Source organism: Chenopodium album, chromosome 1, assembly GCF_948465745.1.
Source record: "Chenopodium album chromosome 1, dcCheAlbu1.1, whole genome shotgun sequence".
In the NCBI taxonomy this organism is placed as follows: Eukaryota; Viridiplantae; Streptophyta; class Magnoliopsida; order Caryophyllales; family Amaranthaceae; genus Chenopodium; species Chenopodium album.
In genome coordinates this window covers 78764805-78908983 of record NC_137834.1, presented here as the reverse complement: position 1 = coordinate 78908983, position 144179 = coordinate 78764805, and the positions used below count along the sequence as shown (strand labels likewise).

Genomic DNA, 144179 nt, shown 5'->3' with positions numbered 1-144179 from the left:
TTCAGTTCAGTTCAACTCCTAATTTCCTTCTCTTATAAAATATTCAGCTCAGTTCAATTCAGTTCAATTCTGTTCAGCTCAGTTCAGTTCAGTTCAGCTGAGTTCAGCCAATGAGAACAGACCCTAACTATGCATATGTTAATTTGAAAATTATAACAACTTAACTTAAAAATAATAAATAAATAAATTACAAATTACTTTGTCGTTCATTATGAAAATAGTCACGCTAGGATTTAGATATTTTTTTGGATTTGTATTATTAGTTACGAGTATTTGGGGTTTTTTTTTATATGTTAATTAATATTACATGCAATACTAAGGGTAATAGACAATTAAGCAACTCTTATATTTTTAAAAAATCTCAAAATTGTAACCCCCAAAGGAAAAGCCTTTCCATCCCTCAATAGTAGTTTACTCCATATTGAAGATTTCTTATTAAGTATTATATAGTGCTCTACAAAATATTTCTATGGTTTTTTTTTTTAAATATTTATTTTCAATATGAAATATTGTCTTTCGGAAACCTATGAACTTAAAAAAAATATGTAATATTTCATAAGCTCAACTTAAATCTTTAATATTTTTTATATCAGAAACCAAGTCACCAGCCTAAACCGAATTTAAACAAATTTGTGACAAAAATAGGCCACCAACCCAAAATCAAGATTTTAACCCGGTCTATTTCCAATCCAAATTCAGATCGCGTTTTGTATACGCTGCATAAAAGATTGGAACTCCCGTGCAAATTAGTTTCCACTTGCCAAGAGATAATAAGGCTATGAGAGGGCCATACAATTAAAAGACCAAGTCAATTAATGTGTATTTGTGTGAAGCCCTCGAGACTAATTCCAACATTGTACCAAGAACAAATACTAATAACGTTAAACATTATTTATGAATATGACATCGAATCCAACAAAACAATTCTGAAATTAATCCAACATTGTCAGAAAACTTTCTCACTATTCTTAGTGCAATTCTCGTTGTATACATTGCATGGTACAAAATGATCATTCATATCATAAAATTATGGCATTAATATTACTATATTTGTACATGAAAATCGTACTTTTGTACATACAACTTACATGTAAAGTGTACGCAAACGTCTAGATACATGCATGACGAAACATAGAGATATTTGGCTGTTACAAAATCTTATTGAATCTCTAACCTTATAATATAAATTATTATTACATGAATTTATTTAACAAACATATTTAATTAAAATACAAGGTACATTTCTAATTTTGTCTGTACTACAAGAAGCCATTAGACATTTTCTGATGGCTATATAAATTCTTGGCATAGGTGACCCATTTATAGAACTATACATTGTATTAAGCTAAATTATTTATATTATTATATAGGTTTATTTGTTGGTTGAATGATTATTCTAATCTAAAGTTTGAATCATGTGATTAAATCAGAAATGAGAAAGAGTTGTTGGCAGCCAGCTATGCGCCATTTGTAGATATCATCACTAATTTAGTAGTTTTACTACTAATTAATTGTCTAGTGGTCTAGATTGCAAAGCTTTTGTTAATTATATACTACGTATGTGATTAGCGGATCCTTGAAAGCATGATTAAACATGTTTAGGAAATCAAAGCGAAGGTGATATAATTAAGAATGTTATTCTTGAATTGTTTATACAAGTTATAGCTCAAAAAATGAGCTAATTAACTAAATTCAGCAAAAATAAGTTTATTAAAGAAAGAAGTTTGTAACGATAATCTAATAAATTCAGCTAAAATAAGTTAAATAAAGAAAGAAGTTTGTAACTGATGATCTAATAAATTTAGCAATAATAAATTAGGATCCTAGAGTTTACATTACCGAATAATCTAAAGCTAAAATTACTATTCACATTTTAGTGAAGGTATAGATATTTGGCTCTATATATCAAGTATGAAACATATTATCTATCCTCATCTTACAATTGATATTCTATAAAATAAGTTTAAAGCTTAGCTTAGTAAAGATAAGTTAACTTCGGCCAAAATTATTTTTAATCGATAAAAATCATCCAATAATTTTAAAAAATAACTATATTTGTGATTATGTAAAAATAATTTAAATTTAACAAAAATTAATTTAAATTTAACAAAAATAATTTAGATTTAATATTTATAATGTGAATGGAACTAAATGGTAGAATGTAGGTAAAATTATACTTGGTATAAGAATTCAGACATATATATTGTTCACCTTCGTGGGTTCATATTGTCCAATAAAATAGTCAATTAAAGTTAGCTAGGTCTCGTCTCACAAAGGCTGCTATTTTCTTCATAGATTTGGACTCCATTTTTAAAGACATTTTATTAATTAGTTCTTTCTTTGATTTTGTTTCATGGTTGATCTCATGTAAAAAGAGATGGAAGTGTCGTTTTTTTTTTTTTATCAATTTGTTAGGTTAGTGCCATTTGTTATTGAACAAGTTTAGGAGAATTATCATTCCTCGAGATTTTTCCTTGTTTTCAAATGGAAAACTTGTCCTAAATTAATAGTAATTATAATAGCACTAATATTTCCTTTCATAATACAATTCTGATAAAAGATGATCTCAATTGCTAACTTGATGAATTGGTTGATTAATTAGGTTACAATAATCACACAATACTCCGTCGAGTTTGAAAATAATTTTAAAACCCTTAAAAAAAGATGGGAGCTCATTAAATAAATAAACAATTACAGCATGCATTATGGAGTTATTGCTAATTTAAAATGCCTGTTTTCTTCTGCTCTTGGTTGTGTATAATACGAAGTATTAAAAGAAACAAACTCGATATCCTTCTAACCTAGTCTATGCAACGAAAAATAACAGTATATTATCAAATTTGTTTGTTTCATTAGATTCTTGACAAAAGAAAGGTTGAAAAGAGAAATAGAATAAAAGTTGAAAACAACTTGAGTTCATTGTATCCATGGTATTATTTTTATATGGGATAATGAACAATAATTAAAGCTAATTAAGAATGAAGCAATTGGAATTATTCTTTTTTGGGTTTTATGTTGTGTTTTGCTTGAGGCTATTTGATAAAACTATCTCAATTATTGCCATTGTGCGATAAGTGGCAATTTGGAATATATTTTGCTATGAGTATAATCATACAAACGTATGTTTATCTAATAAAATTTCACATGACAATGATTCTTTCTCTTATAACTCTTTGCCGAGAACTAATAATCATATATACTGTATTAATCAAGCTAAGGCTCTGTTCTCATCAGGTTATTTTCAGTTCAGCTCAGTTTATTTTAGCTCTAATAAGTTCAGTTCAGTCCAGTTCAACTCTTAATTTTCTTCTCTCATAAAATATTTAGTTCATTTAAGTTCAGTTTATCTGCTCTAATAAGTTTAGTTCAATTCAGTTCAGCTCACTTCAGTTAATAAGAACAAGCCCTAAGTGGTGTAATTTAGTTCACTAACAATAATGTAATAAGTTGATAACTTAATTTGAACGGAAGAAGTATAAATCACCTTACTATCAAACTCTAGTATATAAATAGGAGAATTTGTTTTTACCGTTCTTGTTTAATTTTTTGTTTTAAGAACAGTAAACGATAAATGATGTAGACAAAATAGATAATCGAGGATATATAATTAAAGTTGTAGACATAACAATAAGTACTAAGAAAACAAGTAGACGAAGATGAAGAGAAGGAAAACAAAAGGAATCTGGTTGGCAAGGAAAATGTCGTTATCTTTTGAAGACTAACTGTTAATAAGTTGGTTATCAGACAGATGTAAACATTTTAACAAGCATAATTACAAGATAAAGACTGCCTCTCAAATTATTACTTTAACATACTTTCAGCGTGCAGTGCGTTTCAGTTATCTTTATTTTCATCTAGCCGAATTTTATACAGGATTTTAGCTATATTCAATTAATAAACCAAACTTTCTTTTTCTTTCGTACGGACAATAATTATGGATATCGTCTGAATTCTTAGCTTATCTATTTAAAGAACTTTCAGTCATATTACTAAAAGAAGTTGAAAAAAAAAATAAATAATTGGAAAAAGCTAAATGAGCACCGAGTAAATTGCACTGGTTTAACAAAATTAGATAAACTGATAAAGTTAAAATAAGATAAAGTTTTCTTCAAAATAAATAAATAAATAAGATAAAGGTTAAAATAAAATTTAAGGGTCTATTCACATCTACTTAATTTCAGTTCAGTTTAGCTCCAATCAGTTCAGTTCAGCTCCTAATTTCCCTCTCTCTTAAAATATTCATTTCAACTCAACTCAGTTCAGTTCAGCTCCAATCAGTTCAGTTCAGCTTCAATCAGTTCAGTTCAGCTCATTTCAGTAAATGTGAACAGACCTTAAGTCTAGTTAAACACAACTTGTTTGTTTTAATTTCTGTAAAAACAATTAAGTTAAATTATAATAACCAGAATAAAGGACTTGTTCTCTTCAACTTAATTCCAGTTCAATTCAATTTAGTTCCAAATTTCCTTTCTTATAAACAATTCAGTTCATTCCACTTCAGTTCAACTCAGTCCAATAATTCAGAACATGCCCAAACTCTTAAACATCAACAAAGAGTACAATGTCTATAACTTAGACAATTGACTATCACATATAAAATTATGGGAAATTCTATTTGATAGACCTCTAATAATAAACATTCTCAGTGGTCAAATGCAAAAAAAGTTATTATCCTTGGTGAACCATGTTTTAAAAAGTTTTATCAATGGTAACATTAAGCAAGATAATTAGGCATTTCTTAACCATGGTTAACCATTCTAAGTAAAAAAAAAGTTGTGATGTCTAAAATACCCCCATTTTAAAATTAATTAAATAAAAAAAAAACCACCACCCTGCCACCACCTTCCCCACCATTCGCCACCATTCCCTCTCCCCCTCCTACACCAAAACCGACGCCGGCATCGGCGCCCAGCTCTACCTTCGCTGGTGCCCCGACCTCCCCTAGTGACGCCCCGCCTCCCCCGCCCCCACCTCCTCTTTCTCTCCCCCCTTTTCGACCCTTCCTGTTTTCCCCACCCAATGCCCACCGCCGATCACTCTAACCACCACAAAACCGGCGTCCTTCCCCGACGACCCCCCTCCCTTGTTCGCCGGCCAAAAACCCTAAAAAACCCCAAATCACCAGAAAATACCCAAACCCGTTTAGGGTTTCGAAACCAAACCCAGGAAATGGGTTTCGGTTTTCTGGTGGTTTTGGGTAGATTTCAAGGGTTTGTGGTGGTTTTGTCAGGGAGGGAGTTCGTCGGGGAGGGGTGTTGGTTTTCGTGGTGGTTTTGGGTGCGATAAGGGCCCGACGAACAGTGGTGGGGGAACTGGGAAAGAGAGGAGGTGGGGCGGGTGGTGGGAAGGCAAGCCGACTGGGGGTTAGCCGCCGGCAGTGGTGCTGGTGGCTAGGTGAGGGGTTTGGGTTTTTTTTTTTTTCCTTTAAAAAAAATCTAAGAATGGGTTAACCATAGGGTCAAATTAGTCATTACATCATTAGTTAACCATAGTTACGCTTAAAATGCCTAATTACCTTGCTTAATGTTACCATTGATAAAACTTTTTAAAACATGGTTCACCAAGAATAATAACTTGTTTTGCATTTGACCACTGAGAATGTTTATTATTAGAGGTATACCAAAGAGAATTTCCCTAAAATTATTAATAATATATTAAACTAGTTTTAGGTACAAAGTATTATTCACTCGAAACTCAATTGATTAATTTGAATTTTAATACTCCGTAATCTGTACAACCACGTATATAATACACTCTCTTGTCGCCTTAGTCTAAACTTTACCTTATAAAAATGTTTTAGTCAAGTATAATTATTGAATTGCTGAAACTTGTGTTCTACAGAGTGAATTACACCTTTATACTAGCAATGGCCTCAACAAAATAGTCGTTTGTCCATAAACAATATAAAACCTATTTGTAGTTGTGAGCTAGCTAGATTTAGGAAGTTTTCCTTGTTTTGCAAAACTTACAAACAAATTCTATAGTCCTAATTCCGATCCAAATCTTTATAAAGTCAATTCGAGATTTTAGATAGATATTCTTCCCCAAAATTTGAGTTGTATTGCTTGTATCTTAAGCGATTATCTCAAAAGTGGTTTAAGTTTAAAATATAAGCTATATCATTTGTAAACTTAATAGCTTTGGTTACAAATTATACTCGTACCTGTTTTTTATATTCATCTTTATAAATGAAAATTATCCCCTCTTAAGTTTTGCTTGATCGATTTTTATTTTTATATTGATGCAATAATTGAATATAAGCTAATTAAATAAAAAAAAAACAAGGCTCATAAATGTGTCAAGTCAATACAATCAAATGTATTTCTAGAATTCTAATCATTACTCTCTGCATTTATTTATTTATTGCAAATTTGCAACACCCTATAAGTGACCTTTTTTTTAACGCTTTCTTAAATGGAAATTCGGAAATACTTTTTTTTTTTTACAAGAAGATAAAGGATTTCATTAATGAAAGATTGTCAAACGGCACTTACAAACAATTCATAGGAAATCTAAAATTCCAATACAAGTACAAATCAACCTTAAAACTAGTTACATCGCAAATTCGGTCGACGGTCGCCTTAATAAAAAACTTCATCTGAAGCAATACAATATGTGAGTTAGCTCTAATTCGGCTTGAGATCCACATGTGAGTAGTTGTTTGGGTGCAGAAACTCATATGGTCTTCTAGATACTTTCGGAGACGATGAAACCCCAAATCTTCAATCTTCAAAAAAGCAGGAAAAAATCTAGCAATGGAGGCTAGAAAAACCCTCCCAAGGAAAAACCCTAGAGGGAACCAAAAAACCCTCCTAACACTACAAGAAAATAACCTTTTTCGTAGCGATTATTTTAACCTTTAGTATCGATTGTAATTGCAACAAAAAGCTTTCCCAACGAATGGTCATTCGATACAATATCCCCCGTTGCCTTAGCCTTTAGTAGTGGTTTTCAATATCGCTGGGGTTGGCCTCAATAATCGATACGAAAAACTATATCCAATCGTGGTGATTATTGTAGCGATTACAATCGCTATAAATGTTTAACTCATTTTCTTCAAAAAAAAAAAAACTTGCGTATGATCTTTACAAGATTCGAACATGCAAACTCAAACTCTTATATTAAATGTTTCACCAATAAGCTATGACATATTTTATGTACTCTTTGTCAAACAATATTTATATATCTAGTGTTGAAAAGGCTTTTCGTATCGATTTTTAGGATTTAGTGGCGATTGTAAATGATACGATTTCTCAAAATAATATAAATGTGTAAAAATAGTGTGGATATGTATTATTATGTTTTCCGTATCGATTTTATATGGAAAAACCATGGCGATTGTAAAAATGATACGACATCCTTAGTTATTTCACAAACATACTTGCATATTGCAGCGAATGTACAATCGCTACGAAATAATCGCTACGAAAAGTAATTTTTCTTGTAGTGTAAGGAGAAAACCTAGAGGGAAAAAAATACGAAGTATATACTTATGTTTAATTCGGAAATACCTTTATTGATATCTATGATATATTTTTGGGAAGATTATATTTTATCAAAGATTACCTATTGTATTTTAGTTAACTTCCTAGGATTCTAGTATATCTTTTATTTCTATCGTTGGGAGGTGTAACGATTATATATGGACATTCAACGCGTTTTCGGTGCGGTTGGCCGTACGGTACGACAAGGTACCATATCAGTAACCCCTCTAGTAACCCCTCAAGTAACCCCACTTAAGTAACCCCTCTAGTAACCCCCCAGACAAAGTAACCCCTGACTGACTTAGTAACCCCTGACCGACCTAGTAACCCCAAGTAACTCCTAATCGACCTAGTAAACCCCTACCTAGTAACCTCTGACCGACCTAGTAACCCCGACTTAGTAACCCCGACTTAGTAACCCCTGACCAACCTAGTAGCCCCCGACCTAGTAACCATTAACCCACACCCAAACCCACCGTAACCACCACCAACACCAACCTTTCTCAACCGCCGTCCTCAAAACCTTAAACTCCACCACACCACCACCAACTCCCGTACCACTAACAACCACGCCTAGATCCAACCAAACTCATAACCAAACCTTAAAAAAAAAACAGCAAGCCCAGATCCAACCAAACCGAACCCAAGCCACAACCATAAAATAAATTAAAATTGTTAAAAAAAAAAATTAAATTGAACAAATACCTCAAAATTAATATTGGCTTCGAACTTCACTTGAAATATGGCTAAAAAGGCCAAATTTAGCCATAAAAAACTCTAGATCTAGAGTTTTCATGGCTGAATTTGGCCTTAAAACCTCTAGCTTATTTTTTCGGCGACGGAGTACGAGGAGCTTCCTTACCCCCTACCAGGCTACCACCGCTGCTCCATTTTACTTGTTTAATTTGAGTGGGCTAACTAGAGAAGATGAAAATAGGAGAGAGGAGAGATAGAAAAGAGTTCGGGGAAAGGGGTATGTTTAGGTGGGAAGAAGAAAACATGAAAGAGAATAGGAGACAGAGAAAGAGAAAAAAAAATAAATTATATTGCGGTTGGCCGTACGGTACGACCAGCTGCATATGAAACTTTGTGATGGACATTACGTTTAATGAAAAATTCAAGCCATTCAGTTCTATTTTCCCTCAAATTTAACAATCTTACACTATTTTATTACTTTTGTAAATCTATTTCCTAACATGGTCCCCAATCCTACTCCAACTCGACTCGTATTTTTTTTTAATATTATTATGCATACCGTACTATACACAATTATTTGACAAATTCAACTCATTCAATCGACGGAGCAACTCTCAATCGAATATTTACAGCATAAATTTTGTGCCAGTCAAAATATCACATAAAAATAAGGAGGATATAAAGTTTACTCCTAGAATTTTATGAGTATAAATAAAATTAACTTACAAGTTACAAACTTACAACTATATATTGAACTATAACATTGTGCATATTCTCTTTATAAAAAAAAGAAAAAATATTTTAAATTTATTATGCATACACAAAATGGATGCATGAGAGTATCACTCATGTATTTTTTTCATAAAAAATAAATAAATAAATAATAATAATAATAATAATAATAATAATAATAAAAGAAGTATCACTCATGTACGGAGTACGTAATAAAGGCTTCTTGAGGGAAATTGTAGCGAGGCATGCATGAGCCATATGATGCATGTTTTATTTGTTTTTTTTTTTTTTTTTTTTTTTTTTAACAAATGCATGTTTTGTTTGTTGAAATCAGATTGTATATATTATCATTGTTTTTTTAAAAAAAATGTATTATCAACAGTACAATTAACTTTAATGTGGCATTTTTACCTATAAAAATAAATAAATGAATAAAACTTTTATGCGGCATTTATTCGCTCTCATCACTTTATTCAAGTAAAACGGTAAAACCTTTATATATAATTTATTAAATCCTACTATCTTATCTAGGGATGACACTCTAGTTTGAATCTGACCTTGATCCGATCCGATTTGAACAAAAAAAAAAAAAAATCCAAGCCAAATATAAGAAAAGATTTATCCAAATCTATCTTTATTTTACAAAATACAACTTCGAGTCAAAGGAGGATCGAGGTCAAATTTTCACTATCCAATCCGACTTTGACTTTTATATGTACTTATACAATTTTAATCATTCAACTTATGGTTTTATAGGTTAGTTGATCTTTTACATTGATTATATACGAAGTATTTGGTTGCTATTGATTATTAGGTCAAAAATAAAATTGAAAATCATGATGCAAGTCATATGCTAGGATTATTAGTCGGATCAAAGTCTGATTATTAGAGTTTGAGTCGAGGGTGAATAATAAATTCGACAGCTTGGAGGGTCGAGGTCTACTTTTACATAATAATCCGGCACATTGTCATCCTAGTCTTATCCAATTACTTTCTTAAGGGTCTATTCTTTTCAGATTAAGTTCAGCTCTAATCAGTTCAGTTTAGTTCAGTTCCTAATTTCTTTCTCTTATATACAATTCAATTTATCTCTATTAGTTCAGTTCAATTTAGCTCAGAATAGGCCCCAAATACCCTGTATACGTGTAAAAGACAAAGCAAATGCTTGGAGACTTGGAGACGAAAAGGAGTCCGAGTAACAATTTTTAAATTGGAGTATAGAAGCCTAGGAAACTTGAGCCATCAGAATATCAAATTGTTTGGAAAAAAAAAAAATACAAATGGCCGCAAATTAAGAAGACGAAAAAAAAAAGACGACTTAGATGATGTCAACGATTACAGTCAAAATATGTCGGCATTGTGTACTGTGAACTGTCACATGAATAATATCATGATAGTATTAGATGCTACAGTCGATTAGACAACCACCACGTACAACTATTCAACTGTCTTTTTATTTTTTTATTTATTTTTTATTTTTTATTTTTTTATTTTTTATGTATTATTATAATAATAATAATTATTATTTTTTATTACGTTTTTTTCAAGCTTGAGGTTACTTTAAAGTATAAACCCTCACTTTATTTTTTCCTAAATGTGGAATCATTTTATCCCCTAATATTATCTGAAAACAATTAATTAGGATTATAAGATAAATTAAAGCAGCTGAAACGATAATTTATGTATTATTGGATGGAATATAATTATTGTGAGGTTTGGAAATTATACACTAACCAACTTCCTTGAAATTTCTTGTGATATGTATTTACGTTGATAATCACTTTCTATAAATAAAGGTGTTGTAGTCCGTGAAGACTTAAGTTTGACTTGATAAAATCAAGTCTTTAATTTGGCTTAGGAATTGTATTGATCAATTTGAATCAAGCTAGCTAATCATATTCATATCTATTGAATTTTAATTTCTCATATATATATAGCTTTGACAATCAATCGACATAAGCTGTATTAATCTTTTGATTAGTACGGTTCAAGTTCAAGTGAAAACAAATGCGCTTCTAACCGAAAAAAAGTGAAATAATGTGTTATCTACCCGTCATTCTGATTTGAATTTCAAGTAATGAAATATTAATATATGAGTTAATTGATAGTTTTTGACAAATCTAATCAAAGAATAAGTAGCTTTTGTCAAAATTATTGGTGCATATGCATTACATGCATAGTACACCTCCACATACATTAAATAGCTCATATAATAGTACAAGCACATATTTGATTTTTGTATCTCTCACACAATCAATTAAAATAAAGGACAAAGTAGTTGTTTTTCAAACTTATTTTGTCCAAATTACATTAAGAACTTAAATTTACAACAACATAATACATTATTTTAGCTAAAATAATGAAGTCAAAAACTCAAAATAAATTGAATACAACAAATTCATAACATATAAATTAACTATCAAAGGATAATAATGTAATTTCAGCAACAAATGAGTATAATTATATTAACACACTAGTTGGAAATGATATTTATTTGTGTACAACAATGATCATGATCGCAAGGTGCCAGCAAAGGGCCTCGTCAGAGTCGACATCACAGCAACTTGGTACGATATCCAATTATAGTAAGATAAATAGATATTAATCTTAATCTTAATTAATTTAAGGTAGACCACAACATATAATATAATCTCTCGCATTTAATTAAATAAAATAAATAATATGTGGCCAGTTGGATTTTGTTTTGTAGCACATCTGAATGTGGTTAATAATAATATAATGACATAGTTGTGTTTATATTAACACTAATTCAGAAAATCATAACTACGACCCACATGTTATATGTACGTATTAGGAAAAAGACACATAAAACATTTCATCTTATATTATTTTTTAATTATATGATTGGTCGTACTTGTTGCAGATATTCAAGGGTCCAACCAATATAATGTTTGACTAATGACTAGTAGGCCTTAATTATGCTTGATTTATGGGTTATATTTCGAGTGATTTAAGTGGTTAATTATGCTTAAATTAACGCATACTACGTGCTTAGGTATTGGCCAATAATTAAGGGTCTTATCTCTTAAGATTTATGGCTAAGTAATGTACACGAAGTCTTGAACCTCCTTAAGTCCTTGGTCAACGATGCATGTACGAGCTGGTCTACGTTATCATTCGGTAATTCGGTAGGTAAGTTGTGATGAAGTACGTACTAGTATAGTACAAATAGTTGTGGGTTTTTCCACTCGTTAAAGTAGTTTGTCGAGTCCATTTTGGGTTGAGTAAGGACTTGTTCTCATTATCTAAAATAAGTAGATCTGATATGATTTTATTAAGGCTTGATGTGGTCTGATTTGAATTTTATTATCGGATCTGGTCTAATCTGATTTAATAATTTGACAAAACTTTGATCTTGTTCTCATTATCTAAAATAAGTAGATCTTGTTAGATTCTGTCTCATTATAAACTTTTCAAATATGTAATTTTCATAATATTTTAATACATAATTAACAATATTTAACAGTAAGCAAATGATAATTAAAAGTTATGATCTAATCTGAATGTTTCTAGTCTAGTCTCATCTGATTTGAATTTATTGAGCAATAAGTAATAAGTATCAGAAACAAGTTGAAGTGAAAAAGTCCTAAGTTTTGAACAATTTTTTTTTTTTTTAATTTTTTTTTTTATCAATCAATCTTGAGTCAGAAAAATACTTTATCATGGCCTAAAATGTTTTAACTATGGGTTGATTGAAATGTTTTACTCTTTCAAATTTGGTGCTCATTTTAGTATGTTTATTTATTTTTATTTTTATACTAGGTTAAACCCCGTGCAAATGCACGGTTGTTGAATAATTATGATAATAATATAATTATATAAAAATTAATGAATCGATTCATCAGGTATTAAAGTGCATGAAATATATTAAAACAATTAAAACATGTGAGAGAAAATATTTATAGTTATAATGTGCAAGTTGATATTTTAGGAAGTTTATTTTAGATTTTATATATAAAAAAAAAAGGTCATAATCTAAATGCAATCTTTATTTTTATATAATAACGATTTTATTTAGAAAGTAATTTTGGCGGGAATTTTTTTAATAATATGTTGCCAAGTGTTCCTACGGATTCGCTTTTAGTAGTATGTAATTGATTGATTGATACATTGGGTTGCCTCATTCAAGTCCAAGAGCAAACCAAATTGGACCGGCTAAGATAGGAATGGATCTAAAACCCGATTCAAACCCGAACATACATGGCCGGTTTTAAAACATTGTTTAGATGTTATAATAATAACATGGAAAAATTGAAAAAAAAAGAAAAGAAAATAATTGCATAAGGGTAGAACTAAAATTACTTCGATTTTCATAAACAAGTTTAATTTGTAATTATATAAGAAAATTTCCTACGAAATATTTTATTTTGGTGCTGTTTTCCCCTCACCCACAATATAAGGTATTGATATGAACAAGTTTGCACAGATAGAGTAAAAAAGACTTAGAGTCAGTTGTACATGTAATAATTGATGTAAGGTTGTTAGTATGGCTATTATTTTATTCAGTTCATTATATGTGTTCCATGATGCTTTCCTAATAGCTTATGATAGTATTGTAAATTAAATGGTCTTTTTAACTTTATGTTTCACTAGTTTTTGTTATTACTTATAAGTCATGTAGTTGGGAGAAAATAAAACATAGAAATATAGATTTAATGGGATTTTTTAAAAATTGAACGGTCAGTTCATTTGGTATCCAATCAGACCTTGCATTTAACCTAATGTTTTCGTCTATTTCATATTTCATTCAATTTTTTTTTTTTTGAAACAATAATTCATTCAATTTTACATATCTTGTTTGAAATATTATAATTTTCAAGGAAATTATAATCTTACTATACAATAATCATAGATCACAATTTTGCATTAACAAAATTCTTGAGATGTTCCCGTTATCATTTATGTAGTACTCCGTACTCCCGTATGTTCCTAATAACCAAACATAACTGTCTAATGACGCTGCAGTGGCGTCAGTTCCTTTGTTGGTTGAAGAGTGCCCTCTGACCTCCCCTTAAATTCATATTATTCGTAAATATAAGTCCATTATCTCGTGTCAAGGTTGGAAGTGACTAATAGTCACTGCTATAGATAAGCAAATCAAGCTGCTGACTAGTTAACTAACTATAATGCCAACGTTGAGTAGAGAATGATCATTTTTAAGGCGAATCTGAGGAATCTTCCCGCCATTTTATTGGAGCCTTGGAGGATTTAAATGGAGTGGCTAGGGCGCATCTTGTTGTTTCGAATACGACTTATTGTTCTTTTTGTTGTTTCGATGCTTTTATTTTTGCTAAATTTTCTTTCGTTTAGTTGTTTGTCTTTGTCTGGGCCTTACCCCTCTCGTTCACTATAAAAAAAGGCCCAACCCAAATACCAAGCCCAAAATCTAAAGCCCAAATTGTCTAAACTAGATATTTGTTTGAAAACTGTGGCAAAACCTCATTATCTCAGTTTGTTTATCCTCTCAAAAACACACACTAAAAAAATGGCGATTTCTGCAAATTCTGCGCTTCATCTATCTTCCTCCTTTTGCAGAGATGTTCCAACCTCTTTGTCTTCCATTTCCCCTCTATTTGGTAATTTTTTACTTCCATTTATTTTGGTGAAATTTAGAATTGTAAATAAGTAATAACAATTTCAATTATATTACATAATTATGGTGTTGATTGTTAGGTAATTCGATTTCCAGAAAAGGGTCGGTTGTTTTTGCAAGGAGGTTATTTGGGTTGGAGGAAGCCATGCGAATTCAGAGGTACAACTTATTCATTTTTCTGCTGCTATTTCTTCTAATTTGATATTTATTACTATTGTTTATATCTTTAATATGTAAAAAGTTTAAAATGTAAAGTAATTTCTTACTCTTATATCTATAGTACTATATGAAGAGAAAGCACTTCTTCGTCGATAAATTTTGTTTTTTCCTAAAATACCTTAATATTTTTTTAAAATTACATCATTTACCCACAATTAAAAATTATTTTTTTATTAAAAAAAAATTTATCCTATCATAACTACTCATAAACATAACCATTATTTAAATAAATAAATAAATAAAACTACCTATCATAACTACCCTATAATAACTGCTCCACTTCTTTCACATAAAGGTATATCTTCAACTGTAAAACCGCTCTTAAGTTTTTTTTTTTTTTTTTTTTTTTTTTTCCTTCTAATTTTTTATATGGTACACGCATAGCGTGTACCTTTTAGCTTGTTTAATTAATTATTAAAGCCAACATTACAAAAACTTGACACATTTGGATTTAAGGAAAAGAAATTAGTATTGGAGGTAAATATATTAAGACTAGAATAGACCCGGTCTACAATAACTTATTGTAGACCCAACCTTCTAGTGTACCATACGAATGTGATTATATCATACGAAATGTGATTATATTATTATGAAAGTGATTATGTCATCTTGAAACTATTATGTAAATGTATCACTCAAAAAGTAAATTTATCATTATAAAAAGTACTCCCTCCGTTTCAATTTGTTAGTCCCATATACTATTTTTGGCGTTTAAAAAAGATCTACCCATATTGAATGTATTCTACTTTTAACTTAATTTTTATTTCCTATTTTATACCTATTAAATTATGATTGGTTAAATTAATGATTGTGCATTGATGACATAAGTCTATGGAAAGAAATTATTCCCTTAAATTATGCAATTATACTTTGACGATTTCCTTAAAAAAAACAAAAAAGTTTAAATAAGGCAAAACTATTTATGAATTGTTTTTTACTTTAATGTTAGATTCCAAATATTCTTCTTTTCTTATTTTATGTGATAGATTCCATATGGGACTATCATATTGAAATGGAGGGAGTATCAAATAGTAAATTACATCATTCAAAAGATGATTTTTAAATTTTATCATCCTAAAGATAATTATATAATCTCATTAAATGGTTTAATATGAGATCAAAATATGACTCACAAAAAGATAATTATATCATCTAAAAAAGTGATTATATCATCCAGAATGTGATTATATTATTTGAAAGTGTCAAATTTTGGGTCTACAATAATAAACCGGGTCCATACAAGACCAATTGAGGTAAATAACAGGGTGTGTTTTAATTTAGGAAATTTTACAAAAAAACACCTTTTATAAGCATGTTTTTGCAAGAAACCACCTTATAAATTTCTTTTTGCAAAGACACACCTTAATCAATTTTTTTTTTGCAAAACCATACCTTTATGCCGGAAAATAGAGTCAAACCCTATGCCGGAAAAGAAGTTTGAGGTTGTGGTTAAAAGCTGGAAGAACCATCCCCTAAAATTATTATATTAGATACCTAAATAACTTCCCATAACTTTCTATAACTTCTAATAGTGTTTTCCTTTCCAAGTATCTATGCTTGGTTACATTTTAGTATACATACTTGTATAATTGCTTTACACTCCTTTTTTTTTTTAAAAAGGTATATATTTCTCTTAAACATGTGTTTAATTTAAGTGGCACTTCTCCTTTTTGGAAACATTGTACCATTTTAAATCATATTTCACTCTAATTTGGTCCTCCTACATTCTAAATTACTTCTCTCTCCTTCTAGTCCTTGTACATTCTAAATTACTTCTCCCTCTCCTACATTCTTAATTTTTTTCCATCTCACATCCTTATATTTAATTTCTCAACAAACCACTCGTATACACTTATATATCTCCTAAAACTCGACGTGAAAACTAGAGTGTCACTTAAAAAATGGAGAGAGTATTAATAAAAAATCTAATGTTATATATATAAGAATTTTTTTATTTTATTTTTTATTTTTTAGGTAAAAAGCTAGTATGATTAAACAAAAAATCTAAGTGATGTAGAGATCACAATAATTAAACACCGGGCTTACATCTAGTGGGGTATATGAACATCCGAAAGACAAAAGAAAAAAATATTTACAAGTTTTCCATTGATTATACAATTATGTATATATCAATCAAATTTTAAGTTCCCTTAATATAATTGTGTCATAGTGAAAATATTTTTCAATAGCTGTTGTCTTGCGCTAGTTCTTCATTGAGTTGAAACGAATGAATATTGTTTTATAAGGATAGTGTAACTTTTAGCTTGATGGTATGGAAGATGATGCCCACGAACATAGTCTATGTGAGTTCTACATAGACTTTCTTTATCTTAGTGATATGTAGTATTGTAGTGGAAAATATAAGGGGTAGATATTGGGGGAATATTTGTGTATTATTATGCCAATGTTGGACAATGCATGGAGAGAGTAGCTAGTATAATGATCACAAAATTCATATTTTTGTGTAATTTTCTTTAATGTTGCTATATTTGGGTACCAAAAGTTTTTTACCCTTCACTCACAATTTCCAACATTGGCAAATACTCAAAAGAATTTCCTCCAATCTTTTCCCCCTTTTATCTTCACTATTATTGTGATGTCACAATAGTATTGGAAGTCTATGTGGGGTCCACATAAACTATGACTATGTGTATCATCTTTCTATATACTTTACAATTTACACTAATGGTTGTGAAGGGGCTGAGATTAGAGTGAAGTGGGACAATGGGAATGATCACATTGCTGTTTCTGGCTAGCAGGAATTGTTTCGTTCTACAAACTATTGTACTCCTAACTGATTAGTAAATGTGCAGGGAAAAAGAACTCCAAGATAAAAAAAAGCCAGCTAGACGTTCCCCGTTAAAGCGAGGAAAAGTGTCACCCCGTCTTCCTGTGCCTGATCACATACAGAAACCCCCTTATGTTGGCTCAAATAAATTGCCTGAACTTTCAAGTGAATATCAGATTCATGATTCTGAAGGTATCTCTCATATGAGAGCAGCAGGTGAACTTGCTGCTCGTGTTCTGGATTATGCAGGAACTTTGGTTAGGGTGAGACTCATGAGAGATCAATATTGGCATTGTTGATTCCTTGTTGCATTTTTTTTCATGCATTGTGTCAGCATGCGGTAAACCTACACATGTTGTCTAGCTGTTATCATGTTTACTGCTTTTAGTCACTTATTGTTCTCAATCTTCTCATTTATGCCAACTTTTCAATTCTGGTTGCCTGATTGTGAAGTCATGTTTGCCTTTGGGTTTTGCGTGCAAGTGGAATTTATCAAATTATTCTTGTAAAACTTCTAAGTAGGAAAATATATTTGCTTGCCCTACACTTGGTAGGTTTTAATTTCCTCTTGAATGAAGCCTTTTGTCCTCTCAACCTGCTTCATCATTTAGAATTCTGGGGTACTAAAATGAGCAAAAGTAGAGGCACACACCTTTTTTTTTGGTTTATGTTCCTGCTATTTGGAGTTTGATGCTTTTTTTTTATTTTTTTTTTATTTTTTTATTTTTTTTTTTTTTTTATAATGTGGCAAGGGGTCCTAATCTAGAGTATTATTCATGGGGTATATCTATCCTTTTCTTATTGTTCAAGCTCCAAATTATTGTGTCGTTATACTTTACTGAAACCTAAGATAAACACGTGTACTGATTAGTGATTTTCTTATGAGATTTTGTCAAGTAGATTTTTTTTTTCCCTAAGCTTCTAGTTTAATTTTATTTATGTAGTTTTCTCCTATGAATTTAGACTTCTGTTGTGAATTGGTGGAGAGAAAGCTCCAATGTTGCAGCACACTTAAATTAAGACACCCACTGATCTTAATTACCCGAATGAAGCCTAACCTATTAACCTTCAAATAATCCACACAAGAAAGTTAATGTCGAAGGGTTTAGACCAATTCAACGGAAACTTTGTGATGAAGAGAAAGAAAAAGGGAATATGTATATCAGTGTATACATCAGAGAACCAATTCAGTCCATGGTGGGACGATCTACCATATAAGTCATACATCTAAGGAGGTAGATAGTGGACTATTTTTGGGTGAGGAAGAAGTATGCACATGATTTTCATTAACCTATAAAAGGCCCATTAGCCTATGAGGAGGTCTCTAAATAATTTTACTTGGCTAGAAGTATGTGTATTGAGGTATTAAAAACAATTGAACTAATGTAAGGACTTGTGTAGTAGTAACGTAGGATTTCCCTATTGATTGGACTACGCTACATTTAGCCCTCTCTTTGCAATAGTTTTAAAGGAATTATATTTTGGTGGATAAGACTAGCAATAGAGTTTATTACAAATTACAGTGTTGGAGGCAAAAGTTAGATTTTTGATGGTCTCAAGTAAGTTCGAGGCCTGTTAAATTAGCGAGTCAAATGAGTATGTAGCAACATTAGATGTATAGATTGCCCATTAGTGGGTGTTTTATGTACCTTCAATTGGTTTAAAAGAGGAGTGTAAATCTTGAATAAGGATGGAGGCACAAATTAGAACCTTAATGATTTTGATTAAGTTTAGAAAATGAGTACATGGAGTACCGATTTGAGTATTTGACATTTAATTAGAGAGTCGAATGAGGATGTGGTAATATTAGATAGTAATGTTTCTCATGAGTTGGTGTTTTGAGTATCAAGTATGCATAGTGAGCAAATAAGTTCATATAAGATAAGTTCATATAAGTGAAAATCAAGCAAATAGAACACACCCTAAGATATTGTGCGATCATAGCATACCTTTAAGGTTAAGGGGAAAATTCTATAAAATGGCTATCAACCCAATGTTGTTAAAGTTGTTATAGGGTTTGGAATGTTTGGCATTTAGAAAAGGTCATTATTACAAAGATGGTGCAACTTAGAAGTGTGAAAATACCTGGAAGGATGGGATTTTAAATGAGGGGATTTGGGTTTCTGATGAGACCCCTATTTGTCATGTGTGGGCATGGTGTGTGCCTTTGAGCTTTTGCAAAGGTACACTAGCATATAATTTTGACTTCAGGAAAGGTTGGTACTTGTAAAAATTGAAGTAGCTATACAGTGTGGCTGCTGTTATGTGATTATCAGATTATTGTATCGTATATGGGAAAAAGTTTAGTATCTTTGGGCATTGGATTGTGGGGATCATTACTTTTGTTGACGGAAGAGGGGAGTTATTTTATTTATTTATTTATTTATTATTTTCATAGAACTCAGGAAAAAAAAGTGGGACCTATGAAATACGGACCTATAAACGGGACCATTCTATTGGCTGAAAAAAATGGACTTGTGTCCACTGCATAGGGACAACTCTACAAGTAAAGCATGTCAACACGGAGGGAGTATGTGCCTAATATGAATAAATCACACTTTTTATTTGGCATTTGCATTTTAGTGGCCTCATACTATTACAATTGAAAACATGTTACATGGATTGCTTGCTATTGATAATCCTAAACATGATCGTGTAATATTCACTATTGGAAAGCAAACTAGACTTATACCTAAACTGTAGAAAGGGCTTTCATGGGGAGCAAAATCACCATTAGAATTAGTAGTTTCTGTAGAGGTGATCCTAAAGCCAATATCTCTATAAATATACATACTCTCCATTAAGATAATGTCAAAAGGGAAAAAGGCCAAAGGAGAAGATTTGCTTAATTTTTTATTTTTAATAAAAGTTTGAGCCAAAAATTGCCTCTTCAAATAATATCTTTGACTGTATATCGTATAAAGATATGATTTTATACTTTCACCTCCACAAACCATGCCTTTGTGAGATTTGTAGTTTCTTTCTAGGTTCAAATATTTAGAGTGACTTGTTATTGACTTTAAAGCGCTACACCGCTACATAAATTCTTGATCATGTAACTCACTGTTACCTATGAATTTTATCAGCCATCGGTGACTACAGATGAAATTGATAAAGCTGTACACCAGATGATCATTGATGCTGGAGCTTATCCTTCACCTCTAGGCTATGGTGGGTTTCCAAAGAGCGTATGTACTTCAGTCAATGAGTGCATGTGTCATGGCATACCTGATTCTCGGCAGCTACAGGTTCATTGATTGTGGTAATTACCTTTTTCTAGATTCACTAACCATTCTGACTTTCGACTTATCCTGATTTTTTTTTCATTCGAATGCAGGATGGAGACATAATAAACATTGACGTGACAGTTTACTTAAATGTACCTTCTTGTCTTCTCATGTTCATAGATTTGATTTCTGTGCTGTCTTAAAGTCTATGACTGTGTACATACTTTTTAGTCTCTTCAGTAGTTAATTTAGTATTGCAATGTCTATGTTGCTATGCCCTCTATCAGGTGTTTACCTACAAGGGGTACAACTGTTTGTCATACGTTTGTCTGTAAATAATAGACTACACTGAATTTTATCTCAAACCTTTTTTTTGGGTTAGTTTATAGACTTGTAAGCTATATTATGGTATATTGTAGAATTGATTGGTTAAAGTTGACATCTTTTTCATCAGTCACCGAAGGCTTGCTGTTTGTGAAGAGTAATATTCGTGTTTCTCAGGTCAATGAGACAATGAGTGTTTAATCCTTTGTTTATTATTTTTTACTAGGGTTATCATGGAGACACATCAAAGACATATTTATGTGGTAATGTCAATGATGCAATGAAACGGCTTGTGAAGGTATAGTCTTGTCGTGGATGAATTCTTAGAGGTTTACATGTTTTCATATGCTTGAGATCATTATTCCTCCTGGAATACACTTAAAAAAAATGTTGATGTGAGTGCTTGTTTTTGCTGATTATTGTAGTGTCTGTGGAAAATTTCTTGTTTCTTCTGCTTCTAAGTTGGCCTTATAATAGTTGTTACATGATCTACTCTTAGGTAACACAAGAATGTTTAGAGAAAGGAATAGCTGTATGCAAAGATGGTGCTAGCTTCAGGAAAATTGGAAAGACTATCAGGTACCTGCTTGGAAAATTTTAGTGCTTAGTCAACTACTGTATGAAAATTGTGGATCTTGGAACATATATGTTATATGGATTAATAGAAGTGTATTGTACTTTAGGAACAACTTTCAGTAACAGCAATGTGATATTCTCTTAAATCAGTTATTGAAAGCATCTTTGGCTAAAAAAAACCCTCTTTTTTTTAGTTTTTAACCTGTTTTATTTTGTGCGGGTTCTATCTTAAATCTTTTGGAAACAAATGCCTAAGGTATGACAAGGAAATGATTACCAATGAGTTGATCACTACAATGTTTTACCTTACAACAAAGGGCGAGGCAATGATGTGTCTTAACTTTTTGTTTATCTAGCTTTTATTAATTTAGTGGACAAAATAGTTTTATGCGTCATATGATCATCATATTTTAGTTCATTAGATTATTTATCACTCCCTGGTCTTCAGCTGAATTTTTAATAGTGTAGTGTGGCCCATGGTTAGAATTGTGATATCTTGGTAGAATTATGTGATTACCCAACTGAGATATGATGTTAGTCATGTTACATTAATATCAATTGGGTTTTAATTTGGACCAACATGGGAGTTTAAAGGCATAACAGTCATGCACAAATAAATACATATCAGTGGCAATTTTGTAAATAATTGCATATTGAAAGTACTACTGAGAAGTAAAAAAGTACTACTAAACATTTTCAGTAGTACTTTTCGTGCTCCCAGGTTAATTTTTTTTCTTATCTATAAAACGATATATGTAGGTTTATAACTTTTTTTTTTTTTTTTCTTATATGAACTTAATTTTTCTTATCTGATCTGATTTGAACTTATTTTTTCTGATATGATCTGAAATAAATATTAAGGTCCTAAAATTAGTTGAACTAAACATAGCCTTAATTTTTCCATATTTTAGTAGATTGGCTTGTTTGCCTCTACTAATTAATGGCCACTTGCATCACATGCTTAAGCCGCCTGATGGGAATGGTGTAATCTGTGCAATCTTGTCTCATTTTCCTGTGATTTATGCTAGAAATCTAGTCCAAAATGTTTCTGATTGTTTCTGTCTAATGCTGTTTTCAAATATGCTTAACAGTGAGCATGCTGAGAAGCATAATTATGGTGTGGTGGATCGTTTTGTTGGCCATGGTGTTGGAACTGTTTTTCATTCCGAGCCAATTATTTACCATCATAGTGAGTACTTTGTATACTCTCTTTATCATCAACTAACAAAACCATGGAGATGATGCTTTTCACTTACTTTTATCAGAGCTTATAGATGATATATACACCATCTGTGATTGATAGAGTTAAATTATTGAGAAATGAATATCTTATGTTTTACTGTCTCGGATGTATTACTTGGCAGCCCCTCCCTTTATTGGTTTTTTTTAGAATGCAGCAGGTTTTATGTTTCTTATTTTAGTGTGCGTAGGTTTAATGACTGTGGCTAACTTTGAGGTTAAAGTGTTGCTTATGGAACTCAGAGAGACTTAAAAGATAGAGATATCAAAGAAAGTCATTGAACTATTGAAGTATCGTGCTTTTAAGAGCTTTATTGGGCTTCTAGAAGACAGGGATTGAGGCTACTTTCTCAAAATATAGTGCTTTTGTTATATATATATATATATATATATATATATATATATATATATATATGCTTTGGAAATTAAAGATTAGCAACAGCAGTTCTCTATATATTAAGGAGACCATCGGTTACCATGGTTTTTTATTTTTTAATTATGTTGTTAGTTAATTTTTCTTATATAAATTGGCAACAACTTAAGGTGAATTAAGGAGAAAAGTTCTAATGGAATTCTAGATTTTGGAACTTATATTCACTAACACTATCACTATGGCTATATTAGACATGAAGCTCCAATGTGGGTATGAGCATCTGGATTTACATATTAGGCCTTTAGCTTACTATGAGTACATTTTTGGTAAATGGGCAAATGTAGCACGTGTCAGTTATCACATACTCTGTTGTATTTTTGTTGTTCAGTGCATGTATCAGTGGTATGTAGTAACCTTTTATTGATATACTACTAGTAAATGTATCTATTTTTGAATCATATAGCTAAAGGTATGCAAGAAACTGTATGCAGTATGGTTACTCTTCATACCTAAATGTTTCATTCACCCAATCAGTTTGATCACTAAAAATTATTATCTTTCTTTGATGCTTCATTGCCTCTCTAAATTTATTCTGTATGTTAAATTGACAGGAAATAATCATCGAGGTGAAATGGTTGAAGGTCAAACGTTTACAATTGGTAAGGGTATCTGATCTATTTCAATATGGATATCTAAAACCTGTTGTCTGAATTTAACTAGTGATACAGCCAAGCACGCACAATGTTTCCCCATCACCCACAAGAATGTTAATTTTACAAGTTTCCAATTGGTTTAAAGTTTTGAATTTATTTTTATCTATCAGAAAGAAATTAAGAATGCTTCTGTTCTTTTGCATTGATTAGGTGCTATGGTTTGCATTACTTTGCTGATTGAGCTTACATTTATCTGTCTACACTATGAGCCTAGCTCCAAAATCATTTTTATTTATGCCAGAGAACACCTCAATATGCTTCTCAGTGAATCTTAATTTCACCCTTTTTATATGCAGAACCGATTCTGACGATGGGAAGCATCGATTGTATTACATGGGGTGATAACTGGACGGCAGTTACAGATGATGGCAGTCCTGCTGCACAGTTTGAGCATAGTATCTTGATTACAAAGACTGGTGCTGAAATTTTAACCAAGTGTTGAACTAAATGCCACAGAATGTGTGCTGTTGCATGTATACATTAAATGTATTTATGCTGTATATAATTTTTCGCTATGCTCCAAATCCGTGTTTATGAACCTAGCAAAGCTTAGTTTGGTGATAAGCGGTGACTTAGAGATTGTGGGATCAAACCCCTTTAGTTCTCTTGGCGATGGTTTTCTGTACCTCCCCCTCCCTTGAAAGTTCCAGTGTCAAGTTTCAGTTAGTTGGGAGCTCTCTGGGTATCTGATAAGAGTGGTGAATACTGGTGATAGGCAAATAAAATATCATGTTATTTTGTTATCATTACTCAGATTGCAGATTCTGTATCTTGTTGTGATCCTGCCGTATGCAAATAATCATTTTGAAGGAATAATGTTTGGAGTGATTTCCATGGAAATTGCTAAAAGAAATTAAAATTCCACCATCACGCTTCTTTTTGTCAAAATTTCCTATATATCGTCCACATCATCTATCTGTCTATTACATATTACTAAAGACGAAACCATAAAGACACTTGGCAGCATTGTGTTAAAAATTTTCCCTCCAATAACACTTGCTAAAAAAAAACCTCCAATAATCGTTGCTTTAAGAAAATTATTACTTTAAGAAAAGATTTTAACTCAATTATTACATTTGCTTTACATAAAATATAAACCAACTTTCTAAAATTCATTTTATATGTGGCTATAAAAAAAAAATGTTCAATACTTCGTATAATATTACATGTGACCTTAGTTAAAAATTCGTTTTAAATGACAATTGAACAACCGTGCATCTATTGCACGGGGTTTTATCCTAGTTCATTATAAAGATAACTTTTTTTTTTTTTTTTGGATTTAGAATTAAACTGCTAAGATAATAGTCTAATAGTAGGATTATTAATAGGCTAGGGACTGGTAGAAGAAATTATCCTAAAGAGGTGGGATTATTAGATAATAACCTATGGGCAAATTCTTTTATGTAGTTGACCAAACTACGTGGTCGGGGTTATTCGAGTTACTCAAGGGGTTATTCGGTCAGGGGTTACTCGCTTAGAGTGAAATTACTAAAGTTACTCGGTTAGGGGTTTCTTGAGGGGTTATTCGGTCAAAAGTAACTCGAGTAACTCCAATAACCCCGGCCATACGGTGTGGCCAACCACGTAGAAAAATCCCCCTAAACTAAAAGTTTGATTTTTAACGGCGAATTGGCTAAAAATGGGATTTTTTAGAATCAAAATTTTCCCTAATAAATAACAAAACCCTTACAATACCATTAAAATAAACCACATGATTAGTACCTCATTAATCTCATTACAAAGTTTTTATTTGAAAAAAACACAGCACATTCACTTTGTCTTTTATTGACCATCTAACACTAATCACTCTAATTAAGCCCTTAATTAGTGTAATTAGGGACAACAGCATGTGCCTCACAAGCTTTAGCAGCAGGAGAAGGCTCAACAGCAGGAGAAGGAGTCACAGCTTTTGTCACCAACTCTTTAGGTAAATCCTTAATCCCTTTTAAACTAAATGTGTAAAACAATTTAAATGGGAAAATTAACTGCTGTAATTTAACTGTCCCATAAACTCCTTCAAAAACTCCTGTACCTCCAGTAACAGTCAAACACGTGTCCTCGTATGTTAAGTAGGGCCCTTGAACTGACAGGTGTCCGTAGTCCCCAAAGTAGAAGCTGTAAATTGCTTCATATCTGTCACCTTTTTTTTCCGGTACATGTTGGATTAAAATGCATAAACCTGCTGTCATTCCTAACCGTTTCTGCAGGTCACCGGTGTAGATCTTGTTGCTGAATGGTACGAGGTCTCCAAGTGAGTTAACTTGTTTCTGACTCAGTCTTAGGTATGCTGGACTTCCTCTGTCTCTCTCGTTTATCTCGTACACACACAACTTTTGTTCCTTAGCTGGATACATACACATTGTTCAATTAGACATGTTAAGAGTATGTATGTACATTATGTGTTGATGTAGGGATGTACCATGCATACAATATATTCGGTACACAACGGTGGATCTTGGACTAAAAATTAGGGGTCAGATTCGAACTTCAATAGCTAGTTAGAAGTACACTCTATAAATACTTAACTAATACAGTATGTAAGAATTTTTTATACTTTAATCGTTACTTTTTGTAAAATTTGCGAGAAAGGATCTTTTATAGTGAGTTGTTTGTAAGAAATGACCTTTTAAAAAAAAAAAAAAAAAAGGTGGCAGATTGAGACCTTAAAAAAAAAAAAAAAAATCTAAGATGAGACACTCGGAAACCACCTCCACCTTGCGTAAAAAACCACCTCCACCTCACTCATATCCCACACCGAACCCCCCCCCCCCCACCCCCCAAAAAAAAAAAAAAATCATCTCCACTATGCCGAAATCTCACCCGACCCTCGAAAACCACCTTCACCCGCCGAAATTCTACATAAACCTCCGAATACCACCTCCACCTCGCTAAAATTCCACACCAACAACCCCCAAAAACACCTTCGCCACGCCACAAAATCCATCAAAAGGTCCCATCTCGCAATGTTTTTTTTTTTTTTTTTAAATAAGGTGTCATCTCACAACTTTTTTTTTTGAAAGAAGGTCCTAATCTGCCACTTTTTTATATAAGGTCCTTTCTCACAAACAAGTCATTTAAAAAGTTTTTTTTTTTTTGCAAATTTCTCTTACTTTTAGCTTAAATATTTTGACTTTATACATTATTCATTGAGCTTCAAAAAAAAAAAAGGATCATTCGTATGAGTTAGTTTTTTTTTTTTTTTTTTTTTTTTTTTTTTTTGTGTGATTTATAACTATACTAATTAAGAAGAAAAATATATAATACACTCATCTAAGTTCTTGTTAAATTCGCCTCTGTATATATTTTCCAAACATACAATGACAAATCTAATTCTGAAATTATTCACTAACAAATGAGCCTTTGGTCCTTAGAAAGCTCAGGGAAGATCCTCCACTATGTAAGATGTACCTTGATGGTGATCTATAATGAAAGTTGGCGCAAATCACTATCGAAATTAAAGACAAGGTACAGTGTGGACCTTAAAGGTTGAACTACATTAATCCTAGTCTCATTCAAATTTTGATTTATGTTCTCTCTATTTTAATCTTCTTTTCTTCAAACAAAAAAAAAAAAAAAAAAAAAACCTTCTTTTCCGTTTATGCAAGATCAATTACATCATTACTGATCAAATTGGCAAATAAACTCTCTAAAGAACTTACTTCCTCATTTCAAAAGTAATTGACACACTTATACTCGATAAATTATACTTTGTATGATCATATCAACATTTCTCTAGAGAACAAACAAGTAAACAACATGTCATTTTCTTAATTATATCAACAAATATAGACCCTTATTTAATAAAAAAAAATATTGATTTATTTACAATTTTATACTTCTTTCGTTCTTTATTACTTGACTCGCTTTGACTTTTACACTATTCACCAACCCTCATTTGACCGTCTTTTGTGAATAATATGTAAGGAAAAATATATTCATGTATAATGTTTTTGGATTCATCTCAATAAATACTATCATAATATATAACTTTTATAATTTTTACTACATGGAGAATTTAAGTTATTGATCGTTAAAGTTTTGCATTGGCAAGCGTGATAAAAGAAACAGGTCAAGTGAAAAAGAACAGAGGAAGTACTAGATAAACATTATTAAAAATGATAAACTTGTATTTTAAAGTTAAACTATTGTATATAACAAAATGTGTCAAATTTGACCGTGTCAATCTAATATATACAATATATACTATATAAGGGGAGTTTTTAGATAGCCACGTATGATTTAATTTTCTTAACGCGCCACGTAGGATTATAAATTTTAATTGTAGCCAATGAGATTATTAATTTCATATTGCCCGGATCTAGATCAACCATACTCAAAATATCTAGTCATCATAAGCACTTCAACAATAAACAAATGAGAGTGAGAGATAGCTCAAGTGGTTAGAGCTTCTCTCCCAATTCCAGGTTATCATGAGATCGATTCTCACCCCCGCTCTTGTGGCTCACTAAATACCAAAAAAAAAAAAAAAAAAAAAAAAAACAATAAACAAATAAATCTAACAAAAAAACATAAACTCATTATTATATCATTAACTAAGCAACAAAAATATTTAAAAAAAATGAGACAATTTTGAAGTAAATGCTGTACTAATCTAAAAAAGGGAGAAAGAAGATGGATGACATTACTTGGTCGTGAATCAACAACAGCAGGCTCAGGTTGAAAGTGAGACTTGTTTTTCTCATAGTAATTAGCGACTTCCGGACGCTTCTTCGGGTGTTTATATTGATCATGTTTTGCAGATAGATTGTTGTTATTATTAGTGAATTTTAGAGATTGAGATGAAAATGAGTGGCAAATCTTAAGATTTTGAGGAAGTAAAGATGATATTTTTGTTTTTGAGGGGTAATATTTGAGAGATGATGATAGAGCTTTCATGGATGCCATTGATGATGAGGTAGCCATTTTTTTTTAATACAACTCAAAATGGAAGAAATTAAAGAAAATGGAAATTTTTTTGAATAGTTAAGTGTTGGAGGTATAAGAACTATAGCTAATTGTTGATCTTATATAGAGCATGAAAGTCAATTTGCATTGTTATGTTGAATGTTTGGATGCTCTTTCCATCTAGTTTCTTCCCATGTGTGGGTTTCTTTCCTCTACACGTGTATAAATAATACTCCCTTCGTTTCTTTTGGTTTTCCAGCTTTGATTTTTAAAAGATATGAAGTATAAATAGTCAAACGTTACCATGCGAGGTCAAAACAAGAACAAGAAAATAAATATGTTCTATACTCTCTAGTCTCTAGGTTCTCTAAAGATGTATTTGTATTATTTTTATTTCCTTCTAATCAACTGAACACCACTATATTGTTGTTTATACTTAGTAATTATATTCTCATTTAATTTAGTCCACGAATGTCACAATCTTATTTACTATCTCTGTTTTTGCAACAAAGTATTATTTGTGAGATATAAAATATTCCTTTGTTGCACATAATAAGAAACAGAGGGTCAAAGGTAGTATAATATACATAACATTTACATTTAATCAATTAAAACCTCACAATTTTTTATTTTTTATTTTATTTTATTTTATTTTATTTTTTTTGGTAAACACAAATTCTTTAATTATTCATCTTTTATCAATAAAACTTAGCTTCATTATAATTATAATTTACCTTAAGATATGTGCAGGAACGTTTATGTAGAAAACAAATAACAGCGAATAAAGTCGATAAATAATTAGCTCAATACGACCAAAGAAATAGAATAATAAACGAGTAATACTTTAATTCTCGTAAAATTTTGTTGTGTAGTGTGACAATGTGTGTAGTAAACGTCATTGGTGTCCACAACTCACCAACCATCGATATTACTTGATGAGAAGTGATAAATTATTAAATTAAGCATATGTTTAGAGTATAGTTGTTTTTAGTCGTTGATTAAACATGTTATGTGATTAATTATTGCTAACTAAAATCCAACGATGTTAACTGTTGCGAACATGACGACTGACGAAATTACAAAAAGTAAACTATTAATAGTCATTATATATAGATGAACATATAGCAAGAGGCATTTTGCTGGTATTAAATGGGTAATTTGGTAAGTTTGAAGTGAATGAGTGAGACTTCGACACTCTATAGTCTGAACTCTGAACAACGAAGCACAATACAAAGTACATTTTCGTTAATGTATGTCAAATTATTATTGCAAATCAAGGCATGTTAGTATCCCATCTCGCAAAGAGGTGTGGCTCTTGCCGATTGCCTACGAATAATGTGAACCATAAACAGTAGAGTACATAACAAATAATGGAAGATGTCTATGGTAATTACTCTTGTTATGTTATGTCGTTACATTTATATCTCATATTGGTATAGTAATTTTACTAACATAGAGTATAAATATACCAACAATTTTGTTAGTAGATCTCTATTGGTATCCACTATCAACAAAAATATGTTGATATAATGGCATTGTTGTAATATTTGGGAACTTTTTGCTGAATTCCACATGCTCAATGTTGGGATGATGATGTGGACCCCGTATATCGAATTTTTTAATTAAATCTTGTAACGGGACATTGTTGACGGAGAGATTAACGCCATCACCTCCACTTTTTGTTGAGATCCCAGATGGATGAGGAGAGAGATTAACGCCATCACCTCCACTCGTGCTCACTCTTGCTCTGTATCATCGTCACAGCTCTTACAGAAAGTCCTTAATAAACATCAAACATGTCAAGTATTTGCTGAGTTAGAGTTGGGCAATAACAATTTCCTGTAGTGTATTGATTAATATATTAGAAAACCATTGTAGAATTGTTTACTCATGTAATCAATATTATACCCTCTAATTGATACGAATGGCCAAATCATCATTTTACCAACACCATAGGAATTACAGTTGATTTTACCCACACCACCAACATAGGAGTATTTACCTGGAACCAAAATGTCTACTTCATCCAATTCGCGCAAATCTTCCGCAATTCGTACCGTAATTAAGCCTTTTTCCAATGTCCAGGATGAGTAACTAATCTGACCAAATGCAAATTAACAGATGAGCTAATTAAATACCATCCATTAAACAGTTTTAGAACCCAATTAACACAAAAAATCATTTTTAGTCCGAAATTGGGTCGCCTTCAATACTTCGATTAATACGTGAACTATATGATTAAAAAAAAGACATTACCTTGATTTTGCAATCGAATTCCATACCCACCAATTGAAATTGTTGCAATTCATATTAAAGCAATCTTGCAATCGAATTCCACAACCACCAACTGATCCAAAATCGGCCCTTGGTTTCGATTTTGTTAATTAGTGAACTGGAGAGCAACTTCAAAGTTATCGCCACTAAAATCGAATTTGAAAATTAGTGAACTGGAGAGCAAGAGAGTAAAACGCAGTGTTTGTCAAAAGGTCAACCACGACATTGACCGCAACAGCTAAACAGACGTTAGGAAAGTTAACGTCTGCAATTGGTTTGCAACGGATGGCTTGCAACAGGGTGTTACTCACTTTCCAGTTTTGTCCTCACTTTAATGAGTGATAAGTCAGAAATGCCCTTTTATCAACGCTGTTGGTTGATATAGGATATCAATATGTATTTACTCGGCAATAAGGTGTTGCGCTTGTCAAGGTAATTTTTTTTTTTTTTTTGAACTTTCAGATTTAACTTGCACAGTTTGAAGAGCACAATATAGATTGAACAATAATGAAATTAGCAAAAACACTTTCATACTATATGAGAGCTACCTGCTACAATTGTCCTATCAAAATCTACATTAGGTTACTCTAATCTAAAGACATCAATAACTACTATCAAACGAGAATCTGTAAAATCCATTCTCCGGCTGATTTTGCATTGATCGCTACTCTTGCCATAACAAAGTGGAGCATGTCATTAACCCCAATGACCAGGTCACCAAGACATCAAGTGTCGATGGAATGACAAATGCAGTTGTCGAAGCTTTTCCCCGACACCTAATTTCTTCCGTCTTCTCCAGAAGAAGGAGAACCCATGAGCAGCAGATAAAGAAACAGCGAAAATAAATAAAATAATGAAAAGATAGAACTTCTAATAGTTATAAAAAGAGATGCTAAATCAGATCTGTTTAAACAATTTAACTCAAGTGCAGCGAAAAGCCAAAAAAGCAAGTTCCCATGCAAGCAAGCCACACATCCACCACCCCAGAAACACAGAATTTATCTGCACACAGCACAACTGCAGTAAATCACATAACTCCAGTGTCAGTGATTAATGCAACTTTCTACGAGATCTGCATCCCTTCAGCATGATAGGTCTCCAGCTCCTTGTCAAGATCCTCGGCAGATTTGTCTAGCTGCTTCTTTCCACGACCCCGTCCTCTTCCCCGAGATTGGCCACGGCCTGCACCTCGGGTTTGCGTTTGTGCACGTGCTGGGCCATTTCTAAATCCACCTCTTGTTCTTTGTTGCCTTCATGTGTCAGCAAAATCACAATCAATAACAAAAACAAAATCAGAACTGCACATTTCAAACTCTCAAAATACAAACAAGTTATACTCGAGTAATATCAACGTGTTGATGAAATATCTAGCAACTACAGTTTATATACACGTAATTTGTAAAACATATATATTTGTGCAGGCAAATACAAGAAGCATCCAACATGGCTTATTCAAAAGTTCCTAATTAATTAAACCAATCGATCAAGTGACATTTGAAGAAATTCATAAATGGCAAACAAAAATAGTACAAGGAACTAAATTATCAATAAAGCAAAAGTTTGTAAGGAATATAAAACTACTTTCTGTTTCTGATATAAACATAGTTTTTAAAAAAAAAAAAAAAAAAAAACCCAACACCACAGCTACATAAGAAGCAACAAGTGAACACTGCACGGGGCAGGGTGGAGGGATTTATTTAAACAAAAGAAATTGACATAGAAGCGATGTCAATTGGATTGATCTACTTATTGTTCAAGAGACTGCTGGCATATGACATGGAACTATCTAGGAAATAATGTGGAATGGTGACATTGAGAAAGGGGTCAATGTTATTGATAGTACCCTCATACTACAACTTAGAGACAAAATGCCCTTGTGCTTTGAAAATTACCCTTGGTACACATGATTTAAAAATTTTTTGGTACCCGCTTGAATTTAATGGGGGGAGGGGCAATGTTAATGTTTTGAGAAATTCATGAAAAAGTACTCTTGTACCTATAGACTTCTACCATTGGAAGATTGGACCACATAATGTAACAGTCATACAAGAATGAGCTCATAAATTAATAAGTAGAAAGTTTTATATTTGTACATGCATTATTCTTCTATTACTTACTACATTGTACAGTGAGAGCACTAAAATAAAAGTCACAAGTACAATGGTACCACGTGTTATGAAATACTCTATCTATTTTAATTAACCGTCAAAATGTCCATCCCATCTAATCGCCACACTTTCTATCAAGGCATGACTTATTTTATTATTTCTCTTCCAACTACCAAAGTTAGGATCTCTTCATCTCACATCCTCTATCATTCTATCAAAAAAAAAATAAAAAAAAAATAAAAAATTATCCACTATCCATCACATTTTTTTATATTAAATATATAGATAAGGCAGAAAATCATCACATAAAACTCTCCACAAAGGTCCTGACAATTTATTTGAGACAGACTAAAAGTTTGTATAGCAAACACGAGAAGTCAAAAGCACAAGGGTATCACATGCAATATAAAAGAAATGTGGCGACAATAAAAGTCAGAAGTACAAGAAAACTATCAAGTAGAGCCAATGCATTCAAAACCATATCCGATTTGAAAAAAAATTATAACATCCAAAATTTCAAATCTAATAACCAAATATCATATCCAAAGATCCAATTAGCCTATATTCTTAATACTGAAGTTACTCATCTTATTTTCCAAAGTTCACACATTAATTCGTTTTTTTTTCCTTAGCTAATCTATTTTCTAAAGTTTGGATAAAAATACTTGGAAAAGAAAAGGGAGGGAAGAGAAAGTAAGGAACATCAACTAATTTGGATGACAAGGGAAGGAAATTTGCAGATCCATTTTCATTCTCCTCTTGATAAATCAAATCACTCCATTGTTGAAAATGATTTGGTAGGAAAATGATAGCCCACAATATTCCCCTCCCCTCACAACCTTTCTATACATCTTTTTCCACCCCTTCCTTCTCTACACAATTGTTAACCAAAACAAAGTGTAAGTTAAGAATTGGCATAAAGGCAAGTTTATAATCTCTTAATCATACAGCAACCAAACTATTCGACATTGAACTTTAACAATATATTTATCTAATATAATGTATACTCCCACCGTCCCATTTTACTTGCCCCATTTGACCTAAAAAACACACATTTTAAGTCAAATAGGACAATTAAAATGGGACGGAGGTAGTATATCATTAAGACTTTAATATAATGAATTCAACACCACATTAATTTGATTTTTGAAGCAATGTTTAAAAATATTTGTTGAAGCTAATTCTCAAAAGAAAAATAAATGAGGGCGTCTTGAAAAATTGAATACAGGAGTCTATGACGAAAGACCAGCCTGTAGTACTATAAATAAATTCTGGGGTGAGCTTTTTGCAGAATAGATGACAAGTACCAATCCCCTTTCTCAGCCACCAAAAAGAGTATTTTATACAAAAGGGAAGTTGGAGAGCTAAAGTGTTAATAAATTTCCTAGTTAAACACTGAAGTGTATGAGCACTAGCACCCTCAGTTCTCAAACAATGGAGAGGTGGGAACAAAAACGGTTTTAGTATATAGGGCTATTAACTTTCCTCCCTTGCTTGATCCATAACCTTGCCTACAAGGTATTGGATAATAGATATGATAGTAAGTCCAGCCAAACAAGCACAAAATGTTGGCCAGAGATATCACTAGAACAAAAGGATTTGTTGAGCTAAAAAAAACTACAATTCAAAGCGTATCAAAGTGCCAGGAACAGAAAATGACTCACCCAACACCACGATTTGTCTGAGCCAATGAAGCTGTACGGCCACCTCTTTGCCTACATGAGATATAAGCAGATTATAAAAATCAGATGATGTAAAAAAATATATTAAACAGAGCACCCAAGGGTGGGAGGGGGCGGAAATTAACAGCTGCAAACTCAAACTCTTTACAGAGAAAATATTAGCAACTTCATTCACCTAAACAAGTATAAGAAACCGAAATGCCCACACATTGCCCAATAAATTGCACCAATATTCCACACAAAAAGGATATCACATCTATGTCATCATCATCATTGGTATCGGGAATATATCAGTATCATACAATGTTTCAAATGGTTAATATGAGAAAACCACGCCTCAAATCCTTCTTAAAACAAACTCATCATCTCCTCTTTACTCAGTCCTTCGCATCACAAAAAACCACTATCCACCCATAACATGGTGCCATAGTACATATAAAATATTGATCCTAAACTTTATGTCCCTTCTGAATATAATAAACAATGAACTTGATAGCCACGTAAATTGTCGTTTTTATGCAACCAAATGCTCTAGATGAAATGTTACATGTTTGTATATACGTCTTTAACTTGATGTTGAGCGGATTATTTTTGTTTTTTAGGCAGTTATGTAGGTTATTATAAGGGGAGATTTGACAAAGTGATTGTTAGCGATTCTGTGTGCTAGAACGTCCATCACTTTAACTTTATTTCATATTTCGCAACCCTCTTTTACTACTTACCCATTTCTGCCAATAATTACACATTTCCACCAACTCTCTGTTACTTTATCTACCTTTTTTCTTATGACCCATCTTTTAACACTCTATAATCTATCCTCTTTTTCCGTACTCCCACTCACAATATCAGCACTCTCTCTCTCCCTCACCAATTGGCTTAATTTTTGTAGAAACCACATATTTTGAGAGGTTTTTTTTTTTTTTTTTGGAACATAGTACTCTAAAAGAAAGAAAGAAAAAACATAAATAGTATATGGCAGCAAAGCACACATGCAAATTTAACCCATCCTATAAAGAAAAGACTCACAGTCTCACAATATCCTATCACGCAACTATTTCCTTTATAGGGCAAAGTCTTCCATAAGCTTCAAGTCCAAGCATCCAACAATTCCTACTATGACTCCAAGTCCAACTATTCTCAAATCCTTCCTCTTTTCCTGTGGCAACCATGCAAGGAGAATCTCAAAACATCTCCTTATTAGAGCATCAGTTTGCCTTATTCATATACACCTCAACTAATCTTGTTTCTCACAAATTACCTTATACAAAGTGGCATACGTTATAAAATTGTTTCATTCCACAACCTATGTTCTTATAAAAAAAACAAATCTAACAAAACAGCCATTTTTACGGCACATAGCTCTAATCTAACTTTCCCGTAACATACAAGTGTCATATAGTACGGTCACACCGTTGTATGTTGTTTAATGTTAATCCACATATGAGTAAGACACAACATAGCAATGACTGATATTACAAAATAATTATTCATATGTGATTAAGCACATCGCAGATGACTGTGCAAGCGATACTATGTCATCAAAAAAACAAACAAATCAGGCAGACAAGATAATTGCTGAGAGACAGAAGATATGAATATATGAGCTCTAGACATAGGAACATACGTCATGACAACTCTTCTTGATGCCTTTCCATTGGTGCCTCCTACGATGTTTACACGAGCAGACACAGGCCCACCTGTGTTAGGGCTTGCAACTTCAATCAGCATAGGTCTTCCGTCAAGCTGAACATTGTTGTATCTCTTGTGGGCGGCAAAAGCATCACTCCTTTTTGCATAGACGACTTCAGCTGATCCCTGCAATTTAGATTCATCAGCAAAAGCTAGATTAGTATTCTAGGGTAAAACCCACACAAGCAACCAAGACACAAAAGAACTGCATGATGGTGTAAAAGAAATAGCACACATTGATATCACGGTGAAGATAAAGGAGCAAAAAATATTTAGGATGAGAATAATACGCCTAGAAAATAAGATAAAAAGTGAACACCAAGCAAATATACAAATGCACATACTTCTGAATTAAAAACCAACAGGTTAAGATGCCATATAACATAATGACTGACCAAAAACCACTTGATTGCTTTCATATCATAAAATTATGTTGCAGATATGTATGTTCTAATTAGATGCAATCATCTCTGTCTCTGACAAGAGAAGAAAGTAAAAGGCACCACAATCACGGCGTCAAGAATCACCGAATTTCAACATCAGAGACAAGCAGAATAAAATGAAACTGTTATGGGGAACCACAGAAAATAATTAATATATACGTAAGCAGGTAAATTCAAAAGCCAAAAACAGACGTATAGATAATGGTACAAACACCTAACATGCAAATTTCAATGAACTTGGCATCAAAAGAGAGAAAAATAAGGCAAAGACATTGACTTACACTGGGTTGACCATTTTTGTCAAAGTGGATAGCATAACGTTTCAGCTCCCCGATCTCAGAAAAAAGCTCCTGATTCCAAGCTCAAATTTCAGGGCTAAAAGAAACCAGTCGCAATGTCTTTAATTGAAAATTAATGAAATCAGGCTGTACCCTTATATCATCATTGCTAACTGCACGGTCCAGATTTGTAATATGTAACTTTGTACCATTTTCCATAGCGGGTAGTCCTGCAGCTGCAAGGCTGTCTTCAAACAAATCTTGCTGCCATGGGAAATTCTTGGTTCTGCGAAAAGACTGGCGATACCATTGGGAAACAGAACCCAGATGGAGGAAAAGTCGATGTCAGCATACTAGAAAAACAGCGAGTCGCCATTCTTGAGGTGTCAATGTGATATTTTCATATCATAAAATGTAAATGAAACAACTAATGATCAATCCAAATATATTGAAAGCCCAGATAAGCCACTGAGGAGACCAGACAAGCCATCATCATGACCAGAAGTAAGTGAATTCAAGATTAACAAAAGGGTGAGATGGAATGTAGAAAGAAACTGTAGGAATGAAGCAATATGTAACATCAGTAATAAGCTATAGAGATCTTTTTTCTGAAGTGAACTTATTTTTGCTCAGCAAAGGATGTCGAAGTAGGACAGTAACTTGCATAGAAGAATCCCAGACACAGCAAAATAGTTCACCATCCCATTTGGTCTACATACAAATCGGCAAAAGAAACAAAAAGATGAAGCACTATCAAATATGAACTAATGATTGATCTGGTTCAAATGGCTGACTGGCAACAATCCTCACTGACCATGATGATAGCATGATTTAACAAGAGGCAGCAAAGGAATTCCGTTATAAAAATCATCAGATGTCCCTCAGAATGATGTAATAACACTTTCTGGAAGAAATTACATGAACCACGATATGGAAACATGGGATAGCACTAATGATGCGCTGAATACATCAGAAGCCTTCTCCATATGAAATTAGGTTATGAGTCATTGCTTGTTTCAATTTCTATACTTAAGATCACCATTCAGCACAGCTCCCTAAACCACATGCCAGACTTAAAAAAGAATGCATAAAACATCCGAAGTTTGGGCTTGCCTTGGCTATAGCGAAAGACGAAGGTCGAGTATTTACTCCAAGAGGGCCCTGACGGCCTGCCCCTCTACCTATCCCTCTCATTCTTCCACCACTAACAGCTCCTCTAGCTGCACGCCCCCGAGGGGCACCACCTCGTCCTTTACCTCTGCCAGCACTTTTCTTGCTCTTTATGATATCATCCAAAGACATATCCAAAGCCTTATCCATAAGGAAAAATATTTAAGAAAAACAGATGCTTTCTCGAGTGGGGTGATTAAATCTGAAAATCCACAAACACAGAAATTTAGTTCACTAATTGTACATATAAATAGTCATAAAGCCCATTCATAACTAAATAATATTAATTGTTATAAATCCCATTTATAAGTCTGAATCACATAAGAATAATAATATCCACAATCAATTACAACAGAACATTGAGCTACATAACAAACCATGTCCTGCTAAATTCTAATAAAGTCCCATAAACCTGGGAGACAACATTGATTTATTAACATCTAGCAGGGGAATAGAAATCACAGTTTTGCATTGATACATGAGCTTTATGTTACAACTCCAACTCCCACCTCCCAAAATTCTAAATTATCCCCTTTTCTTCCTTTAAAAAACCAACAACCAACTCAGGGATATTGTATCCTACCTCCAACTTTTCCTTTCTTTTTTTTTTTTTTGTACACGTAAAGTTCCGGAAGATCAATTCAAAACATTAAGTTACTGAGGCCCAAATCAATAAACAACAGAAATTGGTACAAATCCCATGTACAAAGTCACGACACCAAGCCCAGATCTTCCTCAACTCGTCGCTATAGCTCCCAATTTTCTGCTTGAACAAATACATTTATACATCTCCTTATTCAATAGGTAAGGTTATCGCCCTTTAGTATTAATTATCCCTAGTTTCCAGAATCAAATTCGAAAATAAAGGCTTTTATAAGTTCAAATTTGCAACTAAAATTTTAATTTCAAATCAAATACCATTAAAGGTATTACTTTCAAATTCATGTTTGTTTTCCAAATAGTCGAATCATAATAGATTAGAACAATTGAGGTAGCAGAATCTTCAGAAAAATTAAAAAATAAAACTGCACAGAATAAATCAGATCTCAATTACACGGGATTCAAAATAAACCCTAAACCAAATCTGCTTCAAATTCAACAGATTAGACCAAAATAAAGCACAAAAAACAACAAAATCAACCTAAAAAAAACACAAATCATCATCAAACACAGAAAATTAAACTCCAAAACAATAAATCGACCCTAAATAAACAACAAAATCATCAAAAAAAACAAAACAAAACAAAAATCAATCAAGATTCAACGAAATAACAAACAACAAAAGAAGCGAAACCCTACCACAGAATCAACGAAGCAAAACGAAAGTTGAACGTCGAGCGCAGCAGAAGATGGGCGACTTTCTCTCTCCTCCGGGCTTTGTGTTTATCTCTCTAAAATCTGGAGATTAATATGAGAAGGAGATCTCTTAACGCGGAAGTTTCGCTTTTATTGCTCCGACTTTGGGTAATGGGCCACCAATCTTAAGCTGTAAACCAACCCATTAACAAATTAAAGTTTTTCATACGGGTGGGCTGATCCCAATTGGTCTTGGCTGCACTCTAGTGCAGCTAAGATAGCTACAACAAGTGAAGCCCAAAATGCGCGGCCCAAAAAAAATAAACATTTAGTTGAAAAATATGAACATGAAAAAAAATGTACATATAAAAACAAAAAATGAACACGTAAAAAAAATGAACATTTAATACTAAAAAGTGAACATGTTACAAGGAAATGATAATTTATTAAAAATGAATCTAATTATCATATAATCATAAATTTGCTAGACCACGACCTTAAAAATGAACATTTAGTTAGAAAAATGAACACATAAAAATATATATATATATATATATATATATATATATATATATATATATATATATATATATATATATATATATATATTCAGTAATAAAAATGAACATTCAGTAATAAAAAGTGAACATGTCAAAAAAAAAAAAAGAAATGAACATTTAGTATATTAGAAATGAACCTTTATTATACAACCATAAAATTGGGACCATATACATTGGAAATTCTCCAACTTAAAGGCAAATTCATTGTACATATCATATACTTCTTCATCACTTCTTAGTTGTTTCTTCACTAATTCAGAGTCTTTGTCTTCTACAAATACAATTAATCTGTACTCACTAAAATATAACAAATAATCAGAATTTTCATAATCATCACAAAATATCTTCATAATAATTATTTAGAATGTTTGTAATATATATAATCATCAATACAATACTTAAAAATATAAATAATATTCACTCTATATGTCATATGAGTTCATAATCAATAACAGATATGTTCGTAAAGAATAACGAAACATATATATTCATAATAAATTGTTCAGATTTTCAACATAAATGTTCAGATAGTTTAACTTTCAACGTATTATATTTTACTTTCAACCTAATAAAAATGAACATTTAGTATCAAAAAATGAACACTTATAAAATGAATATGTAACAAAAAGTTATGAACATTTAGGATATTAAAATGAACATGATTTTCATAAAGGTTCAAATTCATTGTACATAATTATTAATGAAAAATAAAGATAAAATAAATTGTCGAAATATGTTCATTTTTTATGTATTTAATATTCATTTTCGGTGTACTAAATGCTCATTTTTTAAAAGATGTTCATTTTAAATTCCTACGTATTCAGTTTTTTTTACAGAAATTATATTCAAGATCGATTGTAATTATTGAAACTCTAAAAAATTGATTATAAACATTAAATCTAATCTTGATTCATCATAGAGAAAATAATTATTGATTTGTAACATGATTAAAAATCAAAAGAAAAAAATCAAAAGAGAGAGAAAAAGACAGGGGAGAGAGAAAATAACTACAAATTAAGCAATACAATTGATATTCATTAACAATTAAGCAATTTAATTGATATTCATCACAAACTCATAATAATTTCAAATAATCAAACAATAAATCATCATGCATGATCAACGAAATCATACAAAATACAATTACAAATTGATAAATCTAACCTCCATTGTTTTCTTTGACCTCAACTTTCTCTCTCCTCCATTTTTTCTTTCCTCTTTGATAAAGCCAAATGATTGAATCCGAAACTAATAGATTTAGAAAGAAAGGAGTATACCCATCAAAACACGAATTACTAACTCAAAATTTTATATAAAGAAGAAGAAAACTTTAAAGATTGAAGGGAAGTGAGGTAAAGAGGAAAGAGAAAATTTTAAATTGAGAAGAAAACTGAAGAGAGAGAAAAATAATAGAGCTAAGGAAGAAGAAGAAAGAGAATTAAGATATAGGGAAGAAAAAAAAACGTATGTTCATTTTAACGTACTATATGTTCATATTTATTGCTGTTGCAGCTAGCTTGGCTGCACTAGAATGCAGCCAAGAATTTGTAGGCTGATCCTACCCTATGTAAAATTGTAAACAATGAAAATTTTATCACATAGTACACCCGGTCAAAATACAAGACTTGTAAAAAATGCGGAAAGAACATTATATATTAATATAAAGAACATTGTATATTACAGAGTAATATAAGAACATTGTATATTAACATAAAGTGCATGAGAAAAAAAAGTTCAAAACCTTTCCTCCCTTAATCTAACGTATTGATTTATTACTTATATTCCAAATTTTGATTTATTATTTACATTCCATCTTATGAATTACTGTTGATTAAAAAACTTTCATTTCTTTGTATGGAGAGAGAAAGTGGTTTTATATAGAGAGAGAAACAATGGAAAATTATGAATTTCAAAGCGATAAGTAAATGGAAAATATACAAAGATGTAATTGACGAATTCGTCGTTTAGGAAAAATGTACTTTTCCATTTATCTATTACTTTTACTCTTTTTTTTTTCTTTCTTAATTTCGTGTATTTTCAGAGGTTGAAGAAGATGTTCTTTAACTTATGATGAATGTTCATTTACCATTTTTTGGATCCATATTCATTTTTTTAATTGGAATGTTCATTGATTTTAATTAATATGTTTTTTAGGTCTGAATTATATGTTCACTAGATGAAGCCCGTGCGATGCACGATTTATTAGTATTTTTTTAAAAAAAATATTTTTCATATTTATGCGATTAAAATTGTTATTATATTAGTTTTAAAATATTAGATAAAATTCCTATCTCAAAAAATATTTTTTGTATTTAATTAATTTAAACTTTAAAATCTCATTCGTCAATTTTGCTTACGTGGCATTTGAATTATTTAATTGTAAAAGAAATTAATAATCTCTTATTTAATTGGCTACAATTTAAATTTATAATCCTACATGGCGGGCTAAGAAAATTAAATCGTATGTGGCTCTCTAAAAATTCGGGGAAAAACTCCCCTTTATATATATTAGATTACAATTCAATTTATTTATATTCTTTATTTAAGGTATATAATTAAATTTAAAATGCCTTTTTGATTTTTAATAATACAAGATATTGTTATGAAATATTTGTGGATATCCATTATCCTCGCTTGTATCATTCCGAAACAATCTAGATCTATGGTTTATATTTATCTAAACATATTTGTGGATGTCCATCTTGTATCACTCTATAACTTTCTAGAGTTCAGGGTTTATTATTCTCCAAGCAAACTCTCTCTCTCTCTCTCTCTCTCTCTCTCTCTCTCTCTCTCTATATATATATATATATATATATATATATATATATATATATATATTACAGCATGTTATAAGCAACAAAGCTCAAATCAATATATAAATTTTATTGTTGATTTCTTAGGTTAATGATTAATGCGTTGTATACTGGATGTGCTAAATTATACTCATTATTATCTTGTTGTGTCGCATCTTGGGAAGAAATTAGAAGGAGATTAATCTTGATCATGGGTTTGAACTTTGAATAATGAAATCACACGTTTCAAGAATGTCATATCATTCCCAATCCTCGTTAATTAATTTGGGACTAGTACCAGGAGTCTCACGGTATTAATAATTTGGAATGTTAATGGTAGTGCCGCTTTATTTAATTACAAAGAACTATTATTTTTCAGTTGCATCGGTTTGTTTATCTTGAATCATCTTTCTCATCTATCCATAATATAATAGATTAGCCTTAATCAAGGGCTATATTTTATTTTCTTTTCATAGACGTTTTCATGAGTGACAGGCTAGCAGATGACGTCGACAACATGAAGTTGACGATAAGGCTGGTTCTTTTTATAGTGGGAAAGGTTTTGATATCAAGAAAGTTCATTCTTAACTATCTTGTTAATGTTAATTTTAAACCTTTACATAATATGTTTATATTGTTTCCCAAATTTTTGTATTTTTATTATTCTGGAGTTCGAGCAATTTGGGGATAGTTGGATTTGATGCAGAAAATAACTAGTTAGTAATTTTGTTTTGATTATGAGTTTTGTTTAGTTTGAATCTAAAAGGGTATTTAGTAGGGATGACAACGAATCGAAATCGGGTCGGACTGTGTAGGGTCCAAATCCGATCCGTTTAGTAAACGGACCTAAAGTTCGGATCCGACTACGCTTATATAAAACCCGAATCCGAATCCGATGGACTCGACCTCCTCCGACTCCGAATCCATGTCCGTTTTCCAAACATTATTTTCTTCCGTTTCTTAAATCAGAATTACAAATTTCTCCCGTTTCTTAGATCAGAATTAGAAAAAATACAAATAGAGGGGTTGCAAAAGTTTAGAATTTAATTTTTACACATAAAAATAATAATGATTATCACTTGAACAATTATAAAAAAATTAAATAAATTTCAGATCTACACAAAAATAAATACTCGTACTCCAAGAACTTTCAGTTCTACCCAAATTACTTAGGGAAACAGAGAACTTCCAAGGTTTTTCTTGGCTTCGGTCTTCAAATCTTCAAGTGAAACAAGTGGTGTGAAATCAAACAACCATACAAAAATAAAAAATTACTTCATAATAGATGATGAGAGACTGTTCACGAGTTCTTATTATTTTGGTTTAGATTTCCATTATTGATTGATAATTGGAGTAGTTGACAAAAAACTCTCAAACAAATGGAGTAGTTCTGAGAAAATTGAGGAGAGAAAAAGGGGGTTAGGAGAGAGGAAGGAGAGGGGTTAGGAGAGAGGAGAGGAAAAAATTGAGGCCTTGAGGTTGAATGGTTGAGGAAAAGTGGCGGAAGAGTACAAAAAGTAGGGTAAAATAAATTTATACTCCATGTAAAACTCGCGGGTCGGACTCGGGTCGGACTTGGTCGGATGCTATGTAAGGTCCGAGTCCGATCCAAATCCTATTCGGATTCGGAGTTTTTTTATCAGATTCGAACTCGGATTTCATTATTTTGAACTTGGATCGGACTTTTTTCCTCGGATCGAATCGGACTCGGATCGAACTCGAATTAAATTGTCATCCCTATAGAATTATTATTGGTGTTAATTTTATGAACGTATGTTTTTCATGAACTTGTAGTACATCTGTATATATATTTGCTAGATTTTTGGTATTACTTTTCCTATCCGTAAATGAGTTCGGTTATTTCTCTATGCTTGATAGCAAATATGAATTGTTTGATTTAGCAATTATTTACCCACATAATTTGTTTGTGAAATCTTATGTCTAATTCCTTGAATGTTTGTAAATTGTACGAACTAAGCCTAAGGCACATGTGAAACCATTTATAATTTATGTATTGAATTATGTTGTACATATGCATGATTTTATATTTCAAGTATGATATGGACCATGTGGTTTTCAACTAACGTGAACGTGTTAATGTTGATTGCTTATGTGCTTGTTTCTATTTTCTAATTAAGCTTTATCAGACAATATATTGATATAATTGATCCAACGGTATTGTAGGCGTCGCTCGAAGTGCGCCTACGTAAAAGCATTTTGTGAATATGCTTGACACTCATAGGAAGTGGGAATTGACATATACGATAAGAGACACGATTAGGGACAAGAAAAGTAGGGAGCCGCCAACAAGTTTTTAAGGAACTTGTATACCGTTCACAGATCATAAAAGGCAACCATGATAAAGGGACAATGATAGGCAACAACGATTGACCCGTGAAGGTTACACCCCATTCATAATCCATGAGATTACTAACTCCATATGGTTCAGAACCACGAAAGGAGGATCGGGGATGATGGTACGAAGTGAGTCATGGAGTCACATTCGCCCGTATTGGCCTCTACTTGATTTTTATAGTGAAAAGTGATCCCTGCGATCTCAAAAGCATACAAACAAAATATTCAATTTGCTCCAAACTATTATTATGCTAAATTGGTTTAATATTAATGCAACACATTATTCTAAAATATTAGTGACCACTTGATTAAACAATAAGATTAAAAAGGAATCTAAACCGGTCGTCCAAATTATCTTATTAGGCGTGATTTTCAATTACATATTCCCTTTAAACATGTAATATGGTGATCATAAAAATAATTGAATAAACATTAATATTGGAAGAAATTTAACAATAATAGCGTTAGTCAAATCAAATATAAAATAACCTAATCATGATGCTAGCAATAAGAAATAATAAGAGTAATTAAGTGAATTAATTACTCACTTTCTGCGTTTCCTTGAATTGCTACATCATGAATAAATTGTTAGTAACTTCAATAAAAATATAAATCAAATGAAAATTAAATTAAATTAAAAGTAAAGTTGATTTGGTCCAAACCCTCAGTTAACTCTACCTATCACGCCTTGGTTAAAGTATAGAACTTCAGGTATTGTATGGACTCCTTGGAGTGCTTAAATGAAGAAATAGTGAAAGAATGGGGAGGCTAGTGTTTAGGCTAAAGATGGAGAAGATAATTATTTTGTGATCAAGCTTGTTGATTAATGGAAAAGGGGAGATATGACCTTTATTTATAGAGAATAAAGAAGGTCGAAGAATCAAGAAAAGATAAGAATTCGAATCGGATAAAACTCTTGCGATAGACAACAGTTTTTGCGGTTTTTGTTTTTATCATATCTTTTGATCCAGAAATCGGAATAAGATAAATAAGATATCGTTGGAAAGCTATTGAAGTCTACTTTCTAACCCAATCAGAATCAGATTAAAATATTTTGTAGAAAAAAAGATATGGCCGAAATAGTGAGACGGTGTCAGTTTTGGATAGAGTTTGACATTTAATTCATATCTTTTTCGTTATAGCTCGAAATTGATATTATAATATATCATTGGAAAGATAATTTCAAGGGCTATCCAACCATATAAAATTTGGATAAAAACTATGAGGCACGAAAATAATATCTGTCTATCTTTGAATGTCTTTCAATTCGGATAGAAATAGGATTTTCAAAAAAGGAGTTTTATTCAATTTCAAACTCTTTAATCTTATCTTTTCAAAAAGGATAATTAAGATCTTTTAGAAACTTGTTGAAGATTCTAATTAATCCTAATTGTTTTAGGAATTGGATTAAATAATTTGGACCCTCCACATGATCATTGAGTCGTAGGTAAGGTGGGCTTAGGTTCGGTTTGGGCTCAGTTTAATATTTTGGCCATAACTTATTCGTTATAACTCGGATTTGGGCTTATAATATATCGTTGGAAAGCTCTTTTAAATCCCCATCCAATTATTCAATCATTGGACCCAGATTATGGACCAAAATAAACTGAAATAAACGTTTTTATAAAAAGGACACGAAATGAATGATTTTAAAGGACACGAAATGAATTATTTTGGGTTTAAAGGCACGAAAAGAGGAAAATAAGTTATGGTTTGGGTAAATGGGCTAGAAGTTGGGTTGGTTTATGAAATAGAAATATGGATTTAAGCACTCCAAGATTAAATACTCAACCCGACCAATAATGGCGGTGAAAGGTTGTTCATCATCGGGTTTGGTTTTGGGGAGACATTTTTAGGTGTCTACAGACCGCTTCAAATAGCACCATCTTTTTCTCATAATATTAATATATATATATATATATATATATATATATATATATATATATATATATATATATATATATATATATATATATATATATATATATATATATATATATATATATATATATATATATATATATTTACAAATATGAAAACTTCACCTCTTCAAATAAATAAACTTAATCTTTCGTACTTAACTTAATTCAAATTAATTAGTCAATTTATCTACACCTTTAGAATGAGAAGGTAAAAACAATATGTGAACCTACTACTTCACGCTTTAATAAAAACATACCCGAATCGATTGAATCAACTATACCTGTAGACACCTAAAAATGTCTCCCCAAAACCAAACCCGATGATGAACAACCTTTCACCGCCATTATTGGTCAGGTTGAGTATTTAATCTTGGAGTGATTAAGTCCATATTTCCATTTCATAAACCAACCCAACTTATAGCCCAGTTCCCCAAACCATAACTTATTTTCCTCTTTTCGTGCCTTTAAACCCAAAATAATTCATTTCGTGTCCTTTAAAATCATTCATTTCGTGTCCTTTTTATAAAAACGTTTATTTCAGTTTATTTTGGTCCATAATCTGGGTCAAATGATTGAATAATTGGATGGGGATTTAAAAGAGCTTTCCAACGATATATTATAAGCCCAAATCCGAGTTATAACGAATAAGTTATGACCAAAATATTAAACTGATCGAGCCCAAACCGAACCTAAGCCCACCTTACCTACGACTCAATGATCATGTGGAGGGTCCAAATTATTTAATCCAATTCCTAAAAAAATTAGGATTAATTAGAATCTTCAACAAGTTTCTAAAAGATCTTAATTATCCTTTTTGAAAAGATAAGATTAAAGAGTTTGAAATTGAATAAAACTCCTTTTTTGAAAATCCTATTTCTATCCGAATTGAAAGACATTCAAAGATAGACAGATATTATTTTCGTGCCTCATAGTTTTTATCCAAATTTTATATGGTTGGATAGCCCTTGAAATTATCTTTCCAATGATATATTATAATATCAATTTCGAGCTATAACGAAAAAGATATGAATTAAATGTCAAACTCTATCCAAAACTGACACCGTCTCACTATTTCGGCCATATCTTTTATTATATAAAATATTTTAATCTGATTCCAATTGGGTTAGAAAGTAGACTTCAAGAGATTTCCAACGATATCTTATTCATATTATTCCGATTTCTGGATCAAAAGATATGATAAAAACAAAAACCGTAAAAACTGCTGTCTATCGAGTTTTATTCCGATTTAATTCGGATCTTATCTTGTTTTTTCGACCCTTCTTTTTTCTCTATAAATAGAGGTCATATCTCCCCCTTTTCAATCATCAACAAGGTTGATCACAAAATAATTATTTTCTCTCTCTTTAGCCTAAACACTAGCCATCCTATTCTCTCATAATACTTCTCCTAAGCGCTCCAAGGAGTCCATACAATACCCGAAGTTCTATACTTAAACCAAGGCGTGAAAGTTATAATTAACTGAAGGTTTGGACCAAATCAACTCTACATTTATTTAATTTAATTATTTCAATTCGATTTATATTTTTATTGAAGTTACTAACCATTTATTCATGATGTAGCAATTTAAAGGAACGAGCGGAATGTGAGTAATTAGTTAATTTAATTACTCTTATTTTATTTTCTTATTGCTAGTATCATGATTAGGTTATTTTATATTTGATTTGACTAACGTTATTATTGTTAAATTGCTTCCAATATTAATGTTTGTTCTATTATATTTTTTTTATCACTATATTGCATGTTTAAAGGGAATATGTAATTGAAAATCACGCCTAGTAAGATAATTTGGACAACCGGTTTAGGTTCCTTTTTAATCTTGTTATTAATTCAAGTGATCACGATATTTTAGAATTATATGTTGCATTAATATTCAACCAATTTAGAATAATAATAGTTTGGAGCAAATTGAATATTTTGTTTGCATGCCTTTGAGATCGCAGGAATCACTTTTCACTATAAGAATCGAGTACGTAGAGGCCAATACGGGCGAATGTGACTCCATGACTCACTTCGTACCATCATCCCCGATCCTCCTTTCGTGGTTCCGAACCATATGGAGTTAGTAATCTCATGGATTATGAATGGGGTGTAACCTTCACGGGTCAATCGTTGTTGCCTTTCGTTGTCCCTTATCGTGGTTGCCTTTTTATGATTCGTGAACGGTTTACAAGTTCCTTAAAAACTAGCGGTTTGGCGCCAAAACCGCTTGCCATTTGTAATTTTTTTTTATTATTTTTTTATTTTTTATTTTTATATATATAAAAATTAATAATAATAATATTATTAGTGACCTGTTTTGATATGCACATTAATCTGTAATTTTAAAAATTATTATTATTATTAATATTATTATTAATTAATATTAATAATTAATTAAAAATATTACAAATTTTGGAATAATAATAATTCAATAACAATAAAATGCATAATAATAATAACATATATAAAACTCATAAATAATATGTAGTACTAATTACAAATAAGTAATATAATGTACATATGGATTTAATAAAAATAAATAAGATATAGTAACTAAATATTAATTGTTCATAAAAAAAAAAAACTCAATCTCGTTCATTATCTAACTAACACATATATATAATATATTCTACCTAGATGCCATCAAATGTCACAAAAAAAGCCCACATGTCGCGAATTTCATCAACTTCTTCCTTTGTCAAAGGGCCTTCCCTTTGAATCTTACAAACCTTTGGAAAGAAAAAAATACCAAACATTAACATCATTCATATATTACATATAATTAAAAAATAATAATGTATATATATATGTTAAATATTTCAAACATCATTCTAACTTGCCCGATTTAGCATTCTACTAAGTTTTAGGACGACTTTTACCCAAAATCGCCTATTTCACTACTACTTTGCCCGATTTCTACATTTCTTATCTAATGAGCTATTTCTTTATCATAACATGTCAATTATAACTAGTCTTAGGTGTCTAATGTTTGAAATCATAGCAAGTTAGCATTCTACTAAGTTTTAGGACGACTTTTACCAAAAATCGCCTATTTGACTTCTAACTTGCCCGATTTCTACATTTCTTATCTAATGAACTATTTCTTTATCATAACATGTCAATTATAACTAGTCTTAGGTGTCTAATGTGTGAAATCATAGGAAATTAGCATTCTACTAAGTTTTAGGACGACTTTTACCCGAAATCGCCTATTTCACTACTACTTTGCCCGATTTCTACATTTCTTATCTAATGAGCGATTTATCTATCATAACATGTCAATTAAAACTAGTCTTAGGTGTCTAATGTTTGAAATCATAGCAATTTAGCATTCTACTAAGTTTTAGGACGGCTTTTACCCAAAATCGCCTATTTCACTACTACTTTGCCCGATTTCTACATTTCTTATCTAATGAGCTATTTCTTTATCATAGCATGTCAATTATAACTAGTCTTAGGTGTCTAATGTTTGAAATCATAGCAAGTTAGCATTCTACTAAGTTTTAAGACGTCTTTTACCAAAAATCGTCTATTTGACTTCTAACTTGCCCGATTTCTACATTTCTTATCTAATGAACTATTTCTTTATCATAACATGTCAATTATAACTAGTCTTAGGTGTCTAATGTGTGAAATCATAGGAAATTAGCATTCTACTAAGTTTTAGGACGGCTTTTACCCAAAATCGCCTATTCCACTTGTACTTGCCCATTTTTTACATTTTTTTCCGTTTGGAATTTTTTTTCTCAAACCATGCCCATAATACCTAGTCTTAGGCATGTAATTTATGATATCACATCAAATGAGCACCCAACTAAGTTTTAGTACGATTTTTAACAAAAATCGGCGTAAGTGACTTATTTAGCTTATACACTAACAAGTACGCAAAAATTACACAAAATAGCATGAGATGCCATGAATAGGCCAATAAATTACTCCCCGGGCTGCTTCCCATGGCTTTTGGAGCGGCTCGGTTTCTTGAACGGCTGCTGCCTCGACCTTGGGTGCTGCCTGGGCTGCTGCAGAAGCTGCCTTGGCAGCTGCCTGGTGGCTGCTGCAGCGGCCTGTGTAGCTGCCTAGGCTGATGCTGCAATGGCTTGTGCAGCGGCCTGGTTGCTGCTGCAGCTGCCAGGTGGCTGCTGCGGCTGCCTGTGCAGCTGCCTAGGCTACTGTTGCAGTTGCCTGGTGGCTGCTTGCAGCTGCCTGACATAACCTGAGGTTGTTGCCTCGGGTGGTGTAGTTGCCTCGGGTGCTCACTTTCCCATTTTCTGCATTTTGTATCAAATGACCTTATTTTTCCTTAGAGCAGACCCATATTAACTAGTCTTGGGTGTCTAAGGTCTGTAATCGCATCAGAAGAAGGTTTTACTAAGTATTTGGACTGCTTATACCCAAAATCGCCTATTGGACTTCTACTTTGCCCGATTTCTACATTTATTATCTAATGAGCTATTTATCTATCATAACATGTCAATTACAACTAGTCTTAGGTGTCTAATGTTTGAAATCATAGCAAATTAGCATTCTACTAAGTTTTAGGACGGCTTTTACCCGAAATCGCCTATTTCACTACTACTTTGCCCGATTTCTACATTTCTTATCTAATGAGCTATTTCTTTATCATAACATGTCAATTATAACTAGTCTTAGGTGTCTAATGTTTGAAATCATAGAAAATTAGCATTCTACTAAGTTTTAGGACGGCTTTTACCCATAATCGCCTATTTCACTACTACTTTGCCCGATTTCTACATTTCTTATCTAATGAGCTATTTCTTTATCATAACATTTCAATTACAACTAGTCTTAGGTGTCTAATGTTTGGAATCATAGCAAATTAGCATTCTAATTAGTTTTAGGACGACTTTTACCCAAAATCGAACCGAAAAAAGTAAAAACAAGTACCTCTTCAATGTGTTGGGCTTCAGTGCACCTATTGACTATGTCATGCATAAACCTCATCACGTACAGGGCACAGTCAACGCCGTTGTCTTGTTGCGCACACTAACATGACACAAAGTTAAAATAGTCATGCATAGCCATAACTCAAGGCAATTTTATTAAATAAATCAATATATCAAGGCTTTACCTTTGAATATTTCCACGTGGGACCCACAACCGAACGACAATTCAACTTCTTCATAACACTTCAAAAAAAAAAATAAAAAACAAACAATTTTGGAACATAGCCACTCAATCACTTAGGTGATGATACAAAACAATATATAGGAAGCGGTATGTACCTATTCAATAGGTTATTCACTAGCAACTTCCTTGGTGGCCATATACGAGCCGAGTCAATGTAGTAGATTGTGTTATTGGAAACACAAATCACCATAAGGCTCCAATGTAGACTACATATATATTAAAGCAAATATCAATCCATCAATTGTTATGCATCAACATCTATACTTAACAAACAAATTAAAAGTGACATATTTAAACTTACTCCTCAAAGCAAGGGGCTAATATGAATTTGTTTCCTGCACGCATTGATTCTCTAATACCCCGCTCAAGGTAATCTATCACATCACGAGGGTTATGCAAGCATTTGGTTACGGAGGTCTATTCGGGGCATAACCACCCAAATGCTGCTTCACCATCGGGTTTACTAGCAAGGAGCTCCTGTAGTGACCTTCAAGAAAGTAATGTGTGCAAGTAATTACTAGTTGCATTTTTTTGGTACGAAAATATCAAAAATACAATATGTTTAGAAATAGTCTCGTTAATTTACCTCATGAAAGTTTGAATGATGGAAATGTTAAGCATGGAACCGGTTAGAAATTCCGTCACATCCTCTCTAGAAATGTATGCGATCGCATCCTCATCATAGTTGAACAATGCCTTAGGCAAGTTCACTTGAATATGTGTACCCGTAGGCAACTCACTAACACGGTTGTGAAGAAAAGTACATGCTTTCGAAAGCGACCTAAGGACATTGGCTTTTACCAGTGGAGTACATGAAGCCCTCGAACTCTTCTTCGACACTTGTCCTTGTTCCATCTTCGGAGGACCTTCTTCCTTGGATTTTGGCTTCTCCACCTTCTTCCTTTTAGCGGACTGAATTTCCATAGTAATCTAGTAGCATAAAAGAACATGGTCATTGCACAAAGCACATGTTAATCTAGTTACATACAAGTAGTTACATACAAGTAGTGTTTACTTACCCCTCCTACTAACCTCAACCGATCACGTGGCCATTGCACAAAGCTCCTGGTCGCGTCACGCAGCTTAAAAAAATCATATTCCTCTCTAGGCACCGGTAGTGGTAAGTCCTCAAACCCAACAACTATAGAATCGATCCCGACCGAGATGTAATGGGTGCTAGTATTAGACTTAAAATGGACCTTGTCAAAAGGTTGTGCACTACCATACCCCACCAACTGCAACTGTCCACCGGTGTTTTCCCCGGGGTGAAGAAGCTCACAAGGCGTCTCTTCCTACATATTTGATTAGGAGTTAGGACATAAGTTATGAAATAAAAAACGAAAGCCTAACATAAAAAAAGCTGATTACGTAGTGAAGTTCACCTTAACATCTGGGAAAGGTTCAGGCATCAGATTTGCTCTCTTTAGTGACTCTGCATCCATAGGACTAGGATCTTGCAAAAGTAAAATAATTAAACATGCAAACGACCTCATTAGACGAACTTCATATGACGTAATTCGTCCTTGTACTAAAATTACCTCTCTCTCAACTACTGGATCGTCCTCGGGGCCTCTGGGGTGACTACATGAGTCTACTGGGGTACTCGAGGGAAATGGCAAAGGCGGCAAGTTCATGTGCTTCAGAATGGCATTGAATTGACTTTGCATCTGTTCTTGCAGCTCCGCGCGTATCTCCGCCTTAATTGATTCCTTTTCCTTCTCATCAATCCGATGTGGCGAATTAACACTTGATCTGCTTTTTGCTGATTTGGTGTATTCTGAACCCATCACCTTCTCCCACCCTAGTTGTTTCTCGCCAAAACCAATTACTCGCCCAGGGTGGTATGGTTTTCCCAAAGCTAAGGTGAAAGGATCATGTTCGATGCTTGGAGTCAGCTTGCCTTCAATCACTTCCGAAGTATGCTCGAGCTTTAACAACACAAAAATTTATCAGATCTAAGTACAATGTACTTGACAAGGAAATATAATTAATAAGTAGAAAAATTTGCTTACAAGTGCATCTGCTACTACTTTCTTATCCGGTTGCATGACATACTTGCCGGTTTTCTTGTCCATCCCATGCATAGCACACCACCAGTCAATTGCACTATTAACCAAAGTTGTGACCGTGGAAGAAAGTGGTTTATCAGTTGATGACATTATGGATTTGGGGTATAGACCCGCTTTGACCCACTTTGGTCTTGACTCCGCAAAGGTCTTACAACCCATATGATGGCTACACAATTTCTTTCCGGCATTGATTCTAGTTTGTTCGCTTTTTTCCTACACATTCAGAAATATATGTTAGCATCAGTCATTGTAAGAAACTAAATATGAGTAGCCGACTTTATTGATAAATAAAAACATACAAGTGCAGTCCTAGTGGAAGATTTTTCCACAAACTTCTCCCAATCCTCCACCGTTATTTGTGGATATAAATCCCACAGTTTCTTATCAGGTTTCTCTTCTTCTCCATCTGCAGGCACATTTTTCTTTGGTCTTCTCTTTCTTCTCTTATGGATCCATCTCATCCTCAAGTAACTCTTGAAGTTTTTGAATCTCTCTTGTACAAAAGCTTCAAAGACTTTTCTCTTGGCCGGCTCATCAGGAATATGGAACATACTCTGTAATTGGCGCAAACATCCACGTTAGGCAAGAGAAAAAAAATTAAAAAAAAGGGAAAAAAAACTCGGGAATCGGGGCAGGCAGCAGCCGAGACAGCTGCATCAGCCCAGGCTGCTGCCCAGGCAGCTGCAGCAACCCAGGCAGCAGCTGAGGCAGCTGCAGCAACCCAGGCAGCTGCAGCACCCAGGCAGCTGCAGCAGCCCAGGCTACTGCCCAGGCAGCTGCACAGCAGCCTAGGCTACTGCCCAGGCAGCTGCAGCACCTAGGCAGCAGCCCAAGCAGCTGCAGCACCCAGGCAGCAGCCCTCGGGTTAGGCCCGGGGGTTGTTTTTGCAATTTTTTTTATATTTTTTTTGCCAACATATATATGAATTTAAAATAAAAGTGTGATTTGAAAGAAATACTTACCATAGTATCGTCCTAAAATGTTTGAAGCAACCCGTGAGGTATATCGACAAACTCAAGTGTGATGGGTATTTTACGAGTTAGAATGCCAACTTGACTAGAAAATTTGTCGCGCCATTGGCCAGTAGGTTGACCTAACTCATCAAACTCAAGCACCATAGGAACGCCGGGTTTCTTGAAAGCTTAAGTTGCACCCCTACTCCTTCTGTTCACCGGTGGCTTTACCCCTCTTCCACCACCAGTTGTTTTAACTTGGATTTGCATTTGAGTTTCACAATGTGAATCACCTACAACTTCGGTAACCACATTATCATCAATAGGTGGGGCAGTTTCAGCTATACGCTCAAATTCATCAAGCTTATGTTGGAACTCGTCATAAGCTTGGTCTTCCGGTTCCCCCATATCCGTCTCCTTATTAACATCATAAAACTCGTCACCATCATCATCATCCATATCCTCATCAGAATGAAGGTTCTCATCAGGATCCATGATATGTGCACACCTACAGTAAACAAGCAAAGCATGTTGTTAGTCATCAGTAATGACAATCAAATCTGAGGCACGAAGAAAGACAAACACTTACCCAACTTCTTTGGTTTCATAACAAATTCACATATAATCCTCTAAACAATTCATATATTTAGTTCATATTACATTCTTATACGTTGAAAATGCAAAAAAATAAAACACTTCCCGAAATAAACAAGGTTGTTGGAGCATAAGATATTTAGTAAATAAAACATGCATTAATAAAAGTACCTCATTCGTGTATTCCCTAATTGTGGTCAGATCGAATATAAGTAGCATCATCATCTACATCAGTTGCTACATCAAGTGTAGGAGCAGTGAAAGGGGGAGAATCATCAAATGCATCATATTCTTCCTCGTCCTCAACCTCTCCAACCCCTAAAATTCTCCTTTTGCCAGCCAGGACGATGGACCATCTTGGATCGGACGGGTCAGTTACATAGAACACTTGCTTAGCCTGAGATGCAAGGATGAATGGTTCAAGACTATCCCGCAAGTGGCCAAGATCTACAAGAGTGAAGTCATCATTTCTCACGTTGCGCCTATTATTATCGACCCATTTACACTTGAATAGACCAACCTTGAAGTCACGGTAATCTAGTTCCCATATTTCCTGAATTCGTCCATAGTATGATAATAGTGCGTCAACTGGTGATGTATCCTTCGCACTTGCAAACTCTCTTGATGAAGCCACAAGACTGACACCACTATTTTGAGTCGATGATGATTTCTGATCCCGACTTTCAGTCCAAAATGTGTACCCATTTATATCATATCCCTCAAATGAATGAACATCTTCCTTTGGACCATAAGCTAGCCACTTTATTGTATCAGACACAGTCTCATCCAATTGACGCATCACACGATCATGGAACCACTTCACAAACATCTTATTATGCAACTGAATTAGTGCTCTTTCCCCTTTTGATGGATATTCAACACGCAAACTATCCATGTGCTCTTCTAAATATGGGTGAAACTCCGCAATATGATGAAGCACAAATAGGTGAGCTTGCATGATTTGATCTCGAGCAGCCCATATCCTTTTTGACCCAATTGTGCCATGACCATCAAGTCTCCCTTCATGTCGGGAAGTGGGAAGCCCAATAGGTTCGGCAACGACAACATACTTTGCCACGAAATTCCCAATCTCCTCGGACACAATTCCTTGTATCATACTGCCTTCCGGATGGGCTGGATTTCTTACTTTATCTTGCAGTGTACCCATATGTCGTTCAAAAGGGTAGCACCACCTCATAAATACTGGACCGCACAACTTAATCTCATGAACCAAATGCAGAATCAAGTGCACCATTATGTCAAAAAGTGAAGGTGGGAAAAACATCTCAAATTTGAACAAAGTTACCACAACAGTCGCCTGGAGAGCATCAAGTGTAAAGGGATCAAGAACTTTGCTGCAGATAGTATTGAAAAACCCACAGAGGCTTGTTATAACTTCTCTCACGTGCTTTGGTAAAATACCACGAAGTGCAATCGGTAGGAAAACTTGCATCATCATGTGACAATCGTGGGATTTCATACTTGTCAACTTTAATTCTCAATTTAAGGAAACAAACTTTTCAAGTTTGACGAGAACCCAGATGGAAGCTTAATGTCATACAAACAAGCACAAAACCTCCGTTTTTCTTCCTTTGATAATGTGTAGCTAGCTGGAGGTAAATACACCTTTTGGTTCTTTCCTTTTCCATCACCTTTCTTCTTTGCGATACCCGTGGCCTTTTCCTTGCGCTTCCCCTTACGGTTTTGACCACCATCTCCGTTTCCCTTTTCCTTAACCTTCGCCATCCCTACCTTAACTTGAACCCACAACTCCGGACGAACACCCCACTCTTGCAAATCTAACCGCGCACTCTTGCCATCCTTCGTTTTTCCAGGAATGTTCATAATTGTCCCCAGAATTGCATCACAAACATTCTTCTCTATATGCATCACATCGAGACAATGTCTAACATCATGTTCTTTCCAGTACTCAAGCTTCCAAAAGATTGATTCCTTTTTAAAGAGAGCGTGTGGGTCAATTGGTTTCGTTGTTTTACCAAAAACACATGGAATACCCTTCACTCTCTCATTAACCTCCTTTCCACTCAATGGCCTAGGCGCAACCCCCTCCTCAACTTTCCCATCGAAGGCCTTTTTCTGCTTACGATACGAGTGATCGCGCCTAAGAAATCTTCGGGTCCTCACGTACACATCTTTGCCATAGTGGTCAAGGTACACGTTCGGTGTGTCATCAATACAAATGGGACATGCTTTATGCCCTTTGTTCTTGTACCCGGACAGATTGCCATATGCAGGAAAATCATTGATGGTCCACATAAGGGCAGCACGCAAAAGAAACATCTTGTTCTTATGGGCATCATAAACGGTAACACCTTCGTCCCACATCTTTCTCAAATCATCAATAAGGGGCTCAAGGTAAACATCAATGTCGTTTCTAGGTTGCCTTGACCCCGTTATCAAAAGTGAAAGCATTATATATTTCCGTTTCATACACAACCACGGAGGCAAGTTGTAAATCACTAAAAGTACCGACCATGTGCTATGTTTAGTACTAAGAGTGCCAAATGGATTCATATCGTCCGTGCACAACCCAAGCCTTAAATTTCTGACTTCACCACCAAATTCCCTAAACTTCATATCGATGTTCTTCCATTGTGGAGAGTCAGCAGGATGCTTCAACAAACCATTTTTCTTTCTTCCCTTAGCATGTCATCTCAGGTTCTTGGCGTCTTTTGGTATTGAAAATAGACCCTTTAACCTTGGAATAATAGGAAGATACCACAACACCTTGGCAGGAGGTCCTTTACTACCAGCATTGCAGCTTGATCGCTTGTAACGCGACTTACCGCAACGTGGACACTCCTCCAACTCTTCATATTCATTTTGATACAGAACACAGTCATTAGGACATGCATGTATCTTTTTATACTCCAAACCAAATGGACACATTAGTTTCTTTGCATAATAATAGGAATTAGGAAGTTCATTCCCATATGGCAACATATCACATAACGCAGTCAACAAAGAAGTGAAACTAGTGTCACTCCAGTTATGCTTAGACTTAATGTTAAATAGTGTAAGCACGGCTGAGAGTTTTGTGTATTTATTGGACCTGGGATACAAAGGCTTTTTGGCAGCCTCTGATAATGACTCAAATACATCAGGTCGGTCACCAAATTCACGCATCATCTCATCCAAGTGATCATCACCACCAACATCCTCAGTGTCATCCCCTTCACCACCATCATCACTCCCATTTTCTTCTTCAACATGAATCTCGACACTTTCAACATGCGTCTCATTGCCAACAACATTCTCCCTATACGATCCCTTCTCACCATGCCAAACCCAAACATGATATTGAGGCCTAAACCCATGACATTGTACATGAGCCATGATGGTATCCACACTATTGACCCTTATGACATTATTACAATTGACACAAGGACAATAAAGGTAATTGACACCCGTTCTAAGCTGATACTGTGAAGCACTCTTGCAAAACTCTTGAACCCCATTAAAAAATTCCAATGTATCACGTCTACCATACATCCAACCGCGGTCCATTGACGCTTTAAATTGCCTTTAAACATACCAACACATTTCAAACAATGATAAATGTAACATATATTATGTAATCAAAGTACATAGCATATATATCATCCATATATCGTAAAAATGAATGCTCCCAAAAGGTCCTTATCACTCCAACCTAACCCATCCTTGAACGTCTAATCTTACTAGTGAATGTATGTCAACTTTTTAATTTTAAGGAAAATCCGGCAGCATTTCCCCCTAGTTCTCCAAGTACACGATATAGGTAATAACTTACCTACATATGTACCCAGAGAACATGGTGAGAAAATGAGAAGCCCGAATATTCCTTAAAATCGAAAAAGAGACATACATTCACTACCTAAGTGAGATTAAACGTCCAAGAACAGTCCCAACTGGGGACTATTCAAGACTTTCTCCTATTGAGAAAGACTCGAACGGGTATCTAGGAAAATGATGATGCAAGCATTCAATTATTATTTGCATTTATTTGACATTCAACAACAAACAAGTTCATTCATTTAAATAGGGCTAATAATTAAATTAACGTACATACAATCAAACTAAGTTTACTTATATATATATATATCTAATAATTAAATTAACGTACATACAATCAAACTAAGTTTACTTATATATATAGCAATCCATTATATTCATACATTGCAATTTACTAACCACATTTAACAAACTAAAATGTTAACTAATATATATTCTATTCATAAATTTCATTTAAAGTTACTCAAATTCAAACAATATATATATACATATGAAACTCGGGTTAACTACTTGAAACCCTAACTTGAAATTTTGGAATAACAAACAATTAATACTAATTAATACATATGCAACTAAAATTTAGCAAGAACTCACCCTAATTTGAGAGTGAGAAAGACAAAGATTGAGGATGACAATTGGAGGGAGAGAGGGAGACAACACCCTCGAACACCACCACCAAGTGCACCCACGAACACCACCAGCAAACACCGGCAGCCTTGAGCAACCACCAGCAACCTCGAGCAACCACCAGCAACGCCTCGAGCAGCCTCCACCCGCGACCCACAACGTAGCTTCAATTCGCAATTAAATATCCAAATAAAAAAAATAAATGGAGTGGTGGTGGTGGTGGCCGGAATCTGAAGAAGTGAGAAGAGAGGTGAGGACGAGGGAGACAGAGAGGAGGAGTGAAGGCGGGAGACAGAGAGGAGGAGTGAAGTGAGAAAGAAGAAGTGAATTGAAGTGGTGAAATTTGGCAGGGAGGAGAAGAGGGTCGTATATCCCGCTTTTTTTTAAAAAAAAAATGGTAAGCGGTTCGGCCTTGAACCGCTTGCCAATTTAACTAATGGTAAGCGGTTCAAGGCCAAACCGCTGGCCATTAGTTAAAAGGCAAGCGGTTCGCGCCAAAACCGCTTGCCAATTCACTTCTCTCTTTTTTCTTTTTACTTAAATGGGAAGCGGATTTTGTAAACCGCTTGCCTATTATGGCTTCCCATCATATTTATTCTACTAGTGATTGTTTTTTTGTTTTCTTGTGTTTAGTTGTGGGTTATTTGTTTTTGTGTGCTTTTAGTTTTGTTTGCTGCTTCTTTGCTTTGTAGCTCTTCTTGGGCTTGGCCCTCTCTTTCACAAAAAAAAAAAAATATAATAATATACTACGTATGAAATATGAAGTCCTAAATTTAATTTGTGACATACTCATATGTAACTAGTTATAAATTACATGACCAAATAAACTACATGACTACTAAATGAGGCAACAATCAATATAAATTTATGGCATACTTTAAAGTATTTGTTACCTATGAAAGCCTCATAATTTTATGTTATTTACACTTATTACTATTAACTTATACTACGTATTAATCTAAACTTGGTATGTACTGTGGTCATGTTATTAATTAAATTTATATATTATTATGAATTATGGGAAAGAGGCATATATTGAACCTGAAGTAATACTTGTACATATGGACGTGGAGTTCCATTACGACAATTTATTTATGCCCTTAAAATATCTAATTGTTTTAAAAGTATGTTAACTAAATTATTATCATCCTTATAAGTTGATAAAATTATGAAATATACTATATACATTATATTGATTGATGCGTGATTAAATTCAATTATAGTTTTATGTACCTACTTGAAGTTAGATTATTGAAATGAATGTTTGATACATGTATTGCTAAAAGAATTTATGCATTGTGAATGAGATTTAAATGTTGTTGGATTCATTTCATGTCCCACGTGCAAGGATTAGGGGGAAACTGTATTACTCATTCCTTTATTTTATCCTTGCACATAAATAATAAAATATATTGATAGTCAGTTTGGAACATACATTAACTCAAATATTAACTATTTACTTAATAGAAGTGGCCACATGCATGTTACTTAAATATTTTTAAATGATACCATCTTGAAGATGGATATAAATGATTGATCATATACTAATTATAAATGCTCCAATTAAATTATTGTCCTAGAAGGACAACATCGGTTACTAATGAACCTAAAGCATGTCTGAAGCGTTGTAGTCCAATAGAGTTAAAATATAAGAACTTTCGGAAAAGGAATGGAGCATCTATATATTGACAATGACAAATTTGAGGAAATGATAAATACCATTACATTTCTAAAATAAAATCACTTTAAGTAAGATTAATATGTTTCATGATTATGTAAAAGACTCCAGAAGAGTATGAAATGTCCAACAAGATTAACATGTATCAAGGTTATAGTCAAAACTCCAGCAGAGTATATATATGTAATTATTAGATAAAATATTAATTAGTTGATTGTCTTGCCAATTGTATAAAGAAACACATGTTGGTGTTCTAATATCACATCACATTCATGGCCATGCATATAGTAAGTTTAATAAAGTGATCACTAGTGTTGAAAACTGACCAAAGTTCAAATTTAGAGAAGTGATTGGATGTGATAATTATATTAGGCTATCCGGGTTTAATAATAATTACCCGTTATGGAAACCTGAAGTTTATTTGATAATGTGCTGACGCTTTCTCAATTTTAAATATATAAAATGAATTGAATGGCAAGACGTAATATTGAGATTGAGCTATAATAATTTGTATTGATGAAAATTTCAAGATTTAATATGTTTTGATTTTCAAGATTTATATAAAGGAGTAATGGCTGATAAAGGAGTAATGGCTAACCAGAAATTTACCAAAATAACTTATATATTATTGTCAACTATCAGGTGACTAGAAGCTCATCAAATACACTATTTAAGTCTTTAAAGATCCAGAAGATCATCACCTACTAGAATTACGAGCAAGTGATTTATGCTTGTATAACAATTCTTTTGATTGGGGCTATTATATATCAGCACCTATAAAATAGGAGAAGAAAGAAAAACGTACAACCGCACAACATATGCCTACCCATTAATGTTGAATTAATGATCTCCTGAAGAGAACAAATTATGAAAGATTTAATAAAAAAAAATACATATGCATTATGCAATGTATAATGATTTAAAATTGTTCTCTAGAAGAGATAAAAGCTTGTTTACTATAATTCTCCTAAGAGATAAATTAAATTTTGTTGATTATGATCCTCCCATGAAATGAATTTTATTACAAATTTATATACTAAGTTGGTGAAGAATTGTGATGCCCCTATATATGAGATATTTTACCAACTTAGGGGGAGAATTGGAGTAAGTTGGCAAAAATAAATTAAAATGATGATCCCTATATATATACATAATGGTAATTTGAAATGTTTTCTAGCCAACTTTTGTCCATATGTTATCAAGATATGTTGCACATTGAGATAAAGCTTGTCAGGCCAATTGTATATACTTGAATCACTACACCTGAAGTGTAGATTGTATAATCGGTTCCAAAATAAAAAATGTGATATATGGCAAGATAGTGCAGTTGACACCTCTAATACTGTAATAGTATATTAATACCAGGTGTATGAAATATCCTTAAAGTTGTGTAAACATCTGAATTATTACAATAGATTGCCTATGATGTAAGAAAAATTATGATGGTACCAATGAAAAATGTATTCAGATATCATTGTCAAAATAACATGCAAATTAAATTTGTACCTTGAGGAATTATATAATGATACCAGTATATGATGGAACCGATAAATTATACATATGCATGATATAATGGACAAGTGAATAAGGGATCTGGAATATATGTCAATTATAATGTCGACATAATGATAATAATTAAAGTTTATTATGAACCAGAAGTCCAATGAAATATGGATTTTTAAAATCCACACTGTACAATGTCTTGCTTTATTTCGAGTCCTATGTATGTTCATATGCATGTGTGAGTAATAGGTTACTTGATTATTCATTGCATGTATTTGAAGTTGTTAGATACATTACTTATTGTATTATTTGTTTAATATGTTATGATATTTTCTATATCTCATATTGCATGCATTATTTTCTATACAATAATTGTGGTGAGTAAGAAATATTTACAACTTTGATGGAAAATGAGAAAGAGATATTTATATTCCAATGGGCTTATAATTGTGATAAAATTATTGATGACGCCGATTTAATTGCATGTTATGAATCATGTAAGAAGAAAAGTTCTTGAAGAACTTATGAACGACGCATTTATATATCCAGCCCTACAAAATTTATATTTTGAATATTGTAATTATTATTAAAATTTTAGTTTATGTGACTAAATCATTGATATCTCAACCTGAAGTTTGAGCATATAAGTGTTAGTAATGAGAATTATTATTTGTATATGAAAGAGAACTATCGTGTCAATTATAAATATTCTAAAGAATCAACAAGGTACTTATGCGTGAGATTGTTTTACCATGGTCTAGAAGAACCATGATCAATGTATATAATTAAATGTGTTATATTATTATTTCATACAAGATTGAAAAATCAATATTAATAATATCATGTGTTTCCATATTATTATTAAGGAATGTTTAATCAAATAATAATGATCATCAATTTCTATTATTCACGGCCTCTAGAAGAAGGCATAGGTATAATAGTTAAGGCAACTTTAAACAAAGATTTCGAATGAAATAAGGACAAACACATGTATTATTGTTATAGGTTTGGTGATATGAAGACTCACTTGTTCGCGTAAAAATTTGAAGATTTGGGAGGATCGAAAATCAAGGAATGATATTATTCAGCGTCATGTGAGAAGACTCTCAACTACATTGGATTCATTGAATTTGAAGACCTCAAGTTATGTATTCATCAGGGGGAGAAATTACGCGCTGCACTCTTTTTCCCTTAACCATGGTTTTGTCCCATATTGGGTTTTCCTGGTAAGGTTTTTAACGAGGCAGCATTTTGAGCGTATTACGAAAAATGTTGTACTTTTTTTCCTTCATTAGGTTTTTATCCCACATGGTTTTTCCTAATAAGGTTTTAATGAGGCACAGTCTTCGATAATGGACATCCAAGGGGGAGTGTTATGAAATATTTGTGGATATCCATTATCCTCCCTAACTTGTATCATCCCGAAACAATCTAGATTTAGGGTTTATATTTATATAAACATATTTGTGGATGTCCATCTTGTATCACTCTAGAACTTTCTTGAGTTTAGGGTTTATTATTCTCCAAGCAAACTCTATCAATTGTACTGTATATATATGTATATCTCCATCATATAAAATATAAGTAGAATACACATTTTAATTCCCTTTCAATCTTTATATTTCTCCTTATTTTACATCAGATATGTTCTTTTATGTTCATTTAAAAACTAAAATTTTGAAAATAAAATTTTGAATTTTTGAAATCTCAAAACAAAACCTCGATTTTTTTAACTTTTTTTTTAGAAGATAATTTTAGATAGAAACTGAATATTTTGAAATAATTTAACATTATTACGTGATAAAAATCAATCAATAATTATCTTTTACCTTTTTTGAAATTATTTCTCGAAATTTATTTTGTTCTTCATATATCAATGTTGTGTTTTTTTTATAAATTATTGATGTTCTTTACAACTGTAAGCTATGTTCTTTCTGCTTTGATCAAGGCATACCATGCTCATGGTACACACGGGTGTACAAACCAATGATTGTGTAAACAATTACTCAGTAGTATTATGTGCACCATGGTGCATCTAGAAAGAGGTGCACCACGTCTATATTTTTGAATATTTAGTAAAAAAAAAGCGGAGCTTGTTTTTGAGAAGGAACAAAGAAAAGTAAAAAAAAGGAAATAAATGAATAAATATGGGGCCCATTGTTCCGCCAAAATACTGAGCTTTTCTTGGTCTCTACCTACTTGAGACCACTTTGGTGTCTATCAAGTGGGGACCTGTAGGGAATATTTCAAGCATTACCCCAAACTTGAAACCCACTGTGATGATACACTAAAGTACGGTGACGTCCAAAGGGAAGGAAGCTAGAGCAAAAGAGTCGCCAACAAGTTTTAGGAACTTGTAAACCGTTCACAAGGTGAAGGTTACACCCCTTAATGATCCAGGAGATCGTTAACTCCAATAGGTCTGGAACCATGACAGTTTGGGGATAAAGGTACAAATCCAACCTAAAAGGGATTGAACCTGCCCTAATAATAGGTTTCTACTTTATTCTGATCGTATTCATGTGCGCTTTCTGACTAACATGCAATCAATAGGATTAACCCTAAACCTGTTTATCTATGTTGGTTGAATATTAATGCACAAATAAATCTATTATTGGCGATCACTTGAATTATAATCAAATTAACCCTAAATAAGATTATCAATTATCTTATTAAGCGTGATTACAAGTACAAATTCCCTTTAAACATGCATAAAAGGTGTGATCAAGCAATAACAAATAAATATCAAGCAACATGATAATAATAATAATGATAATCATCATAACAATCATAATTAAAATAATCATAATTAAAATAATCATGTTAAAGCATAATAATAGCAAGATTCTAGGCATGATACTAACAAGATTAATAACAAAACCTAGCATGTCACTAAATATCAAAGATCAAATATATACACTAGTAGAAAATAAGTGATGGGAAGCTCCAAATGGCAAGCGGTTTTAAAAATCCGCTTGCCATTCACCCTTTTTTTTATAAAAAAAACCTGTAATATGAAATGGCAAGCGGTTTTGGCGCGAACCGCTTGCCAATATATATAATGACAAGTGGTTTGGGGTTGAACCGCTTGCCATTAGATATATTGGCAAGCGGTTCAACCCCAAACCGCTTGCCAATTAAAAAAAACCCTAAACCCACGCTTTACCCCTCCTCTTTTATTTCACTTCTCCTCTTTCTTTACCCCAGCTCTCTCTCTCTCCTATTTCATTTCGGCTGCTCTCTCTCTCTCTCTCCTATTTCTACTCTCGTTTTCCCTCTCTCTCTTCTTCCCTCTAATTCGCCCCTTTCTTCTTTCATTTTCTCTTTTTCTTTGTTCTTTCTCATCTCATCAAATTCGAACATAACTGGGTAATTTCGAGCAAATTTCGAGGATAATTTCAACCAAATTTCGAACAAATTCGTGCATGCGTGTGGGTGTATAAGTTTTTTAGGTCAAATTCGACCATGAAAACTCTAGATCTAGAGTTTTTATGGTCGAATTCGACCTTTAAAACCATAATTTGAAGCCAAAATTGGTAGGTTAGATGGTCGTGGTGGGTTAGATCGATGGTTTTTTTTTTATTTTTATTCGATTTTAGTTTTATTTTTTATTTTAATTTGATTTTTGGTGGGGGGGTCGTGGTTTGGGTTAGGGTCGTGGGTGGAGGTCGTTGTTTGGGTGGGAATCTGGTTTGGTGGGTGGGGTCGTGTAATACCCCGTATTTTTATACGTATTTTATTTTAAAATATGTATTTTATAAAGTATTTGAATAATTTTAATATCTTAATTATGGTATTTTAACTAATATTTTTATAAAAGGAAAGTTTATTTAATTTCTTTATTTATAAATTTTGGGGTTTTATTTTAAGAAAGTTTAATTTTAACAAGCTTTATTAGGGAAGGAATTAGGAAAAACTAAAAGAGGGAAGTTTAGGGAAAAAGGGATTGGTAGAGAAGGGGTATAAATACCCCACTTATGAGGCAAATCAACTTTGCCCAGAGCGGAGAAAAACCCAAGGTAAATTTCTCTCTCTCTTCTCTTTATTTTCTTTCCTTTTCTTTTCCCCTTCCCCTTTCTTTTTTTTGGCTCCCTGTTTTTCGCCCCCTCCACCGCTGCCAGCAGCCGGCAGCAGGTGGCTGCTGTGCCTCCTCTTCCCCTTTTTCGAGTGTAAAAAAAACAACTTAACTTTATTGTTCTAATTTAATCTATGTTCAAATCTAATTGTAAATTATGAGTTTTGGGATTTGATTTTGATGTTTGATTATAATAATTATGTTGATTAATTTTTAGATTTGATTTTTAATTAAAAAGCCCCAATTTTTGAAACCCTAGGTTCTTGATTTATGAGTTATTGAAGGATTATGATGTATATTGGTTTAGATCTTTGTTTCAAGTGTTTTAAGGCTTAATTACAGCAAGTTTTAATTAAAATAAAGTGCTGGAATTTTATGTAGAACACTTAATATTATGTTTCTTGAAGGAATTTTAATTACCCATTAATTGGGACTTAATTATGGTGTTTTAAAAATAATTTCAGCTTACTTTAATTAAATTATGAGGGGTTTTAAAATAGTATATATTGCTAGAAATTTGTTTAGAGTGGATTTTAATACTCTATTATGATTTTAATGTGTAGGAGACTTCGAAGTAAGCAATTTCTATTAGTTGTGGCGATTTTAAGATCGTACTCAAGATACATTCGCGTACTTAGCATATTTTGATGATGTAGAATCATGCTAGGCTTGATTTCAATCAATTATAAGTAGTATCATGCTAAGGTTTATGTATGAAATTGTGAAGTATTGGTGTTGGTGATTGAATTGTGAAGCATGAATTATTTGTGATGGTTTATGGATTGGAAAATTAGATTTCGGCATGATTATTATATGGACTATACTTTTAATTATGGCATGTTAGAGTGCATTTTAATTTGGCTTGGAATATTGTAAAGGAATTTTATTATGGTTCATATAATTTTTACTGATGCTTTAAGCATGAGGAAGGAGCTATATAAGTGTCTATGTACATGAGGAATAAATTGTATGTTGGTGCCTTTGTGCACTTAAGGTGTTTTTAACACCGAGGGATAGGATTTTTGGCGCTTTATGCGTTTAAGGTGTCTTTGACACTGAGGTAGAATTAAAAGGGGTTCAACATAAAATAATATGTGGTCACTAATTATTCAAGAATTAAATTGGTATGTTTGGTTGATTGAATAATTATTGTTGATTGATTTATTATGCTTTGAGAGTAATCATCAAGTCCAATAACATGTAAATAACGTAAAGTGAAAGATTACGCACCAAAACTATTGGAACGTATATACCTTGAGTATGAACAATGAGGGGAGTTATGGGGTTTTATATTTAACCATAACTTCTAATGGAGTACAGGACGCTATACATTCCTTTTTATTTATTATTATGCGCAGGAATTCCGCCACCTTTGAGTGGTTTTGTCGCTGGCACAGTTAGCTCCCGTGTCAGTTAACCTCAATTTATTTTGGGGAGGTATAGTTGGAAACCCGTTCGATGCGTAATCAACGCTAAATGAATTATTTAGTGTCTAGTTAATGTGTCTTGTTGATTGTTGTGTGTGCTTGTAAACAGGTGCAATGAGGTAAGTGTGTGTTGATAGGTGAAAGCATGTTAGTGTGTTTAATTACGCTTATGTACTCAGCTTTGCTGATTGTGTGTATGTTTGTGTGCTTGTCCATGTCTTTATCTTGGCCCTATGATGACCCATTTTTAATGGAGAGTAGTGGGGACAAGTAGAGATAAACTTTTCAGGTATTGAACATATTCATGACGGGGCATGAGAGAAGAGTGAATCATGTTAGCTTCCATTAGTTTACGATGTGTTTTATACTTTATTTATTTATGACATATTTTATGTGGACTAACGCAAAGGTTTGGTTTTGGAACGGTTTTGAATAAGGGCCTTTAATGGTTCCAAGTTGTAGTTTGATTTTATTTGACTTCATTTGTTTTGGTTTTAAACTTTACTTTCGTTTGGTTGACTATTGAGTTGACTTGTTTTAACGATTTTTAATTTTAAGTCTTCCGCTGTGCATCTTTGATAATTGCCTTAGCCGTTTTCACGGTGCCGATAATGTCTTAGATATTCCTAAATCGTATTTTAAAGAGTAGAATGAGTATTTAAAGGAAAGGAATTTCTAGGGTGTTACAGGTCGTGGTTTCGATGAGGGGTTTTTTGGTGGGTGGGGATCTGGTTTTGGGTGGGGAGTCGTGGTGGATGGGTGGCTGGGGGTTGTAGTTTCAGTGATGGGTTTTTTTGGTGGGTGGGGTCATGGTTTGGCTGGGGGGGTCGTGGTGGTTGGGTGGGGGGGTCGTGGTGGTTGAGTGGCAGGGGGTCGTGGTGCTGGTGGTGGCTAGTGGCTGTTGGATGGTGGTGTAGGGTAGTGACTGGTGGTGTGTGGTGGTGGTGGCTGGTGGTGTTTGATAGTTGAAAACCAAAATTGTAATTATTATTAATTTTTTTGTTAATTTTTTTTTTTTGTGATTGAAACTCAGAAATTGTAATTATTATTAATTTTTTTGTTAATTTTTTTTTTGTGATTGAAACTCAGAAATTGTAATATTTTTTTTTGTTTTGAAGAAAAATCAGAAATTGTAATATTATAACAATTAATTAATAAAAATATTAATGTTTTTACATATGGTTTGATTATATATCAATTTAACTGAAAATAACAAAAAAAAAAAATTAATACCCCTAATGGGCAGCGGTTTGGCGCCAAAACCGCTGCCCCTTCACTACAATTGGCAAGCGGTTCTGAACCGCTTGCCATTTTAAAGACCAATTGGCAAGCCCATTAAAGGCATGCGGTTCAAAACCGCTTCCCATTAGGGGGTTTGAACCGCTTGCCATTACGTATTTTCTACTAGTGATAACCCTAACATGATACTAACATGAATAGTAGGAAAGAAAATAGGAAGCATCGCAGGAAACATAATGATATAAAGAATCATAGTTGTTACCCTAAACATGATACTAGGAAGATCAAAACGCCCTAACATGACACTAGGAATCATAATAACAACCTAGACATGATTTCTACATCATAATATCAATAAATCAATTAGAAGTCGCACTTACTTGGATGCCTCGTACCTCTTTCTAATAACAAAATACACGCGTTAGTAACTTCAAGGAAAATAATAAACAAAACAATTAAATTAAATAATAATTGAAAGATAGATTTGATACCAAACCCTCAAAAATTAAAACCTTTCACGTCTAGGGAGAAGGCAACTTCGAATTTGGCTAGGTGTTTCTAGATCTTGTGAATGCAGAATTTTGTACGTATGCGAAAGTGTTGGTTTATAAAGAGAGAGAGAAAGAAACAAGAGATTCTTGATGAGAGTTGGTGATTGAAAAAGGGGAGATATGACCTCTATTTATAGAGAAAAAAGAGGGTCGAAGAATAAGAAGAGAATCCGAATTCGAATCGAAATAGAACTCGATGGACAACAGTTTTTGCGGATTTTGTTTTTATCATATCTTTTGATCCAAAAGTCCAAATAAGGCATAAAATATGTCGTTGGAAATCTATTGAAGTCTACTTTCCAACACAATTAGAATCAAATTAAAATCATTTGTAGATAAAAAGATATGGCCGAAATAGTTGTACGGTGTCAGTTTTGGATAGAGTTTCATATTCCATTCATATCTTTTTCGTTATAGCTCGGATTTAATATTATAATATATCATTGGAAAGATAATTTCAATATCTATCCAACCATATAAAATTTGGATAAAGATTATGAGGAACGAAAATAAAATCTGACTGTCTTTGAACACCTTTAAATTCGAATAGAATTAGGATTTAAGAAAAAGGAAAGTTTTAAAAAAGGAAAGTTTTTATTTAACTCAAATTCTTTAATCTTATCTTTTAAAAAAGGATAATTAAGATCTTTTAGAAACTTATAGAAGCTTCTAATTAATCCTAATTAGTTTAGGAATAGGATTAAACCTTTTGACCCTCTACATGATCATTGGGCCGTAGGTAAGATCCGGTTCGAGCCCAATTTAGTATTTTGGCCAGAACTTCCTCATTATTCATCGGAATTGGGCTTATAATATATTGTTGGAAAGGGCTTTTCAAGCCTCATCCAACTACACCATTATTGGACTCTTATCATGGACCAAAATAAATTGGAATGCACGTTTTTAAAAAATACGGTAAGAAAAGAAATATTTTCAAAAAAAGAAAGAAGAGATATTTTAATAAAAACATCCTCATCACTAGACTTTTCACACTTTCGCTTTGTTCGATAATCAAATGGCATGAAAGGTATCCATCACTGGGTTTGGTTTTGGGGAGACACATTTGGGTGTCTACAGGACCACTTGTACTATTGTTGGGGTTTGGCGAGTCCGACTCACCGCGGAAACAAACCCAAAAACAAGATCGCACTCGCAATAAATAAAACCATAAACATAATTAACTTAATGACAAGATTAAGACAATAAGATTACCTTTGAAGCGCGCTTCGCCCGACCGCTAGGGCTCTTACTTGAAAGCTAGCCTCGAAATTACGAAGGCCTCCAACAATGATCCACCCGCAAGCCGCAAAACGATCACCGACTAGGTCCAATGTCTTGGGGTTAGCAAGATCCGACCGAAAATCCCGAGTAATTGAGTTCAAAGGCTTTCACAAAGGTGATACCTTTTTCAACTCTTGAGTTTAAAGGTTTTCACTGGTAGTGATCCCTTTTCCAACTCTTACTCAAGCCAACAATCCCTTGCCATGCCTTGGCTATTTATGAGGAAAGCTTGTGAATTCCACTCATCTTTCAATGTAGGACTTTTTCACAAAAAGATCCCACATGGAAAAATTGATGAATTCAACCCTTAGTTAAATAAACCAAGGAACAAGTAATAAGTGTCACATAGTTAGGTGAGGACCACTTTCTCATTTGGTCCTAAAGGAAACTCACATGCATTGTGAGCTAACCATGTGTCACCCAACCTTGAGCCCCAAGTTGGGTTCGGTTGGACCACTTTCTTTTGGCCTGTGTCCATGACTCGTCACCCAGGTCCACGGCCCCCTTGCTACATGCGATGCCACCGGCACGCTGCCACATGACGCGCTGCCACTTGGTGGCTGCCTACGTGGCTGCTGCCACATGGTGTGCTGCCACGTGTCACGCTCTTATTTGGCGCGCTTCCCTTGTTTTTGCGTGGCTAGGGTTTTTTCTTGTTACTTGAAGCATTTTCCCGTCTCGCTAATTCCTAAATTTTTGCTCAACATTTGAGATTCTCCGACGCTCGATTTCGACGCTCCAAGCTCGAATTTCCGACGTTTAAATATAAATTGCTCGGTCGACTCATCAATTCCTTCCGAATTAATTCGTCGCTTCGGCTCGTTAGTTGCTTGGGTGTGACCCAAAGGGTTCAGTTAACATTAAGCTGTAATATTAATTATGCATTAATATTACTGATCGAAAGCGGCCTCCACCCAGGCATACCGATCACTTGACCTTACTAAATATATTAGCTTTCTAATAATTCTGAACCCGCTATCAGAATAATACACTTGTTCGAAGGACACCATTCCTTTCAACTATAACCGACACTTATGTCGTTGGTGGTTTGCTACTAATTTTAATGTCGATGGTATACTAACAACAACCAAATTAAGCTTAGATGGTACTCTTCATTGATACCAACGAACTCTTAAATGGTATTTCTTTTGATACTATCGAAAACCTTTTTGATACCAACAAACCTATTTATATAATAATATCAATAGTTGTTTACTTGTTTCTTGATTAATGACTTTTAACGGTACTAGTTATCACAACTCTACTACTTATTCATCAAAATAAATTATTTTAACAGTTAACAGCCCACCATGATCCGCAAAAATAATTCTTTAATTAGAGAGTTTTGACCAATACCTGAACTTCGTTGACAATGGAACCTCCGGCGTTCTGAGCTTCCGGGTTTACCAAGGTAGCTAACCCCAACCCTGTCTTCCTTAGATCGGGCTCAACACAGATCTAATTTGTTTCCTACCTTAGACCGTAATCTCTAATTAAACAATCCTTACTGTGTTTATGATGGAACTTTTTAAACAGAAAGATAACTCATTTGATATATAAATTTCAAGGGGATAACGTTCCCTTCTTGAACGGAACTTTTATTTAATTTGAAAAGATTATAGCACTTATATATTACAACACACACAAACTGAAAGCTTAAACCGACATAAGCTGAACTAGAGTTTTCTCTACTTTAAGAGAGATGGAGAACCAATCTTTCTCTTAAGGTGGGTATTTTTCTCTAGAGGACTCTCTAAATATTTCAGAGTAATTCTCTAGCTAACTCTGTGTAACACCCCAATAATTCTCTCTTTAAATCTGTGAGGACTCTGAACAATATTCAAGAGAATTACTAGCGTGCTACCGCCACGTGTTCAAACGTTAAGGCTTTATTAGAAAATAGCAGCGGAAAAACTAATTCAGTTATAAATAAGTTTCAAAACCAATAACCAAACCCAAATTAAATCATACAACTTGGAACCATTAAGGCCCTTATTCAAAACCCCACAAAAGTAGTAAATAAATAAAACCAGAGTTTAAATAAATTCAAACTTATGAAAAGAAATAAACTGCGAATAATAACCAACTCTCTACTCAAAATCCCACAACCCTGATGCGAATGCTGCGTATGTAAGAACCTGTGGTTAATCTGCTCCCCAATATTACAAGTGTAAAAATTGGATCGTCACAGGGTCATTGAAAGGCGAAGGCCATGACCAAAGAAAGACACATAAAGCACGCAATCAGCAAAGCTGAGTACATACAAGCTGCAAAACATAAAAGAAATCCCTAACATGCTACTAATAATCAAGCATAATCATCATTGAATTATAGACTCAACACATGACTCAATTATCAAATTTATTAAGGCCTCACTAGTTGATATTAACTAACTCATATATTTCATTGGATTTAGCAATAGACAAGGTTGTCCAACCCATGTCCCATTTGGAACATCAATAAAGAAAAACCCCATGCCTCCTTTCGGAAACATCAATAAACATCCAACGACCACGGGCGCGACTCCATGACCGTAGTTAGTATGAGATCTTATCTAATTCCTAGTTTTAGAAAAATAATATTTGAAATAGGAGACTCGTAGATCAGACGGCCTCGATAAAAGTACACGGCTAATACCCCATGTACCCCAACCCCTGATTGTCATTACTCCATATGTGCACCATTCTAGAGTTTTATTGCTTATCCATCTTGCACTTTACGTGATTTACAGGTTTAGACTTGGTGATGACTCATATACATTTCAATACAAACATCCCAAAAACAATTCAATCAAACATGGCAAATTCTCAATTTAGATTCTTGATTTATTAGTAATAAACAACATTTATTAATTATTCCATTACTACCTCGGTGTATAAACACCTTGAGTGCATAAGGCACCCCAAAACCTTAATCTCGTCTTACAAGACTTGAATTTCTCCTTTACTCATCCTGTTTACATAATCATGAATGAGTAATAATTTGATCTTTACACCAATCACATACCTTTGCCTTTAAGCGCACCTTGCATAATTAAAGCACAAATAATACTTGCATTATAAACTAGTGCACATCATTTGAAATTCACAATGTATAACCAGACAATTTAACCCAGTCAATCCTATACATGATACTAAGTTCTCGATCCGTCCTTAAACATGCACCTACAAGCAAGGTTTCGTAACTTGTACGTACCTTGAGTAAACGAATTGGTATGCCACTTCACTAATTAGAAATCACCTTCAATAAACTCCTCTCCTAAACCAAACAATAACATCTCAATCAATACCCAACCAATCAAATTTACAGCAATACTAACTTACTTTAAAACCTTCAAAATCCAAATCAAACAACACTTTAAAACCTTCCCTTTAGTTAAAATTAAAGGATTATATCTAGTTCTTTAAATTTTCATCATAAAAACCTTAAAATACACTCTTATACGTGAAATTACAGCAATTTTAAAGTTTAATAAAAATCTTAGAATTATTTAAAAACCCCTAATTACCTCCCTTTTTAATGGGTGATTAAACCCTCTTTATAAAACATCAAAAGTAATACTTAGAAACTATTTCCAGGACTTAAAACTTCAATAAAACATATATTTATGCTTAATTAACTTTAAACATAATAAATTTTATTAATCAAACTCAAGGATAATATTTTAAGTATAAAAAAACTTCGTTAAAATAAAAAACTGCCCGAAAATCATTTTTAGAGGCTGAATTTGGCCACGAGAGGGTGGTGCTCCGGACCAAAGGTAACGAGTCTTTCTTAAAACGTTGTTTACACATGGAAAACACTACTTTTTCATCAAAATCGGATGAGTTCAGAATCTGATCGGGATTAAAACGGGATTAATATTAACGAACGAAAATCTAAAAATTAAAACACGAATCTACGTGTTCAAAATTAATCTAGAATTAAGTTAAACTAATCAGTAGTTATAATCACCAAAATTTCAAAACATCATTACTATAAAAGCCCTAAATCAATTGTTCATAAAAACCCTAAAATCATGATTTTCAATAAATTGAAACCCTAGGTTTATAATTCATAAAATATGAAAATTTATAACACAAATATAATCTGAAATTTATAATCTTTATACCATCAAAATATAATTTGATACTAAAAATATAATCTTTATACTAAAATCAAAACCCAAAACTATTAAATTAACATTAAGCAAAATAATGAAACAAAGGAGGATGAAAATAAGACTAACCTTTTTGTGTGGGAAATTTTTGGAGATTCATGGGGTATTTATAGGAGAGAATTATTCTAGGGTAAAAAGGAAGATTGGGCCTCATAAAAATAATGGGTCAATTAAGTAAACAAATGGGTTAGGCTTGTTTGATTGAACATAAATTGTAGAATAAAGGTGCATAAAATAATTTGTTCAAATAATTTTCGACCCAGATTAATAATTTGAAACTTTTGAAATTAAATTCCGGAAAATAACAAATAAATATTATAAATAAAATAAAATTTCATTTATAAAATATTTTAAAAATACGGGGGATTACACTCTGCCTTCACTTCTTGGCCTAAGTCCCTTTATATAGGGAAGCAAAGTTACATAGGATCCTTATCCTGACTCAACAAGCAATTCTACACCATTTCTTTTTACAAAGATACTTTAAGACATAAATATTTAGTAAAACGTGGCTACAATGAAGATTCCTTGAATTATTGCTGGCGTAGGCTCAAGCATTCATAATTTCATCCATCATCTTTTCTTGTAGGCTCCCCTCACTATCTTTGTTGTCTTCATACATAGGATTCTATTCTCCTATGCCAAAGTCTACAACACATTTAGCTGCGTATTTTTCATCCCAACTCATGAATGCTTCAAACAAATACTCATGGCCTTCAAATGATAGAAACTTCCCACTTTCAATATCTTCTAAATATTTGTAGATTGACTCGGTGTTGTTTATGCCATCTACTAAATAATCTTTCATCTCGTTAGGCGCCACAATTGTTGTGTTAACAACATGAAATATGACAGGAGGATTTTCTTTCCTTTTTATAAAATCGTTAAGATATTGTGAAATGTAGAAAAATCCTAGTGCTCTGGCTTCAATTGGATTTCTAACAGTCTTCTGACGAATTAGTATAGGATCTTTGCAACACCTCACTTTCCCATGCAAACATTATCAAGTAATGCGGTGGACTAACTTTTCCTTTTTTAACTTCAATATTAGCACATTGCATCCTTGCTCCTAGCTGAAAGTCTTCTTTAATTTTTTGTCATCACAATATTTCCGAACCTTGTTGAATGCGTACTGTTGGAGCTTTGTAAGTCTTGGAAAGAAAGAGTCATAAGGAGTAGGGAATTCATAGAAATCATGTACCATTCTATAATCCCAAGCCTTGTAATGTATACTAATGAATGGAGCATTTTGATTAAGAGGATATGGGTAGATTCGCAATGATGCAACTTTAGAGTTTTTAGGAAACTCTATTCTTTCTCCCCATAAATCTCGAAGATCAAAGAATTTACTGGACCTTGTTGCCACCAACTCGTACTAGGTTCTAAAATCATTATCTCTTATTTTGTTTAATGTTGTATTTCGTAAATCAGGAATGAGCTGAAATAACATAATTGTTACTTCGAACATCAATAATCTTTGGACTGCCCGATGGCAACCCTTAATTAAACCATCTCGTGAACGTTATTTCGCTGATATGATCAAGCCTTGCATTAAGGCCCAACTGGAGGGTGAAACCCGCTCCATTGCCTTTTTGGTCTCTTCAATGAGAGTTTTCCTCTCTACATCCATCTTTTGAAGTTGGTATGCAGGAGGTTTTTGTGTAGTCTTGAGCTTCTTGGACGACATTATCTAACTCTCTGGTCAAGTTGTCTGCCAAAGAATTCTTTGTTCTCTGTATATGTTCAACAGTAAAGGAGAATTGGTTAAGCCATAATTGCCAACGCAGGAGTCTCCCTTGCGCTTGCATGTTAGACAAATTCTTTTTAACAAAACCGAGTATGCCTTTACAATGTGTTCTTATTAAGAACTGTTTAGGGGCCAAGAAGATTAAGAACTTCTCGATTCCTCTAATAACTGCAAGGATTTCCTTTTGCATTGTAGGATAGTTTAACTCGGCTTTATTAAAACTTCCACTGCTATATCTGCAAAGTTTTTCTCCTTCTTTGATTTTTAACACAGCACTCCAGTGCTCATTACTAGCATCCGTTTCAATGATTAAATCATCTTCACTAGTAGGCAGTGTTTTTTTTTTTTTGACAAAGGATACAAACAGATTACATACTAATACTAAAGCAAATAAAATTAACCGCCGCTTCCCTGGCAATAAGATGAGCTCGATGAACGCGTTGACGATCCGCCTTATGTATGCTACAATACTGAAAGGATGAGCCAAGTCGTTGAATCTTGCGAATGAGACAGAGGTAAGCCACATTACCGTGACATCCTCCCAAAAAGGGTAACAAGATTATATGAATCTATAAAGACCGTGATAGAGTGAAACCCACGAGCTGAAGCTCATTGTAGCCCATATAAGCACGCTAAAGCCTCCGCATGTAAAGCCGAGTGACACACCCCAAAGTTACTTCCTCCCATGATTCGGTCATCCAAAGGGTCATCATTATACAAGCACCAACCCATCCCAGCACGACAAGAGTCTTGTAACCAAGCACCATCAATTTGTAGTGAAAGTAAAGTACCCCCGTGGTTACTCAGACCAAGCTGAGCCGTGTAAAACCCAGGCGGAGGAGAGGCCCTTGCGTTACCTCCCGCATTATTAAGTGTACATACCGAATCCGCCGAAGATAGAAAGACTGAATGAGTGTCCATGACCTCCGCGAACTGTGAGCTAAAGGGCCTGGAAGTAGAAGAATCCCTAAAGATTCTAGAGTTCCGACATAACCACAAACTCCAAAGCGTGCCGACGAAGGTACCTAAGCGAGCACTGGAAGGTCCATCCTGACTAATGAAAAGTCGGATATATTCTTGGATCCAATCTGAGAGAGAAAGGTCTCCATTAATTTTTGAGCGGATACCAAGGCATCCACCCCTCCAAAATGAGCGTGCATTAAAGCACATTCTGAAGAGATGCTGTAAATCCTCAGGTTCTGAATGACAGAGGTCACATGATATATCTTGAACCGGAACTCCTCTATGATGGAGTTCCACCTTAACTGCTAGAGCCCGATGTAGCAATTTCCATAAGAACAACTTCCATTTAGGCTATAACTGGAGAGACCAAAGCACTTTCTAGAAAGAATCAAAAGAAGAACGAGTGGCCTCTGGAGAAAGTTGTTGTTGAATCATTGCATAGCCTGTTTTTACCGAGTACCTACCCGAAGGGGTACTAGCCCAGTAACGAAAGTCATCTTGAGTCGAATTAGGTGCTTCCGATGCAAGGATTGCAAAAGCATCCGCGGGCACAAACCAGTCGAGAACTTTAGTAGTGTCCCATCCCAATAACTGAGGATGGATGAAAAAACTAACGATATGAGCTGCAGAATTGGCCAATGGAATTCCGGGTTTAAACTCAGGAATGCGACCATTGACCTATTTAGCCGAACCAGCGAGAGTAGACTGACCATTACCAATTTTCCAGTTGCAACCTTGTTTTAAAAGGGTGTCCGCCTTTGATAACCCCCGAAGCCTATAAGAATGAAGACCAGAGAAGGTAGGCCCAGTCTGAGGGTTGATGGAAAGAAAGGTCGTACGGGTTTTGAACCGGTGGCAATAATCAAATAATAAAAAAAAAGCCCACCATTCTCTTTCCCCTTCCTTTATATACCCTAACCCTAATCTTCTCTCTCCTCTATCGCCTCTCTTGCTCTCCTCCTGCTCTCTATCTCCTTCTCTCCTTCGTTCTTACTCCCCCCTCTCTCTCCTTCTCTCCCTCCCTGTTCTCTTTCTGTAAATCTCCCTCTCTGAATCTCCCTCTCTAAATCTCTCGTCGCTCTCCCTCTCTAAATCTCCCTCAAAGGCCAACGTCACCACTCAACCACCAAGACCGACATCAACGGTTTTCAGTTTCCCACACCGTCGCCACTGACCATCGCAGCCACCAACATCGTCGCATTTTCTCTCTCCTCGTGATGAAACCATAGGTTTTCAGGTCAAATTCGACCATCAAAAATCAAGATCTAGAGTTTTGATGGTCGAATTTGGCCTCGTAAACCTAATTCAAAGTATGGAGAGTCGTCGAATGAAGATTTGTGTGTTTTTTTCAATTTTATTATTTTTTTTTTCATTTTTTCTGTTTTTTGGTGGTGGGTGATTGGTCGATTTTTTCTGTTTTTGTTAATTTTAGGTTGTTATTTTCGAAGGCGGTGGTTTTAGGTGGGTGGTGTGGCGGTTTTAGGTGGGTGGTGGGGTGGATTTAGGTAGGTGGTGGGGTTGGTCGTGGGTCGTGGGTCGTTGAAGCTGGGTGGTGGGTCGAGGGTTCTGGGTGGTGGGTGGTTGGTTCTGGGTGGTGGGTGGTTGGTTCTGGGTGGTGGGTCGAGGGTTCTGGGTTGTTGAGTGGTGGGTCGTTGGTTATGGGTCATGGGTCGTGCGTTGTGGGTGAATTATGGGTTTTGGTGGTTTTTTTTTTTTTTTTTTTTTATAATTTTTCATATCTAAAGTTTTTGTTTATCATTTCTGATTTTTAATTTTTTTTGCAGATTTTTTTTTATTTTGATTTTTAATTGCGTTTTAATTTTTTGTGTTTTTTTTTTTACAGATCTATTATTGCAGATTCAAGGTTAATTCAAAGAGCTATTTTTTTTTTAAAAAAAATTGTAAATTAGCTATTTATTCATTGATGAATATACAATGCATGTAATTTATGTATATTATGATTATTTCTCAATTTCTAGGGAAAAAAAAGATGTATATTATGATTATATGTAAGTTTCTCTTGATTTTTAAGTGAAAAAAATGAAAAAAAAAAAAAATTTGTTTTTTTGTTTTTTTGGGCATTATTGCCACCGGTTCCACCTAAAAACCGGTGGCAATACTTACTAATACCAAAAAAAATAAAATGCGGGAAGTGTTATTGTCACCGGTTAACCGGTGGCCTTAAGCCTTTTTGCCACCGGTTTTGAACCGGTGGCCTTGCTTCGGTTTATTGCCACCTCCCAAATGACCACCGGTTCAAAACCGGTGGCCTTTGGGGGGTTTTGAACCGGTGGCCAATTCATATTTTCGCCTAGTGCTAGGATAGAGTTAATGAAAATCAACTTCTGAGATTGGGAAAGCCGGACAGCATTTAAGCAATTAATTCGTCTAATAATTTTGTCGATGATGAATTGGAAGTGGTCCTTCTTTTTTCCGACGAAATCGATTGGAGCCCCCAGATCAGATGATGATCAAACACCTGAACATGCTTCATTTGGAATATTGATTTGAACTGTACCTGAGAAGAGGGCCAAATATTTGGGCTAAACTCTATCAAGGATTTTGACAAGTTTAGCTCTTCTCCTGAAATCTTAGTAAATCGTTGAATGATCTGCATGATATTAGAGCAAGAAGCAGACGTTGCCCGAAAGAAGATTAGCGCATCATCCGCAAAGAATAAATGTGAGATAGAAGGACTTGCTCTAGATAGCTTGATTCCTTGAAAAAGCTTTAAATCCTTTCCCAGATACAACATTCGAGAGAAAATATCCATGCAGAATGGGAAAAGATGCGGAGAGATAGGATCACCCTGCCAAAGACCACATTGTGGTTTAAAGGTGTCTGAGGTTGTACCATTGATCAAAGATTTGTAAGTAACCGTAGCGAGGCATTGTTGGATCATCTGTAACCAACGAGCTGGGAACCCATAGGCTTTTAAGACCTGCAATAGAAAACTCCAGTGAACTCTGTCATAAGCTTTGATCATATCAATTTTGATCGAAGTGAGCCAATTAGTGCCTGTTTTGGAGCAGTTAATTTTCTCCATTAATTCATGACTCAGTAAAATATTATCCGTCATAATGCGGCCTTGAACAAAGGCATGCTGAGAATCTGAAATTAGAAGAGGGAGATACTAGCGCAATCTAGCCACAAAGCATTTAGAAGCACATTTGTACACTGTGTTACACAGAATAATAGGACGTAAATGGCCCATCTCTGTGGGGTTACCAATCTTAGGAATCATGACAAGGAGCGACTGATTCCATTTTTTCAAGTGGAACCCCGTTTTAAAGAAACTTTGAATGCCAGAAACCACCGATTCTTCCACAACATCCCAATGAGTTTTAAAGAATTCTACTGTAATTCCGTCTGGCCCTGGAGACTTATAGTTCCCTAAAGAAAACATGGCACTTTGAATCTCAGAAGCAGTTAAGGGACGTTCCAAATTAGCAATTTGAGAGGAATTGAACCGAGGAAGATCCAACTCCCGCATGACGGTATCAATTTCCGGATCATAGGGAGGAATATAATCAGTTTTAAAGGTCTTCTTTAGAGATTGCACAATAATATGCTGAACATCTGTCTTCCCATGTTGGAGAACACCAAGATCATCAAACAACGAGCTAATCTCATTTTTCTTCTGTCGACATTTGACCTTTGAGAATAGAAGCTTAGACGGGCAATCACCTTTCAAAATCCAGTTTTTCTTACAACGTTGTCTCCAAAATTGTAGTTGCAATAAGATACTCTCCTTAGAAGTAACAACATTTGTCATATCGAGAGAGGCATCATGAACCGAGCGAAGTAACTCTCCCTCATTGGAAAGATCCTTTGAGAAATGTTTCCAATCGACACCCTAAAATTTTTTGTTGTTGAGACACCAATTCCTGACTAGTGACTTGACGTGATCCAGATTCTTAGAAAGAACGAACATAGGAGAGCCAGAAAAATGCCTTTGCCAAGTTGAGCGAACGAAGCCATGTATCTCTTGATAGTTCAGACACCAATTGTCCAATTGATATGGACGGTTAGAGTGTCTTTGAAACGGGGAGTCATCAAAGAAAATAGCAGCATGATCAGAAATGAGAATCGGTTGATTGAGTAATCGGCTATCAGGATATTCCTGAAACCAATCAGAGGTCATATATGCCCGATCCAGACGCTGTAAAATGAGTTGATCGGAATCCCGATTATTCGTCCAAGTATAGGGTGGGCCTTTAAAGGGGGTTGCAAGTAAACTAGACTTGATTCTGAAATCAATAAAGGAGTCCCAACCCTTAATGACATTTGAGCCACCCAACCTATCATAATGGTGCTCAATTTGATTGATATCTCCAATAATCAAGCAATTAGGAGCAATAACGAGTAAATCTAAAATCAAACCCCAAACTTGAGGTCTATTTTCTACAGCAGGAGCACCATAAACAAACATCACACATTTACTATTTCCATTAGTAAGCTTTATATTAGAAAGAACAACATTTGCACAACAAAAAACACATGAAACTTCTTTCGGACCATAACCAACAACCGCTAAACCCCCCTATAGCCTTCCGAATCAACCCCAAAAACCGAAGAGGGACTAGTACAACTAAGAAAGCTAGTAACTACAGAAACTGAAACTTTAGTTTCACAAAGAAACAGAAAGTTAGGAGCAAAAGAGTGCAACAACCAAAACACATAGGGAAGCTTAGGAGAACTTAGGTCATTTAGTCCCCTACAATTCCAAGATGTGATCTTCATAATCCCTTGGGGGGCTGTGAAGGGCCAGCCGCCAAACCAAAGGAAGTTGAGAAACCAAGTGACATACGAGAAGATGTTGCAGTTGAGCCCAAGTGTAAGGCCATAAAAGAAAACCCAACTCTAGAAACCTTGAGTAGCTTATGAGAAAAAGCACTGCTACACTCCCCTAACTCCCTTTTATTTCCCACTAAGCTGAAATTTTCTGAAGACGGAGTGAACACAGCAGAAGAACCTCCAAGAACACCTAAATGAGCAGTTGTCGACACATCAGAGTGGCATTTATCTTTTACACCACGACGCAAGGTAGCAGCAGGCCATGAGTAACCACCCTTGCTTTGCAGATTAAGGCACGAATTTTGCGTCTGTTCTGAGACCAAGTAGAGCCATGGTACTCGAAATAGGGATCTTGATCATAAGAGCGACATCTATGAAAAGGTAGCGCACGACTCCTTTTAAGAGGCCACCCATCATTGTGCTTCGATGAAGGCAGAACATGTGCCTGAGAATGGTGCTTAGGAACTGAAGCCATGGCAGGGGGATAAGGAGAGGCAGCATATTATTATCCTGCAAGAAAAGGGACTGAAACAAGGAGTGAGGCATAGCAGCAGCTGTAGGGGGTTCAGTTGCAGCCACCTGAACAGGCATAAGGGTGAAAGAATCAGCCTTTGATTCATCAGTGAGGTAACTTTCCTCCAAAGCAACTGAAATTCGAAACCCACCACCAAAAGAAGAAGAACGAGCAGCTGTAAACAGTGCATAAAGGTCACCAACCCGCATATTCTCCTCCATAAACCTGGTAGAATGCGGATTGCGATATGACTCGGGTGTTGTTGGATAAGTTTCAGACGAGTGTGGCGTTGGATCAGTTTCAGACGAAGAAAAATTTGATGTCCCATAATTTGAAGCAGAACTTGTCGAGGAAGAAGACAGAGCAGCCATATTTGTATGAGATAAATACCCATTTTGATACACCTCATTAATTGGGATAAAATCCGGCTCAAGATTATCATTATCATCATGATTATCCCCATTTGTAGCAGCGTCTACATGACCATTAGGCAAGTTGTTATTTTTACCCCCTGCTCCCGAAGAATCCGAGTCAGAATTATCCGGTTCATTACTTGAATTACCCTCATTATCTTGATGATTATCAGGTGGTTCATCATCCTCATCATTTGCATCTTCGTTACCATCATCATTATTGTCATTGTTATCCATATCATCATCAATATTATCATCAGGCCCATCATCATCATTATTACCCGAATCACCCGAACTATCATTAGTAAATTCAAAATCCTGTGCTAGAACAATAAGGTTCACTCTAGTGTTTCGAGTGTTAAAATTCTCTTGTGACCCTTCCACCATATTCGAATAGAAGGCACGATTAGTAGGATCATAAAGTACAGTCCTCCCTTGCGCCTCAAAAGTCTCCATCCAAGCATGGATACGGCGACAAGCCACATAATATGAGAGCATACAAAACTCCTTGTAATGACCAACACAACCACACTTCTTACAAAACCTAAACACTCCTTCATACCTAAAATAAATCTAAATTGGACCGAATTCCCCAAGAATGTAATACCCCGGAATAAGAGGTTTAGAGAGGTCCACCATAACCTGACCTCGAAACTCTGGCTCCTCCGGCAGGCCATCTCCATCATAATCTAGAGTTTCCACCAAACCTACAAGTTCTAGAGTTTTTACAGCCCACCCCGGATCAAGAAACCCTAATGGAAGCCCATAAACTCTAATCCAAAGCCTAGTAAAATTGAAATTAACTGAAGCAGGAACAATGTAACGATTACACCTTCGAACATTGCAAATTCTACCATCTAAGATAAAGGTGTGTTGCTCAAGTAAAGCTTCTACGTCCGCTAAGTTCGCGCATGCAAAAATAAAATAACAACCAGTACGATGAACAATAATATAACCTCGTGTCAGCCACTGAGTATCGACCATTTGTTGAACAATCGTGCGGCTAGGAGGATTGGGCCCAAAGAAACGACCAATTACCGCTTTGTTCCAATCGATGTTTGTAATATAATTCTCCAAAGGCTCAGTTAAATATACCCCCATTTAATACACTGTCCAATAATTCCTATTTTCCATTATGAACGAGACAACAAAGGACATCAATAAAGAACAGTAATAAAGAATGAAGAAGAGTAGTTAAAGGTGGAATAAAGAACAGGGATAGAATAGAGAATTTTTTAGAATAGAATTGAAAAGGAGGAAACTTCGTAGGATTAGAAAGACCCAAAGGAATTAAACCTCAAAGGGAAAGAGACACTAAGCAAGTGTGCATGCTCACCACGTGTGATTAAGGGGAGCAAAGAGTTAAATCAGCTATAATAGTGGGGTTAGTCAAGAACAAACCTTGACCACTACGTATAGCTTTAACAAAGGAAAAAAAAGGGGGGGGGGAGGAACCCTTGAAAAACCTTGATTGGTAGAAATAGAAGACTACTTGGCACAATTAAGGTGAAGAACCAAGTATAAATCGACACAAATAGTAGGCAGTGTTAGTACAGGAAGATCTTTGCACATAGCTTTTAAATTCTGAACAATATGTATTGATTAAAATTCTGAAATAATTATGTTGGAGTGATTGTAATTTATTTATTTATTTTATTTCTTTTTTGTATTCGCCCTACGTAACTTGATTCTTGATTTTATCTCAATATTAAGTAGATTGTGAAAACTAGTTGCTATTACTGATTTGGTATGTGGCGCAATTATTAGTGGAAGAAAAGTCTATATCTTGGTTTGATACTTCATTGTGGATGTCACACGTATTGGAGTCGTTAATACGTTGATGTATGTTAATATGTCATACATACACTTAGCCATATCACATAGCTTCTTCTTGTCCCTACACATCCAATACCTCTATCAATGTGTTTTATTGTATGTGATCTAAAAAAGTTTACATAATTATCCTGAGTTCATGCATTGTGCTACCTTTATGGAATTTTGGGTCATTACAAATTATTATTAGTCATGTCAAACACAACTCAAAATTTAGTCTTTTGTTTTTTATGCCTAAAAGTCATTAAGGTCTTGCTCATAATTCTTCTACCGAATTTTTAACTTGCTGCAGTATTTTTTTTTTTATCTGACTTGATGAGTGATTATCTAACTTCTCTTGGCTACCTGGCTATTAGTAGCCATAATGTATCTTTCATTGATTTTACACCATAATAAAGCATCTTATATTAATCTACTAGGGCGGTGCTACACGAGCGTTGTGTGCGAAGCAATATGGTGTTGTTAGTGTGTGAAACCGGAAATGTGATATCTTTTGGCTAATGTGTAGGTTTTGTTTAAATAATTATGAATTAATGAAAATTAATTAGTGAATGTACATGTTGATAAATTGAATTGCATTAATAATTAGTGTTTGTACATGTTTTTTGAAAGACTTAAATGTATAATTTATTTATTAGGTTATTAACTAAATTTTTTGTGAATGGTTGAAAGTTTAAAAAGTAACTTGTAAAAAAAAATCTTATTTTATATTAGTAAGTTATTTAGAATGCTTGTATATGTCTTATTCTTGCATGAAAAACGTATGGCCAAATACATACGATTTAACATTAAGGTGTTGTATCTACCTTATACTATTGGTATACGTTATGATGGGTTACAACTGCACCGTGTAATGAATGTATAGTACGTGTAGCTTAGTAAGCAAATATCTCAAACAAAATTATTTGCACATGTCACGTTGTTAATGTAGAATAATAAGCATTGTCAATAACAAATAATCGAATTGAGCGACATTCTGTACACCATATATGCTAACTTGCTGAGTCGTATGTCAAGTAGGAATAATGGCTTTCTTTAGCCTCATGGTCAGAATGTTACCTTTTTTCTAAAATGATTAATACTACGTATTTAATTTTATGTTATACTGTTATAGTGATTATATAAACCGTTTACCTTCTTTAGTAACCTTTTAAGTGTTATATTTCATCAAAATTTAACTGAACACATGACCTCTTAAAAGTTATAACTCTCTCTCTCATATAAATATTTATATACATTTATAAATTTGTGATGTTCATAGTTAATTCATGCTTGCATATAAACCTCTTTCTTATCTTTTCATTGATATAATCTATTATGGCTAATTGGCTATAGAAACATAAAAGAAGCAATTAGTTAACAATTTAAAACTATTATACCATAAGGTTAAATTTTTTTTTTATTCTAAAGAGATTATTAATAAATTTGTTTTTTTCATGACAAACACATAAATTTGTTGATTAATTTCACTAATTTCTCTCCATTCCCTCCTTCATGGACAATATGTCTCTTCCACAATTAAACACTAAAAACTGTTTTTTTTTTCTACTGCTCCCTACCTCACCCTTCCTCTGTTGCCCTAAGGGTTTGAAATTATAAGTCACACTTGTTCCCCCTCTAACTCATTCCTTACTCTATTGCCCCAACCTCATTCACTCGCTCTTTTTTTTTAACTCCTAAATCATAATCTCTTCGTTCCCTTTATTAAATGGCTTTGAAAATTTATGGATATACTTGTTTTTCTCTCTCGCTATATTTTTTTTTTTTTTTTTTTTTGTAAATTTGCAATGTTTATAGTAATTTCTACACTAAACAGTATCAAACTATCAATGTCTCTTTATTGCATATATAACCATTATTTAGAGCTTGCTATGATATGCAACTAATACGTGTAATCTTAAGTGTATTAATGTATTATTGTGTAAATTAGTAGCAAAAGGGCTTGTAAAACTAGTTAAAATCAAGCTCTGTTATTTTGAATATAATAGTAAAACAAAATTATAATACAAGCATACATCCAAAAAAAAGTGTAGCTACAACATTTGTGGCTATAAATCTTGATGTAATGTACATCAATTTGATGTATACACTAAAAAACAACATGGTGAGCTATATATATCTTGATGTCGTACAAGCAACTGAGCATCTGCTAGTGCTCTAGTGTAAGCCATTTCACGTCTGATAGACATTAAATTGTGCTTTGATGCAAATTTTAATTCAAAAGCAGTATCTCAGTTGTAGCTATTGATCATATTACCTCATATCATTTTCACGATAGCCAACATCGATCTAATCTCCTAGATTCTATATGATCTCTCATCCATCCTAAGTTGTGATCTCATATCTATAGAGTAAAAGTGCACAAGGGTTACAACATAGATGTGGATTGCGGTTATTGATGTAGAGTTTTACCAGTAGAAGGTAAACAAGTAAGATTATTGTCAGCTACCAAAACATGAAAACTAATAAACCCAAAGCATATGTAAGAGGAAAACTCAATCACCTCTTTGACCTCTCCACAAGCCCCAAATATTAGATGCAGTTCCTCATTTGAAAGTTGAAACCGATGGATCCAAATTAAAGATTACTAATGTTCCCTGATTGATACCCTTCTCAGATGGAGATCCTAAAAACTTCAATGAATAGAGAGTAACTTAAGATCTTGAAAGCCTGCCGAAAGCAAAAACAGAAAAGTACTTACAAGGGAAGAAAAACAGTCATAATGTGATATCATAACAAAACCTCTATGCTTGCATGTTGTATTCATAAACAGAATGAACTGATCAACAATCAATATATTCAGGATCGAGATAGAAATTCCCAACGACAACTCCTCGGACAGAAAAACATAGTTAGTAGCTGAAATAGCTATTCTAGAATTCCACCACAAATGCTAAAGCATGAACTGAGTATCAAACAGAACTAACAGCCTCATATCAAACTATATGGTACAATCACATTATTCCACTTGGATCAAAGTATACAAAAAAGTAGCTGAGCATTTTAATAGCTTTATAAATATGAAACTAAGAGTCCAATCAAAGCACTAAGGTATCCTTACTTACAAAAACCAAACCAAAATTAATTCTATAAACTAACTCGGCCACAAAAGGCCCATAATTATCAATCAGATTTACTCTATAGAGGCTAGTTACTAGTATTGAACATCAATATAAATTTACAAAGAACACTATAAATAAATTGCCATTACCCGATTTTGATGTTGCCAAGTACTCCCTCCGTTTTTAAATACTTGCTCCATTTCTATTTTTTGCACTATTCATTTGTCCTACTTTGACTAATGTTTGTGATTTATACATAAGAAAAAATATAGTCTTGTGGGTACTTGTTGGAATCATCTCAATGAATAGATTATTAATTTTCAATTGTTAGAATTTATACTTATTGATAATTAAAGATATTAGTGATCAAATATTAGCATCGGCATGCGTGTTCAAGAGAAATGGAGCAAGTATTTAAAAACGAAGGGAGTAGTATTAAACTTCCTATGTCAATACATGCAAAAATGACTATAAAGACATTTAACAGTATAAACATCTCATATATCAATTGATTTCCCAACCATTTTAGGTAAATCTCACCAAATTATTTACTCCATCCCTTTTTAAATACTTTGCTTCACTTTCCATTTGCGGCCGGTTTTAAATACTTGCTCCATTTCCTTATTTGGAAAGCTTTTACAATATTTAATCAATTTCTCTCACCTAGTGGTCCCAACATATATTCTCTCTCCTCCAATTCTCTCCACAACTTTTGCTTTCTATGATTTTTTATTCTTCCACCAACCCCACTACCTCCATATTTTATTACTTTCTCTAATTTCTCCTAAAACTCCGCTCATGGAGAAATGGAGCAAGTATTTAAAAACGGAGGAAGTATTAAATAGGGATAAAACATACTACATATATAAAAATTTTGAACTTCAGAAATAGAAAAAAAAATACCTGAACCAATGAAAATAGGAGTCTTAAATGATATTTTCAACAAAAGGAACATCATAAACAAGGTTCTTTAGCAACATGGGATCAGCACCAACTATTCCCACCAGCTCTTAACACAACAATTCGCCTCTAACTTGACAAACAACGGTCCTTCCCTGGTACAATCAACGATCAATTTACCCTCAGGGCTAATAGTTAACCGCCCTACAAGAGGGTAGAAATTAACAAGAACCTAAGACAATGATTCGCTAACAATTTTTGCATCATCCGCATCTCCTTTCTCTAGTGACATTCAAAATTTCGTCACATTCAATTCATATTACTAGTTTTCATTAGGCACGGGGTGGGCAACAAAAGTATATATTTTTTAGTATGTGTAGGGAATAAATTTCAAGCGTTAATCCCCTATCTTGAACCCCACTGTGATCATACACAAAAGTACGGTGGCGTCCAAAAGGGAAGAAGATAGACCAAAAGAGTCGCCAACAAGTTTTAGGAACTTGTAAACCGTTCACGAGGTGAAGGTTACACCCCTTAACGATCCAAGAGATCGTCAACTCCATAAGGTCTAGAACCAAATAAGGGTTCGGGGATGAAGGTACAAATCCAACCTAAAAGAGATTGAACCTGCCCTAATAATAGGCCTCTGCTTTATTCTGATCGTATTCATGTGCGCTTTTTAATTAACATACAATCAATAGGTTTAACCCTAAACCTGTTTATCTATGTTGGTTGAATATTAATGCACAAACAAACTATTATTGGCGATCACTTGAATTATAATCAAATTAACCCTAACAAGATTATTAATTATCTTATTAAGCGCGATTACAAGTACAAATTCCCTTTAAACATGCAATAAAAGGTGTGATCAAGCAATAAATAAATATAATATCAAGCAACAATAATAATAAACAATATCATGAATAATAATTATAATTATAACAATAATCAAAATAATAATAATCATAATAATAATCGTCATATTAAAGTAATAATCATAATCATGTTCATGTTAATATTAAAGCATAATAATAATAGCAAGATCCTAGGCATGATACTAACAAGATTAATAACAAACCCTAGCATGTCATTAAGCAATAAAAATCAAATCTTTAACCCTAACATGATACTAACAATCATAAATATTAGGAAGAACATAGGAAGCATCGTAACAATCATTTTTAATAGTAAAGCTACCCTAGACATGATACTAGGAATATCATAATAACAACATAAACATGATTTCTACATCATAATATCAATAAAAATCATTAAAGTACTTACTTTGATGCCTCGTACCTCTTTCTAATAACAAAATACACACGTTAGTAACCTCAAAGAAAATAATAAACAAACAATTAAATTCAATAATTGAAAAAGAGATTTGGGACCAAACCCTCAGAAATTAAACCTTTCACGTCTAGGGCGAAGGCAACTTCGAATATGGCTAGGTGTTTCTAGATCTAATGAATGCGGAATTTTGTATGTAAAAGCAAGTTTAGAAAAAAGAAAGAAAGAGAGAGATGGTGAATGATTAAAGAAATCTTGATGAGAATTAGCGAATGATTAAAGAGAATGAGAGAGAATTGAAAACTGGTTGTAGGTGAATCAAAACGGAATTTTTAATACGTTATTTATAGAGAAATCAGCCAAAAAGGATAAATTAACAAAACAGAGCATTGGCGCACAGAAAACAGAGTTGGCGCCAGCACCAGCTCATTGGCGCCAGGCCTAACTCCAGGCGCCAATGTCTGGCGTCAGGCGCTAGTTCTGTTTTTGACGCTGACAGGGTAAAGTCGTATCCCCTAATAAAAAATAATTACCTAAATCACTAACTAAAGTAGATAGGGAAGTAGGGTCGATCTCCACAGGGAAACAAGTCTTTTTACTCCTAATTAATTAATATAATCTAAATTATTTAAGTAACCAATATTTATAATTAAGTAAGAAACTAAACTACTAAGGTTGAGAATAAGAAGAAAACAATATATGAAAGGATCTAGGGCATAGGTTCACCAATAAATAATACTTCAGGGTAAAACATAGTAATCAATCATTGACATTGCATAATAACATGATTAACAGGCTCTCGCAATTTATTAATCAACATAGATCTAACAGGCTCTCGCAATTTACTAGATCTAAGTTCTTATTGAAAATAGCCTTTAATATCAAATTAACATCTGCTCGATTCATCAATTTAATATTGCTATACTTTTACAAGCCGCAATTGTAAAACATTAAAACAATCCAATAAGAAATTATCATGCAATACCAATAATCAATAATAGTCAATCATCAATGCATCAATTAATCAGATTGTAAAGGGCTCTCGCTACGTATTACAATCACACAATTAATTTACCGGTATTAAATCTCATCTCTCGAATCTTGACTTAACCATTTATAAATTAACTTGCCTATTGAAACTAGACCTAAACATTAATTCTCATCTCTCGATTCTTGAATCAATATTGTCAAACTCATGCATAAAAGATAGGCCTAATCTAGTCACAGAGCATTAAATCAATCAATAGGAAATCAATCTAGCATTGATAATTAACAACAATAAATTACCCCTTCATATTATTTATTAGATCCCCATAAACCCTACAAATAAAAATACTCACAAATCATCATGACTAAATTAATCAAATAAATAAATAAAAGCATAATCAAGGGAGTAAATAAAATAACTGAAATTAAAGGGGAAGAAATTGTTACCAAAAAGTAATCTGGAATTAATGGAAGAATTAAGAGCAAAAGTTTAGAGAGAGAATTCTAAGAGAATAATTAAGAGAGTAAAGAAAAGTAAGTAGGAGAGGAAGAGAAGAAGAAGAAGTCGTAAAAACGTATTACGGAGGAGTATTTATACTCCGTACAAAAATCCTAAGCTAAAACAAATTAAAACTACGTTAATCGTCAACTAATAAAACACGCGCCCGATCGGGCGAGGCACCGCCCGATCGGGCGCGCCTTTTTTGACTCTAATACTAATCTCGCGCCCGGACGGGCGCGTCACCGGGCGCCAGACTAAGCTTCTCCTGCCCGGCCGGGCGCGCCTCCGGGCGCCAGCCTTTTTGGCCGGGCAGCTCATTTGGGCCACTATTTGGACTTCGATTGGGCTCCAATTCTTCGGGCCAATCTGAGTTTCCTCTTTGGGTCTTGAATACTCGGTCCAAATGCCCTAGTATCACCTATACCGAGCCCTTAATCACCGGTTCGATGGCTCTAACCGGCCCTGGGCTATAAACTCTGGTCGTGCTTCTCCAATGCTCGTGATTGCTCCAAAATATCTCGGGAAAATACTCCAAAAGCATAGATCCCTGCAAAAGTCAACCAAATCTACGAAAACACTAGAAAAACACCAATTAGTAATAAAAGTGGCTCTAAAGAGCCAAAAACACTACTAATTATGACCAAGGGACGGGGGTAAAATACAATATAAAATAGACACATCAGACGCGTTTTCAAAAATCAGATAAATTTGCCGTACTGGAGGATAAGATCGTATCTTTCCTCAAAAAATGCTCTTTGATTTTAATTAAAACTCTGAAAAGTCAACAAAAGTCAATTTATCAATGCTAATTAAATTAGGAATGAAAAGAACCTTCTAGAAGACTAAAACCATTCCTAATGCAATTAGGAATGATAAATCATATTAGGCCCTCCCCTAGATCATTGGGCCGCACATAAGGCTCAAACCGGGTCCAATTTGGTAAATTGGCAATAACTTCCTCAATATTCATCGGAATTGGGCTTATAATATATCGTTGGAAAGCTCTTGTCAAGCCTCACCCAACTACACTACTATTGGACCCATATCATGGACCAACCAAACTGGATTGGCTGTTTTCTTAAAATAAGTTTTCAAAAACAGAGAGAAAAGAAAAGAAATTAAAACTTATCCGCAACACTAGACTTTCCACACTTTCGCTTCATTCGATTATGATTCGACACGAAAGGTACTCATCACCGGGTTTGGTTTTGGAGAGACACAAATGGGTGTCTACAGTATGACATCTGTCAAACCAGATATATCGATTTAAGGAGTTTATGCAATAAGTCTATAACATCTCATATGTTGCTAAAAGAGAAGAACAGACCTATAAGCACAAGATTCACATATGCATACTATATCGTTTTATGATAATAGCGGGGAGGGAGATGTGATTGGAAAATTATAAAGATTTTCCTTTAGAAGTTGACTTATCATCCTTATGTCAAATTGCTACCTCAAGCCGAAGGCCTGACAATGAATTTTACACAACTGAGTTCCACCTGCCGGACTTCCCAAACATTTCATTCCCCAAAATGAAAAATCGCAAGTATTGAATCCAAGCCAGCAAGGCAACACTTCTATCAACTTTTATGATCCTAGTAATAATCTTGGCACATATAAGTTATATATCCAATTGCAACTAATTTCAGAAGAACAAAAATCTAGACAATTGTAATAGATCACCATAAGGCCAAACCCATCCAAGTGTACACCCATAGGTTGACAAACCGTAGGTCAACAGTCAAGAAGCGGCTACCAATAAAAGGACAGCAGAAGCAAAGAAAAGGAAAACAAGCAACAAGCCTTAACAATGTCTGATTATGGTTTTTCCTTTTTAGTTAAGGAGTCACATGTATCCATCTTTAGTCTTAGATGTCTTGAGTATAAATAGTAAACTTAGTAGTGAGATTAGGCAGAAAATTGTGAGGAAAAATTGGAGAGTTGCAACCTCAAATTGCTAGGAGATTTGTAGCCTCAAGCTGCTGAGAGATTCATAACCTCAAGTTATGGCTATCCTTACGTAATCCAACTTTAATTAATCAAATGTTCAAGCTTTCAGCCTTAAATTAATATTAATTGTGCTTAATTAAATCAGTAGAATCCAGTCTATAACAACAATATACTCTCTTCAACAGCTAATAACAAACCATTGAAGATAATTTTCCTTTTCTTTCAGAACCATCTTGCAAGAAGCATTCTAAGCAACTGCATAATTAAGCTAAAGTTTAGGCATTTTAGCAAATCAATAAACGGAAGCCAAACAATAAACACAATGTCACACTAATTAAACAATCAAAATAATTTGTTTCATCTCCAAACAAAGCCAGAACCTAATTCCTTCACCAATTGCATAAATTAACCACAACATTCATTTTTACAAACCAAACTCCAGAAAATAGACAAATCAACCCAATGTCACACTACAACAAAGTTCAAATCTTTCGCTCTCAAAAAACAATCTTTATGCAAGAAAACAACATATTTACCAAAAATTGACAGAATTAAACGAATTTCTAAAGCAATCCAAACCTTAAAATTACTTGGGAAACATCAAAATAAAGCACATTCATCATAAACGACAAACTCCTATTAGCCAAAGCAAATTCATCTTAAACAACAAATTCCTGGTAGCTAAAGCATATTCATCTTAAACGACAAACTCCTAGTAGCTAAAGACGTAGCAAACGCAAATCTCCCAACAATCTTAAGCACTAAGACACTAACCCCCAACACCATTGCATCCCCAAAAAAGAGGTTGAACAGAACCCAACCACCCCAGATGAAGACAGAGAATGTCATGACAACAGAGACGTCCGTCGCAAAAGTCCAAAAACAAGAGCCATTACTCAATGATTATAAAAATTCACATTAAACCAACCTTTATAGCGCCATCCATGGAATTAAATTAAGATAAACTGGCATAAATTATCATTATCATCTTCTTCATCAAAGATTTTCACAACAATCTGGTGAAAATCACTTGGGGATAATTTCAATTCCCAAATAATAACAAGAAAAACCCAATTCAAACACAAAAGTACAAAACCCATATAAAATAAATAGATTAAAATAAAAGTATAATCAACAATCTTTACCCCTTAAAATCAACAATCAAAAGGCTTGAATAATCAGGAAAAAAAAAACAACAAAAGAAATGTACCTATTGCGTTCATAAAGAAGGAAATCTCTTATCTTAGCGAATTTCTTATCAGCTTTATTAACCAAAGACCGGTAGATTTCAATCATGAGTATCCCACTATTGTGTTGCGCCATTTTATAGTATCATTCTCTTCTTTCTCTCTCCTCATCAGACTCAATTGTCCACCTAGAAAAAGGGTCTAACAGATAGAGAAAGAAAAAGCCTCTTACAAATAATTCAACATACCCAGAATTAAAATTTTAAAAAACAATTAAAATGAATACAAACCAGTAGAAGAGTGAAGAACATGAACAACAACAACAAGAAGATCTTGAGGTTAAGCAAGGTCATCAATACCAGAGTCGTCATTCCAGTGACCAATACAAAACTAATATATTCATCAATTCATTTTAACATACTTAAACTCAACCTAAAAAAGAAAAAGAATTAACCTTCAATAGCTTATCTAGGAGTCTTGAATTCCAAACTAATGCTCTTCCAGAACCTGTTTCCTCCTTTCTCGGGTCGCTTTCCCTTTACAGTTTTCTTCAAGCTGCAATTTCCATAATATTTTTAAAATAGGATAATTTAACTTAATTATTTAACAAAATTTAGCATTTTACATAAATGGATGATTACCTCATAAACATTTTGCTGCTTCAAGGCCTTCTCGGTCTGTTTTACAAATAGTGAAATGTAAATTAATTATATGATAACATAAATTCTATAGGATTATATAATAAGATCAAAATTCAGTAAATCGAAGTAAATGATATGTCTTCTTAACCATGCCATATTGTATTTGAAGTCTCATCTTCTCTCCATTTCTTCTTTAGGAATATTTTCCCAGAAATTAGGGTTTTCACATTAGATAAATTAATTGAAAATCCACAAAATTAGTTGGTACTTAATTAAATCAAAATTTACCCATAAAAAAAATATAAAAAAAAAAAACCCTTTCAAAGCTCAGGTTGGCAAAACTTTTGAAGTTCTTGTTGGCAAAACTTTTGAATCTCTTGTTGGCAAAGCATGCTTCATCTCCATAGCCTTCCAGGTAAGAGAAATGCAAGAGAGAGAAAGCGAGAAAGCTGAGAGAGGATCAGAGGAGTGAGAAAGTTGATGCATTCAAGCTAAGTTGAATTGCTAGAGCTCTGAAGTATAGTAACTCATCAAGCAAGAAAGGAGAAAGAAGAAAATTCCAAGGTAAAGTAAGTCAAAATGATTCATAAAACAAAGGAAAGGAGGAAAAAATAACACATCACACATGCGGTTACTGTTCATAAGGGAGAAAAGTGAAACCTTTTAAGGGGTGAGGATATCTCGCATCTTTATATTTTTAATATCTGTTTATTGAAGTTTTAGGATTAAAATACCACACTAAAACCCCATCATAGTTCCATGTTGCTCTCTGATAATACTCTTATAATGGGTTTTTCTTGTTTTGCGGTAAAAGATCATATATTGATCCATTCTTTCTCAGTATGCACATATATACCCAGACTCATTGTATATCAACCTCTTATCTGCATCTGCATTGTCAGCATCATCACTAATATAATCAGCACCATATGGATTGCTGGATGCTGATTCCCTGGTATTAAAAACAATGTTTTCTTCAGGTGTTAGATGCAGCTCGAACCCCCCTCTTGTAAAATTAATTTCTTATAGACTAGAATGGACCTCTTCGTTTAGTTCCATAAATTGAGCAAGCAGCAAGGTGTTTGTAGGATGGCTAAAGCTCTGCAAGCAAAATTGGGTCTTTTTTTTGCTAATATCTTTTAGGAAATAATTCCCTGAATCAATGAAACCGTAGCTTACTCCATGATGAGTGCTTAACTCATCAGAAGTGCTCTGTAATCGGTTGGTTCCTTGAAAATCATTTAGAACTAGACCGTTGTTAGCAGTTAATGACTCATGTTTCTTTTGATTTTTCTTGGATAGGGTGGCCATCATTTGCATACCGAACAATTGTGTCGTGAATCTTGGCATACCATATGGCAAGCGAGAAGAGTTTGCTACTGTTGGTCAATTGATGGAAGCCGAAAGCAAAATAACCTAAAGTTGAAACGATGTAGAGCCATTGGCGGTGGCAGATAGAGATTGGCACTTTGGCAGCAATGTGTAATGTCAGTATGAAAATCAGTACTGCAAAGAAGGTAAATATGCACAAAAAGGGCTTTAGCCATTGCTTGAAGATGGTGATTTGAGGGTTTTTGAAAGTTTCATATTGAGGAAAGAGGTCGTTATGAACCAAATTAAGCTAGTTGTTGAATACAAAAGCATGGCTAACTTAACCTACTCATAGTATCAAGGCGGGGTTGACAAAGCAATCATCGGAGGCGACAGGGGTGGACGGTCTATCCGCCTTTAAGTGGTATTACCAGCCATTCTGGAGGAGCTGTTGATTTAGCAATTTTTAGTCTTCATCTATCTGGGAATTAAGTAAATGATTTCTGCTGTATGTAGTTTACTAGGTCAATCATTGCTAATTCTAAAGTTGGAAAGTACCCTAATTCTTTTTTTTTCTTGTACTACATTGTTTTCTCTCTTGGGTTTTATAGCTCAATTTAATCAAACACTTATTTGGCAACTGTTGTAAATAATTAGAGACAAATATTCCGTGTTGTTTACTATGATCGTATTTTTGTACGAAATTTGGACATTTTGAGCAATCTAGTTCTCTTGTGAATACTTTCATGTACTTTCATGTATTAAAGTTAATAAACTTATACGGCAAAGTGGCCTTGTTCCGGCTGATGAATTATTTGACATGAAATATCAATTCAAAAGCAACTATATGAGTGATAATTGTTTTTTTTTTCCTTGAAATGATTATTAGTACTGGTAAATGTAGGCCAAATTCTTCAGTATTTTGCTTGACTATTCTAGAGAGAATGAGAGACCATGAAAAATCAATGAGAGCAACAGTAATTTCAAGTCTTAACATGATTGTTTGAAAAGTATAATGCAATTACCACTCATAGCTCAAATATATTTCATACTTTAAAGCACAGTATAAACCTAAAGCTAAACCTCAAATAGATTACTTACTTTATTTGCTAGATAACAAAGCAGCACTAGTAGAATACTATACCCAGTTCTCCTCGTCCAATTTTTGGGGTAGATAAACATCGTTGATGTCGGAATACATAATAGAACTGTGAGAAGGTTGGAGAAGCATAAATGCCATGAAGAGAGGGCGGTCCAGGAGACGTTGAAGCTCATCCTTCCATGCTTCGTTCTTGGTGAAGGTAGGAATGGTCAAGATTCGATCAAGGACTGCTTTGAAATTGGTCTCACCCTGCTTGAACGCGTGAAGCTTGAAGCATTTGGCATGAGCGTCAATGTCAGAAGGCCTGAGGCCGAGCCACTTGATGTCAATAGAGGCATCTTCATTCACACCCGTAATCTTACATTCCTTGGACAGATCCCAGCCGTAGTGAGATAAGACCTCCCGGGGGGGAGCAGCGAGGAAAGTTAGCCGGTCAAGATGGTGATGGTCCAAGTCCGTGATGGCAATGAAGGTTAAGCCAGACACCGACTGGGCAAGCTTTCTGAGGAACAGGTAGCTATTTAGGTCCCAACCCACCTTGACTACAAGGTAATCAGATTGGTGTTTGACCAAGAAGGGCTTGAGTGCGTCTATGATACCTCGATCAAAAGCCAAAAGGACTCGCTTACAGTTGGTGGTCAAGTTTATGAGCTCCCATACACGATATTGCAATTGACCACCAGACCAGGAGAACAATTTTTAAGTACAGGGATCTTGCAGGTATCGGCCTGAATGTGGCCTTGGACATCCAATTGGCTACTGAAGGTGGGTAATTGGTAGGTCTCTTCCTCAAACTATCAAAGTGATCACCATCCCAACCATCCCAAAGACCCCCACTATCCTCCAACGTGTTGTCATCAGCATCGTCCTCGTCAAGAGTCTCCAGATTAATCATCAGCTAAGGTGGACATTTCTCCACCTCTTTAGATATCTCACACATACCTGCCCTTCCACCACTAACAGCTCCTCTAGCTGCACGCCCTCGAGGGGCACCGCCTCGTCCTTTACCTCTGCCAGCACTTTTCTTGCTCTTTTTGATACCATCCAAAGACATATCCAAAGCCTTATCCATAAGGACAAATATTTAAGAGAAACATATGCTTCCTCAAGTGGGGTGATTAAATCTGAAAATCCACAAAAACAGAAATTTAGTTCAATAGTACAATGAATTATCAAAAAAACCCATTCATAAAATCATAACTAAATAACATGAATTGTTATAAATCCCATATCTAAGTCTGAATCACATAAGAACGATAATATCCACAATCAATTACAACAGAATATTGAACTACATTACAAACCTTGTCCTGGTCAAATTCTAACAAATTCCCATAAATCTGGGAGACTACATTGATTAATCGTTCAGCAGAGAAATACTATAATGCATACAGCTTAAAAAAACACAAATCATCATCAAACACAGAAAATTAAAATCAAAAACAATAAATCGACCCTAAATAAACAACAAAATCAAAAAAACAAAAAAACAAAAAAAAAATCAATCAAGAATCAACGAAATAACAAACAACAAAAGAGAGAAACCCTACCACAGAATCAACGAAGCAAAAAGAAAGTTAAACGTCAAGCGCAGTAGAAGATGGGCGACTTTCTCTCTCCTCCGGGCTCTGTGTTTCTCTCTCTAAAATCTAGAGATTAATATGAGGAGATCTCTAAAGTTTAATTATTACCGTGCATGGCACGGCACTTATCGCGGGAGTCGCTTTTATTGCTCCGAGTTTGGGTAATGGGCCACCAATGTTAAGCTGGTAAACCAACCCATTAACAAATTAAAGTTTTTCATACGGGTGGGCTGATCCTACCCTATGTAAACTGAAAACAAAAACAATGTCAAATAAGTCCTTCATTATACTATATGTTTCATTATAATTGTAACTAGGTTAAGTGCCGTGCCATGCACGGTAATAATTAAATAACAAAAATTATAAAGAATGATGTTAATTTAACAATAATTTACCAAAAAAAAATATTTGTAACAAAATAATAGTCTTTAATTAAGGATATTGATGGTTAAAGTTGTGTCTCGACAAATGTGCAAATCCAACTATAACATATAAAAAAAGGAAGAGTATTATATAATAAAATAATTTTGTTTGGTTGTTCTTATAAATGTTATGCATAATTTTTAAGATCTATACAAAGTATGCTACCAAAAATTTTTTTTCTATTTTTAATTACAATAAATTTTAATTTAGAGGAAAAAAATTGATAATATTTTAATAATCTTAGATAATGATATACGAAGTATTTCAATGCCTTAATTTTAATCTATGTTACTATATTTGTAACTAAAAGATTCCTAGTATATAAAATATATGTTAAAAAATAATAAAAAAAAAAAAAATTAGTTGAGTATGATTGGATTAAATGTGTTGGCAAAATGGAAATAAGTATTATTGTAGGTTATTGGAAGTCATTCAAATTTGGCAAAAAAAATAAAGAAAAAAAAACGCGGGAAATTTTTTAATGACATCATGACAAGTGTCACTTTAGATTCGCTTTTAGTATAGATTAATTGATTGATTGATTGATAGTAGAGCTTGTACAAATTTTAGGAAATTTATAGGGTATAGGTCATAGGTTGAATTTTATAGTATACGGAGTATAGTATCATTGGTGGAGATTTATTTAATTGTTAGTTAAGTAATATAAAGATGTAAACCACATACCTTAGGAAAAATAGTACAACTTTTACAATCAAAATTATAATTTTTCAGCATGTTCGGCATAGCTCATACTCTACCGCTTCAATCTTGACGCGAATATTGATTTTCAATGCTTTTGCATCTTTCCAAATAGAGACTCTTGCATTACGTTGATGTTCTGATTGTAGTGTTTGATGACAAAACCTTAACCAATGTGATTTCGAATCACCTTTCCGACTATTAAAATGAGAATCGTAAACCCAAAAATTGAGATCAAACTTAAATATCGGGAAGACACTCTCACAAATGTAGAAAAAGCAAAAAAATTGAATTAAAAAAAGTCGAAAATAGTCTAATTTCCAATTTTTCTATCTCCGTTTGTTGGGATTTAATTCAAGTGCACAATAATATTAAAGGTTATACGAGTTTTCATGGAGTTTCACTATTTTAAAATTATGGTATTATGTTCAACATAACGTTAATTGCGTGCATATGGACCTCAAGTGCACAGTAATTTTATTGTGAACCTAGTCCACACAAGTTTTTTCCTAGATTGAATTTAGTTTGGGTTATATTAGGTCGAGTTGAATCGAATTGAACAATGTTAACGCGCACTCGGATCTCAATTTTTTTGGTTAGGGTCGATTGCAGTTGTTATAGGGCAAACCGCGCTTTGGATTGTTTTATGTGGAATGTATGCTTAGTTTGAATTAGAGATATCGAATCTTTAATGGTAGTACATATCTTGAGTTCTCTTTTGTTAGATTGGAAGTCGGATACTCGGACTTAGCTTGGTTTAAGTTGGTTTATTGGATTGGCTAACTTTTTGATAAACAATAGGGCTAGTATTTTGAAACTAAAAAAGATAATTTGTGTTTTGTAGAGCCCAGTATTATGCAGAAATCTTTTGATGGGCCTTATTTTTCCAATGTATAAGGGCAACCAAGTGGGCCATGATGTATGGCTATTTTGGAGTGTGCTCTGCAATCCGGATGGAGCTTCAGCAAAGCTATCAAACTTCAAAAAGATTTCAGTAATTAAACTACCCAAACATGGATTACTTCAAAATAATGTAGTACGTAGTATACTTTTTCCGTCTTTTTTTACTTGCAACATGTATATTGTTTGTAATGTACATTTACTTTAATTACATCTTGTGAATAATATTTAAGGAAAAATATAGTCATATAAATCTTATTATCTTTGTCTCAATTGTACTTTATATAAAAGTGAATTTTGGAAAAATATAGTAATATAAGGCCCTGTTCTCTTCAACTTTAAAAAATAATATTAAGTAAAATAATTTCAGTTCAGTAAAAATAAGTTCAGTTCAGTAAAAATAATTTCAGTTCAGCAAAAATAAGTTCAGTTCAGTAAAATTCAGTTTTATTAAAGAAGAATTATAAAAGAAAATCAGTAAAAATAATTTCAGTTCAACAAAAATAATTTCAGTTCAACAAAAATAATTTCAGTTTAGCAAAATTAATTTAAGTTCAGCAAATATAATTTTGTTTGAGTAAAAATAATTTCAGTTCAGCAAAAATAAGGTGAAAAGAACGGGCCTTTGTTATTTCGGATGATATACTACAAGAGGGGGGGTGAATTGTAGTATGTTCCTAGTGCCTACTTTTCGCGGAATATAAAACTGATTGCTGTTAGGAACTTAGACAATGCAAAGCGGATTTTACGAGGAAACCATCCAGGGCCCAAATGGAAGTAAAACCTCGACCCTACCTTAGGGATTTCAAACACAAACCACTTCACTATAATAGGGCAAACACCAAGTTACAACCTATTAGACACGGACCTTTATTTCACAAGTTCCTCGCTGGACTTGCTACTTGATAGGACCCTATCCTACCCAATCTAAGCACCACACTTAAATTCACTCGTACCACCAAAGCACTACATGTACTGCCAAAGTACTAAATACTTGTACCACCTAAGTACAAAACCACAGCTTCACCTAGAAGCTTACACAAACTACTCGTACTATACAATTATAACGAGAATCCTCACGAACTCTCACACCCCAATACATATAACACTCAAAACCCTTTTTCCCAATTACAAGATCTCAAAGAATAACTCTAAATACATACCAATGAATAAAGAGATAAAACTAATATGCTGGACACTCGAGATCTGTCTGGAACTTACTGGACGAACTGTAACTGGAACCTAACTGGAACTTCGACTTGGAGGTTTGACTTAGCTTCGTGGTGAAGGATGAAACCATTAAACACGACCACTAAGCTCCATCAGCCTCGACTTTGAATGAATACATATGAGCATATTTATAGTACACCCAAATTATTCTTTTCGTAAAAGATAAGTTTTATTAAAAGATATAAATAAAAGATATTTTCCAAAAATAAGTTTTCCATAAATATATCTTTTGTTAAGAATATATTCTATCAATAATAATAAGATATCTTTACCATAAAATCAGATTTTATCTAAATCTTATATTTTCCAAATATACTAATATATCTTTTAACAAAAGATATACTTACCATATCTTTTTACAAAAGATATACTTGTCATAAAATTAGATTTTATTTAAAACTTATTTTGCTGAAAATATTTTCCAAATATAACTTATCTTTTTCCAAAGGGATTTATTAGAAAATAAATATCTTTATTCTGTAAAATCAAATCCCTAAAAGATATGCACGTATTAGGTAAATATTTATATTATTAATTTCGACCTGCAACCTTTAACGACGTGCAGACCTAAGTTCCGATTAGGTTTCGGAACTCTGACAGTCTCTGAGTTCCTGACAAGTCAGTAACTCTAATTTCATTGACTATCATGAGTTCACCTTGGTTCTTTAGACTTGTTCCAGACTAACTTTTATGTCCAACTTAACATACTTACATGAATCCTAGAGCGATATACTACGATTTCTTCGTCTTCATGTTGTTTCTTTGAAACTCTTGTTCTGGAATCTTGTAGTATTGATGTATTCTAGATCTCGAGGCAAGTTCTTGTTAGGGAACTTAGATAGTTCTTGTTAGAGAACTAAGTTCCTGTTAGGGAACTTAGATAGTTCTTGTTAGAGAACTAAGTTCCTGTTAGGGAACTCTTCATGTACCTGTTAGGGAACATGGAACTCTTCATGTACCTGTTAGGGAACATGCTCCGGATTTCGTGGGAAAGCCTGCCGAAAGTTCCTTCTTGATCTTGTTAGATAATACCTTCAGGTTCCTTCGTGGTTTGGTTCTCATGGGAGAACCTGCTTTAGGTTCATTCATTCTCTCTTGTTCCTCTTGAAGTCTTCTATGTTCCAACCCATTGACTTCACCTAAGTCAGTTCCTGTCTTCACATAAACACTTAAGAGAAACATTAGATTGAAGTTTGTTTGTCATAAACAAACTTCAAGTGAGAGAACTAATTAAACTTAAAGCTTATGTAAATACTCCTACACATATACAACTCATGTATACATAGTATACTTACCTCATGAAGCTAACTTATGCAAGCACCTATTTACATAGTTACCTTCATGGTTCCTTAGCCATCATCATGCTTATCAACCACAACACTCATCATTGTTCTTGTTCTTCTATTGTTTATCATATATTGCTTAAGTTCCTTATATACTTGTCATTGCTCAGGTTCCTTGTATCATGTTCCAAGTATAACTTGTTCTTTCTATGCACAACTTAACAAATACGTTAGATAGATAATCATCATTAGTTTACAATCATCAAAACCTTATTACTCAACAGCCTTAAATCTTATTATCTTTGTCTCAATTGTACTTTATACAAAATTGAATTTTTATAATTTTACCAAAAGCGATTTGTGTAGATAATGTTATATCGCAAACTAACTTCTTATTGCATTAGTATCAAAAATAGTTATACACACACTTTCCTTAGGATTAGAAGGTTTTTTATGAATAAACCGCTAATGTTTCATTGAAATATGAATTCATTGAAATATGAAATGTTTTCTTTTTTCAAGTCACAATATGAAAATGTTTTTCTCTTTCTCTAGTCACGAACTCGAGATTACTTTCATTTTCATCGTACTATTATCTTATTCTAAAAGAGGTTTTATTAAAAATAAAACTGCTAATACCAAGTAACCAATAATGTAAACAAAATTTGATTTTAAATGATGGATATCAGTCCATGAGATTTTATCAATCAACTAAGTCATAATCCACAAAATGAATGTGGTATGGACACCTTTACCAAAATGGGCAGGTATATGAGTAGAATATTCTTAGTACATAAACTTCTTATAACATTATTGAACTGAATTATTGGCACTTCATTTCCACTTGTGATTCTTGTGGAACAATGTGTAAGAAAAATACATGACATTATATTTTGATGAATTGATGCCTTGGAGTAAATTAAACTTGTGGCATTATAAGTCCACATCTTAATACATGCACTTGTAGTTTCTAGTAGCAAAATATTTATAAAATCAATTAATCATATATTTATAAGGTCCCTAAAAATGGTCCCAAAGCATAAACAACTTCTTTGTTTTATGATAGAATACTTAGCATCAATTTTGCCATAGGGAAGATTCTCTTCTTTGACTTTAAGTGCAGATTCTCTGTTACTCAGAGGATATTCCATTTATAAGAAAAGAATAAGGATTTTTAGTGCATAATTTATGGATTGTTAATTTATTTTTTGGGAAAAAAAAATATTAGATGTATTAATATTGAATTTTTTTAAAAGAAAAAAACAATTCGTTCATTGCATGATTGATGATTCACTTGTTGGATCAAAAGAAGAGAGCATTAAAAATATAAATTTGTGTTATTGTATTATTTGTATAGAGTTTGATAACATCGTGCATGACTGCATGGTGCATGCATGCTGTTAAAATTTTTGGGATTTTAACTTCAGAGTACTTTTTTTTTTAATAGAGTACTTTAAAGTCTGAAATGAGCAAATTTCATCAAATGAGCAAAAAGTTAATTATAGGTGCAATTAGCTCTAAGTGCGCTCGGGTGCAAGATGTAGGTGTTTGCAAAATAAAATAAGGTGAATAATTTAAAAAATATATACAATTATGTATGGAGTAACATTTAACATCATGCCATTAAGTGTTTAAGTTAAAGCTTATTTTCAAAATATGTACTGAGTACTGAGTATATATTTAGAATATCATTTGCTAGGGTTTTGACTTTGTCACATTAAAAGTACAACCAAGCACATATATATAACACTAGATTAACTTTGGTTTCATGACAATACAGTGATAGACACATAAAAATAAGCCATATACTCCATATTTATTTATCTAATCAACAATAATGACAACAAAACAAATAAAAAAAAAATAAAAAAATAAGTGGAAATTGGTCAAGAAGCATAATTTTTTTTGGGAGCCTAAGGGCCTGTTTTGATTCACTGAACTGATTAGAGCTGAAGTGAACTGGACTAAACTGATTGGAGCTGAATTGAACTAAACTTAAATGAATTGTTTGTGAGAGAAGGTAATTAGGTTTTGAACTGAACTTAACTGAACTAAAATTAAGCTGAAAAGAACAAACCCTAAATTCTACATATTGATTAAATTTCCATTACCAGATATTACTTAGCTTTGAGATTGTACAAGTTAACAATCTTAATATATTGTGGAGGTAAGCAAAACCGAAAGGGAGTAATTCAAAATTGGTGTTATAATACATCCTGACCTTTCACTCATTTTGCCTTATTACTCCGAATTTATTTTGTATCTTTTATTTATACCCAACACATTATCCACTTCATTCTTATACACATAGATTTTTTAGTGTTTAGAGAGCCACAAGGGCGGGGATGAGAATCGATCCCAGATCTCCTTAAATCGGGAGAAAAGCTCTGCTCACTTGAGCCATATGTCACTCTCATCCACTCCTTATATATACATGCTCGCCACATCAACAATTTTTTATCACCAATTTCTTAAATTCTTGTGAAAATACTAAATGTCAAGTATAAATAGACACGGGGGTAATATGTATGAAACACTATAATAATGTAATAAAATTCAAATTGTATTTGCCTAAAAAAAAAAAATAATAAAAAATCAAATTGTATTGCAATCTTTGTCTTGATGATATATATTTATATACCTGTTATTAGACGGAAGCTTAGACGACATATATTGCTTTAAAGGCCTGTTCTCTTCAGCTTAATTTCAGTTCCTAATATCCTTTTCTCATAAACAATTCATTTCAGTTCAGTTCATTTATTTTCAGTAAATTAAAACAGGCCCTAAGTTAAATATTTCGGATAAGTTTTGTGTTAATACCACAAATTATACATTGATTGGATTTTGGAATAATGTTTTAACTTAAATGCCAACGTTTGCTTATGATATAATTGATAATCATGAGTTGTTAAAACATTGTAATGGCAAGCTAATTTTCAAAATAGCTTTCTATCATATGCGAAGTAAGATTTCAAGCTAATTTCCTTTTAACCTAGTTGCTACTATCTAGCGTGTTATTAAATGAGTCTCACTTAATTATTAAGTTTTTTTTTTTTTTATTTATTTATCCTATCTTACTAATTACCAATCTATCAACTTTAAATTTTTTTTTTTGCACAAGCAAATTTGCTTGGCCAAGCTAATTGTATATTTTTTTTACTAATCAAGCTAGTAGTTAGGGACAATTTTTGAAAGTTGCAAGCAAGTCCCAATTTACAACCATTAAACAATTATTGGAGTACAATTTTATTTATTTATTTATTTTTTCAATGTTGCTTGTTTCTTTTTGTTCTACAACTTTCTTTTTTCCAATGTTATTTTCTTTGATAAATAAGTATTGATAAATTTACAATTGGTACACAAGTTTAAACTTTAATACTTCATCGATCTTTAAATTTCTTCCTATTTAGGGTGTGTTCGGCGCTAGGTTTTGAGTAGCTTTTAGATAGCTTTTAGTGGTTTGACCAAGTCAAACCACTACTCAACAAAAAATGTGAGTGTTTGGCAAAGTAATGGTTCAATTAGCTTTTAGTGGTAGGGGTAGCTTTTATTAAAAGCTAGGATTATTAGCTTTTGAAGTTAGAGGTAGCTTTTGAGGTAGCTTTTGAAAATTTAATGTATAGTTTTAAAAATAAAATATTGATTCTTAAATGTAACAACTAGTCAACCACTACTTTACCGAACAATCATACCTAAATTATCTTTTTTCACAGCTAACAACTACATACACAGCTCACAGCTATCTCCACAGCTACAGCTACCTTCACAGCTATATTTTGTCGAACATGCCCTTAATTAGAATCTTTCAGTTATTAACATTTTGAGGGAATTTTCTATATTATTCCCATTTATATATATATATATATATATATATATATATATATATATATATATATATATATATATATATATATATATATATATATATATATATATATATATATACATATATTATGTGATTTTATTTGATTCATTTCAATCAATAATACTTTATGAGTTACATAGTGTGCATGCATAAACTATATAAGTAAATGTACCACTAATATTGACCAGGTCTTATAATTTAATTTGGACAAAATTATGACAATGTTTATGATAATTAGGTTTTTGGATGATTATTGGAGAGCATAAAAAGGGAATGAGGGTAAGGAAGGAATAAGAGTGCAGAACAAGAGGGCAAAGTTAGAATTTTCAAGTAAACATTTTCCTTTCCTCTTTTTTTTAATAATAACTACTTCGTTTAATTTCATTTTATTAAGGAAGACTACAAATATATGACATCATTAACCAATGTGAAGCAAGACATTTATAGAGTATATAGTGGATATTCTCCTTTTTATAGGAAGGTTTGAAAGTGTCACACAATCATCATATTCAATAATGATATTGCATATGTGCTCATACAAAAAGTAGGAAGGATAATATAATACATCACAATTGCATCAATGCATGTAATTTACAATCAACAATTATTTAATTAGGCAATAAAATGGTGAACAAATAGAACAACCTTGTCTACACAATGTTTGTTTAGTGTGTTAGTAATAAAATTAGTGGAACTTGAAATTCCCAAATAACCATTTCCATTTTTGCTCCCTTCTTATCCTAAAATTGTTGGGCATTTTGAAATATCCTTCTCTTCACATTTATCTTCTTTTTCCTTTTATTCGATTGGCTCTCAAAATTGTATCCAACCATCAATTAAAACCCTCAATGATCATCCTTATCCTATTCTATCCAATTATATAGAATTAAATTTGGTTGTAATAACTTACAAGTAAGTGTTAAATATAATGACTACTCTTATCTATAATGCTACCATACAAATCTCTATTGCTCCTAATAATAGTTATTTTTTAAAGTGTGTTTATTCTTTATCACGATAAAATTTTCTTAGTCAATATCAATTAGAAAAATGGTATCAACAACATATGCTATTAGTAGGAATAATACCTAAATTTTATGCTAATTTTTGTTTCTAAATATAATAATACGTGTGAATGTCAAATAAGAATAAACACCTTTTCTTCTATATTCAAAACAAAAAAATAAAAATTGTACTTTAAATGGATAAAATGCCGAAAGTGATTAGATTAATAGCACTTGAATTAAATTAACATAGTTCCAAAGGGTTACACATTGACATATTATGATATTTTCTTATCCGATCCCTTCTTAGTTCTTAGTATGCATGCAAAAATATCAAAACGGCTTTTCTTCAAAAATAGGCGTATATAAAATTATTTTTATATGATATATTCAAAATACTACTATAGTCTTATCCATAGGAAACTTGTAGAAGATTGGTTCAAAATATCATGGAAAATACGTACGTTAATTGCAATCAAGGAATTCACCTGTTTTTCAAACTTTGAAAAAAGAAAATTTCATGGGAAATATCTGACAGCAGTAATGGATAAGGACAAATTACAAATATCATGCTTTTGTAAGCTTTGATTGGTTAGTGTTATCCAGCTAGATTATTATTAGTAATTCCACCTAATGACAATTAGGATTAATTCCACCTTTAATGCAAAAAAAGAGTGAGTTTAATTAAGTGGCTCTACAAGATTGTTGGAGCTATATTGTAGTATTACTAGATGACTACATACGTAACCATTGCATATGGTAATTGCAAATTTTTAATCAAATTCTTGACCCTTCTTTACTATAATAACATGATGTCACGACCAGTAGATATTTGTGATTTATGTGATGTCAATTAGGGATAATAATCTGAAGTGATTACGTCTATTATTGCATTTAAAACACTCATTGTATACAAGCTTATTTCTTGAAGGAATTTATGTTTAATTGGCCTTATCCCAGTACTAATTAAAGACATTTGAAGAAGCGGACATTTTAAAAAAAAATTTGAAGGGCCAAAATAAACTTGATACCAAATGACTTTTCAAAGAAAGAATTATTGAAGCTAACAAAATAGTAGTGATTTGTCTATCATGTGCTTTATTCGTACGATATTACATCTAACCCGAATTTGCTCACATTAAGACTACAATCTTAAGATTTACTATAACAAATAATTTATGCATGAAACTATGTTTATTATATTATATTGTAAAATTTTATAGTATATAGCCTGGAAAACATATAAATCCAAGCTCAAATAAAATAATTATTAAAGGGCATAGTTTTTTTAAAAAATACATTGGCTCTTAGTTAAGGGCAAGGGTCAAATAATTAAGGTACCAAATTAAAACAAAAGAATCCTAATTTTATCACTTCTATTCTAAATAATGTAAGCTTCCCAAAAAATATGGGAAGATAAGACCTAATCATACGCGGCGTGAGCAAGTGAAAGCATGCTTGCAAGATTCTCCTGCCTTAGCGGCACGGCTTCGTACGTGATTCTTCAACACTTTTTTCATTTTTTTTATTTCTAAAATTAATTATTATAATTAATAATAATGAAATTAATTAGAGTATATTCTTTATGAAATGAATAATGCCTCCTAACTTATACCCAATTTGGCCAATTAGCACTTAATACTATTTGCTAGTTGTCACACAACACACTCAAATTTAAAAACTTTAGTAATAGTAGTATGAATTAAATAATTATCAAGTTGGTCCAAGAAAATAGAGAGACAAAATTATTTGATCATATTTCATATAAATATATATGAGGAGACTAGATGATAATAGAATTTAATTGACTTACAAAGTAAAATAGTACTAGCATATTAATAAGTAATAGCCTATATGATGAGAATACGATAATAGATTCACATTTAAAATACAAGTTATGCACATCACTACTTATGCTAATACTTCCATGCATAAAGGGCAACGATAATAATAAATAGTCTAACCAAGGTTTAGCCTAATACTTCGTATGTATTTAGTCACATATTATGCTAATCATTATTACATGTATTTAGTCATGTAATATGCTAATCATTCTCATAATCTTACATGTATTTAGTCATGTAATATGCTAATCATTCTCATAATCTTACATGTATTTAGTCACAAATAACAGTAGTCCAAAAAAAAATGATGAAAGAATTAAACAACACTGATTTTCAATTTACAAATCATATAAAGCCTTACATAAGCACGATATATCTCGAAAAGGTATACAACTTTTAAGTTAAAGGAATATTCCATATCTACCTTTACCCCGTCCAGTTCTCAACAGACATAGTTTAACACATAGTATTCATTATTCAAGTTGACTATAGTTTTTTATCTCGAAATGTTTTTTTTTTTTACAAAGTCCAAAACTTTGTCAAATAATACATTTACATCAATAATAAAATAAGTAAAGTCATAAACTACTACTACTAGCTAGAAAGGCAAAAAAAAAAAAAAAAAAAAAAAAAAAAAACGGACGAAAAGGAATCAAAACCTCGAATATTCATCCAACTCTTTATAAAGCTACCTTTTTTCTCTTGCACTAGAAACAAGGAAAATAAGAAAGAGAAAATACTGAAAAAGATTCGTTAGTGTTACGCGACGGGCCGACTTTGATACCTTTGTTCTAATCTTATTTCTTCATTTTTTCCTAAAAATAAACCCAGAAAAAAAAATAATTATAAAAACTTAGGTGTCAAGTTTATTCTTTTGTGATTCTACTCAGATCCCTTTGTTCTTTATTAATCAACCCCACCATATTTTTTTTAAGCTTACCATAAAATCAACCTTCATAAATCAAAACTTTTCTCCATTTTAAGTTCCTCAAAAGTTGATAATATTTCATTTTCTTAGGTGATAAAACCCCAAAAAATAATAAAAATGATGGATTTTAGAAATAATATGCAGAAATGTCAGGAATATATTCATGCGTTAGAAGATGAAAAGAAGAAGATTCAAGTTTTTCAGCGTGAACTTCCTCTATGTTTAGAGCTTGTTACTCAAGGTAATTATCGATATCGATATAATATCATGTCGTATCATATCATATCATTAATTGAGTGTGTGACGCGTTACACATTTAAAGTTTATGTTATGTTGTATTATTATTTTTGTGGTTATGAAATTGATGTATGTGTATATATTTTTTTTATTACAGCAATTGAAGCATGTAAACAACAATTATGTGGAAATGGGATAACTACTACAACAGAGTGTTTAAATGGTCATTCAGAGTGTTCAGAACAAACAACAAGCGACGGTCCAATTTTGGAGGAATTTATGCCCTTAAAAAGGAGTAATTCTACAGATGATGATGAAGAAGATGAGCTTGAATCTGAAAAACCCCAGATTAACAATATTAATCTTAATAACAATAACAATAACAATGAAAAATCTGGGAAGAAATCAGACTGGCTTAGATCTGTTCAGTTATGGAACCAAACCCCAGATCCACCTACCACTCAAGAGGTTGGTTTTCTAAAAATTTATAGATTTTTGAGATGGGTTTTTTGTTTAATTTTCTGGGTTTAATTTAGTTTTAGCTAATTTTATGTAATTTTGGAATAATATTGTAGGATCATCAGCCAAAGAAAGTGGTGGTTGTTGAGGTGAAGAGGAATGGTGGAGGTGGTGCATTTCAACCATTTCAAAAAGAAAAGAATAGCAATGGGAAAGAAAATAATGACAACAATATTTGTAATAATGACAAACAACAACCGGCTTCGACACCGGCCGCTTCCGCTTGCTCGAGTGCTCAGGAGGCGGAGATGGGACCGAGTAGCGGCGGCAGTGGTGGAGGTAGTAAGAAGGACAAGGATGCACAATCACAAAGGAAAGCAAGGAGGTGTTGGTCTCCTGAGTTGCATAGGAGATTTGTGCATGCTCTTCAACAACTTGGTGGATCACATGGTAAGATTTTCATCTTACATTATATTATAATCATGTACTAATGTGGCTAATACTATGTAACATATGCATTAAATTAATTGATTAGTTAATTGATCAATTAGTTTAGTGTGATATGAATTTTGAATTGTTTATGTGTGATATATGGGATTAAAATTGAGTATTGATTGGTTGATTGATAATTGGATTTGAATTGCAGTTGCTACTCCAAAGCAAATAAGGGATTTGATGAAGGTGGATGGACTTACCAATGATGAAGTTAAAAGCCATTTACAGGTTTGTACATTATTTTGTGGTTTAATTTGTCTAATTTTTCAAATTATTGGTATTGTCTTGTGTCGTGGTGCGTTACTCTAGTAAATGAACAAGTTTGAAGTTTTATTAATTTCATAGCAATTTCTGCTTATTACGTGAAATTCAAATTCAAATGTTCTGTTTTCATGCTCTTGATTTCATCTACCCATATAATCTTAAAATTGACCAAATTACGCCGAATTTAAGCCAAATCTCATTTTTGAATTGGAGATCCCATGTACATAAGAGATTCCTTTTGAATTAGTAATATGATTTGGATCTTTAATTGTTAAAATTTTACTACTCTGTCAAAAGCCAAAAGTCTACAATAAAGTGATCCTTTCACGTCTTAATTCTATATTAAGACAGAATTTTTTTCACTTTCATCTACCAAACCAAGTCAAATTTCACTCAGCTAATCCATTAAAGGTAAATCTTAACTTTGAATCATTTCTTGCATATGTTACTTGGTCAAAGATGATATACTTTTTGAAAAAAAATAGCCTTTTAAATTGTCCTTTTCCATTCTCCCTCTAGTAATGTTACACCATGTGAATTCTTGCTTTTTCATTTTTCAATCAATCTCACCTTGAGAAGCTTTTATCATTGCATATTTAACATTCTCTACCAACTAACACGCAAAATCAATTTACTAATTGAATAATTATGTTAAAAAATCACAATTTACTGAATTCTAAATATCTTTCAACACGTTTATTTTTACAGAAATATCGTCTGCACACAAGAAGACCAAGTTCAGGTGTTCACAACAATGCCAATCAACAAACTCCTCAATTCGTAGTCGTAGGAGGCATTTGGGTGCCTCCAGAGTACGCTGCAACGACAGCAGGTGACACGAACACGGTTGCTGCTCCAGGCAACATCTACGCCCCCATAGCAACCGTGGCAACACCACCACACTTGCGCCAAGCATCTCCGCATATGCAGCATCAAAAACAATCTAGTCAATCACATTGCGAAGAAAGGGGGAGTCATAGCGAGGGAGGTGTTCATTCCAACTCCCCTGCTACATCGTCTTCTACACACACAACCACGGCTTCTCATGCACATTAATTAGAGTGTTCCTTGGTCTTGTATCTTTTTGTTTACAAGTTCATAGAAAGGTGTAGAGATTTTGTAACAAGACATCGGTGGAACACTCTTTTTGTATTATGAGGAAGATAAATACTAGACCAATTGACAGTTATAGAAAAAAAATGTTTGTTAAATTCTTTGTATAATTACTCTTCTTCATTCGTACATTTTGGAAATAATCTTTTAGTTCAAGTGTCATTCAATGTTGAAGTTGAATGGCCTATACATCTGCTCTATGTTCTTGATCATTTTTCTCGTTTCTATTGTTAAATTTATGTGTATAATACGACCAAAAGTGGTATAAATTTGGGAAAGCATGACAAAATCGCGCGTTGATCGGTGTAATTAAGGTTCATTTTAATTTAATATTTCTACTTTTAGCTAGCTTATATCTAACGCCTCCGGGACGTTGGTTAGCTTTTGCCTTGCAAATAATTTCGTATTACAAGAAAAATAAGTTCTAATAACTTTATACTTCGTATCATTATCAACATAAATTTAGAAAAAAATAAGTCTTATATCATTATCCAAGATAAATTTAGGAAAAATAAGTTTAATTTCGTTTTGACAATGAAACTTACATGATGGCTTCATTGATGATAAGTTGATCTGATGTACGGATATATTTAATAATTTAATAATTAATACGTCATGATTATTTATCAAATTGGCCAAGAAACTCCAACAATATTAAAAAAAAAAACAAAAAAAAAAAAACACTACTACAATATGTGTTTTCAAAATTATTATGCAAATTAAATACCACTACAAAGTATGAAGAGCCTTAGCTTTTCAAGGTTGCTAGAAAATTCCACATATTCATATGTTGTACGAAGTACTTCATATTATTTAGTGTTTACTACGAAGTAAAAAACTAATGAATGGTGCATACGAAATGGCATTAGAAATAATGAAGGGTTCTTAATCTTCTCATCTAGAGATATTTAAATTAGTTTAATTTGTTACATGAATTAAAGAGTTAAAATATTGCGTTTATTTATTTAGAATAGTGAAAGTATGAAGGTTTATAGGTTGGAAAAAATGAATAAAAAAAAATAATCTATACTCTATCAAGTATCAACTCATGGTTTTACTAAACAACAACACTCACGGTTTTACTAAACAATAACAGAACAAAAACCATAAAACTACATTACAAATAATAAAAGATTTAATTTTTGCTTTTTACTTGCATTGTGAGGACATAACCAATGGTTTTGAGGATTGTCCCTGGCCTTTTATCATTCAAGAACAAATGTCATTTATCTTAGGGATTATATCTAAATGGATCACTGTGAACTTGTGAAGTAATACTTGTACAAAGTATCTATAAACATTTAAGATTTTTCTTATTATAAAATACGAGTAATAAAAAGGAGGAATTAGTCAAATAATTGAGTGAAATGTGTGAATAATTATGTATTATATCCTTCTTAAAATTTTACAAATAATTAATAGTCATTCAGTTAAACCTCCCAGTAATATGAACTTATGAAGTATTTCGTGTAACATAGATAAAAGTTTATTTATTTATTTATTTATTATTAAAGAAGAGCAAAATGTATTTGATTGAAGATGACAATTTTTTAACCTAGAGAAGTTTCAATCACTTACCTAACTAGATTTAAGTAAGTGAGTTCACCCCCTTCATAAAAATCAAATTTCTTATGACGTACAAAATTTAATATTTTTGTCAATCAATTAATTTTCACAATTCCAACTATCAACCAAACGAGAACTTAATCAAGCACGAGGCATCCACTTATAAAGATGCTTGTATGTTTTGCATATAATTGGCATATCCTTTGCATAAACAGTGATAAGTCGATATTCATCAGTGCTTATTGCGTAGTGACTTTGATATTTTATAATTAAGTAAAACGTGGTGCTTAAAGAATCCAAAGAATCGCAACGCAAACGATTATTAGCGTTTAATGTCACGTCAACTCTATTAAATTAATAAGAAAATGCTCCTTTAAAAGGGACATTCTAGATTAAACTTTGATTGATTCTACTAATTTATGGCCCACCTTGGAATATTCTAGTGTGTTAAAAGGCATATTTTTTTCAATTATAAAAATGCAAAATGTGCATCTAAAGTTTGCATTAGTTAATTTGTTGTGTTTTGGTGCAAAAGAGTTGGCAGTATTCTATAGTCAGTATATTCCATGATTCTTTATATTATCTTCTTTTTTGGAAAGAAACTCCATGCTCAAGAAGATATTCTACTCTTTGGATCTCGGCTTCTACAACACTCAAATTATTTTACCATTGCTACTCTGTATAATTTATCTGTCTCAAATTACTTTTTAACGTTTAAACGGGGTAAAAATTATATTGATTGATGGGTAATGATCTTAAGTTTTTTTGCTTTTTTTTTTTTTTTTTTTTTTTTTTTTTTGTTGCTTTATAGTTACGCTAAAATCCTACTTCGTTATATATAAGAAAGAAGTTAAACTGTTTAAGTGATTACTTTAAACTTCAAATTTGCTCAACAAGGACTAATCATTTGTGTAACAAAAATCTAAGTTGCCAAATGTTGTTTTTGATCAATTGGTCTGATTTAACTCAAAACTTTGTATACATTAGTTCGTTGATGCAAGTTGGATTAGGGTAATCTGCTGCTAGTCTGCTACAGTACGTGTTACCCCGATAAAAATGTCATCGTTATGAAGACAGATTCCACAACTCCTTTGAACTCTAGGAAAAGAGATAATGTACATAAAATCCTCATGTCATAATAATATTTTAAGAAAATTAAGGAAGAAATTTATAGATTGATAATTGATATTCATAGAAAATAAATAATCATAGTATAATTCCAACCTCATATCTGTACAAATGATTTATTAGTTTTATTACTTAGACGAATTAGTTTATTGTTCTCGATAAATAAAGATTTATCTAACACGGTAGAGAGTCGTGACAGAACAAGATTGACAGATAGATTAAATCGTTACGTGTGTAAACACACAACAATAACAAGATTCAATTATTCCAAGTCATCCATGTGTACTATGGTCTATGGTTGGAAAGGTCTTTGCTTTAATTTAATTTAATAGATCCTTAAAAATGGATGAGCAATTGAGCATTGAAATCCCATCCCAAAATAATTAAACAAAAAATAAAAAATTTGCTGGAGTGATAGAGAGAATCTGATGAATAAGAATGGCCCTTTGGAACACTTAAAAGGTCAAATGACCCTTAATGATCACCAAAAACCAAGATACTATTCCTATGTTTTTTTAGAGTCAAATGAAAGTTTTCTTGGCTTTTTAGATGGTACAGTTTTTCAAACCAAAAATTAAAAAAACTGATTTCAGAATCTAAGGGAATATCCAGATGACCTAACCTACTAAATATGACCTAACTAAGACATTTTTTGTCTTTCAGAATTTTTTTATATTATAAGATCTCCAATATCACTTATACTATGGTCAGTATCATGGTATACATTATAATATTTTAATTTATTTTTATATTTACAAAATTATTTTAGTAAAATAAAAATTAATATTATTGGTAAGATTCCTTTTTGCATTTGTTTTATTATCGTACTATTTCACATTTGGGAAAGGCAGTATATAGGGATTTGTGGGACGTGATGAATATGCTTTATGAATTATGATTCATGAATTTTTTTTATGGGGTCAAACCAATGAGATTATTTGCCCTCTTAAAAATTAGATTTATTTTAATTAATTATTTATTGATGGTCTAATAATGTTATTTATGTTAATATGTAATCCCAAATATCAGGGGGCCAATATAATTAAGTGGCTTCTTTAAATAATCATAGCCATCAATCTCTGAAATTTAATTAAAAATATTATAGATAAGTATTGAAAATATTATTAAGTAATGTAAAAAGAGGCATTAATATTGCTATCTAAGAGGGAATTAAAGGCAATGCATAAAGCAGTTAGTGCCTTAGAATCAGTCAACCATGCCATTATTTTGTATGAATAGCCATCTCAATGGGAAAGCCTACCCTCTTTTGTTGTCTCTAAAATTAATAACCCTAGCCACCTCTTCAAAAGAGCTGGCTCCATGGGTTGGCCTCAATATATTTTCGTACTGGTGTTGAGATAGCTACAATGAATATAAAGACGAGATCTATATTATTTTCAATAAACTACTAAACTTCTACTGGTACAGTATCTCTTAAAACTTTACGGAGTAACAAATTATATTAGCTGACATGTATTTTGTTGATAACTCAATTTCACTTTTTTAGATATTAATTGTCTCTCAAAGTCTCTAGATTTCATCGAGTTTGGTTTACTTTTGTTCCACAAATCATATCGTGGCACATTTCTTTTGTTGATTGATTACTTGTAGATTTTGAATCGTGACCAGTTCAATTCTTTATATTTGTTGTCTTAAATACTCTGATACTCTTAAAGCAAGATCGAGAATTACAAGAGATCATTACATCGATCGACCCTATCGAAAAATGTTGTGTCAAGAGGTATGGATGCAATGAAAGCATCATGTCTCTTCATGTGTTCATGTCTACTATACATCCTTTGAAAAAAATGAATACATGATTATTATTATTATTATTATAGGTCATTGCCTAAATGATTGAAATGGCTAAAAAAAATAAGGGTGTAGTAGTTGTAAATTCACATGCATAGCAGTAATTGTGTAGGTAAGAGATTGCATTTAATTTTATGCTATATTGTACGAAGCCATAATCATAGCACTTGTATCTTCTTTGTATAAGCTAAACATTTCATACTCTTACAACTGTTTATGCTACATGATATACTAAACAAATAAAAATATTTCCTTATTAGCTAGAAATTAATTAAAGTGTTTGCATAAAAAAATAAATTATCTTATGATAAGATAGTAATCATAGTATATAGATATATAGCTGTATGTCATTTTGCATTGGATACTTTTAGAATTTAGAAGCCACCATCTTCTTGAATAATGTTGGGTGTTTGTCAAATTGAACAAGCAATGTGTTGGCTTTGATGGTAAGAATAAAACCTTGGATAACATTCTTTAGTTTTGACAATTAGGTATTAGAGATAAACATGATCTATCAATAAAAATGTGCAACTTCTTTTAGATTACATTTGCTTGTCAACCTTTTGTTCTTCCTCCCCCAAGTTTTTGAAACCCACTAACCAATTCATTATCGGATAAATAATAATATATACATCAATATAAACATTATCGGCTAAATCACAGTACTTTGTAATGAACTTATGATGACCTCTTTCTTTTTTATTCCATTGTAAGAGTAACCCTTATATTATTTCTTAAGATAAATTATTGTAAGTATGTCTCATACTTAAGGTACACACTATGTACGAAATATAGTCATAATAAATTGCCTATACTAATAGCTAACTATTAATTGTATGGTTTACATTCTAGCATTAGTTGATATTAATATTGTAAGTAAATGATTTATTTAACACAAATTAGAGGCATGACCTGTAGAAAGGTGAATCCTTTTACATAGGGAGCAAATCTTTGACTTAAATAAATATAGACGTTGTATTTCATATATATCAAAACTTTATTCGGTTTATGTTTGCAAATCAATGTATATAGACTTTGATACTTTTCTTCTGCTTCTTTTTGAATTTTTGCTTGCATTTTAGTATACTTTATGATTACTACATGGGTTTCAACGATGGAATTTTTGCTTCTTTGACTTAAATGCATTTTTCAAACATTGCCTTTTTTGTGGATTGAGTAGTGATTTTCACGTAAAAGAAGAAGTGATAATTTCACCAAGTTGATAATTTTTACATTTTAAGCTTAAGTTCTAACAATAGTTTTTCCTTTGAAATGATATTTCAAATACGACCTCCATTAAATGTTATGTGCAACTTTGAGGTATTATTTATGAGATATAAAATATTTCAAAGTTGCACATAACATTTAACGAAGATAATAAATTAAATTTAACCTAAAGTCTTCCTCATATCTTCAAGCTAAACAACAAACAAATACTTGTATAAAGTTTGAAAATCATGTTTGAAAGGTCACACACCTATCCAATTCAATATCAGTATGTATAGGACAAATAATTAAATACTACCTCCGTTTCGTATTAGTTGCAACTTTGGAATATTTTATATCTCACAAATAATACCCCAAAGTTGCAACTAATAAGAAACGGAGGTAGTACACATATTCACTGGTTTGGAAAATACTATATGTAGGAAATATCAAGAGTAATATGAAATGATTTAAATACAAGTATAAATTATTAAATTTTGTTAAAATAACCTAATAATTATTTTGTGACCCCTTCCAGCAAAATTGTGACATTATCAAGAATGAAGAGTGTATATTTCATATTGATTTGCACGCACTTAGTTAAATAGTTCAAGTAGATTAAAAAAGATAATTGTACAAATGTACAATTAATAAGATATTGGTTTCGTATCAATTGGTTATTGGTGTAGTGGTGATTGGGACTACACTTGGTAGGGAGGACACGTGTTTGATCTCACGCAACAACAATTGAGAGAAAAATGTAACATAACCATCTAGAACTAAACCTCGAATCTGGATTAGCCCAAAGGATAAATTGGGTGGAATTAAAAATAAAAAAATAAAATAAAATAAAATAAAAAAAATCTTGGCTTCGTGATTAAATTGGAGGTCGAATTTCTTCTTTCAAATCAAAAAAAAAAAAAAAAAAATGGAGGACGAATTTCATTTCATCTATATTTGTAAATTTTAATGACCATATTGAACCAAGGAAAAAAAAAACAAAAAAAAAGATAGTGGCCTGATACCAATGAAAAAACAATGATAGTGTTCAATTGGGCCTATTGATTTATGAATTCTAGTTGATTCTGGCGTTCTGTCATATCAATTATTATCAAGAGATTAAGACACTAATTGGCCCATTTCTTACACAAAAATAGCCAATATAAACCTTTTTTTTTTTATAGCTAATGTAGCTTCTCTGATAAGGCCAATAATAAATCGTACTATAATTATATAAAGGAAAAATTGTCCGAAATAATCCGACATTTGGCTCATCCGCTCAAAATAATCCCACATATTGATTATTTTTAAATAATCCGACCTTTATACCCAATCCGCTCAAAATAATCCCGGGTGACCAGTAACCGGTTGAAGAGGTAATTTTTTTAAATTAAGTTTAATATACACGTGTCATAACTTGATTGGTCAAAAATAATAATAAAAAAATAACACTAAAAGAAAATACAAAAGTAAAAATAAAAAATAAAAATAAAAAAACAACCACCTAAGCCACACCACAGGCACCACCATCCCCACCAGCCACCACCACCCAAACCCCTACCTTAGAACTACCACCGCACCAAGACCGGAAACCACCGCTCCAACCAGACCCGAATCCGCCGCTGCCTGAAACCGACTGATATCCCAACCCAACCCCAAAACCCTTTCGAAAATTGAAACCCACCACGCTAGATGAATTGAGGTCGGGGAGGACGGTGCGGCGGTAAAAGGGGCTGGGATTGTGACGGAAACCTCGCCTAAGCCTGGATTTCGTGGGCTGGAAGGGAGGGTGCTGGTCGTCGCGACGCCAGCGCTAGAGTTGGGGTTGGGGGCTGGCACTTTCGTGATGGAGTTTGGTTGGTGGTTTCGTGAGGGAGGGAGACAGTGGTTTCGTGAGACGTGAGGAAGGGAGGCGGGGGATCAGGGGAGGGGGTTTAGGCGCGTTGCCGGCGCCGAGGGTCTGGGTGACTGAAGCCACTTGGCTTGGTGTCAGGGGTGACCGGAGCCACTTGGGCTGGTGGTGGTACTATTAATTTTATTTATTTTTTTAAAAAAATATTTAACTTTTTAAAAATTTATTTTATTTTTATTTTTTGGACAAATCATAGGGCGACACGTGTTAAGTAACTTGTTATTACAAGTTACATGACCGGTTGGGACCATTTTAAGCGGATTGGGGAGTTAAGCTAAAATACGATCCCTCACCTTTAGTATTTGTACCATTTTGGTCCCTCATCTTTCAAACGAAGCAAATTGGTCCCTCAACCACCCATAACTTACTTTTCCGGTGGAAAAAAGATGAGTGACCAAAGTTTAAGGACCACAGTGTCCATGTGGCCAAGTTAATAATTTAATTAGATGTCTAAGTTGTTTAAGTAAGGGTAATATGGTCATTTTGTTGACAAAAAGTTACTAAATTTGGAAAGAAAAAAATTTGTTGCTCATAATAGGTAGCTTTCCAAAATGGCAAATATTGCAAATAACCGTTAACGGAGGTAGTATATAATTTTTAGATTGAAACAGGTGATCAATTATTGATGGTGACTCATAAGTTCGAAAATCCTAGATCCGCCACTGATGGTTGGATAACTAGGTTATACAATTGACTATTGACAACATGACGTGCAACATGTTCCGGGTGCACCATGTTCCGGATTATGTATAAAATATATACGGAGTACCTTTTTCGTTCTCTATATATTGCACCATTTACGATTTTAACACTAATTAGTAATTACTCACTTCTTCAATAACACATTGTAACTTACTGTATATCTAAGAAAAATGTAGTAATGTGAATTCTTGTTAGATCCTTACAATATTTGGGGGAGAGAGGAAGTATTCACATACTTTAATGTTACTGAAATCTACTCTGAACTTTATGTGCTTTCGAATTTACATCGTGTTCCTGAGTACAAGACCTAGTTTGCCCCTTTTAGCTCTTGATCCCAAGTTTAGAATGCTTCTGTTTGCTGCAAATCAGGGGCTTACTTTGTAGTGTAAATGTGTAATGATATACAAATAACAATATGGGCTAAATTTTTCTACAGCATTCCTTTCTCCTGTAATAATTTACTGATTTACAGCATCCCTGTGTGCAGATACTCACACTTCAGGAATCTTTAATGGAACACCTGGAGTTGGCTCGAGCACCTTCGCATCAGGCAACTCCTTTGATAAAAGCTCCTGGATTCAATAGAAAATATTCCATCAGTTGAAGATAACAGCATGAACAGGCTCAATAAATTGAACCCCGAAGCATAGAAAATAGTCTAATCTTTTTCAAACTGCTATGCTATCTACTCTTATGCTATACATAGCAGCAAGTGTGATCGAGACCTTATTAGGAAGAATGTCAGTGCTTCAGAGTCATAAGGGCCAGAATAACAAGTTAAATATTACCGTAGGTTTTTACCCTACTACGTATATACATGTAATAACAACTCACACACGTGATTTGGACTTAAATTCCCAACCTAATATCATGTTAAGATATATTGAATAGTTCAAAATGAAAAGCGTGACGTACAAAATTAACAGGAAAGATATACTGATGGACTAGAAACACAGAAAGGAGTAAATCCTCATGTCACTAGACAAACTTAGAAAAAATATGAAGTATTGTAGCTAAATTGATGGTACAGGCGTACAGCCAATCCAAGAGTCTCAAAGTGAGGGCATTTGATTACATTTACAAGCACCTATTTGCAATATAAACAGCAACTATGTAGTTACATCTAGAATGTTTCGATTCAGATTATTTAATACCATGTCAGGCTCCTGCGGAGAAGTTCTTTGACAAAGCAGGTAGTATTGAAAGTTAAATCTATCAATACAACACTGAACAGCGAAAGGAAGACAATGCAATTCTAACTAATGCACCAAACAAACCCCAGAATAAAAAAAAAAAGCTTCTCTAATCATCTAATGTACTGCAAATTCATGAATGCCAAACTAGGTCCACAACTTTGGATAATGGAAGGTTTGAACTTTGAACCACTTGATTAGGCACATAAAGTAGTTTAGTGTTTAATTGACAAGTGCCACCAGTTATCTTGTTTCTTAACCCTTAAAAAAATGCATCACATAAAATATACTTCGTATATTCATACTGCAGAATATGCAAATTAGCCTTTTATAATTCTATCTCCTCCACTTTCGGGGGCTGGAAAACAATGTCATAGAAAAACAAAGATATACATATCTTAAAAAAGAGAATGGAAATACCTTCTCTCTTTTTTTTTGTTCAGCTAGAAGTGTATATGGCTTTCAGTGTATCAATTATATATAGACCAAAATTTCTAATTGATCAGTTAGATTTCATGTTTATTATAGAATTGTGGCCTCAGAATTAGAATTTTGACAAAAATTCGGCAAGACAATTATAAAATTATAACTTTTTAAAACCAGTATCCTCAAAATAGCTGCACCAACATTCTTTATCTAGGAAAAGCTACTTTGCATCTTGCAATGTGCCAACTCACAACAGGTGACAAATTGTGTAACCTAAATTGGAGGTTTGGCTATGCAGCTAGAAGTCCTCCTCTCCTCTGACACCAAAATGACCAGGCTGATTTCAATTCTGATAAGTGCCCAGATATATAATTAATTGATAGTCTGTGCTTTAGCGTGTCCTAAAACCTTACAAGTAAAACTAAATTGTGTCAACCAGAAGTGAAAAAATTATTGATGACATGCAGGATATTCTACTAATTTTTATTCATCATTACATGATGAAGCTGTTTGCCTTTCAATCCAATTGAATTTATTGACAAAAATTCAAAATTCCTTATTATAATTTCAGACCACCTTTGTTTGTGCTACCTAATTGATGGAAAATACATATATGAGAACCGAAAAGTTTCTGAAGCAAATCGAATGTAACTCTGAAGCCAGGCTCTTTGTTTCAATTACTGGAAACTAAAACAACGAAGACTTGAATATGAAAAGCAATTGCAGCTAAGCTGTAAAATTTGTTCAGTTCAAAATTGATGTAAATACTAGAGCTGCTTAATAATGAAACAAAATTTGAAAAGTAAGAGAAGAAACCAAACCCTAAAAGATCCCATGGTTCCTTCAGATTGAATTAAACTTGAAAGAAGCCCTTTGCTTTCAAGGTCTCCATTCTTCATTGGAACAACGAACCTTCAATCATAACAAATGGGAATTTGAGAATGCATGAAACAATAAATTCAATAAAACGATGAAGAGACAAGTCAATAAGCATATACTTGGCACGCAATAGCTTTGCAAGCTTAACTGCATCTTCTTGCCCAGAAACAAGTGTAAATTTTGGTAGAAGCTGCTTTATGACTGGAGTAATGACAATATCTGCCTGCTCATTCTTCAAGGATTCATCATTGTAGACGCAGTGAGGTTCATAGTAAAGTGTCAGCTTGCCTTCAGAAGAAGATATAATGTATCTGCCAGATATTTAGTTAATTACACTGTTAAAGATAGGTTGAAAATATAAATATATTCTGAAACGGAAAATTTCAAAGCTTAAAGCATTATTTTGCTTGAAATGGATAATAAGTTGCATGCTGCATGATCCATACCCATTCTCAGGCCGCTGCCAAGGTGGACCAAGAACTGGCCCAGCAGTGGCACGGATTCCAACTTTTGCACCGTTCCTTCCCTCAATTTCTGTGGTTTCACCTGGTTCGAGATATGTTACCTGAAAATCAAGACACAAGAAATAAAATGTGGGGAATGACAAGGATATACCTTAAGAAAAGAAGCATGCGGAAGGAAGCTAAAACATGGTTGATGAACACACACTATGACACCAAAGATACTTGAGTATAAGGAATACATAGTTACTTGACTTAACCAAAAAATTAACATGATTAATATCAATTTATTTATCATAACAATGTAACAAGCTAATTGACTATATAAATGAATTGAATATGACTTTAACCAACCTGAAACAAACTTCATGTCTCACCACCCAAATATGACACATACTGAAAAGTTTTGATCTGACCTTGATCTGCATACACATTTTCCACCTCTAGACATTTGTCATACATGGAAAAAGAAAATACAATTTACTTAGTTTAACTTATATTGAGTTTATAATTGTCATTTTGAAGTGCTCCTACTATAGATTAGGATCGATGTGGGTAGTCTCATATGTTGATATGGTGGTGGTGTGGATCATTCTATCTACAAGACCTTGATATTTCCAAACCCGAGCATCTTGATGGCACTAACAACTCCCATCAATTATTATCTTATTCAAATGAGTGATTATAGATGGACTATATATATATATATATATATATATATATATATATATATATATATATATATATATATATATATATATATATAAAGACTTGTCGAAAATCAAACTCCTGGTCTCCTGCCCTTACGATGGTTTGCACTTTCATGTTTCATCAGAGGCAGCTTGAAAATTAAAAAGTATGAGGAAAAGATCAAGATGATTAAAAGGTCACCTATTGAGCCATATCAATAATTTTGTGTTTGATAGCTCTCCATCAACAAATCTGTCAATTTATCTTGGGATAGTGACTATGCAATGATGATCCAAGGGGGAAAAAAAAAGATGCCTAGTTGGATGCAGACCCAAAAGGTGAGCGACAAAAATAATCATGGAACAAGTTCAAGAATACGAGAAGCTGACTCCCTAAATGAGTTACTTCCTCCGTTTCTTTTTAGTTGCATCACTTTCCTAAAACAGAAGTTTCAAATTAGTTGCATCACTTTCCTTTTCAGTTAATAAACTCTCTTTATCTCTCTCCTATCACATGGGTCCACTTTTTTTTTATCCCTCTATCTTTCTAATCTCGAAAAAGCCTAAGAGTCCACAATTTGCAAAGTGATGAAACCAAAAAAAAAAATAATGAAGTAAGTTTAGATGTGAAGCACTGCACACAAGAGACAGGCTAATCACCTTAAAATATCAAACATAAGGACCAAGAAGATTAACATGAAAGTCGAGGAAGTAAATCGACCAGATGATAAGAACTCTCCTCAAAATGAACTTTCCGTTAAAGCTAACCTAGTGGACTTTACTATTCTTAAGAATTACAGCCCTAAGTAGGTGTTGGTACTACAAGAAAAACCACAAGCAATTTTGTGACCAGAACGAGGTGAATAGAAAAGTCCAAGAACTGGAAAATGAACAAAGGAGGGAGAATTAAATTGCCCCTTTAATTTTTGACAAGGGCCTACTATGTTATAAATACTCGTGCTCGTTCAATTAAAAAGTTACCCCTTTATCTTTCATCATACCTACTTTTTCATCAACATATCTTATCACCGAATACTATATGCCGAAAGAATGGGGTGCACTATTATGGGGGCGAAAAGAGTACATTTGAGCCTTTGAGGGAATCTAGGAAGCAAAGCATCTCAATGCTACCATTGTTTTGAAGCTCGGAAGTCGGGGTGAATATGATCACAATTCACAACAGCTTGTGAACAGTTTAGACTCATTTCGGTCCGGCTTGACTCACTTGGTGAAAAATTGATTTTAATATTAGAGTTTGATTACTAAAATGAACATGAAACTAAATTTAACTTGTAGGCTTGTAAACTTTAGAAAAACTAAAAGTATTTTTAAAATAGAATGAATTTGTTACAATTCCCTATCCCAAAGCCAAACTTCACCTATTATTTCAAAGTAAGGTAATTTTTTGCATGGGCTACATGAAACGAACACTATCAATAGAGCCAAGCAACCAATTAAAAGGTGATATTACCACATATTGAACTTGAACTAGAATTTTTTTTACTGGGAGAAGATATTATGAGGCTTATTTTTTAGGCAAATCTGGTTTCGTTTTATAATTTTATACATCACTTAGTAGTCAAAAGAGAAATGAGACATATCACGTTGGGAGATTTGGTACAATTGTAGAAAAAGTAAGCATGGATTTCAAAATATCCAAAGCTTAACCAGCCAGTAACTTTACAAGATGGACATGGGCTATAACAGCCAATCAAGATCTTTTACTACCAAGGCAGGTAACTCTCAGTGCAAGATGCATATATTTTCAAGGAGGTCTTCATACTATTTAAAAGTGTATCTAAAATAAGGAGTTAATAGTAATTAATTCAAATAGTATATGTGCCTTTCAATGGGGGTTTGATTGAATTGGTCTTACTAAAGGTCTAAGCAGTCTGAGAAGAAGTTTATGTATGTAGTAACCATAATGATCTATTAATCTTGTAGTATGCTTAATGACTGAAGCTGTCCAATGACCAAATTAAATTACTTTAGTCAATAATTCAGAGATGAAGAGGCTTTGGTTCTTCAGCAGTTTCTAAAATTGTCCCTGATATCTGTGTCTAACTGTCTATCTTTCCTAGTGAATGCAATTATCCAAAGCATAAAACCGTCATTTCTAAAGCAGGAAAGAGAATAATATATATATACATACCTTGCTAAAGAGAGAATCCAGCATTGCCTTGGCATTAGGAGTTGCAACTACTTTTAAATTAGGGAACTTGGCAGAGAGTGGCTTCAAGGTCTTTAAATGGCAATGATCATCCAGACTTTGTGTGATTATTAGACAGTCCACTTCAGGAATATCACTAAGCTGCAGAACAATGCATCAAGGTCATTAAACAGCTAAGCTGGGGCGGTAAGAGGAGAAACAACAAATTCCAACTATAAACTGATCATGCATCAGCAGTTGAATAACAAGATCCAAAAGCCCAATACCTGAAAGTTCTTCAAGAATTTCTTAGTAGCATCATAGAGCCATGGAATGCCAAAATCCAAACTTCCCACTAAAATCGGATCCACCAATAGCTTCACATTACCTGCTTCCCACAACCAACTATTTCCCTATAAAACCCACCAAACAATAATAAATCAAACTAGTCATAAACACAATAGAGCAAGACAGTATAAGGTTTCTAGTTGCCACATTCCATATATCAACCGTTATCAATACTACATTATATTCTTTACAATGGGTTTCTGGGAAAATACGAGAAATATATCAAACACAAACAAAATAAAAAAACTTTTATGGTGATCTAAATCAACAATATTCAATAACAAATCTTCCTCCGTTTATTCTAGTTGACACATTTCTTTAGTCACATTTGCCAATGTGCAATTTTAAATTTCAACATCTATGATTTTTTAAGGGATAAAATTATAAAGTTTATCTCCGGAAAAATATACATTGAAATAAATCTAATAAGGCCCCACATAACAGAGTTTTTTTTTCCCATGTATGAATCACAAATTTGAGTCAAAGTATGTTATGTAAATAGTGTCCAAAGTCAAATTGTGCCAACAAATATGAAACGGAGTAAGTAGTATATCTCCTCCCCAAAGTCCCTAATATACTACTCCCAATAGTCACATATGCTACTACAGGATGTCCGAAAAAGTTATCACATTTCGTAGAACGCTAATTATCTATGACATATTATACCCTTATACCTTTACTAAGATTGAGGGACGAAAATAGAAGAAAGTTTAAGCCAATATCCATGATCAATGTTACACACAAATACAGTAATGTATACCATGGAAAGCTTATTATCACTCTTCCCCTTAATCTACTCTCAGACTTGGGAAATGGTAAGTGGTTGTGATGGTTTTACCTTTACAATCTCAAACAAAATAAATAATCATGATGCTTAATATAAATTGACAGAAAAATTACTTGAATCTTAATTAGATAAATAAAGATTGAAAAACCCACCTCAAGATAAGTGAGTTTGAACCCATTATCAGTAATTGAAGAAGATAAAGACCCAGTTGTACTATCTTCTGAAACAAGAGCAGATATAGCCCTTCCCCTTCCTAACCTATTAAAAGTCAAACAAAATAAAAAATGGCAATTCAATGAGCAACAATAAGAACTCAAAAACTGGCAACTTAGAATTTTGAGAAAAGATGAAAATTATATACCTGTGACTTTGAGAAGATGGATTGAATAACGTATTTCTGGGGTAATTGCATGTTGAAGAAGAAGAAGATGAAGATGGTGTTGAGGGATTGAAGGGGAAGAATTGTTTAGGGGTTAAAGAGGGTTTTTGATGACACGAAGTGAATGGTGTGAAAGTGCATCGAAGAGCAGCCATGATTGATGGATCATTAGGCGTAAAGAGAGAAATAGAATAGCTTCATTTTGAAAGACTTGTTCAGGAAAAGGGTGGTGCTGACAAATCCACTTGGCACTACATCGTTCGGATCCTGCTTCGCAGTAGCGAGCTTGTTTTTCATACAACCGGTTGTATCTTATAGTGTACAAAGACTCGTATTATATTTTCTACATTGAAAATAGGTTTTATACAAACTAACAAAAGTAGTTGATTTTTTCAAGTAGAATTGTTACATGGGTTGGATTGACTTGTGCGAGATTTTAATCTAATAGAGCACATTCTCCCTACCTACAAACATAAAAAGATTTGGTGCTTTTATTTCTCATCTTTGTTATTTTGGTGAGTAGGTAGTAGGTACTGTAAAATTATACAATAGGACCTTGATTTTAATGGTCCTATTCTCCTATCTATATTGAAATCTTGACATTTAAATGCTTATAAAATGAGACTTTTGATTTTAGTGTTTAGACAAAGTAATCCAAGTACAAGAACAATATCCTCTTTATCATTATTGTATTTGTTTTCAATCTAAAAAAGGGAAACCAATTTAAGTAAAAATGGATTGGCTGGATCATCAATTTGTAAACAAAGCAATTAAGACATGAACGAACAACTCAAGGATGCAGTTTCCTTGAAAAAGTTTTAATTTTCCTTAGTATTCAGTCCTGCAAAATGCAACAAAAATCAGCACGGACACTGAACAGCAGCTCCAGCTTTGAAATCTTCATTTACACTCAAATCCTACATTGCCCTTAACGGCCTACCGTCCAAGCCTTATGAATATTGACTTCAGCAAGACAGGAACAAAACTCCTTTCTGAAACAAAACTCCAGGCTCAGCTGGTAAGCCTGGTATGGTATACACAAGAAGCGAAGTGAATCAATATTTTTTACACAATAAATGATACTGTACAAGTAAATACGGTTTGCTTTCAGCTGCTGAAAGCAATTTCTCTTTCCCATCTTTGAGGATCGTAAGAGGTGGTGGTCACTACCGTTCTACCTTCCAAGGATGGCAACTCATAATCTAGTGGGATCTTTTGCTGCCAGACAAATGCATTTTCATCATTGTACTTTTTTAGCATATCAGAGATCTTGTAAACTTCACTTTTAAAAGCTTCTCGCCAAGTCTGTTCTCCAGGCAAGTTCTTTGATTTACTCATTCCACAGTTAAGAAGACCAATGGCCACTCCCATTTGTTCAGACTGTTTGTAGCTTTCAGCAAGGCGTCTATAACTTTTCAATTCATGTAGAGTACTGCAAGTATATATAAACTCCTGCAGATAACAAAATTGCAGCTATGGTGTTTACATCAAGAAAGAAGAACGGGATACAATATGGACAGACGCCACTGATATAAATTCAGAATTAAGCTCTTTGCTTACTTAGTAGGTGCAGAAATGATGCACTTACTATAAATTTGCGAGAAACATCTTTAGGTTCTGATTGCAGAACAGAACTTGCTTCATCCAAGAGCTGTGTAACGCCATAGTGCAATTTTGCTAGTGCACCATTGGACAATCCCTGCTTTTCTGCAATTCTTATGGCTATTGCCTATAAATTATAAATTGAAAAAAAAAAATCATCAAACTTTAAAATCACATCTGACTGAAGAAGTACTGACATTGTATATCTGAGTGAATTCCTCTGTTATACATATGAAGATGACATATAAAATACACTGAGGCTATTGGACAATAATATACATACCTGAGCTTCTGCCAAGCAAATATTATTCATGGCAGAAGAGACATTGGTTGTAGTTTCTGGTGGCTTCTCTGGAGGCAAGATAGATTGCAAAAGTGGAAGGACTTCAGCACTCAAATATTTGTAGATTCCAGCTGCTTTTCTCAGAAGGCTGGCAGATTGCTGCATATCTATGATAATAATATAACTAAAATTTAATATAGATGCAGGAACCAATAAAATTTTTTGATAAGCAAGTGAATTACGATTATGCTTATTAAGTACTAACCTTCTGAAAAAACTTCAAAGGCTCTCTCACGGATAGTCAAACCATAAAGAAACAGAACCATCCCAAGTTCATACTTCAAACTATTTATTTGGAAAAACTTTGGACCGCCAAATCTAAACTTCATAGAGCTAAGGGTGCTACTCCACTGTATTCTCAGCTCTAAGATCAACAAATCCTTATTTCGACTTATCGAATCAACTTGGACAATAAAGTTCTGCAGCAGTGGCAGATACTGTTCAAGTTTCTGAATATCCTGAGACATTTGAAAATTTCCTTTGTTAAGGGACAATTAGTTATTATCAGAGAACCATCAGAATGAGACAAGAACCACACAGGAAGTAAAGAATGGTCACGAAATTATCATGAAAATGGACTATGTCTATAGAAACCAAGCAACTATCAGAAATCTTAGCCACTCTATTATAAATAAGACTTTTCAGGTTTATTTATGAAAATGCATTTTATTTAAAGGTAACAAGTAAGCGTAGATCAATATCCAATTTTCTATAGCATCTTGTCTTGCCTCTTGAGTATTTTTAAATCTTCTGCCAAAGTGCAAACAAGATCCCTGTACATGCCATACAAGCCAACTATTCTTGAAATAAAATTAAAATTGTTTCAATTAAGTAAAAGGGACACCCAAAAAAAAAAAAAAAAAAAATGCCCAACTCTGTGACATCTAAAGGAAATGGTATGTCAATTTTGGAAAATTTTAAGATGTTGTCTAAGTGTCAAGAGAGCCAACATGAAGCCTAAATTAATTATCCCCTACCTCTCCTCATCAAAAAAAAGCTAGTATCAAGAGGAGCAAATGATGAGATAAGTACAATTCAGAATGGTGATTTGCTGAAGCCATGGTTCTGTATTCATGTTTCTTAAATAAGAATGATTAAGAGTGAGCTCTGCTATCAAAAGCAAGATTTTTATCAAGAGAAGGAATAAAAGTTTTATTGTGAAAGGTGATATGTGTGCATCTTTATATATACATATATATATATATATATATATATATATAGGAATATATGTAGTTTAAGTTGAGACCCTAGGTCTACATACAGGTTGTCAACTTGTCACCTGATCTAATATTGGAGATGCAATATTAGGGATTATTTTAAAGTTTAATTTAAGCTTGTTCATGATCACAGGATTGCAATTACATAGAGTAGGATTGCAAGCATGAATTTCTCAACCTTGTTTATTGTTACACAGAAAGGCTTACTGGCTTATTCAACCACACTTCCTTCAGAGGTGCAACAGATACTTCAAGGAGGTTTAAGCAGAAATTCAAATTTGATTGAAACCACAGTATTGCTCTTTTTATTTTAAGGTGGGAAATCATTGCTTCATGTATTGAAAAACTTAATTTGTTTTAGTACAGAAGCTGCATAGTGCAGATAGACAGCAGAAAATAAATTTTGCTTCTGGTAGTGAATGTGTCCCATGCCTGGATATACCAAAGGCTTGTGGCACATAGTCTTAAAATGATTATAAGCTAGATGAGTTTGGTTTTTATTTCTGTAGTGTCTATGCTGATAGGCTCTCCTAGTTGGCTTGGGCTTGACCTTTTGTGAACTGTATAGGGAAAAAAAGCCATGTAGATAACGAACTTGTTCGTGACAAGTAGGAAGAGAGGTATCAGGTACGCAAGAATTTAAAGACAAGGAGAATGCCTGAGAATTCCATTGCAAGACAGATTGTCTTTGAGAAAAAAGATAAAAACCAGGATTCAGAACCAACGGATATTTGATGTGTAGGGATGGATCAGAAAAGTAATTAGGTGCTTCAGATTAAATATGGTTTCAGAAAAAAAAATAAATTAAAAAAAAAAATAAATAAATAAAAAATAAAATAAAATAAAATCAAGGAGGTTGCTGGTTTTGACAGAAGGGTAAATTTAGCTGACTTTTGAATTTTGTTGCAGCTTGCTACTGCTACTTTAAGCCAGTAAGCTATTAATTAAACTTGCTCATAATACTACGTCTTTCATTCTTAGCTGGTTGATGTTTTATTGCTGTTGCTTGCATTTGCTAGGTCAGAGCTGCAAATTGGTGCACTAGTTTTTGACAGGATCTGTTTGTGTTAGCATATGATGTTGTCTTAGGCCGGGCCAACTGGACATGTTGCATGCCCTGGTTCATTTTTAAGTTTCACAAGGTAACTAACAAAATTTATCAGCCCCCCACCCACCCACCTTCCAAACCCTTCCCCTGAATCCCCCTCTCTGGTTATTTTAAAAACATCTACTCTTTAGGAAAGTTGAAGGTTATACCAACAAACCTGTTATCTACCAGAAAAACCACAACAGACAAGTAGTTTGAAAGCACTAGGAGGCACAATGTTTAAAACTATCAACAGACAAACCCTTTCTTAAGGGGAGTCAAGACAGAAGCAATGTCCTTACTAGCTGAGTTTCTTAATAAACAACCGATAAGCCAAGATCTAAGTGATAAAGAGAAGATTTTGGGAAAAAAAGCACAATCGAGATCGTTACATACCACTATACCAGGCAAGACAATTAGATTGAAGAACTAACCTGTTGACTACGAGAAGTCAGCCCTCCAGACATCTCCCTTGCAGTAGCTTCTGTGATGAAGCTGGTTGCGTTTATAGATTCCTCAATCACTCTACGCCTTGCAGTTAGTTCTTTCAGATGCTCAAGACTCGCAGAATCAAGCACACTGAAAACATCTTCAAACACAATCTGCAGGCAAACAGAAAATATATCTTGAAACCAACAGGACTGAAACAGAATCAATCATTTTTTCTTCTCCCTAGCAGAAAGATTACCAGTAAGCTAAGTTACTTGAGTTTAAACCACATTGATAGCTTCACTTCATATAACAAGATGTGAACCAAGGTTATGTCAAAATTATGTAGAACTTCATAGTGCTACCCACTATGCTGTATGAATAGCAATCAATTGTCATAAGAGAGCAACACAAGTCATGATTACAAGAATGCTCGATTACGGAATACTATTCTATAATCCATAACCATAAATGCCCATTCCTAGTACTACCAAAATGTACCATCTCCTTCATTACTGCCATTAATTAGTTTTCCACCTTTTAGTTTTGCTTAAATTGTTCTTCCTTGGTTTGTTTTTTAAATTGAAACAACAAACAGAAGGTGCAATTCATTGATGATAGCAAACACCTCAGCTCATTTCATAACTTTGGCTACCCAGTACAGCCAAATATGATTATTTCAACACGCGAAATCGATTTCGATTGCATAAACCACTAAACCCCCATTAAAATTCTACAGATTGCCAACTTGATAACACAAATTAGACAGCCAAAAAAACTAATATCCAATCAAAAAGCATTCTTTTTCAGGCAACAAACAAAGAACACCTAAAACTTGATTTCCTTTAATCTACAAAAATCAGATAATTCCACAAGAAAACTTAATCACCCAAAACTTAAAATAATCAATGTATAGCAGAAAATAAAAACCCCAATTCACTACGAATTTCAGATATAAAATGCCAACAGAAAAAAAAAAAAAAAAAAAAAAAAAAAAAAAAAAAAGTAAAAGAAAAATACCCTTTTTGTCTTAAGCCCTGAAAACCCATTATACTGCAACATCATCTTTAGTTCTTTACTGGCGTAGCTGTCTATTTCTCTCTCCTTTCTTCCCAAAAATCCAAAATTCCAATTAAATTTAATCCCAGAAAAAAACGAAAGAGAATCTGGGTGTTAGGAGAGTGAAAATTGAATAGAATTTGGTAGAATACTGATGATAATCTACCCAAATCAGGAGACAAAGAAAGAAGAATTTGTGATCATAAATTTTATTAATTTATAAATTAATAAATAGTTCCAAATTCGTCTGAACTTCGTTTATTTCTAGGAAGATCTGTTGTGGAAGGCGGGAGGGAATTTCGTTGAGTGGGGACCCTCTTCACATAATCAGGTTGAGTTAAACCGATAAAAACCATACGGAGTATTCACGAATAAATAAATGTAAAATATTTTATTTTGATCAAAGCATCGAACGAGATTAATCTAGTTTCTAACATATTTCCTCCGTTTTTTTTATATTACTGTCCATGTATTCACACTAGGGGTGTTCATAAATCGGTCCGGACCGGACCGGACCAAATTATTCGTTCCAGTGTTCGGGTCTTGAAATTCATTTTTCCGGTCTTCGGTCCGGCCCGGTCCAAAACCCTATAAAAAAGGTCTTGGATCGGACCGAATTTTTTATTAAAAATATGCATGAAACCTTAAATAATGGTTAAAATTATCCTTGATAAGCTTTAAAAACTTTAACTTTATAAGTTTTTTTGAACTAAACATTAAAAAAAAAACGTAAAAATGACATTAAAATATAGTTTTTCCTTTACTTTTTTTTTTTTTTTTTTTTTTTGTGTTTTCCATAACTTTATAAAAAATTTAGTATTCTTTATAAAAAAAATTCTTAAATCGGTCCAAAGCGGTCTGGTCCGGGTTTCGGACCGATTCTTTCGGTTCGATCCGGGTTCAGTCCTAGCTTAATCAGTCCGGTCTTCGGTTCTTAAAATTCTAATTTTCGGTCTTCAGTCCAATCCGGTTTAAAAGTAACCCCTCTAGTAACCCCTTAAGTAACTCCCCAAGTAACCCCTAAGTAACCACACTTAAGTAACCCTTCAAGTAACCCCCGACCTACCCATCTAGTAACCCCCGACCTTGTAACCCCTGACCCACCACCATCCCTAATACGCCACTAGCCCCACCCCCAATACGCCATGACACCACCATCATACACCAAACCCACAACAAACATAGATCCAACTGAACCCACAACCAAATCGTAAAAAAAAAAGGAAATTTTGACTTTTACCAACAAAAAAAATCAAAAAATTGTTTTTTACCACCAAAACTTCTAAAACTTTTATTTTACCACCAAAAAAATTTCTAAAAATTGTTTTTTACCACCACACGTCAAGAAAACCGTTAAATCTAACGGTTTAAAAAAAATCCCTTCGAATTTTATGCGCAAAAGATGTTTTTCATAAGTTTAGGGGGACACTTTGGGCCTACGGAACCAATTTGAGGTCAAAATTGACAAAAAATGATCGAAAATGCCTCATTTTGTGTGTTCACGCAAATCAAGGTTTTTTTAAACATGCAAAACGAGGCATTTCCGATCATTTTTTGTTAATTCTGACCTCAAATTGGAATCATAGGGATAAAGTGCCCCCTAAAACCCCTAAAGAGCTTGTGTTTGACACGAAAATCGAAGAATTTAGAAAATTCCGTTAGGTTTTTGACGACAGGTGGTAAAAAACAACTTTTAATTTTTTATTTGGTGGTAAAATAAAAGTTTTAGAAGTTTTGGTGGTAAAAAACATTTTTTTTGATTTTTTTTTGTGGTAAAAGTAAAAAAAAATCCTAAAAAAAAAAACAAATACCTTTAAAATTAACAATGGCTTAGAATATCACTTTAAATATGGCTAAAAAGGTCATATTCGACCATGAAAACTCTAGATCTAGAGTTTATTTGGCCGAATTTGGCCTTAAAAACCTTTAAGTTGTTTTCTGGCGACAATAACGAGGAGCTCCAACCTTGAAAACTCGAACTCAACTTCTCATCAACAATTATCTCTTCATCAAAAAATTCAAATTATGGAGAAAAGTAAAAGAGGAGAGAGAAGAGAGATAAAGTAGTAACCCCAACTTAGAAGAAGAAAATAGGAGAGAGAAAGAAGAGGGAGAGAAGAGAAGAAACTGATTTTTTTATTTTTTATTATTATTTTTTTTTAATATTGTGTGGCCAGCCACATATGAAACTTTGTGTTAATTTTCTTAGCGCCATGTAAGATTATAAATTTTAAATGTAGCCAATTAAATAAGAGATTATTAATTTATTTTTAAGATTAATTAATTCAAATGTCACGCAAGCAAAATTGGCGAATGATATTTTTAAGTTTAAATTAATTAAATATAAAATATTATCTTTTGATATTAGGAAATTTATCTACATATGTAACAAATTTTAGCACATAAATAAATTTTAGCAAATATTTTTAAAAATTCAAGCAAATTGTGCATCGCACGGGCTTCATCTGGTGACATATATACAAGAATATGTGGGATCTTGTTAAATTCGTCATGAATTCACGATATATATTATCAAAATATTAACTTTTTTTAATTTTATTTATCAGTAATTAAAGATATTAATTAATAGTTGTTAAGTGCATTGACAAATATGATTAAAAAAGTGTCAAATAGGAAGAAATGGAAAAAGTAACTTTATGGGAATTCTTCAAAAAAAAAATATTAGAACTTATTATTGATCATTTTTGTGTCATTTAATTTTTATTTTATTTTATTGAATAAGTTAACAATCAGACAATGCCAGATCAAATTGCAAGATGGGCCGATGAGAATCGACATAATAGTGTACTCAGTTTTGACACTTAGGTCTTTTTCGTTCTCTAATCTCTATCGTTACCTTAAAAAATATCTAGTTCAATAATTATTGTTCAGTAAAAATTATTTTTATTGATATAAAGCAATAATTTCAAATAACAAATATAATTAGTTTTAATAAGTAAAATAAACTTCAATTCAGTAAAACTAATTATTGTCCCCAAATTAAAAATAATTTCAGTTCGACAAAAATAATTTTAATTCAGCAAAAAAAAAGTGAAGATAAAGGGTCTTATTGTGTGTTATGGTGACACGCATTAGTTCTAGGGAAATTAGTAATATTAATCCCAACTTTAGGCCACTTACTTTTGTTAATCTGAACTATCAATTATTTCCTAATAATCCCACCTTTGGGGTGCGTTTTCTTCTATTAGGTCATGACCGGTCAACAAAAGTCAACGACCTAGCTATTGTAACAAGTTACATGACACGTATTAAGCTCCGATTGGTCCAAAACACTAAAAAATTGAAAAGAATAATTAAACCACCAGCAACCACCACCCTTCCTCCCTTCCCCTAAAGGCAAACACCCCAGCCCTTTCTCGCCCTCCCCCGCCCTCAAAAACTCCCCCTCCCTTCCCCCACCCTGTAAAACGCCCCTTCCCTTAACCGCAACCCTCGAAACCGCCCCTTCCCTTCCCTCACTCTGAAATCAACCCCTGATAAACTTCATGTTCATTTCTGTTGCTTGATATTATTCCTCCAATCATCGTATCCTAGGGTTACAATTCTAGAATCATTGTTGATTTGCACATTTTAGGATAAAAATAAATTGTTATTGGAAGATGTAAAGCAACAAGGAAAAACAGTTGTTGTTTTGATATATGTGAATTTGGCCGATAATTGCAAAGGAACTTTAAATTGTTTGGAAACGGTTACTGAATTAAATCGTACAATGACCATGTGATCAAATTCTATTGTTTATGTTCGTATTGTGGTGTGTTGCTGTTTGAAAACCTAGGATCACGGTCGTATTTATAGGCTGGGTGCGGAAAAGAAGTGTTGTGCAAGAAACAAAACACCGTCGAAGAATAAAACAAATGTCATTCCATGCATGGTGAAAGTGTCGTGACGCGGTGCATGCATCTCATTGTGGTGAATTGCACCATTGCACGGTGCACATGTAATTATACAAAAATGTTTTAATTTTGTTAATTTTGCAAGATTGTGAAGATAATTACCTTGATGACCACTCTAAACGTGTTTTCAGCCTAATACAAATTAGGGTTAGGTTAGGGCTTATGTGGTTGGGTTGATGGAGGTTGTATGTTCAAATTGGTTTAGGCGTTTGGGCTCAAAACCAGGAGGGGGGTGGCTTGGATTGTGATTTGGGCTAAAAGGGATATGGTTTAAGGGAAAATAGATTGAGCTAAGGGTAGATTTTCGAGTAATTCTTCGTTTCGTTGCGCAACTTGAACAATTAACGATAAAAGATCATTCATCACTAAGTTTGGATCAGGGAGACACGAATAGGTGTATACGCAGGGATATGAGTGTCATTTTACTAATAAATGTTTACGTTAAGTCTGTAGTAATTGAAGGCATTAATTAGCAATACATTTCTTTCCTCCATTAAATGTATAATTCATAGTTCATCCATTCCAAAATTTATTGGTACAAATACTTTGTATGAACATAATTAAGGCTTATAATAGTCTATACCTTTGACCATTATTACACAACGGTTTCATTTTAAAATTATAATTCAAATTTGTACAAAATATTATAAGATGGAAATTTTTCTAAAAGGTAGAAAATCATGTTGTTATACAAAATATGCTAGAAAGGGTAAATATTTGTCTAAGAAGCTAAAAGATTAATTATATATGATACGCAATAAATAATTCGGATGTAAATAATATTATTTTATAAGAAGGGGTAGAGATAGAGACAGAGGGATTTGTATTTCAGAATAAACATCCAAGAGTGAAAAGTGCAATTGAAAATTGAAGGAGTAATGGCTGCCGATAAGCAATTAATCATCGTTGTTGAGGGGACTGCTCTTTTGGGAATGCATTGGTCAACCATCATTTCTGATTATCTTGAGAAAATTGTTAGGTAATGCCATTCTTTTTTATAAATTAATGAAATTTGTATGAATCTTTGTATTTAATGTATTTGCAAATGAGAAAATAGTGCGCTGTATAAGAAAGTTGTAAATTCACTATTTTCCTTAAAAAAATCTCATTCACTTAGGATACTTAATTTGTGTATAAAGCGTTAAAAAACAGTATGCTGTAAATTTTCATTTGTAAACTTAGTTTTTGAGTTAACTATTATATGAAAATTAAGAATTAATTAAGATCACATAAAAACTTTTTAATTTCTTTGGTGTTTTAGCCGATTCACCCTTTGAGCTAATTCGGATTCGAGGCTCGTTTCACATAAAAAAAATTCTTTACTTCCGATCCACCAGTAATTGGAAATATATATGTTATTTTTTTTGTATGTAAATAATAGGATTTAAATTTTATAGAGCACAAAATATATATTTATTTTGATGTAAATTGAATTTAAACTAATTTCACATATTTGTACATATACGATGTCCAATTTGCTTAGTTGAATTATTCGATACAAACATTATATTACATTCTACACATCAATTTAACAAAATAAATATTTAATATGTTTCATACATCATAAGATAAAACCAATTTTAATTGTCAATTGTATATATATACCAAGAATTTAATTTATTTTATGTACATATGTGTGTGTGTATATATATATATATATATATATATATATATATATGTGTGTGTGTGTGTGTGTGTGTGTGTGTGTGTGTGTGTATGTGTATATATATATATAATAGAGTATCTCCCTTCATTTAAGTGCATAGTATTTGGTTTCAAAATACATAGTATTTTATAAAATTAATGTCATAATACTTATTATAATATCTACATATACTTATGACACAATATGCATCCAACCTTCAAAGTTCTCACATAAAATTACCGCCGCCCCCAATTCAAGGGTTTTTTTTCAAAATATTGGTGATGGTGGTGGAGAGGTTACTACCATGGAGAAGTGGAGGGGTAGTGGTGAACAATGGGATCTTATTGAGGTGAGAGAAGAAGAGGGAGGGATAATAAGAGAGAGAAATACTTCATTGCAAATAAAGGTAAATGGGCGGGTGAAAGTAGTTTTTTTTCAAAGGAGAGAGGCATGTGACTTGCAAACTATGAGTCAGCGGCGGAAATAAGGTAGTCAACGACAACGAAAAGTTGGGATTGGTATAAAATATTTCGATTAAGTAATACTCCATTTGGCAAAATAAATCTCATAATTAGGTTTTTTTTTCTTACTTAAAAATTGCATCAATAGATTTATTTCGATAAAATATTTAATATGGTAATTTCGTTTATATTATTAATTTTGATAAGTTAAGTTTAAGATCAATAAATTTAAATTAAGGTCAATAATTGAGTATAAGTTCTAAGCAAATAAGTTAAAAGAAGTCATTTTTTGGTTAAGATAATGGGTTTTGACATGGACTTCTTATTAAATTAAATACAATTTCAAATGAATTTAACAAAATTGTTAGTGTATTATTGTGGTAAATTATATATTGTTACAAGCATTTCATTTTATGACCCAATTTTGCTTTACTAATTAGAGGTTTATTTATTTATTCTTTTATAGGGAATTTTGTGGACGTGAACAGGTAATAAATTTTTCTTTCAACATTAAAATAAAATTATTGTGCTCCATTTTACTAGATTTATTTCAATAAATTAGCCAATTAACAATATTTCTTTGGGAGTTTTTTCCTAGTTTTTTATTTGATTTTTATTTTCTAGCATATTGTATAAATATACATACTTCATCATGAAAACTAAGTTGAAATACATTAAAAAATGAAATAAAA

At 33.1% G+C, this 144179-nt stretch overlaps 6 protein-coding genes across 7 annotated transcripts; 2 read left to right on the top strand and 4 right to left on the bottom strand.

The window, feature by feature from the left end:
- Window positions 1–14372: 14372 nt before the first annotated feature.
- On the top strand, window positions 14373–24731 carry LOC145558170 (methionine aminopeptidase 1B, chloroplastic-like). Its single transcript, XM_081619316.1, has 10 exons — window positions 14373–14509; window positions 14607–14685; window positions 17559–17796; window positions 20620–20781; window positions 20871–20912; window positions 21311–21382; window positions 21584–21663; window positions 22752–22849; window positions 23884–23931; window positions 24282–24731. Exons 1-10 carry the CDS (start codon window positions 14419–14421, stop codon window positions 24425–24427), a joined length of 1056 nt encoding a protein of 351 aa, XP_081475442.1. The 5' UTR covers window positions 14373–14418; the 3' UTR covers window positions 24428–24731.
- A 929-nt stretch (window positions 24732–25660) lies between these two features.
- Window positions 25661–29105, bottom strand: LOC145606918 (allene oxide cyclase, chloroplastic-like). Its single transcript, XM_081662764.1, has 2 exons — window positions 28632–29105; window positions 25661–26329 (listed from the first exon to the last, which is right to left on the bottom strand). The coding sequence occupies exons 1-2, from the start codon at window positions 28906–28908 to the stop codon at window positions 25806–25808; spliced, it is 801 nt and encodes a 266-aa protein (XP_081518890.1). The 5' UTR covers window positions 28909–29105; the 3' UTR covers window positions 25661–25805.
- Window positions 29106–31657: 2552 nt separating this feature from the next.
- LOC145558156 (THO complex subunit 4C-like) lies at window positions 31658–101393 on the bottom strand. 2 transcript variants are annotated; one of them, XM_081619310.1, is made up of 7 exons: window positions 101317–101393; window positions 38478–38736; window positions 37518–37661; window positions 37368–37436; window positions 36579–36769; window positions 34937–34987; window positions 31658–32414 (listed from the first exon to the last, which is right to left on the bottom strand). In XM_081619310.1, exons 2-7 carry the CDS (start codon window positions 38682–38684, stop codon window positions 32228–32230), a joined length of 849 nt encoding a protein of 282 aa, XP_081475436.1. In that variant the 5' UTR covers window positions 38685–38736; window positions 101317–101393; the 3' UTR covers window positions 31658–32227. The 2 variants fall into 2 exon arrangements, with proteins under 2 accessions (XP_081475436.1, XP_081475429.1); XM_081619303.1 differs by lacking the exon at window positions 101317–101393 and adding an exon at window positions 39834–39990.
- An 11818-nt stretch (window positions 101394–113211) lies between these two features.
- LOC145606830 (transcription factor HHO2-like) lies at window positions 113212–116284 on the top strand. The gene is made up of 5 exons (XM_081662704.1): window positions 113212–113766; window positions 113920–114230; window positions 114338–114671; window positions 114868–114944; window positions 115689–116284. The coding sequence occupies exons 1-5, from the start codon at window positions 113643–113645 to the stop codon at window positions 116034–116036; spliced, it is 1194 nt and encodes a 397-aa protein (XP_081518830.1). The 5' UTR covers window positions 113212–113642; the 3' UTR covers window positions 116037–116284.
- An 8263-nt stretch (window positions 116285–124547) lies between these two features.
- Window positions 124548–131935, bottom strand: LOC145558153 (uncharacterized). The gene is made up of 8 exons (XM_081619297.1): window positions 131713–131935; window positions 131504–131609; window positions 130504–130629; window positions 130220–130378; window positions 127364–127482; window positions 127037–127228; window positions 126860–126950; window positions 124548–124991 (listed from the first exon to the last, which is right to left on the bottom strand). The coding sequence occupies exons 1-8, from the start codon at window positions 131883–131885 to the stop codon at window positions 124911–124913; spliced, it is 1047 nt and encodes a 348-aa protein (XP_081475423.1). The 5' UTR covers window positions 131886–131935; the 3' UTR covers window positions 124548–124910.
- A 573-nt stretch (window positions 131936–132508) lies between these two features.
- Window positions 132509–137788, bottom strand: LOC145606740 (uncharacterized). The gene is made up of 6 exons (XM_081662600.1): window positions 137429–137788; window positions 136414–136581; window positions 133881–134133; window positions 133616–133782; window positions 133319–133459; window positions 132509–133182 (listed from the first exon to the last, which is right to left on the bottom strand). Exons 1-6 carry the CDS (start codon window positions 137471–137473, stop codon window positions 132838–132840), a joined length of 1119 nt encoding a protein of 372 aa, XP_081518726.1. The 5' UTR covers window positions 137474–137788; the 3' UTR covers window positions 132509–132837.
- Between the last annotated feature and the right edge of the window lie 6391 nt (window positions 137789–144179).

Bases quoted from the DNA above. Each gene is read 5' to 3' on its own strand.
- LOC145606830 (XM_081662704.1), top strand. From the start codon at position 113,643: ATGATGGATTTTAGAAATAATATGCAGAAATGTCAGGAATATATTCAT. The intron at 114,672-114,867 runs GTAAGATTTTCA...TTTGAATTGCAG, and splicing joins ACAACTTGGTGGATCACATG to TTGCTACTCCAAAGCAAATA. The intron at 114,945-115,688 runs GTTTGTACATTA...TTATTTTTACAG, and splicing joins AAGTTAAAAGCCATTTACAG to AAATATCGTCTGCACACAAG.
- LOC145606918 (XM_081662764.1), bottom strand. From the start codon at position 28,908: ATGGCTACCTCATCATCAATGGCATCCATGAAAGCTCTATCATCATCT. The intron at 26,330-28,631 runs GTAATGTCATCC...GTATGTATCCAG, and splicing joins TGTTGTTGATTCACGACCAA to CTAAGGAACAAAAGTTGTGT.
- LOC145606740 (XM_081662600.1), bottom strand. From the start codon at position 137,473: ATGATGTTGCAGTATAATGGGTTTTCAGGGCTTAAGACAAAAAGG. The intron at 134,134-136,413 runs GTTAGTTCTTCA...CAAATGTCTCAG, and splicing joins TGACTTCTCGTAGTCAACAG to GATATTCAGAAACTTGAACA. The intron at 133,460-133,615 runs GTATGTATATTA...TATAATTTATAG, and splicing joins TTTGCTTGGCAGAAGCTCAG to GCAATAGCCATAAGAATTGC.
- LOC145558156 (XM_081619310.1), bottom strand. From the start codon at position 38,684: ATGGATAAGGCTTTGGATATGTCTTTGGATGATATCATAAAGAGCAAG. The intron at 37,662-38,477 runs GCAAGCCCAAAC...TGGTATCGCCAG, and splicing joins CGTCTTTCGCTATAGCCAAG to TCTTTTCGCAGAACCAAGAA. The intron at 32,415-34,936 runs GTGAGTCATTTT...TGACACATGAAG, and splicing joins CAGACAAATCGTGGTGTTGG to GCAACAAAGAACAAGAGGTG.
- LOC145558170 (XM_081619316.1), top strand. From the start codon at position 14,419: ATGGCGATTTCTGCAAATTCTGCGCTTCATCTATCTTCCTCCTTTTGC. The intron at 14,686-17,558 runs GTACAACTTATT...GTAAATGTGCAG, and splicing joins GAAGCCATGCGAATTCAGAG to GGAAAAAGAACTCCAAGATA. The intron at 17,797-20,619 runs GTGAGACTCATG...GAATTTTATCAG, and splicing joins ATGCAGGAACTTTGGTTAGG to CCATCGGTGACTACAGATGA.
- LOC145558153 (XM_081619297.1), bottom strand. From the start codon at position 131,885: ATGGCTGCTCTTCGATGCACTTTCACACCATTCACTTCGTGTCATCAA. The intron at 130,379-130,503 runs GTATTGGGCTTT...ATTGTTCTGCAG, and splicing joins AATTCTTGAAGAACTTTCAG to CTTAGTGATATTCCTGAAGT. The intron at 124,992-126,859 runs GTTTGGTTTCTT...TATTGAATCCAG, and splicing joins GAACCATGGGATCTTTTAGG to GAGCTTTTATCAAAGGAGTT.